This window comes from Eschscholzia californica, unplaced genomic scaffold, assembly GCF_041429995.1.
Source record: "Eschscholzia californica isolate CP2 unplaced genomic scaffold, dmEscCali1.0.p SCAF_4, whole genome shotgun sequence".
NCBI lineage: Eukaryota > Viridiplantae > Streptophyta > Magnoliopsida > Ranunculales > Papaveraceae > Eschscholzia > Eschscholzia californica.
The window spans coordinates 15,486,518-15,629,702 of NW_028238461.1; the positions used below are offsets into that span (position 1 = coordinate 15,486,518).

At 36.7% G+C, this 143,185-nt stretch overlaps 10 protein-coding genes and 3 long non-coding RNA genes across 28 annotated transcripts; 7 read left to right on the forward strand and 6 right to left on the reverse strand.

Annotated features, from left to right (window-relative positions):
• Positions 1 to 9,580: 9,580 nt before the first annotated feature.
• LOC147543127 (uncharacterized) lies at positions 9,581 to 13,048 on the forward strand. Its single transcript, XR_015223060.1, has 2 exons — positions 9,581 to 9,635; positions 12,180 to 13,048. It is a non-coding gene; the product is annotated as an uncharacterized LOC147543127 (long non-coding RNA).
• A 1,704-nt stretch (positions 13,049 to 14,752) lies between these two features.
• LOC147543128 (uncharacterized) lies at positions 14,753 to 15,594 on the reverse strand. The gene is made up of 2 exons (XR_015224100.1): positions 15,435 to 15,594; positions 14,753 to 15,187 (listed from the first exon to the last, which is right to left on the reverse strand). It is a non-coding gene; the product is annotated as an uncharacterized LOC147543128 (long non-coding RNA).
• A 7,361-nt stretch (positions 15,595 to 22,955) lies between these two features.
• On the forward strand, positions 22,956 to 27,022 carry AGO7 (Argonaute family protein). Its single transcript, XM_086632229.1, has 3 exons — positions 22,956 to 23,703; positions 24,141 to 25,377; positions 25,463 to 27,022. The coding sequence occupies exons 1-3, from the start codon at positions 23,340 to 23,342 to the stop codon at positions 26,925 to 26,927; spliced, it is 3,066 nt and encodes a 1,021-aa protein (XP_086488355.1). The 5' UTR covers positions 22,956 to 23,339; the 3' UTR covers positions 26,928 to 27,022.
• Positions 27,023 to 29,169: 2,147 nt separating this feature from the next.
• LOC147543130 (uncharacterized) lies at positions 29,170 to 44,669 on the reverse strand. 2 transcript variants are annotated; one of them, XM_086632242.1, is made up of 5 exons: positions 43,829 to 44,669; positions 42,998 to 43,719; positions 31,454 to 31,687; positions 30,664 to 31,011; positions 29,170 to 29,424 (listed from the first exon to the last, which is right to left on the reverse strand). In XM_086632242.1, exons 4-5 carry the CDS (start codon positions 30,932 to 30,934, stop codon positions 29,345 to 29,347), a joined length of 351 nt encoding a protein of 116 aa, XP_086488368.1. In that variant the 5' UTR covers positions 30,935 to 31,011; positions 31,454 to 31,687; positions 42,998 to 43,719; positions 43,829 to 44,669; the 3' UTR covers positions 29,170 to 29,344. The 2 variants fall into 2 exon arrangements, with proteins under 2 accessions (XP_086488368.1, XP_086488369.1); XM_086632243.1 differs by lacking the exons at positions 42,998 to 43,719; positions 43,829 to 44,669 and having other exon boundaries at positions 30,664 to 30,940; positions 31,454 to 31,553.
• Positions 44,670 to 45,939: 1,270 nt separating this feature from the next.
• LOC147543131 (uncharacterized) lies at positions 45,940 to 49,483 on the forward strand. 11 transcript variants are annotated; one of them, XM_086632241.1, is made up of 5 exons: positions 45,940 to 48,304; positions 48,633 to 48,711; positions 48,853 to 48,930; positions 49,021 to 49,098; positions 49,328 to 49,483. In XM_086632241.1, the coding sequence occupies exon 1, from the start codon at positions 46,857 to 46,859 to the stop codon at positions 47,937 to 47,939; it is 1,083 nt and encodes a 360-aa protein (XP_086488367.1). In that variant the 5' UTR covers positions 45,940 to 46,856; the 3' UTR covers positions 47,940 to 48,304; positions 48,633 to 48,711; positions 48,853 to 48,930; positions 49,021 to 49,098; positions 49,328 to 49,483. The 11 variants fall into 11 exon arrangements, with proteins under 11 accessions (XP_086488367.1, XP_086488365.1, XP_086488360.1 ...); XM_086632239.1 differs by having other exon boundaries at positions 49,021 to 49,483; XM_086632234.1 differs by having other exon boundaries at positions 45,940 to 48,711; positions 49,021 to 49,483.
• Positions 48,660 to 51,788, forward strand: LOC147543132 (uncharacterized). Its single transcript, XM_086635376.1, has 3 exons — positions 48,660 to 48,711; positions 49,021 to 49,098; positions 51,109 to 51,788. The coding sequence occupies exons 1-3, from the start codon at positions 48,660 to 48,662 to the stop codon at positions 51,786 to 51,788; spliced, it is 810 nt and encodes a 269-aa protein (XP_086491502.1).
• A 4,232-nt stretch (positions 51,789 to 56,020) lies between these two features.
• On the forward strand, positions 56,021 to 59,681 carry LOC147543133 (uncharacterized). Its single transcript, XR_015223269.1, has 2 exons — positions 56,021 to 58,854; positions 58,927 to 59,681. It is a non-coding gene; the product is annotated as an uncharacterized LOC147543133 (long non-coding RNA).
• On the reverse strand, positions 56,028 to 72,877 carry LOC147543134 (formin-like protein 20). Of its 4 annotated transcripts, XM_086633708.1 has the most exons (18): positions 72,203 to 72,877; positions 70,286 to 70,980; positions 69,984 to 70,205; positions 67,132 to 69,904; positions 66,471 to 67,083; positions 66,003 to 66,135; positions 65,119 to 65,190; positions 64,372 to 64,470; positions 64,222 to 64,263; positions 61,704 to 61,784; positions 61,559 to 61,609; positions 61,385 to 61,466; positions 60,559 to 60,653; positions 58,949 to 59,020; positions 58,710 to 58,826; positions 57,817 to 57,885; positions 57,649 to 57,715; positions 56,028 to 57,047 (listed from the first exon to the last, which is right to left on the reverse strand). In XM_086633708.1, the coding sequence occupies exons 1-18, from the start codon at positions 72,273 to 72,275 to the stop codon at positions 56,893 to 56,895; spliced, it is 5,511 nt and encodes a 1,836-aa protein (XP_086489834.1). In that variant the 5' UTR covers positions 72,276 to 72,877; the 3' UTR covers positions 56,028 to 56,892. The 4 variants fall into 4 exon arrangements, 3 of the variants coding, with proteins under 3 accessions (XP_086489834.1, XP_086489833.1, XP_086489835.1); XR_015223268.1 differs by having other exon boundaries at positions 61,559 to 61,602; positions 66,471 to 69,904; XM_086633707.1 differs by having other exon boundaries at positions 66,471 to 69,904.
• An 11,532-nt stretch (positions 72,878 to 84,409) lies between these two features.
• On the forward strand, positions 84,410 to 90,152 carry LOC147543135 (uncharacterized). Of its 2 annotated transcripts, none has more exons than XM_086638440.1 (10): positions 84,410 to 85,016; positions 86,029 to 86,419; positions 86,592 to 86,675; positions 86,776 to 87,297; positions 87,648 to 87,777; positions 88,197 to 88,359; positions 88,478 to 88,606; positions 88,988 to 89,182; positions 89,451 to 89,573; positions 89,664 to 90,152. In XM_086638440.1, exons 2-10 carry the CDS (start codon positions 86,131 to 86,133, stop codon positions 89,775 to 89,777), a joined length of 1,749 nt encoding a protein of 582 aa, XP_086494566.1. In that variant the 5' UTR covers positions 84,410 to 85,016; positions 86,029 to 86,130; the 3' UTR covers positions 89,778 to 90,152. The 2 variants fall into 2 exon arrangements, with proteins under 2 accessions (XP_086494566.1, XP_086494567.1); XM_086638441.1 differs by having other exon boundaries at positions 84,650 to 85,395.
• A 1,048-nt stretch (positions 90,153 to 91,200) lies between these two features.
• Positions 91,201 to 93,820, forward strand: LOC147543136 (large ribosomal subunit protein eL8y-like). The gene is made up of 7 exons (XM_086638442.1): positions 91,201 to 91,557; positions 91,726 to 91,773; positions 92,260 to 92,461; positions 92,578 to 92,747; positions 93,090 to 93,218; positions 93,316 to 93,408; positions 93,505 to 93,820. Exons 1-7 carry the CDS (start codon positions 91,555 to 91,557, stop codon positions 93,634 to 93,636), a joined length of 777 nt encoding a protein of 258 aa, XP_086494568.1. The 5' UTR covers positions 91,201 to 91,554; the 3' UTR covers positions 93,637 to 93,820.
• Positions 93,821 to 94,100: 280 nt separating this feature from the next.
• LOC147543137 (putative serine/threonine-protein kinase At1g54610) lies at positions 94,101 to 98,660 on the reverse strand. The gene is made up of 9 exons (XM_086638439.1): positions 97,966 to 98,660; positions 97,473 to 97,757; positions 97,072 to 97,389; positions 96,750 to 96,977; positions 96,367 to 96,464; positions 95,917 to 96,031; positions 95,174 to 95,833; positions 94,954 to 95,089; positions 94,101 to 94,510 (listed from the first exon to the last, which is right to left on the reverse strand). Exons 1-7 carry the CDS (start codon positions 98,332 to 98,334, stop codon positions 95,258 to 95,260), a joined length of 1,989 nt encoding a protein of 662 aa, XP_086494565.1. The 5' UTR covers positions 98,335 to 98,660; the 3' UTR covers positions 94,101 to 94,510; positions 94,954 to 95,089; positions 95,174 to 95,257.
• A 4,588-nt stretch (positions 98,661 to 103,248) lies between these two features.
• Positions 103,249 to 106,433, reverse strand: LOC147543138 (glutamate NMDA receptor subunit epsilon-1, putative (DUF3598)). Its single transcript, XM_086635257.1, has 7 exons — positions 106,005 to 106,433; positions 105,813 to 105,907; positions 105,190 to 105,307; positions 104,932 to 105,050; positions 104,386 to 104,569; positions 104,052 to 104,195; positions 103,249 to 103,692 (listed from the first exon to the last, which is right to left on the reverse strand). The coding sequence occupies exons 1-7, from the start codon at positions 106,272 to 106,274 to the stop codon at positions 103,402 to 103,404; spliced, it is 1,221 nt and encodes a 406-aa protein (XP_086491383.1). The 5' UTR covers positions 106,275 to 106,433; the 3' UTR covers positions 103,249 to 103,401.
• A 14,783-nt stretch (positions 106,434 to 121,216) lies between these two features.
• LOC147543139 (uncharacterized) lies at positions 121,217 to 121,654 on the reverse strand. Its single transcript, XM_086635378.1, has one exon. It carries the CDS (start codon positions 121,652 to 121,654, stop codon positions 121,217 to 121,219), a length of 438 nt encoding a protein of 145 aa, XP_086491504.1.
• Positions 121,655 to 143,185: the final 21,531 nt, after the last annotated feature.

Genomic DNA, 143,185 nt, shown 5'->3' on the forward strand with positions numbered 1-143,185 from the left:
TTTTCGGTTGATGATGAAGATGAAGTAGTAGAACAAGACTAAACTTACTTAGGGTTCGTTTGATACGTTAGAAAGTCCGAGTAAGAAAATCGTTTTCTTTCTCACAGGAAAGAAAGTCATTTTAACATGGTAAAATGTAAATTTAAGCGTTTGATACACCCCTGAATTTTCACGAGAAATTCAAATTCAAGTTTTTGGTAAAATTGTGAAGTAGTGAAACAAAATATGAAGTTCCTACTCTCATGCACCATGGGTTGATTAAAATAACGACTTACTGTCTCTCCTGAACGAATAAAAATTAAGTTTCCATTTCGATTCTTGACGTCATGACCGATAACAAAGAGGAACATTGCAACTTGTTCTTCAATTGTTACAAACCTTCCGTCACATAAGCCCTTCGATTTTAGACTATAACACAATATGCGGGATGAAGTCCTATTCATTCGAAGGTTTTAGATTATCAATAAGCCCTTCGATTTCGATTTTAGATTATTACACAACATTTTCCGAGATCACCATTTTAGTATATGAATCGACATTGATCGCAAGATAGACATTTAGATATAACAAAATAGACATTTAGATTAAATACTAGTAATGTAACAACATATGAATTTAGATATAACAAAATAAACATATAGATTAAACACTAGTATTCATAGTAACGTAGATTTTCAGGCTAATGCTATTCAGGTAGCACACCTATCATATGACATTGTCCAATGCACAAAATGCTACATACCTATTCACAAAAACTACAAAAAGTATTGTGTATTTCCACCACAAACTAGTACCATAAGCATCTCATACCAAAATTATTCTTCAGAAAGTATCACGACCCAAACCGTAGCTTGCACCATTCAAGTTGTTCTACCTCGTCCATCATGAAAAATATCTTTGTCATTGTATCATTTTGCCCAAGAGCTTCAACTAGTTTCACACGTAAGGCGGCATCTATATGTGAAAGCTTGCGTAGGGACGTCAATAACTCCTCGGGGTCAGGCTTCTTGTACCTTCCAGCTATATGGTTTGCAATGGTTTTGAAAGAAGTCGTCAATTCTATCGTCGATGATTCTTTTTCAACATTGTTTGGTTTGTTTCTTTTTCTTTTTTCTCCGACTTGAACATGGGAAGTAGGAGACTCTGAGTGAGGAGTTGGCGTAGGTGAGTCACTCGTAACATCATCAATGCCCACTTCTTCCATACTGGGACCAGAGATAGGTGTATCAGGAACATCTGATATATCAACTTCAGCTTGTTCGGGTGTCATTGAAAATGATCCAGTTGCTTGATCTGCGCCAACTAGTGAAGCAATCTCATCCCAGTTTGTTAAGTTCATGTTTCGGTACTTTTGAGCTTGAGGATGAACCTGTGCTACAAAATATGACAAACAAGTAAAGAAGTAGCATCATTATATTAAGATATGTTTGCATCAACAGAACTGTTGTTTAACAGTATCCCTTAACAATTAACTTTAAACCTGTCATGCAAGATATTACAAACAAGTAAGAATGTATATGTCATTCAAGAACAGTCAATAACCAACAAAAACAACTTGTGTTGTTCCCTGCTTAGACAAAAAATTAAACAAAAAAGATGAACATAACAAACACAAACATTTTCTCCACCTCTTTCACTCACTGCATACTCTCTCCAATCTCACATTTGTTCTCATGGCGATACTTCTTTTTTGCTTACACATAAAAAAAAAGTACGAAACAAACCAAAACAGTATAGTTTTCATAAAAGAATAAAACATACCTTGAGATAGTCGGACCACACGGAATCATCATCTTTAAGTGTATGATTAATAGGACAAATTCCAAATCCGGTGAGATCTATCAACGCTTTTACTGCTAAGTGATGTGTCCGCCATGTCTTAAGTCGGTTCCGTATATTACCTATTGTAATGTTTATGCCGACTGATTCTTTTATCTTACCACATACTGCATGATATGCAACTTGTTTCCATCCATTATCTCCTTTATTCCCCTGGGCAAGCTGTTCAATCAGAACATCAATCATGAGTCTATCCATTTCATTAGTCCACCGCACATGTTGTTTCCCTTTTCCGCTGCCATCTACGAAGGGTTGGTGGTGCATTTGAGCCATATTCATCAACCACAACTGTTATACAAGGAAAAAAAATAAGAGCTGGCTTCAATATAATCTAGGCTACATGAGATCAATCAAACACATATATTTAAAATTTCTACACCTTGAGGACACATAATTCTGAAATACTAGTCCAAAAATTGGTTTAGTAAATATAACAAACACCTAATAAGCATCCAAAAGCAAAAATTTCTCATAAATTCATACCAATGGAAATATGGTTATTGCAAAACTAATATAGCAACAAGATACAAACAAGATAGAAAGATGTGTATTGCAAATTCATGGAGATAGGTATGTGTTAGATTTACTGCTTACTAGTTGATAGTGCAAATCTAATATAGAAACAAAATAGAAACATTTCAGAACTTGACCAAAATCATAGTCTAAGTTGTTTGCTAGATTTGTTGCTTACTGTTGATACATCTAAGGTAGAAGTATTCAAGATTTTTTTTGTAAAATCTCTTATAAATTTGGCTCATAGATTTACCATTGACTTGTTTGTAATATACATTGGATATATTGCTTACTTGTTGATACTAAATAAAAACATTTGACCTACGACAACTTTTTCTATCATAACTGATCAAAATCCAAGAACAATACCTAAGGTGATCAAAGTTGATCCAAATGGGTATACTGTTTTTCGATTTTGATATATTATGACAAAACAACCATGAAGAACAGAGGTTTAGAGATAGAATAATGGGATTATTACTTGCTCTATTTGTCTTCTCTTGACTCCTTTAATGGATTGAATGAGAGAAAGTGATTAATAGGGATCAAAAGATTTAGGGTTTTTTTAAGGGATTGAGGGAGAAAAAGGGATTAATAAAGGAAAAGAAAGTCTGAAGATTAGGGATTAATAAAGGAAACTTACGCGGGAGATGGAAGAATTTAGGCGGGAGAGAGATGGAGCGCAAGTTTTTTCACGGGAAGAGAGAGAACGCGACATGGTGTGGGTAAGAAAAGCCCTTTCTCACCTTTTTCATCGTAAAATTTTTTAGGACTTTTTCCAACTATTTTTTCCCATAAGAATTGCACTTTCCCACTATTAGACCCAACCAAACGGTGGAAAATCGATTTTCGTACGAAAATCGATTTTCTCACCTTATTTTCACACGTATCAAACGGACGCTTAGGGTTTATGGAGAAAAGAGGAAGGTGTTAAAATAATACATCTAATTCTAAGAGGAATTGAGTGAAAATAGTAGAGAGTTGTCCCCTTAGAAACTGGTCACCTTATTTTATCGATTTAGGAGTGAATATATGACTAATCACCCCCCTTCTTTTGGACCCTAGACTCAAAAATCCTATTTTCAAAGAGGTGGGGTTAACCTTGTAATTGCAGTCAGGGGTTAATTTTTTTTCTTTTGTGCTCTCGGCATGAAGGTGGAAAAATCTAGAGAGAGGAAGAGTCGTGAGCGAAATGTGCCATGACCTAGTGACCTTCAATTCTTCCAAGTTCCAACCATGAAATCCTCCCCTATCATCAAACTTATCTCTATCATCAAACTAAAATCCTTCTCATTTCTCAGTTTTTCTAACATTAAAGTGAAATCTTATCTAGGATTTTTCTAGTTCTTCAAATTCTATAAATCATTAGAGATTCATAGTTTCTAGGTAAGTAATGTTTCCTACCTCCGATTTGTTATTCCTATTAGTTATTAAAGTTTCTAATACTTCAATTTTGATTCTTATTAAAACTTGTACTAGATTATCAGGGTTATGATTTTGATAGAATGAACTACTTATTTTGGTAACTGATTTTTGATTAATTCATTGTCCATTACTTCAGTGTCCATTATTAGGATCACTGATTTTGATAAGTTGAACTACTAATTTAGATTATTTTCGTGATTGAGTTTTGATTAATTCATTGTCCGTTATTTCATTGATAGGGTTAAAGATTTTTTGCAACTTTAGGTCTTTAGGATACGGGGTCAAAAACTTGATAGGCCTAAAAATAAGTCTATTCCCTCAAGTATACGGGGTCAAGTTATAGTATTTATAATAAGATCGAGTATCGTCCCAAGAGATAGGTAGGTAACTTCAGATATTGAATGCGGGTTTAACCCAATAATCAAAATGTCAATAGCTAACTTAGACTAAAACACACACACACCCCTCATAAAATTGATGATTGATATATAAGCAATTAGAAAACAAATGAAACTATCTAAGAGAGGGGAGAAGATACCTAAGGTTATAAAATCCACCACATAATTTCACTTTATAAAACAAGCACTTAATTATTTAAATCTCTTTTGTATTTACTCGGGATCCAATATAATGAACTATTTGGATTCCGGATGATGTTCTAGATAAAACAATTTTATAATCACTAATTCTAATTGTCTTTCTTATAAAGATTCGGATCACTTAACTATTATTCATCATCTAAAAAGCATACTCCATCTAACAACTTAACGAAAGTATGAAATATATAATTATGAGGCATGAGTAATGGAAAGAAAATCCAATCCATATAGATAAAGAATCAATAGACATTAAAGCACATCAAAGGATTTAATTAATCAAGAACAAGTATTATAAAGATCCAAAATGGGTTTCATTCACAACCTTAGATTGCTAAGTTAACTATACATGGAATCTAGAAATAACATTCATTGACATTGTAAAATAAATGAAAATACTAAGAAATTAATGGAAAGAAATCACCAAGAATGTCCAATTCCATATCCCCATGTATCTCCATTTTATCCAAGATTTGCTCCATTTATGCTCAAGAATTTTACTCCAAGAAATCCAAGTAATAGCTATTTTATTGCCACCCAAATAAGAAAAAGAAAGAGAAGGAAGAAATTAGATGTAGAAAGAAGTTAGAAAGAAGAGATGAAAGGGGATAAAGATGATAGAAGAATATGGAAGAAAGAAGGAGATGACTATTAATGGAAGAAGAATAATAGTGGTAGAGAAGAAGTAGTAGTGGTAGTAGAGAAAGATAGAAAAAGAATGGAAAAGGTGGATTAGGTTGGAGAAAGAAATAGGTAATAGAGAAGAGGGATTAGGTAAGAAGAGGTGGTATGGGAATAGAGAAGAAGGGATATAGAGAAGAGGGATTGAGAGGGTTTGCAAGTCTAGGTTTTAATGGAGGAGAAAGTTGCTATTTATAGATGGGTTAGGGTTTTGGTTGGGTTAAATGGTAAAAAGAATTAAAAGGAAGGGTTACTTTTGGAATTGAATGGGTTAAAAGGACAAAACCAGGTGGCTAGGGTTTTATGTTGGAAATTCGGATGTTATGGTGCTTCTCGGTCGATCAGTTGAGGTGCGGCATCAAGCTTGAACCGTTAGATGAAGGACACACGGAAATGGAGAGATGATACAAGGCCACGTGTCCCGGAAGCATGATTTTAAGTTGTTTCGGGTGCATGGAAATATAAGAAAATGGGTCAGACGCTCAGCAGCCGTTAGATCTCGAAAACGCGGAAGGGAGCGGCTGAGATTAAAATGTGAGATCGGGGCTACCAAATTAAGATGCGACGCGCTACATTGGATCATGCTCTTAGGGTCCTACTTCGGTGCTCAGCGGAAACACGGGATTTGGATGCACCGGCCTCCGTCCTTCGACACGTGTCGGCTATTGGTGCGGCATCAACTTCATCCGTTAGATCAAAGAAACGCGGAAGCCAACGAACCAGATTAAAACGTTGGTTCCTTTTCGATATTCAGCATAAACACGGAACCCCGATGTGACGACCTCCACATCGCGCCACGTGCCAAAAGTATACCGCGAGCCCGAAACTATGCCCGACATCGTCCCGCTAGTCAATCTGATTTGACTCCATCTTTGACTTTGCCTAGTTCGCTCATCCGAACTCCGATTTGACTTCCGTTTTCTCTTACGGGCTCGTCTCGACCTCTACTTTTCAACCACGCACTAACCTTGGCCAAATTACCAGAATGTCCTTGACTCCAAATGACCAAAATACCCTTCATGCATCTTTTCCTCGTTTTTCACACCTAACTCTGCAAAAGACACCTAATCAAGAAAACCAACCATTTTATTATAATAAAGACTCGAAACCGACTAACTTGTCTAAATTAAACGACTTAGATGAGACATTTTCATGACCCATCATTGAACTACTAATTTAGATTATTTTCGTGATTGAGTTTTGATTAATTCATTGTCCGTTATTTCATTGATAGGGTTACAGATTTTTTGCAACTTTAGGTCTTTAGGAGATATATGATTCTTACCTAAGACTTTTACCGAATAAGATACATTTTTGTAACTTTAGGAAATCAGGAAGCAGTAATCCATCTAAATAGGTATTCTCTTACTTTTCATTTTTCTAAATTATCCACCATTAAATTTTAATTTAGGTTATTGCATATGTGGTTTGTGACAATAATGATTCAAAACTTTACTTTGACACTAAAAATTGCCTTTACATGTTACTTCGATTACATATTTTCCTTAAGAAGAAATTTAATTATAGAAATTTTAGGCTAGTCCCGTATAGTTTCAAATCCTGCCTCCGGCCTTGGGTTGTACTCAACTCTAATATATACAATTGATTGAGGCCTTAGCTTTGATATCCATGAATTAAAATTTTCTGTGACATTATTAGTTATATGTTCACATTTCAACGAAGTGTCAAAATATATGCCCTTGCCCATGTATCCACATCATTCTTTGCTAGTCAGTCATATGGCTTTGGTACATCTTTTTTAATTTGTTTCATCCATTTCTTATGATCCACCTCTTTGTATGCTTTTGTTGCCCCCATCACAAGTGTCGTAAAAACTTATCCTTAGGAACTATCTTCAAATTCTTGTACATATGCCGAAAACAAAATCTATGAGGATTGCTAAGAAATATATTTACAACTGATTTGATGATTCCCTTTTGCCTATCCGACATAAATGTTATCAACCCAAGATGCTTACATAAATGCACACTGACTATCTCAAAAAAATTTGTCAAATAATGGTAAGTTTCAATCCGACATATGTAAATCGGCAAAGAAAATAATCCATTGTTACCATCTAAGGCAATAGTTGAAAGACTAACACGATCATACTTGCTTTCAGAAAACACCTGATTATCAGAATAACCAGTACTGTGAGATTCTGAAACTGATACTGATATTTCTAAAGGTTTCTTCAATGCCGAAGGAGGAGTTGCAAAGAAGAGATTAATATGACGACTCATTTTGGAGATTACTTTTAGGGTTTTAGAGCATCTCCAATGCAACACTTAATCTTAGAAACTCTGAGTACCACATATGATTTTTAGAGTTTATCTTTAAAACTCTCTTCAATGCAACACTCTATTTGGATCTCTAAGATGACGCGTCGAGGGTGAAATAGAGTCTAACTCATCAATATTTGGTTTTCAACCAATAAAAATTAAATCTTCTATATTTTTTAAAATAACTAATTATTTATTTACAAAAATAACTATGCCACATAAGTAAATAAGATAAGTTTAAAGTTTTGCATTAGAGCATCTCCAATGCAAGACTCAAGGAAAACTCTAAAAATCTTATGTGTCAAGTATGAAAAATGGATCTCTAAATGGTCTCTTTCTTATTTGGCCATTTAGAGACACTCTATTTCAAAAGCATCTCCAATGCAACACTCAAGAAAATTCTAAAAACCTATATTTTAGTTTAAAACTAATTGATTTGCTTATGTGGCACTTCTTAGAGTGTCCTCTTAAGGATCTCTAAAATGAATCTTAACACATCACTTTAGAGATTCATGTTGAGTTAAGCATTGGAGATGGATTTTAGAGAAAAACTCAAAAAGATCCTATGTGGCACTCTAAGATTTAGAGTTTGAGTGTTGCATTGGAGATGCTCTTAGAGACACAAAAAATTGAGGATCTCTATTTTTGCCACGTAAGAGCATCTCCAATGCAACACTCAAACTCTAAATCTTAGAGTGTCATGATGAGACATGAAAATGTCCCATCCGAATCTCTTAACTCGGGTTAGTTAGTCCAGTTCGAGCGGTTACTCTGATGATTTGTTTTATTTTCTTTCTCAGGTCTTATTTACGGAGTTCGATGCGAAAACATCGTGATAGACATACTTGAGGGGCATTTTGGTCATTTTAATGACAAGGGTATTCTGGTCAATATTAGTGCTCATGTGAAAAGTATAGTCCAAGACGAGCCCGTGGGTGAAAACAGAGGTCAAATCGGAGTCCCGTTGTGAAAACAAGGACAGGTCAAAGTCAGGTTCAAAATCCGTTGACTTTGTGACACTTGGCGCACATCCAAGATGGGAAGTTAAAATATTGGTACACTGTTGGGCATATCGAGAGTCATCCGGGAATTTTAGACCAATTATAAATATGGCGTTACCTGAAGCAATTTATTAAAATAGCCCTTAAGATCGGACGGTGTTCAAAGACTTTAGGACGAGATCGACCAATCAACGTGAAAACACACGGTACCAAAGTTGCTTCTACTACACAGAATTTCTCTTTCATGCCAGCTAATTAAATCACGGGAGGAATAGTACCATTGACCAATTCAAATTAGCACTAGTGACAGCCATGAATTGGTATTACTCCCCACTTTTTGATTGAGTATATTTTCTAAGGGAAATTTTAAAAGGCCCCCCGTTTTTGTTAAAAGGCCTCCCTGCTAAAAGCGCCCCTCATTATAACCCATTTGGTTATAGGGCCCCCTCTACAAAAGAGCACCTCCTTCATCAATATTTGACCTAACGGCAAAGTTAACGCCGTTAGGTCAAACTTAACCCAAGACCGGTGATGTTGACCACGCCATATCATCACCTTCTCCGGCAAGGTCGCCGGCCGGCCAAACTTCCGGCCGGCGACCTTCAAATTTTTTTTTTTTTTTTATTCTCTCTCTCTCTAAAAACAAAAATTTTTTTTTTTTTTTTTTAAACTCTCTCTCTCTACAGATCTAGAGAGAGAGCAGATCCAAAGGGTCTGCGAAACAGACCCTTTGAAGGTCTATTCGCAGACCCCATTAGAGGTCTGCGAACAGACCTTCAAAGGGTCTGTTTCGCAGACCCTTTGGATCTGCGAACAGACCTTTTGAAGGTCTGTTCGCAGACCTCTAATGGGGTCTGCGAACAGACCTTCAAAGGGTCTATTTCGCAGACCCTTTGGGTCTGCTCTCTCTCTCTCTCTAGATCTGTAGAGAGAGAGAGAGAGTTTAAAAAAAAAGAAAATTTTTTTTTGTTTTTAGAGAGAGAGAGAAGAGAGAGAATAACAAAAAAAAAATTTTTTGAAGGTCGCCGGCCGGAAGTTTGGCCGGCCGGCGACTCTGCCGGAGAAGATGATGATGTGGCGTTGTCAAATGATGTGGGTGAAATACACCTTTAAAGGGGGTTTTTTTCACCCATTCAAAGAGGGGGGCCCTTTAACCAAGCTAAGTCAAAGGTTTTTTACTAAGTCAACGAAACCATGGGGAGGCCTTTTAACAAAAACGGGGAGGCCTTTTAAAATCTCCCATTTTTCTAATATCCTCTTTATCTCTTTCCCAATTTTTTAGCTATATTTCCTTAAGGGTCCGTTTGATACGTGTGAAAACAGGTTCCACTGTTTGGTTAGACTTAAAAGGTGAGAAAATCGAATTTCGTAAGAAAAAAGAGTTAGAAAATCGAATTTCGTAAGAAAAAAGAGTTAGAAAATCGTCTAAAAAATTTTCACACAAAAAAGGTGGGAAAGTCGTTTTCCCACCTTTAATCTTTCTTGCGCTCTCTCTCCTCCCGTACATCTCCCTCTCTCTCCATGCGATCTTCTACTTTGAGCACTTAAAATTCGGAAAACCCTCTCTCGATCTCTCTATATCCTATCTCATTCATTTCAATCTCTTTCTCCTTCTCCCAATTTCTGAAAACCCTCTCAAACTTTCTTCTCAAAATCAATTCCTCCTTGATATGAGTCTTCAAACTTCTCAGACTATTTTTGTTGGTAATTATTTTAATCATAAAACTATTCAAGATTTTAATCAGATCTTCTCAATGTTGGGTTAATGAATCTTTCAATTTATTTTCTTGGTTTTGAATTTCTAAAAACTCTATTTGCTGTTTCTCAATTTTGAAGCTCGATTTTCATGTTGGATTGATGAAACTTATGAGTTATGGCTGGTGTTTTTCAAAAGGGATATTTAGTGTTTGGGTCAAGGATAAGTACCGGTTTTAGTGTTTAGGTCACAAGTTTGTCCGTTATAGGGTCTGGGTCACGGACTAACAGTTGACCCCTTGACTAATGACGATAGCTAACTACCGTCATTAGTCAACATGGTCAATGGTTAGTCCGTGACCCAGACCCTAAAGTCGATATTTATCCTTGACCCAAACACTAAACACGAGCTGATGTGAGCCATTCTAAGTCCCATTTGTTGCTGCCATGAAAACCGAGTTAGTCCCTTGAAATCCCAAACTCGAGGGTGCTTCCATGAACGTCTAAGCTGCTGCCACCTTCCATGAGTCGAGCTCAACTCCTTCTTCCCGTGTCGGCGTAAGCATTGACCGGTCGGCCAAGCTTTTGCCGGTCATCTCTCTCTCTCTTTCCCTCTTTTCAAGCTCTCTTAAACCCTAACTCTCAAGAACCCTGGAAAACCCCCAACTTCAGAAAACCCTAGCTTTTCCCCCCTTTTCATAATAAAAGGTGAAGATCTGTTCATTTACTCATCTAACAACTTTCGATACAATTGTCATGGATTCACATCTAAAAAACAAGGTAAAATCAGATCTAGAATCTTTTATTAAATTAAAACAATTTTATCATCGATTACGTCTTGTTTGGAAACAAAGCTATCTTCTTCGGTCTTCCATAAACTGGAAAATCATCATTCGTTTTCGCCATGGCTAAATTCCAGAACTACGATATCTACGATATAAATATATCAAATGTTACTGATGATTCTGACCTAAAAATGTTTCTTCTTCAAACAACAAAACGATTAGTTATTTTTATTAAAGATTTAGATCTATATTTGAATGAGAAATCAACATCTATAAGTTTATCAGGAATTTTGAATTTCATGGAAGAAATTTTCTCTACTTGGTTGAAGAAAGAATCATGGTGATTACTATGAACAACAAAGACCAAATTGATCCATCAATTTTAAGACCTGAAAGAATTGATGTTCAAATCCTTTTTGTGATTTTAATGCGTTCAAATTTATTTCCGTCTTTGGAACGGCTCACATCAACGCTATTTAGTGTTTGGGTCAAGGATAAGTACCGACTTTAGGGTCTGGGTCACGGACTAACCATTGACCCGTTGACTAATGACGCTAGTTAACTGCGTCATTAGTCAACGTGGTCAATGGTTAGTCCGTGACCCAAACCCTATAACGGACAAACTTGTGACCTAAACACTAAAACCAGTACTTATCCTTGACCCAAACGCTAAATATCCCTTTTCAAAAACATGTCAATAGGAAGCCAATTTGCAGAACTTCCTAGGAATTTCGAAGCTCGATTTTTAATGTTGGGTTAATCAAACTTCCAATTGATTTATTGTTGGTATCGCTTTTGAATTCATGCAATCAAACCCAAGAAAACTTAGATACTGACATACTGTTGAAGTCATTAATTGGTTTGAAACCCTAATGTGAAATTGGGTGATTCAACCCAAATCTGAAATTGGAAGTGATTTCTTAAAGATCAAAAATCAAATTGTGTGTGTTCATTGATGTGATGATACCACTTGCATAATCTAAACTTCTTCATCTCTCTCTTGAACAAAATCCCTGAAACTCATTGTCTCTCATCCATGGCTTGCAAGTTCTTAAAGAACATCGAAAAAAAGAAGAAAGGAAGTGTTTTTAGTTTTACTCACAAATCCAAGAGTACCCAAGAATGAAGAAGATGGTGAGGACCAAGAAATTTTAGGGGCACCACAGAAAAGCCTAACTAGAACTAGGTTTGAGTTTTATTTTAGAAGTAACTGGTTTGAATTTTAAAAGCGCCCCACGTTTTCTCATTACCAATCAAACACTAGAATTTGACTTTCATATAAGAAAGAAAGTCATTTTCTTTCCCATCAGAAAAAGTCGATTTTCTTACTCACACATTCTAACGTATCAAACGGACCCTAAGAACAGTAGAGAGAAGATATTGGAAATCTTTTTAGCTATATTCTTCTCTCTACAAACTTACAGAACCGTGGGAAAAAGCCGTCATATACAAAACATAAATGGAAATTGAGAGATCCACACGGCTGGAGATTAAGGTAAACAAAAAGGAAATGATTCGATTGAGAGGATTGCTACCCATATGGTAGATTCATTGAGGAAGGATTCGGCTGTTTACATAATCTAGAGAGAGAGAGTATGTGATGGGCAGTCAATCACAGAGAAGATATGGAAAGAATTCGAATTAAAGAGAAAGCTGGAAAACCGAGAGAATGGTAATGAGAAGTTATGGAATCATAGAGAAGCAAGGAAAGTGTGAGCTGTTCTTTGATTTTACTAGGATAGAAACAGAGGAGATATTTTGAGGATTGAAATTAATGGAAAGAAGACAGAGAAGAGATTAAGATAAGATATTATCTAGAGAGAGGACAGTGGCTGTTTTCTTTTCTATATAGTTATCACAGAGAGAGAGCTAGAGGATCATCTCATCTTTGGGGGTCAAAATGCTCAACTAAATTAGAAAAATCAGAGAAAGAAAGAGAAGGAAAACAGAGAGTTATTACCATCATCATCATCTTCATCCCCTTCTTCTGTTTTTATTTTAGCGAGAGAAAGAAAACAGAATAGAGATTGAGAGAAAATAGACTGAAATTAAGAGAGATATATCTGAATCACCATGATCTTCTACTGCTTTCTTTATTTTTGTGAGAGAAATAATAGAAACAGAGAGTGAGAGAAAGTGAGACAGAAACAGAGAGTGAAAGTGATTTGTAGAGAAAGATGATTGTTTTATAATTATTCATTTAATATAATTATTCATCTTCAATTATTCAATTTTCTTCTTTGTGAGAGAGACAGGGAGTTGAGTAGTGTGAATATTCAAAGTTTTGAATCTCTAGATTGAAATAAACAGTAGAGAGAGATATTCTGTTGGAGAAGAAGACCACGTTTGGCTGTCGGAGGAAAATCAGTGAGAAAGTCTTATTCTTCCTCCATTTTACTCTCTTATTCGTTTTACTCGCTTAATCTTGTTTCATGAATAGCTAATCTCTCAAGATAGGGTTGATGATGAAACCATATTCGAGCTTTTAAAAACATAAGTTATTTGATTAATTCCTTGAATGTGATTTAATGTTTTAATTGTTTTAATTTGTCAAGTCAATTATCTTTTCACTATCTATGCTTTTAGGTTTGATGTATCGTGCTTAGGTTAAATCCTTTGACGGTGCATACTTATTGATTGATAGATAGTAGTTTAGAAATTCATTTTTTAAAATAAGACAATTACAATTTCATGAGTTAAAAAAAACCGATCTTATCGAAAACATATTCCGGAGTTAGGATAGTTCATTATCCGAAATTCTGAGTTATAAAAAGGAGAATTAATCATTTTAAATATTTGTTCTAAAATAGTGATTTTATTGTGTGGATTCTAAAATCTTAGATCATATCCCCATTTGAGTTCATTTTCATTTTCGTAATTTTATTTTAATGTTTTATTCATTTTATTTTATCACCAAAACCACTTTTAAAAACCAAAAACCGTGTTATTTCCAAGTCTTAGAATTGGTTTCACTTAATCTCTGAGGAACGAACCGGTCTTACCGGAACTATTACTTGACGCCCGTATACTTGCGGGTGGTGACCTATTTAGGAAACTTTCTAGGCCCATCATGTCACATAAGATTTCTTAGAGTTTTTCTTTAAAATCCATCTCCAATGCAAAACTCAACATGAATCTCTAAAGTGATGTGTCAAGATTTATTTAGGAGATCCTTAAGAGGACACTCTAAGTTTAGAGTGTCCTCTTAAGGATCTCTAAGTTTAGAGTGTCATCTTGAGGATCTCTAAGTGCCACATAAGCAAATCAATTAGTTTTAAATCAAAATATAGGTTTTTATAGTTTCTCTTGAGTGTTGCATTGGAGAAGGCTTTGCAATAGAGTGTCTCTAAATGGCCAAATATGAAAGAGACAATTTAGAGATCCATTTTTCACACTTGACACATAGGAGTTTTAGAGTTTTTCTTGAGTCTTGCATTGGAGATGCTCTAAGAGTGAGAACCTCAATTGAAACTTGACACATAGGATGAATAGAGATTTTTTGAGTTTCGCATTGGAGATGCTCTTAGTTTGAGTCTAGAGAGAAACTATATAGAAAGTGAAACGGAGACTTAAAAATTGAAAGTTCTCTCGTTCTCTCTCTTGTGTCTATCTTTAAAATTATCGTGGAGTCAAATTCGAGTGGGTGTAAATATTCAGGTGAGATGGTTTTAGAATGGTGAAGGTTTAAATGTGGATGATCTCAAAAAATGAAGAAGCTCGTTGTATATTTAATTCATGTTTACTTGTAGATTTGCATTTTGGAACATTTTGATCTCTGGGTATGCAAAATTAGATTTATTAGAAAATGACGGTCAATTATTCGAAGAAACGCCCGTTAGAGACAAGTAAAGCTTTCTTTATCTTCCATTGGAGATGGACAAAAGAAGTAGAGAGAGAAAGAGAAGTATTTGGGTTAGTTGAATGCAAGTAAACTTGAGTGGTCTTAAAAGTTTATTTTAGTCAAAGCCATAATTACTTCTCTTCCAGAACTAGAGTATTCGTTACAAAGACATTATGATGTGGATAAAAGCAGTTAGGGAAACAAGTCGCAAAGGTGATACCCGATTTCCTAGAGTTCGTAGCAAGATTATGTGCTTTGCTATTGAACTTCCCATTTACATACACAAAATATATAGAAATAAAAGATGAAACTTGGTCCTTGACTTTCCGGAGCACCTGCTTGGCTGTCCAATGTATGGAGTTTTGGTTGCCATTTAAAAAGTTGCAAAAGTTTAGGTAGTCTCCTTCCAAAAGTAGATGCTCAATGCCATGATTTTTTGCCCACAAAATACTATATTATGCAGCCTGTCCTTCACCTTCATCTATTGATCTTGCTTCGATGATGTGTGATTCTTTTGCGATGGTGGTTCCTGTGCAATCAGTGACAATCAAGGCAATAGAGTTATAACAGAGTTATTATCAAAAGAAGCATCATAGTTAATCTTGAGGGTGCCTTGTGGTGGAGGTGTCCAATTACGTGAAGTGAAATTAAAACAAAAAACAAGAGCGTAAAATAAATATAAACCCTAATTCAACCGAGTTTTGGATCAGAGATGAACAAGACGAACAAATTAAAACAAAAAACAATGAAAACCCTAAAACTTTGATTCAACCGACCTTTGCTTCAATGGAGTTGTGGTTTAATCAAGCTGAACAAACTTTAAAAGATTTCGAGATAGAAGAAGATAGGTAATCTGTTTTTTCGTTGTCGATTGTAGTTCTTCAATCTGCATCTCTCTCTGTGCTCTGCGTTTTCTCTCTACTCTTACTGTTTATCGAAACGCAATGGGATTTGCGGAAGAAAAGAAGCCGAAATTCTAAAGGCACCCCTCAAATGCCTAACATTACATAACCTTCTAAAGGCACTCTCCCGATTTTCTAACTTCCCTATCAAACACCTAAACTTTGATTTCACATATGAACAACTTAATTTTCTTACCCGTAAGAAAATTTTGGTTTTCTCATCCAAGTACTTTCTCACGTCTTTCAACAAAAAAAAAGTACTTTCTCACGTATCAAACGGACCCTAGGTGACTTTAACTTTGCACTCTCTAGCGTGAAACATTGGTTCCACCCTTTGTTGTATATATAGAAAAAAATGGTTATATCTTAGGAAGTTCTAAAAAAAAAAATCATGAACCAAATTCTTTTGGAATCTATTATGAAGCTAATTTTTTTTCTTTTATATCTACCTATTTATTTCCAAGCTTTTTCTTTTGGGATTACACCATTTATGTGTTCATAAGTAAGAAAACACTACACCATTTGAATGACTTATAGGCTCTCCTTTTTTTTAAGAGAATGACTTGAAGGCTCTCACTCTTCTAATGAAAATGTTTGTTCCATAAAGAATGAAAGAGGACACATCATACACAGAGTGGGTAAGAAGACTTATCCACTGTATCACCATCAAAGATGTAGGGTAAAGATTACGCAAAAGTAAGGTTGAAAGTAGGGAACCATCAAACTAAAATCTTAGGAGAAGATTGCTTAGAAACAAAAAGAAGTCATAATAATCAATTCATTTCATCTTTAATAAAGTTAAATAAAGAATTATTTCCCGGTTAGCCACCTAAGAGCTTCACCGCTTCACGCATGGTCAAAGTTCGTATAAATCCCAAGACGATTAGCTTTTTGTGTTTTCTGATACATTAACTAAAAAATCAAATTTAAATTTTCTTATTTGCTCTTTTGTCTTTTTTTTTGTGTTTATGTTTTACGCTCTTGAACCATCTTGGAAGAATAAAACTTCTTTTTTTCATTTAAAAGAATAAGAATGAAAAGCGAGACCAATGTCTTGGGTAGAGTTTCTCAATTCTCATTTCTATCAACCAAATTAGGTGAATCATGAGCTAGAATTGCCAGCAGAATTTAGTATTGACATACACTATTGAACCATTTTCTGCTTGTAGGTAGCGGAAAGGTCTCTGTTCTTGTGGAACAATGGTCACATCAAGAAATTGATCAAACAAAATCTGGAAGTTGCATCACCATCTTCTTCATGTCGCCAAAGAGAAATGCTCGAAACCGTTTGAGTTGAGCAATTTGAAGTTTGACATAAAACGTCTACAAAATTTTATTCAATGTCAATCCTGACCTATTTCAAGAGTGGTTTCAGAAATTTCAAGAAAGTGAAGCAAATGAGAATGAAAATAAAATAAAGCGACAAGCCATTTGAACCACTTAAACCACAAGACAAAAAACTAATCCATTCTTGCTACTCACAAGTAGTCCCAGAAACATCTTCGGACTAGACTAGAGGGAGAAGTGCATATTTTAGTTGTCTAAAGAGTAAGAAATTTTCACGAACCGACAAAGAACAGAAGAAAAAAAAAATCAATTGTTTTGGTTGAGGACCAAGACATTTAGGATGTTTTTTTGGTTGGCGAGGATCGAGAACATATCTACTTTTTTTTTTTAATATTTCTTGAGGAAAGAAAGAGAAAAAGTTTTAGCAGACGAAGAACTTCTAAATTTTAATTTGAAAAAGAAAATCTTGAAGATCACCGTTAATAGAGGTCATTATAGAAAGAGAAAATGAAAAGGAGATTGAATATGAAAAATTAGATGCCATAAATATAAAGTACTGAAACATAAATAAAAATAAAAAAAGACAAAAGAATATCAGAAAAATTTAAATTTGACTATCTGGTCAATGCATCAAAAAACACAATATAAAATTATCTCACTATGACTTAAAGGGTCATGCCAAAAACTAGTGTCAGTTTAGGGGCCAATAAAAAAAATATTTCAAACAAATTATAATGCCACAGTATTTCAGTAAGGTCATAAAGTTATTTCATCTCATGCTGTTTTCATTATCTATTCAAAGATAATAGTAACCTAGCCTATCTAATAAAGGTAAGGGTAAACAATTTCTAGCTAGTGAGAGAGAGAGAGAGAAGACAAGAAGTTTCTAACTCTCACAAATGTTACATTAGTGTCCATCTTTTTGATGAAGGTGGGGAAAGTAATGTAAGATCAAAGCTACTAGTGAATATAGAATCATCTTCATAACTAGGTAGGCTTTTATTACAAAGGTGTTAGTTTTTCACTTCATTTATTGGGAAGGGTTCTTTGTCTTTAAATCTCAATTTATCCTTGTTTGTTGGCCAACTAACTACTATTTGTCTTTTCATCAAAAAAAAAAAAAAACTACTATTGTCTTAAAACATATCAAAATTTCTTTAAGCTTAGTCATTTGAGTTCCCTCTCCATAAATAAAGAAGATGGTGTTATCTACAAACTATAGATGCATAATCTCCAAATCATTAGCATATATCTACTAATTGATCTTGTATCTCATTGTGTCAGAGCTATTTCAAAAGATTTATTGATACAATTTTCGCTATTAAAATTAATATAAACAGAAAGATGCATATAGAGTCGGCTTGTCGGACTCCCGTATTGTTTTTGGGAAATCCGTATGCTCTCTTTAGCCAAAATTGAGAGGCTCAGTCTATTGGAACATCTCTTTGCATACCTTATTGAACTCTTGGTATATAAATATCTCTAATATGTACTTATTTCTTGTTGTGTTTATTGAGTTGCTCTAGTTTTTCGAGCTTCTTAAGTCTATTGTAACTTTTTTGGTTTTGTAAGCATCTTGCCAATACATGTAACCCTTCTTTCAAAAAGTATTCATCCACATGCATATTCAATAGAAATTATTCATCTTACATGTGGTGAAGTGGTATCGAAGTTTCATTATACTGAAAGGTGTTCTATTTGCTCGTAGTTTGATTAAAATTTCTACTGTTTACTCTTTTTCCTATTCTTCTTCTTCTCTGTATTCATTTTCCCAATTCCAATTTAACTATCCACTCTTCTTTGTTCTTCTCACCCTTTCTAGGGTTTTGTCACTAAAGCACTGTGCATGATCGATAGTTCATCTCCCTTCCCCTCTATCTCTCTTGCTTAATCAAACCAGACGATCACGTATTTCTTGATTTACGTTCTTGATAATACTGAAAGGTGTTCTATTTGCTCGTAATTCCCGGTTGATACCTGATAAAGCAAATTTTGGATTTCGTTTCCCTTGTGACGGGCCCGGAAGGAGGGGGGACATGTCAAGTATTCACCTAGGATCATGTCTTCTTAGGTCTACTCTAAATGTAGAATGAAATTTCGGTGGTAATATTGCATTTCAGTTGGAAAATGCAGTCGGATGTTTGGGGTAGTATAAATGATCAAGGAGTGGTAACTCATATCACGGGAGGAAACTTTGAGCAGAATTCCGTTACTATTAATGGTTGGCTCCGCGACTTTTTGTGGGCACAAGCATCCCAGGTAATTCAGTCGTATTGTTCTTCATTATCTGCATATGGCCTTTTTTTTCCTAGGTGCCCATTTTGTCTTGGCTTTCAGTTTAATGTTTCTATTCAGCGAGCGTGGTTGTTGGCAAGAACTTATTGAATCAATCATTTGGGCTCATAACAAATGAAAAGCTGATCATGCTACTCAGCCTAGAGCCTTGAGCATTTTACAATGACGTGTTGTAGGAGTAACTCATTACCTTCTGGGTGGAATTTCAACAACATGGGCGTTCTTCTTAGCAAGAATTATTGCAGTAGGATAATGGCTAGGAGGATTTGAAAAGTATTACGACATTAAGATTTCCAAGGTTTAGCCAAGACTTAGCTCGAGACCCCACTACTCGTTGTATTTGGTTTGGTATTGCTACCGCACATGACTTTGAGAGTCATGATGATATTACTGAGGAACGTCTTTATCAGAATATTTTTGCTTCTCACTTCGGGTAGTTAGCAATAATTTCTGTGGACTTCCGGAAATCTATTTCATGTAGCTTGGCAAGGAAATTTTGAGTCATGGGTACATGACCCTTTACATGTAAGCCCTATTGCTCATGCAATTTGGGATCCTCATTTTGGTCAACCGGCTGTGGAAGCATTTACTCGAGGGGGCGCTCTCGGCCCAGTAAATATCGATTATTCTGATGTTTATCAGTGGTGGTATACAATTGGCTTACGCACTAATGAAAATCTCTATACTGGAGCTCTTTTTCTATTATTTATTTCTGCCATCTCCTTAATAGCAGGTTGGTTACACTTACAACCGAAGTGGAAACCAAAAGTTTCATGGTCAAAATGTTATGAAAAATAATCTATTTAACTTGCTCATGAATATGAAGATAAAAGATGTGAATGTAAAAGCAGAGACACCAAAATAATTTAACGTGGCAAAAAAACACACCAAGATAGAAGGTAAAAAAACCACGGGACCTAGTCCAGAAATCTTCCACTATGATTAAATAATGGGTTACACAATTCTTCACCAAACCTATGGTGGATAAATCAATTCTTCAAGATGTGTAGAAACACTCTTGGATAATAATTCTTCCCTAAACAAATAGAGGATTAACCAACTCTTCAAGATGTGTGGAAATACTCTTGGACAACTATTCTTCCCTAAGCAAATAGAGGATTAACCGATTCTTCAAGATGTGTTGAAACACTCTTGGATAACAATTCTTCCCTAAACAAATAGAGGATTAACCAATTCTTCACCAAACCTATGGTGGATAAACCAAACAAGAAAGGGGATACAAAAATTTCTTACTCCTTAGGATTTGAACAAATCCTAGATTACCAAAAGCTGAAGAAGTTCAACACAAACTAAATTGCTTGACAAGATTCATAATCTTCTTTTCTTGAAACCAATATTCTTCTCTTTCAATCTCTCTTGAAAGAACTACTTCAGAAATCTCTCTTTCTCTGACCTCTTTTTGTTCTCATTTCTCTGATCTATATTTCTCTCTAATCTGAGAGGATATGATCTGAAAGGATTCTCTGGTAATTCTCCCAACTGGGAGCATAATTTCTTCCCTTTCATTTCTTTTTATAATGATAATTAGGGAGGTAATCTACTAGAAAGGATTTTTTTTAGGCTTGAAATAAAAACTTCTTATTCTCCCCAAATAAGAAAGAAGGGAAATCATATTTCAACTAGGAATCCTTTTTATATAAGGAGGGACCACATCACAAAAATGTAGAATCTCGCTTCAATCATCATTTGTCAAGAGTCTTCGGAGTAAAGAAAGTGGTACGGAAGTTTCATTATAGAGTACCTTGTCTCATTTTGAAAAACCTTTCACACTTCGATTGTAACATAACAACTTCTTGTTCAACAATTTCTTCTCTAGTTAGGTTTAAGTGACGTCTCGAGTAAATTTTTTTTAGGCTTAAAATAAAAACTTCTATTTCTCCCCAAATAAGGAATAAGGGAAATCCTATTTCAACTAGGAATCCTTTTTATATAAGGAGGAACCGCAACACAAAAATGTCGAATCTCGTTTCAATCATCATTTGTCAGGACTCTTCGGAGTAAGGAAAGTGGTATGGAAGTTTCATTGTAGAGTACCTTGTCTCATTTGAAAAACCTTTCACACTTGGATTGTAACATAACAACTTCTTGTTCAACAATTTCTTCTCTAGTTAGGTTTAAGTGCCGTCTTGAGTAGTTTTTTTTTTTGTTGAAATGAAAACTTCTATTTCTCCTCAAATAAGGAATAAGGGAAATCCTATTTCAACTAGGTATCCTTTTTATACAAGGAGGGACCACAATACAAAAATGTCGAATCTCGTTTCAATCATCATTCGTCAGGACTCTTCGGAGTAAGGAAAGTGGTACAAAAGTTTCATTATAGAGTACCTTGTCTCATTTTGAAAAACCTTTCACACTTCGATTGTAACATAACAACTTCTTGTTCAACAATTTCTTCTCTAGTTAGGTTTAAGTGACGTCTCAGAGTAGTTAGGTGAAAAAACCTGAATTGGTTTATGACATACCCACAAAAAAATACATATATTACGAAGAACTTGGTTATTGGATTGGGTATATGAATAGAATTAAGAGGAGAATAACATTATAATTAAGATATCTGACTTCTTTACTTTTAAACCTACAAATTTCTAAATACATGTGAGTCAGACCAAAAGAATCAATTAGTGAGAGAAACACAATTCTAGTACCAAAGCCATAAGGAAAAAGGCCCACTCTGTACAAATAACTTGATAAACTTCACTAAATCTGAGTTTTGGTGGTACTGATTCTAACATGCTCCGAGGAACAAGCCTGACTCACCATCACATAAAACAAAGAGAAAACAATATATATGTAAGTTTAGAAACAGTATATGCTTATGTATATGTATCATAATAAATTCAACACTATAACACCAACTTCTTTTTCTGGTCAATTTATTGATTTCTTGCTCCAAAGAGCATGGATCCTCCATTACAGAGGTTCATAGATAGAGGAAAGAACAAAAAACTGTGCACAAGAAAACGGCCAAATTCCATGATTCTTCTCAAAATTACTCAATTTTGTGGAAACCCCACAAAATTAGTCCTAGTTAGTGAAATTTATGAGATCTTCATGCTTGAAATCCACACCCTAAAAACTGTTATCAAATTAGTAGTGTTTATACGTGAAATTTGGAAGGCTAATGCTTTAGAGAAACACATAAAATCTGGAAATTTCATATGAAACTGCAGGTATTGTCAAGAGCACAAGAATTTAAAAAAAAATGGTAAGTTTTGTCAAATTTTCTGAAACAACAAATTTTCTGGAGTAAGTTTTGTCAAATCATTCGTTGTTAGCATATGATTTAGTTATTAAAAGTCAAAACAAATATTATATATTAAAAGTTGCAAAAAAAAATTATTATTAAATTCATTTTGATCATCAAAGAAGGAAATTATACTAAATAAGAAACTCAAATAACGTAACAATAACATAATTAATACCAAATATGTAATTACTTTACAAAGGATAATAATTGATCACTTATTAAATTCCGGGTGTCGATACCCGTCGAGTACTCCAGTATACTTTATAGGTATTGGAATTTTATTAGTTCTGATCCGCTAATACCAATCCGATTTTAAATTCCTATCAGATATGAAAGTGAGGACTCAAACCCATATAAATGGATCCGGTTGTGGAAAAATGGGTATCCATTGTCAATCCTAGATTTGACTCCTTTGACTTGAAAATGGATTAAAATGAAAATAAAATAGAAAATGTTATAGATATGATATTAACATTGACAATGACAATAGAAGGGGCATTGAATACTCTTAAAACCCTAAACAGTATAAATACTAATTGCATCAAGTCCAAAATAGACAAATCCTTGTATGGTCTGTTCTCTTCTTCAAAGGTCTTTAAAACCCACAAAACTGTCCCACTTTTTAGTTGAAATTATTTCCATCATCTCAAGCTTCTTCAAAACTAGGCAGGCAGTAAGAAAGAAACCCAAGAACTAAAAACCAAAAACCAACTTCTTTTTAAGACCCAAATACCATACACAAAGAACTCTCTCTCTCTCTCTCTCTCTCTTCTTTCTCTCTCTACTGCAAATACTCCTTTCTGCTGAGATACCTTTCCCTTGCAGAGTTCAGCAACAAAAATAAAACCAATATCCTTCTTGCCTCTTTTTTCTTATTACATATATGCTCATCATAAGCTCCCTTCATCTGTTTCTCTCTCTACAAAATCATGGAAGAAAGAGAAGAAGACTCCAAAACTAATACTAACAAGAAATACACTTCTAATAAGTCTAGTTGTTTCAGAGGGAAGTCCAACCTCCATCATCATCATCATCATCATCATCAACAACAACAACATTCTTTTATTAATGGGTTCATTTACCAGAACAGATATCAAACTTACCCACCTCTTCTTCCTTTACCCACTACTCCATTTCATCCTCAACTACCTTCAACTCATCTTCTACCTCAAAACCATAACTTCAAATCAAAAACCCACTTTCAGAAACCTTCATGGCAGCAGATGAACCCTCCTCCTCCTTCTGCCTCTTCATCTAGTACACAACAACCCCCATTTTTTACTGTTTCAAAAGGTAAGTTACTATTCTGAATACCCTTTTTGTTTTTCTCTATTCTGATTTCATTTTCTCTAAATTGTTTGTTTTTATGTGTATATATTTGGATTTTGATTTCATGACTTTGTTGAAGATTTTATATGATAAACCCACTTACTCCTTTTAATAAAAGAACAAACTTGAATCTTTTGTGAATGATCCAAGAAAAAGGAATTACTTTTTAGTTCTGATGATGATAAGGTTTTTAGTTGGAGAATGGCTAATATCAAACTTCTGAACTTGGGTAAAATCCAATCTACATATTTAGTAATTTTCCATCTTTAGAAACTCATACTATCTAGAATCTTGTTTGAGTTGGATTTAGTTGGTAGTTCTTCAGATATTTCAGATTTCTTCAACAATGATTTTTACAGTATTTTTGTAGTTTAGCCTGATCTTTCTATATCTTTGATCAGCTTCTGAAACTCTTCAACTAAAAAGAATTTTGCGCATTGGAGGAAATGATGAAGGAGAGGAGTCCATTACTATTGCACCAAAGTCACTGGTTGCAGCTAAGAGACCAGATTCTGGAGGACAAGATGGGTCTGTGATACCTTTACTTGCCAATCATTTTTTAGTTAAATTCGATTCTTCGGAACGAATCTTCCATTATGATGTAGATATTTCTCCACATCCTTCGAAAGAAATTGCTCGAATGATCAAACAGAAATTAGTTATGGAGAACCAAGAACTTCTTTCTGGTGCTTTTCCGGCATTTGATGGCCGAAAAAATCTGTATAGTACTATCGAGTTCCAAGATGACAGGCTTGAGTTTTTTGTTAGTCTCCCAATCCCGACATCCAAGTCATTATTTCCTTTAGAAGAAAATAGTGAAACAATTAAGCAACAGAAATCTAAGCTCTTTCGAGTTGATATCAAGCTTGCCTCCAAATTGGATGGACATGGATTAGATAGCTACTTGAGCAAAGATGGCGGGGAAGATACTATTCCACTTCCTCAGGCTTATCTTCATGCATTGGATGTTGTTCTTCGAGAGAGCTCAACCGAGAAATGTATACCAGTTGGCAGGTCTCTCTTCTCGAGTTCAATGGGAGGAATTTCTGATATTGGAGGAGGAGCAGTTGGATTGAGAGGATTCTTTCAGAGTTTAAGACCAACCCAACAAGGCCTCGCCCTGAATGTGGATTTCTCTGTTACAGCTTTCCATGAAAGCATTGGTGTGATTCCTTATTTGCAGAAGAGACTAGACTTCTTACACGACCTTCCTTCGAGAAAAACAAAAGGTTTAACTATGGAAGAGAAGAAAGAAGTGGAGAAGGCTTTAAAAGACATTAGGGTCTTCGTCTGCCATCGAGAAACCGATCAGAAATATCGGGTTTTCGGCATAACTGATGAAACTACTGAGAACCTCTGGTTCAGAGATAGAGATGGGAAGAAACTTAGATTGTTAGATTACTTCAAGGATCACTACAACCATGATATTCAGTTTAGGAACTTGCCGTGTTTGCAGATTAGTAGGAGCAAACCCTGCTATCTTCCAATGGAGCTTTGTGTGGTATGTGAAGGCCAGAAGTTTCTTGGGAAGCTTTCAGATGATCAGACAATGAAGATCCTTAAGATGGGATGCCAGAGGCCAAGGGAACGAAAAGCCATTATCGATGAAGTCATGGGAGGATCATTTGGGCCGATAAGGTACACATTAAACAATCTCTCTGCAGTTTAGAGTTTTTTTTTTATCGTTTGAGTTCCTAAGAACGTATTTTATTTCTCTTGGTAGTGATGATCATCAGAGAGAATTCAAACTCCATATTTTGACAGCAATGACCCAATTGAATGGAAGAGTCCTTCAACCTCCCAAATTGAAGCTCGGTAATGGTGGCCATATAACAGAGTTAATTCCATCCCGTAATGACCGTCAATGGAACCTTTTAGATAGTCATGTTTTTGAAGGCACTCGAATCAAACGATGGGCTTTAGTTAGTTTTGGAGGAACTCAAGATCAAAGATCCTATATTCCAAGATTCATAAACCAGTTATCTCAAAGATGCGAACAATTAGGTATCTTTCTTAATAGAAATCCTATCGTCAGTTCACAATTTGAACCGATTCAAGTTCTCAACAACGTTTTGCTATTGGAATCCAAGTTGAAGAAAATCCAAAAAGCTGCTTCAAATAATCTCCAACTTTTGATATGTATAATGGAGCGAAAACACAAAGGGTATGGTGATTTTAAACGAATTTCAGAAACAAGCATCGGAGTTGTCAGTCAGTGTTGTTTATATCCTAATCTTGCTAAGTTGAGTTCCCAATTTCTCGCAAATTTAGCTCTCAAAATCAATGCGAAAGTTGGTGGCTCAACTGTGGCTTTATGTAATTCACTACCTGCTCAAATTCCGCGACTATTTGCTCCTGATGATCCGGCAATCTTCTTTGGTGCTGATGTTACTCATCCACACCCACTGGATGATTATAGCCCGTCTGTCGCTGCTGTAGTAGCAAGCATGAACTGGCCAGCAGCAAACAAGTACATTTCTAGAATCAAATCACAAACCCACAGACAAGAAATCATTCAAGATCTCAAAGAAATGGTGGGAGAATTACTAGAAGATTTCTATCAAGAACTACATGTACTTCCCAAGAGAATAATCTTCTTTAGAGACGGAGTAAGCGAAACCCAGTTCTATAAAGTTCTTCAAGAAGAGTTACAAGCGATTAAATCAGCTTGTTCAAGATTCCCGAAGTATAAACCAACAATCACCTTTGCCGTAGTTCAAAAGAGACATCACACAAGATTATTTCACAATGAAAATGAACGAACTTCTATTAGTACCCATTTTCCTGACGAAAATATACCTCCAGGAACTGTTGTCGATTCGGTGATTACTCATCCGAAGGAATTTGATTTCTATCTTTGTAGTCATTGGGGAATGAAAGGAACAAGTCGGCCGACACATTACCATGTTTTGTGGGATGAGAACAAGTTCAGTTCCGATGAACTACAGAAGCTAATCCATGATCTATGTTATACTTTCGTGAGGTGCACGAAACCAGTTTCTTTAGTTCCTCCAGCTTATTATGCTCATCTTGCTGCTTATAGAGGGCGACTTTATCTCGATAATAAGTTAGACTCGAGTGGATTAACCAGAACAACTTCCTCCTTCACACGAGCTTCGCCTCCGTTGAAGACTACACCATTGCCGAGACTAAGTGAGAATGTAAGGAAAACCATGTTTTATTGTTGAACTTTCTTTTCCTTGTTTTCTTTTGAGAAGATTTTGCATAGCTTGTACCTGGTTATTTAACAACTAATCCTAAATGTTCAAGATCCTTCTCCCCATCCTGACTATACATGATTTGTAAAGACAAGCAAAAACAAAACATGACAATGAAATTGTGAACTCTTCATCTGGAGTTTTCTTTTACAAAACTCTTGTTCTTTATCAACATATGAGTTTTTTTAAATATTTTTATCTTTTTAATTAAGCTAGATTTTAGAATAAGTTTTTTTGTTTCCAATATTCTTGTTTTTTGCTATAAAATAAGTTTAATTGAAAGAAATAATTTACTTTTAGTATTAACTTTTACAATAAATGCAACAAGAACTCATTTGATTACAAGCAAATTATTATTATTATACAATAAAATCAAATCCACACAGAGGTGTTTTTTTTTCTTTTTATTAAATTCATATTTGACTCGTCAAAATCTGAAAATTTGTTTTTGTTATGTACGTCTGTGTGACTCTGGCTGAATGATTGACTCTGGCTGAATGATTGACTCAGGATGAAACTTTAACTTCCTCCTCGAGGGTTTTGGAGTTTCAGGCGAAACCCTCCGTGAAGGATTTACCTGGACCCCTTTTCTTTCATCTAAGATGAAAGGAAGTTTCGGTCAAAGAATTATGCCCTTCGTCGGAACAGTGAAGATTTAGAAATGGAGAGGAGAGAAATGGTGGTCGTTGTCAGAAGAGGTAGCAACTAGCAAGAGTTGGTACTTGAAGATGGCAGGAAATGAGGAAGAAGTTGTCTTGCCTTGGAAATCATACAAAATTCACAATATCTCTTTAAATTTTGTACGAAGAAATTTTTTATTTTCCTCACAGCACCAAGGAGAAATGACGGATGTGAGGGGTAGTATGGGAATTTATAGAAAATAAAAAAGGTGAAAATCAAGAAATGTGAAAAAAAAGGTTTACACATTTTCAATGCATGCATAAAAAATACAGAGAGAGAGATAGGGTTGCATGGAAGAGTGAGAAGAGTGGAGAATGAGACAATGAGGCTGAATTGGAGCAACACCCAGTCTTTGCAGTGTCTGCACTTGTGCTGCTACAGTTGTTAATTAAGCTCTGCCATTTCAGATGAAGCAAAACAGAGAGAGAAGGGTAAATACTGATCACAATCCCTAGCATTAAACCCCACTGTCTCCATTATGCATCAGAACAACTATTCCTCTCTCTCTCTCTCTATAGCTGTAAATGCAGAAGAAAGAGAGAGAGAGAGAGAATTTTGGTGCTGACATTTTGAACTTTAAAGTTGTTGTACACAGACCAGCTCTCTCCAAGGGAATAGACAGAAAGGTCTGAGAAAGAAAACCCTAAAACGCTGTTCTCTAGGACCCACAAACCTAACAACCAGTATGGTGAGATTGAGATAATTTAAACCATAGGATGATTTCATCATAGCTTTATTGTGTAAGATTCCTTTTTATCACTTCAGGCTCAGGCTTTACATTTTGTATGGAACTAACAGTCCTTTGCTGCTGCTGGCCCAATTTTATGGCATGTCTCTCTACCCATACCTTTCACTTGTAGGCCCCATTATGTGAAAGGTGACTGCCTCACTAATGTGTAGGGGCCTAGAGCAATGTTATTTATTGATAATGCTAACTTTCTAGCTCTTCATCTGCATTTTTATCAATGTTACCACATAATCTCATTTGTATTCTATATCGAAAATATCGAATTTTTCGCATCATATTAAGATGGGTTCAGGTCCAATATCCCGGATTTGGTGTATCAAAATCTTTAGTTGACTAGTTAACTGCAAAATATTGTAGCTAACTAGTCAAGATTTTAAATATTAAAGAGAGAGAAAGTTTCAAGATACGGATAATTACTAATACTTCATAACATCCTGTTACTGAAATGAGAGTCCGTAGAAGAAATATTCATATTATTCACATGGTAGCATATCATGTTCTGGTACCTGTACCACGTACGGGAGCAAACTGCATTTCAAGTTACAATGATTCGTGTTGAGGCAAGAAAAAGAGTTTCTTCTTAGGCTTACAAGGCAGGATTGGGCCAGTGTCGAAATATTTGTTGGGCTAATATAATAGGTAGTAGAACGGACATGTGGCTAAACAATAAAAGCTAATATTATAACATCTGAAATAACCATTGTAAAGTCTTCCCCACTTATCGAATTTTGCACATATTCACATACTTGAGTTCCACTATCGGATGTCAAATAGTCATATCGATAGGTACAATGTGAGATTTGGTCGATATATTATGAGATTTTGTACAACGTACATTTTAAATTTATCTAGAGAGAAAGCACGGATCATAATAAACACATTGAAGTATTACATTACGGTTGCCAAAGCAAAATACACTAAATGGGAAAAAGACACTAATTATGAACCATTTTGTACCTCAATAATCAGGAATAGATGCAAATCGATAGCCTTGTGCACCTCTCCATGAATAATAAGCGATCCGGGTCTCGTAAAATCCTGTAATTGTATATTGGAGTAAGTCCACATCAGTTCGTCTAAACTAAAGTCCATTTCTCTACTGACAGATACAAGTCATTCCAACTTAATTACGGCTAAGGAGAGAAATAGCATTTCAATGTCTTAGCACATATAGACTTAACCACATCCTCCATGACACTTTGGTTTTTGGAATAGAGGTTCGGTTGCTAAGTAGAGTCATTTACAACACATAAGAATCGGCGATTCATTAAATGTTTATAATTCAGATATAACCGCACGTTGGTAAAATGTATCATTTCGCATAAGAGGAAGCATAATATTAATACCGACATGAGAATGAGCAGAGGAATGAAACAAGTGTTTGCCCCTAAATATGAACCTCTGGGTAGAACCGGTTCCGTAGAAAACCTGATTAATAGCAGACCTAATTCAAAGCATAAAAGACTAATCATATCTAGGCTAAACATACAACGTTATAGAGAAGGTATAGTTGTACCTTAGCATATAGTCTACACCAAATGTGTATCCCAAACATATTAATAGTTATACCCTTCCCTCAATTACACAACTTATCTCAACTAAGGAAGAAATTATAACAAAAAAAAAGGACACGAAAAACTTGAAAAGATTCATAAGATGAACATGAATTTTAGTCACATACTCTCATGAAAGCATGAAGGTGTGATAGATAGTTTGTCGAAGGCAAATTCATTTTAAAGTGAGATCGCCTATAAAAGCCAATGAAAACCCCCACCTATTTCGTCAATCCTTTCTAGTTCTTTAGTTGTTTGATCCTCAAGTTACTTCAACTAATAAGTTGACGACCTCAAAGTGGCCAAAACTAACTATCTCATTTATTGAAAATTTTTTGGTTCCATCTTCCATGAGCAGACAATAAGGCCAAACACATAAATCCTTTGTACTAATCTGAGTTATCTTTTCACAGTTCTTACTCTAAGTTCTTCTAGAAAGCATCACTAGGTAGTTTCTCCATTTAGATTTTCGACCCACTTATGGTTTAGCAATGATATGATGACCCTAAAATGCTGAAATTTTCATACATATTGTCATAACGGACAACTCTGGTCCAATTTATGCTGGTTCAACGAAAGACGAAAAGAACAATTTAAAATGTATGAGAGAATGAGAGTTGCAGTATAAAGAGAATAGATCCTTGACTAAATTAACATAAACCCTAATCACTATAACGATGATGGTTTGATAACAATAAGGAAAGAGGGACAATATTTTCCATACCTGGAAGAAAGGCGACAATACCAAGCGCCAAGAGGCCATAAGCTTGCGATTTATCACCTCCCATATGACCCGTCATGATGAAGATAGAGAGAAAGAGAAGCATTGACCCTAAAAGGAGAAGAAAGAGTGCAAGAAAAATGGACTTCCATGGAACCTTATCAAAGGATTTCGGAGTATATGAAAATCGAGGATCATCTTGACTCCCACCATTATAATCGTCATCGTCCATATAAGATAGACGATTATATTGAACGTGGCGTCGTGATGCCATCTTAACCTAATCCCAAGTCAATGTTACAAACACAAAAAATGTGCCCACTCAAACAAGGAACCTTCTACTTCAAAGACCTAGAAAAGAACAAAAAATCAAACTCAAATATCAATGGCTTTCAAGACTAGTTTATATAACCTTAAGGGTTAGTTTACATGGCAGTTTATAATCCTTATGAGTATAACTTTATCAAGTAAAATGGGTTTTTTTCTAAAATTGTTCTTTTCTAGATCACATATCCCTTAATTGCTCCAATCAATACAAAATCAGTGAATCCACATCTAAACTAGAGAAACTCAGTACAAAAACACAACATGAATATAATCCCATCCACCCCCAATAGATGTAGAGAGAGAGAGATCCACTTTTATCTAGTACAGAAAAGAACCAGGAATCAAAAAGAATAAAGGTGAAGGATTATTACTATCTAGAAGAAGCAAAATTTAGAGATAACCAACACCCATGATTGTTAACGAATCAATAAACCTAGAAGTAGTAAACAAAGGGAAGCAAACGTACCCAATTCGGAGTTGCAGAGTCGTCTGGTCTGATTTTCAATTCCGGTCTATGAGTGGATTAACAAACTATAAGAAGCAATCTGGTTTTCAGGAGGCAGTTCGGTACTAAAATCAACCAGGAAATTTTGAAGGCGATCCCATGTGTTTATTGGCCTCCCTATTGGAGTATTGGAAGCCCCACTCGATTTCTAAGTGCCTCCTCTTCTCAACTAAAAAAAATAGAAGAGGAAAATTTCTAAGATTTTAGAAAAGAAAGATTATATCATATCTTTCTCTGATTATATCTAATTGGTTGTATGAATTATGTAATAACTAAGGTTTACTAAAGTAAGAGAATGGATGATCAAAGAAGTGACTATCCTTTTTCACTTATTTCTCTGTAATTTAAGACCACCCAAATCTATGTACATTTAAGTGCATTTATACTAGTGAAGGGAAGCCCACAAGTCCACACGTTGGAATTTATAGGGTAGGTGATGTGTAGTTAATTAACCCATCCTCTATCTTGAAGTGATGAGTCATTTTACACCTCATGTGATGAGTCATGAAAATGCCTCATCTGAATATCTTAATTTAGACTAGTTAGTCTAATTCGAGCTGTTACTCTAATGTTTTGCTTGTGTTTCCTTACTCAGGTACCTTTTCAGAGTTATGTGTGCAAAACGGATAAAAGTCGGAGAAATGCAGACTAGGGGTATTTTGGTCATTTTGTGATTCTGATCTCATGATCAGTATTAGTGCTCGGATGGAAAGTAGAGTCCAAGACGAACCCGTAGGCGAAAACGGAAGTCAAATCGGAGTCCGGATGAATAAATTAGAGCGAGTCAAAGTCCGAGTCCAACACTGTTGACTAGTGGGACGAGTTCGGTAACAGTTCTGGCTAGCGGGACATTTTTTATGATGTGGCGCAATATCGGGGCGTAGATCATCAGAGATCCGTGAACCAGGTCAGCAGTGAATTAATCTCCACCAGGTGATTGGATATAACCGTTGCAAGATAACCGCTGTACTCCCGCTTGCTCTCTCGCGTCAAGATCTTGTGTTTTATAAATCGGACGGTCGTCGGTTCGTGGAGGTGGTTTAATTCATTAGTCCCTGTTTCATCAAATCGTCAACCCCACAACTGCCATGCGACAGCTATGGTATGGGCGTCATGAACTTGTGGATTAATATCCAATCAGAAAGGTACACCTGTGCATCTAACGTCTCTTTCTATCTTTATCTCTTATCTCTCCAAATTGATTTTCAAAGATCAGCTGGAAGAAAAAGAAAGAGACAGAGAGAGATGGAAAGAAATAGAAGAAGAAAAGGAAGGAATGTTTCAAAATCTCTTTCTCTCTCACTTCTTTCCTTCTTTACTAGATACTACAAAGAACCTAAAGAGAAAGCGATAATCATCTCTTGAGAAATAGAGAAATAATGAGAAGAGAGAGGAGATTATTTCTTAAACCTAGAGAGGGTAAGTGAGATCCCATAGGTATCTTTAGAAAGAGAAAAGCTCGAGTGAGAGCTCTCGGCTGGCTGATATATTATAGAAAGAGAAGAGATTCGATGGAGATTTTTGTTGGGAGAAGGAATGAAAATAGAAATTCGATTGAAGGAAGAAGACAGAGAAGGAAGGAAATCCTTACTTGATTGATGAAGAAATGTTTTTAGAGAGAGAAGTGGTCAACTGGTTGGGTTATTATAAAACAGAGAGAGAACAAAGTGAATGATATCTCGGTTTGGGGTCGAAAACAATCACCATCTCGACTGGAGAGTCTTCCTCTGGTAGCTCAACCAAAACCGACTATATTAGAGAGAGAGAGAGTGATGTAAAGGCCCTCGGTTTTAGATAAAAACGGAGTTAGAGAGAGAAACAGGGAAGGAGCTCATCATCATCATCATCATCTTCTATCTTTCTTCTTCATCTTCTGTATTTTTCTTTTTGTGAGAGACAGAGAGATTCAGTGATTGAGAGAGAAAGAAACAGAGAGTGATTGAGAGAGAAAGAAACAGAGAGCCGAGAGCTTTAATGGAGTTTTCTTCTTGATTTTTTATTTTCTTTTTTATTATAATTCGTCTACCTTTGTGAGAGAGATAGAAAGAGAGAATTAACAGAGAGATTAAGAAAAGAGAGAGAAAACAGAAAGCATAGAGAGAGAAAGAGAATTGGAGAAGGTGAGAAAATTATTTTCTCACAGGGAAAATATTTCCGGGAAGACGAGAAAATCGTTTTCCCAGAGGGTCTGTTTGGCAGAATTTTGGGAAAACAGAAGGAAAATCTTTCCCTAAGGCCCTGTTTGGTTACAAAATCAGTAAGAAATCCAACTTTTATACTTTTCTTTCCTTTTTCTATATAGTTAAGCTTCCATCCTTTATCATGAAGAACTAATTTTCTATCTAGGGTTTAGATGAAGTCGTAATAATTATTTTCTCGATAATTTATTAAAGTTTTTACCATTTTAACGATAAAATCTTCCGGGTTTTTAGACCGTTCATGGACTGAAAACCTGAGTTATATAAAGAACTATCTAATCAGACCAAAATAAATTGTCGTTAGAATTGTTAGAGGGACGGATTCAGAAAACCCTAGGCTCTACCCCATTTGAGTTCCTTGTATCACTTGTAATTATTTTCTTTCTGTAATTTTACTTTAATAATTTATTTATTTTTAAAACCAAAACTAAAATCAATTTCAAAACCGAGTTACTACCAAGTCTTAGAATAGGTTTCACTTAGTCTCTGAGGAACGAACCGGTCTTACCGGAAATTATTACAACTTGACACCCGTGCACTTGCGGGTGTAGACCTATTTAGGGTAACCTTTCTAGGCCCATCAAGTTTTTGACGGCTTGTTGCACGAGCTAAGTGCAATCGTGATTCCCTACGAAAATGGTGAATTAGGTTTAGTTTATTTTTCTGTTTTGCTCGAGGACTAGCAAAATCTAAGTTTGGGGATGTTTGATGAGACATAAAAATGTCCCATCTGAATCTCTTAACTCGGGTTTGTTAGTCTAGTTCGAGCGGTTACTCTGATGATTTGTTTGATTTCCTTTCTCAGGTGTCTTTACGGAGTTCAGTGCGAAAAATTGATAAAAGTTGGCAAAAGACACATTCGGAGCATTTAGGTCATTTGTATATTCTGGTAATTTTGGCTAATATTGATGGTTCGATGGAAAGTAGAGTCCAAGACGAACCCAACGGCGAAAACGAGAGACGAATCGGAGTCCGGATGAGCAAAATATAGCAAGTCAAAGTTGGTGTCAAAATCATTTGACTAAAGGTCAACCAAGACCGTCCCAAGACACGTGGCGAGCAACAATGAAACAAATGTGACGGTGAGGGATAGATTTTCGGTACAGTTGTAAGTACACATGGGATGGTTTCGGGATCATCTCTTGAAGTTAATTCCGTGTACAGCAATAACGGTATTTCGATGATCCACACATGATCCAACGAATTTGGCTGGAACACGCGTACAACAGATCCATCTAACGGCCGTGTCACTTCCATTCAATGAGCTGTGATATACCGCAGCATCCCTACTGCTAGCTATCACGGTCACGGGACTTTAAGGATTTTAGCTACAATGCTTGTAGCAGCAAGATATTACGGTGCTCCCCGCGAGATCCAATGCTCCATTTAGTTTTAATGCATGTGGTTGTTGATGAATACCCATTACAATATGCTAAACAGCCCCGCAACACACCTGATCATTCCTATTTCCAGCCAACACATCAGCAACTTAATGTCTCTTTCCTCCCTTATATTCTCACTATCTATTCAAAAAAAGAAAGAAATTAAACAGAGAGGGGATAAGAATAGATATTATGGGAGAGAGAAAGTGCTATTGAAGGTAATGAAATTAGATTTGAAGAGAGGATAAGATTTTCTCTATCTCCTCAATCTGTTCTTTTGGAAAGAACCCATAACAGTAGAAATGGAAACCGAAAAGAATACTAATGGCGGATTTGTTCTCTGATCTTCAAACCGAAAAAGAAAGAGATAAAAGAGATTTTGTAAGATCTTTTACAGAGATTAATGGAGGATTCAATGCTGGATATTAGAGAGGGAAAGGGTTTAAAAATGGCAAGCTCGGTTGGATTGAGAGGTGACTGAACCTGGTCATCTTCTTCTTCTCAAGAAACAGGGGTTGCTACCTTCTTTTAGTTATACTTCTATATACAAAAGATCTTTGCACTATAGAGAGGAGATTATAGAAAGATATTTGTTAGAGAAAGAAGGAAGATCACAGAGATTCTTACCATCAACAATGAAAAATTGAAATGAAGATATGGCTGAATCAAAGCAGATATCTTATTGACATTTGAGAGGGACAGATTATTTTTGGAGGCTTGATTTTATCTATAAAACAGAGTGGAGAACAGAGGAGCAAATTATCTCATTTTTGGGGGTCAAAAGCTCAACTAAAAATAGAAAAATCAGAGAAAGAGAGAGAAGGAAAAACAGATTTTTGGTTCATCATCATCTTAATCTTCTTCTTCTGTTCTTTGCTTTGTATTTATTTCTTTTTGTGAGAGAAAGGAGTGATTGTATAGAGAGAAAGAAACAGAGAGAGTGAGGACAGATTCAAACAAAGAGAAACAGAAACAGAGAGAGATTGTTAGAGAGAGAGATTATTTCTAATTTAATGAAGTCTTCCTCTTTTAATGTGTTTATGTTAGTTGATTTCTGGATTGAAAAGTAAAGAAAAGAGATATTTTACAGAAACAGAAAGAGTAAGAAGAGAAAGAAAGAGTAAGAAGAGAAAGAGAGTTGGAGAAGACGAGAAAACCATTTTCCCACAGAGAATCCATTTCCGGGAAGACGAGAAAATCGTTTTCCCTTAGGGCCTGTTTGGCTGCGACAGGGAAAATCAGTAAGAAAGTTTCATTCTTCTTCCATTTTCTCTCTCATTTGTCATATTTGATTTAATCTTTTATTATGGGTAGCTAATTCTCCATCTAGGGCTAGGATGAAACCCATTTTTAAGCTTTTAGAGATCAATTTTTGTGCGATTAATTCTCTTGATTGTGTTTAAAAGTTCAAGTTGTTTTAGTTAGTTAAACTTGTTTTCTTTTCATTGTCTATATTTTTAGTTTGAAACACCATGCTTAGATTAAATTCTTTGATGGTGTATGCTTATCGATTAATAGTCAATAGTTTAGAGATTTGTTTTTCTAAATACAACAATTACAAGTTTGTGATTATCAATCGGGTTTTAGCGAAAACATCTCCCGGAATTAGGATAGTTCATTATCCGAAATTCTGAGTTATAAAAAAGAGAGTTGATTAGATAATTATTGGGTCTGAATGTGATTTTATGTGGTGGAATCCTAAACCCTAGACTCCTCTCCCCATTTGAGTTCATTTTCATTTCCGTAATTTTATTTTAATATTTTATTTATTTTATTTTAAAACCAAAACCAAAACCATTTTCAAAACCGTCTTACTTCCAAGTCTTAGAATAGGTTTCACTTAGTCTCTGAGGAACGAACCGGTCTTACCGGAATTTATTACAACTTGACACCCGTGCACTTGCGGGTGTAGACCTATTTAGGGTAACCTTTCTAGGCCCATCAAGTTTTTGGCCCATCAACTAATTTAAGACCACCCAAATCTATGTACATTTAAGTGCATTTATACTAGTGAAGGGAAGCCCACAAGTCCACACGTTGGAATTTATAGGGTAGGTGATGTGTAGTTAATTAACCCATCCTCTATCTTGAAGTGATGAGTCATTTTACACCTCATGCTTCATGATCCATATCTAGAATTGGTTATAGAAGGTGTACAATCATCTTTATGGGCAGCCACAATATATAACACTCCCCCTTGGATGACCAACGCCATCAGTAATGATTGTGTTTAAAATTTTGTGGACTACTCTTTAGTTGCCTCATTAAAACCTTGTCAGAAAAACCCTGAGGGACAAAATCTGATGAAGGAAAAAGAGTACAATAAAAGAGATCCCGAGTGGTGTCGGATGCAAATATACTGCCTCGTTAAAACCTTGCCAAAAAAACCCATTGGGATAAAAACTGGACGAAGGAAAAAGAGTACAGAGAGTAGATATCAAGTATTAGTGATGATACTATTCTCCCCCTGATGAATATCATATTATGGACTGATGTAGCTTTACATCATTAGATTCTTCAAGCTTCGCATTCCAATGTTCTGTACTAGTTTTCTAAACGTTGTAGTAGGCAAAGATTTGGTAAATAAGTCAGCATAATTCTCACATGATTGTATCTTCTGGATATCATCATATCAATTTCACCATTCTTCTGTAGATGGTGCGAGAAAAATAACTTAGGCGAAATGTGTTTCGTTCTGTCACCTTTAATATATCCTTCCTTTATCTGAGCAATGCAAGCCGCATTGTCTTCATAAATAATGGTAGGTGACTTTGTAATTCCAGGAAGATCACATGAAATTCTAATATGACTGATAATAGATCTGAGCCATACACATTCTCTGGTGGCCTCATGAAGAGCAATAATCTCTGAGTGGTTAGAAGATGTAGCGGGCATACTCTGCTTACTTGATCGCCAAGAGAAAGTTGTACCACCACTAGTAAAAACATAACCTGTTTGTGAAACTCCTTTATGTGGGTCAGATAGATATCCTGTGTCAGTGTATCATATTACTTGTGAACCATTTGAGGAATTCTTCGAATAAAATAATCCCATGTCAGTAGTTCCTCGAAGGTATCGAAGAATATGCTTTACTCCCATCCAATGTCGCTTTGTTGGTGCTGAACTGAACCTGGCTAATAAATTTACTGCAAAAGAAATGTCAGGTCTAGTGCATTGAGCTAAATATAATAAAGCACCGATTGCACTTAAATATGGTACTTCAGGACCAAGTAGTGTTTCATTATCTTCTTTAGGACGATAAGGATCTTTTACGGTATCTAAAGATCTAACAACCATTGGAGTGCTAAGAGGGTAAGCAGTATCCATGCGAAATCTTTTCAAAATCTTTTCAGTATATAAATTTTGATGAACGAGTATGCCGCTTGTACTTCTCTCAATCTGTAAACCAATGCAGAATTTTGTTTTCCCAAGGTCTTTCATCTCAAATTCTTTCTTCAAATATTCTGCACCTTTTGAGACATCTACAACTGTCCCAATTAGATTTATATCATCAACGTATATTGCAATGATAGCGAATCCAGTATATGATTTCTTAATAAAAACACATGGACAGATGGGATCATTTACATATCCTTCCTTAGTCAAGTATTCACTGAGGCGATTGTACCACATTCGCCCTGATTGCTTTAAACCATATAAAGCTCTATTAAGTTTAAGTGAATACATGACCCGTGGCTCTTCATCAGGTAATTTGAATCCTTCAGGAACTTTCATATAAATATCAGTATCTAGATTGCCATATAGATATGCAGTAACAACATCTAGCAGATGCATATCGAGTTCTTCTTGAGCCGTCAGAGCGATTAAATATCTAAATGTAATTGCATCCATCACAGGAGAATATGTTTCTTCATAATCTATACCAGCTTTTTGTAGAAAACCTTGCGCCACAAGTCGTGCTTTGTAGCGAACTATTTCATTATTTTCATTGTGTTTTCTTACAAAAACCCATTTGAACCCAACTGGATTTACATCCTTAGGTGTGAGAACCACTGGTCCAAAAACACCACGTTTATTGAGTGAATCTAGTTCTGCCTGAATTGCGTCTTTCCATTTCGACCAATCAGGTCTTTTTCGGCATTCCTCAATAGAGCGTGGTTCATAATCATCATTCTCTTTCAGAATTGAGGTTGCCACTGCAAAAGAGAATATCTCGTTGACAATTGTTTCATTTCTGTCCCACACTTCTTTCGAACATTCATAATTTATAGAGATTTCCTCATTGTTTGGTATCTCTGCCTCATCAAGGGCTTTACCTTCTTCAAGCGGTATTTGTTCAGAAAGTGTGGGCGTATTATTAATAGTCTCTTCTAGAGAACTATTATTTTGTGATTGATTCTTCTTCTTTCTAGGGATAGTATCTTTAGAACCAATTGGTTGTCCACGTTTCTGACGTGTCTTAGACGACTCATTTGCTATAACAGTTTCTCCTGGTCCTTTAGGAATATTAATTCGTGCACGAGCATTAGCAGCAGGGATATATGATTCTGTTACTCTAGTTGCATCATTAAATGCATCTGGTAGTTTATTTGCAATGCCTTGCAAATGTATTATCCTTTCTACTTCTAGCTCAGATTGATTTGTATAAGGATCAAGATGAGATAAACTTTGTGTACTCCAACACAATTCAATTTGTTTGTTATTCACTGCAGACGAATTTTCTCCCCCTAATGGAGGGAAAATTGTCTCGTCAAAATGGCAATCTGCAAATCTTGCAGTAAAAGTATCACCTGTCGTAGGTTCTAGATACCTGATAATAGATGGTGAATCAAAACCAACATATATCCCTAGACGTCGCTGAGGTCCGAATTTTGTCCGTTTAGGAGGTGCAATTGGCACGTGCACCACACATCCAAAAATACGTAAATGCGCTATGTATGGTTGATGACCCAAAACAAGTTACAAAGGGGAATGTTGACCATTCGCTGTAGGTCGTAGGCGGATTAAAGCAGCAGCATGTAATACTGCAGATCCCCATGCAGAAACAGGCAACTTTGTTTTCATCAACATTGGTCGTGCAATCAGTTGTATATGTTTTATGAATGATTCTGCTAGACCATTCTGTGTATGAACATAAGCTACAGGATGTTCAACATCAATGCCAACTGATATACAGTATGCATCAAAAGCCTTTGATGTAAATTCGCCTGCTCCATCAAGACGTATGGACTTAATCGGAAAATCGGGAAAATGAGCTCGTAATCTAATAATTTGGACAAGCAACCTTGCAAATGCATTATTACGAGTAGACAGAAGATTTACATGAGACCATCTCGCAGAAGCATCTATTAATATCATAAAATATCGAAACGGCCCACATGGCGAGTGAATAGGACCACATATATCTCCTTGGATCCTTTCCAGAAATTTAGGAGATTCGATATAAACTTTTGTATGAGACGGTCTTATAATTAATTTTCCCAATGAGCAAGGTGTACAAGTAAAATCCTTGCTTATTAGAATCTTTTGATTCTGTAGTGGGTGTCCTTGAGAATTTTGAATTATTATATTCATCATGGTAGATCCTGGGTGTCCCAAACGATCATGCCAAAGTGTGGTCACACTTGGATCATAAAACTTCTGGTTTATGACAACATAAGATTCAGCAGTTTTTATCCTTGTAATATACAAGCCTGATGAGAGAGTTGCCAATCTCTCGAGATCATGCTTCTGGCCTGAAGCAGTTGAAGTAATATATAAATATTCTTCATTATTTTCATCTCTAGTCTCAAGGTGATAATCATTTCGATGTATGTCTTTAAAACTTAACAGATTCTTTAAAGATCTGTTCGAATACAAGGCATCTTCAATGGTTAACTTCGTACCATTTGGTAATATTATAATTGCTCTGTCAGAGCCGTCAATGAGACTAGATGAACCGGCGATAGTAATCGCATTAGCCTTAAACAATTTTAGAGTCAAAAAGTACTTTTTACTTCGAAAGATGGAATTCGTGGTTCCACTGTCTGCCAAACAAATATCTTCATCATCTCTCAAAAATGTACTTCTGGAATTCATACCTTAACGAACATAAAAATAAACATAAGATACCGATAGAAAACATGTAAATTTTATATATTATATTGCTATACAATATTCAAAAGTAAAACATTAATATAATACAAAACTTATAACAACTGGAAATATTATAAAAACACTACTGAGGAGAGTTATGAATTCGATCAATCATTTCGTCAAACTCATCATAGAGTAATTGATCGAACTCATTACAAGTAAGATTTTCATATTCACTACCATAGATATCATTTTCTTCGATGGGGGGTTGCATCACCAATGCGTCTCTATTCAGATTAATGCCATAATCTGTTATTTTTGACTCGGTCCTGACTTCAGTAAGATGTATTTCTACATCGTTGGTAAAATATTCAGATACATCCAATCTTGTGTTACATGAAGAATCATTGATTTCCATATGATTTGTTTCTACATTGGCAGTTCGTTTCTTCAACGATGCTTGATAAAGATCTACTAGATGTTTAGCAGTCCTACATGTTCTCTGCCAGTGCCCTGTCATACCACATTTAAAACAGGGTTGATTCTTCATATCAGAAGGTTCATTTGCCACCTTTTTCCCTTTATTTTGCCGATTATACGGCTTGTATCTGTTAGCCGAGTTATTTGTCCACCGGCCTCGACCATAGCCACGGTCGCGACCTCTAGAACGGTAACCACCGCTTCTGTTATCTTTATTTTGATCGTCACCACGATCGTGTTCCTCTGAATTCTTATTGTGGTAGTTGCCACGACCACGATCCTTTTGGTTACGTTCTCGTCTTTCAGTAAAGACGGATGTGGAATATGTTTCGGAAAAGTTAGTGTATCCAGTTGGACGGACTTCTGTATTTTTCATAATTACTTCTCTATTTTGTTCTGCAACTAGAAGGCATGAAATTAAACCGAATGACATTTAAAATTCATGTTTCTATATTGTTCTTGCAAATTCCAATTAGAAGCATGAAAGGTTGAAAATGTTTTCTCTAACATTTGTTCTTCACTGACAGGAAAACCGCAATGTGCCAATTTTGTCGTTATTTTAAACAGAACAGAACTATACTCAGAAACAGTTTTATAATCCTGTAGTCTAAGGTGGAGCCAGTCATTTAGGGCCTTAGGAAGGATAATTCTTTTTAAATGATCAAAACGTTTCTTTAAACCAATCCATAATAACAGAGGGTCTCTCGTATTTAAATATTCCGACTTTAAGTCTTCACATAGATGGTGTTGGATAAAATTCAGTGCAGCCGCACGATTTTGAGAAGTTTCATTATTACCCTCTGCTATGGTTTTCTATAGATTTCTTTCCTCTAAATGAGATTCAACTTCAAGAGCCCAATTGATATAGTTCCTTCCTGTAAGGCCTAGAACTGCAAAATTTATATTGGTTAGATTCGACATTTAAAATGTAATAACACAACTTACTTTGATTTTCAGATGGTCTTCAAGACAATCCCTCGTTTATAACTGAAACTCTTTACCCGCTTATAGAAACGATCGTGCTGATAACGTTTTAGAAAAGAAAGGTTATATCATATCTTTCTCTGATTATATCTAATTGGTTGTATGAATTATGTAATAACTAAGGTTTACTAAAGTAAGAGAATGGATGATCAAAGAAGTAACTATCCTTTTTCACTTATTTCTCTGTAATTTAAGACCACCCAAATCTATGTACATTTAAGTGCATTTATACTAGTGAAGAGAAGAGTGAAGGGAAGCCCGCAAGTCCACACGTTGGATTTTATAGAGTAGGCGATGTGTAGTTAATTAACCCATCCTCTATCTTGAAGTGATGAGTCATTTTACACCTCATGCTTCATGATCCATATCTAGAATTGGTTATAGAAGGTGTACAATCATCTTTATGGGCAGCCACAATATATAACATAAGATGTCTCCTTTCTTCCGAGCTTTGAAATTGAGATAATCAATGAAGCTTCTTTTCATTTCTTTAAACTAGTTACCAGATGAATCCAAATTGGACAATTTTAATGGTTTTTATTTTTGTTGAAACCTGTTGAAGACTTTTCAATGGCCTTGGTTATGTATGGGGCATCCTAAAAAGTCCACGGTAGTAAATACTTAATCCATCAAGATTAATTTAAGGGGCATATTTATTGTGTAGTCCCAAAAATTTAGTTGATGGTGTTTTTGTCCTCTAATCTTCACCACCACAAACACATGAGAAAGACTTGAAGAGATAAAGATTAGAGGGCAAGAAACGAAAATCAATTTTTGGATTCAAAATGGAGATGCTCCTATTTCAAATATAAGTGACCAAGTCTTTGTTCTCCGGCGACTTTTTAGAATGCCATAAAGCCGCGAGCTTTTCGATTGTATTTTCTTTTATGGTTTTGTTTAAATTTTGGTCACGACTTTGGAGCGCAATAAAAAATCTTCGGGGCACCAAAAATTTTGGGTGGAAATTTTCGAATATCCCAGACTTCATCACCCCGACTTCTTCTTTCACACAGCAATGGTTGTTGGCGGATTTTTATCGTTGGCGACCCTCAAACTCTTTTTTTTTCCAGATCTTCCTCTACTCCACCAACACCACCACCACCTTCGACTACCACAATTATTTCTCTTTATCTTTCTATCTTCATATCTTCTTGTTTAATCTTTTTTTTCTCTCTCTTCGTATCTCCATCCCTCTCTTCCTCTCACTGTTCCGACAAAGGGAAGATTTCCTTTGCGGGCCCCCCTTTGTCTGAGACGAAGGAGAAAGGTTGAATCCCTCAATGAGGGTTTTCAAGGAGATCGATGGTTGGTGGAATGGACCGGTGTTGGTATTGTTGTTGGCTGCATTGTGATTGTGGCGGTGCATGATGTTGGTGGAGGTGTTGTCATGATGGTATAGTAGTGGTGTAGCGATCGTGTTGCGATGGTGCGACGGAAGCCATGTGGTGGTGGAATTGTGGTGGTAAGGTTGTGGCAGTGATAATAATGGTGGAGGGGGGGGGGGGTGTGTTACTGGTAAAGTTGCGACGATTGTGGTGGAGGCGACATAATGTGGTGCCGTAGGGATTGATTTGTGGTGATGTTGCTGAAGTGGTTGTGTTGGTGGAGTTGCAGCGGAGGTAGCGGTTTGGTGATTGATGGAGTGGCGACAGAAGTGTTGGTGGAGTTGTGTCGAACGAGATGAAGTTACGGTGGAGGTGATGAAGTGGATGGGGCAGGTGGTGGCAGAGATGGTGGGTGATTGAGATGGATGTGTGAAGAGATTGTGATGGTGGTGATTGGTTATTGATGGTGATAAAAGAGGTAAATATTTTAGGGTTTTTTTGTAACCTTAAAAACAATTTTATACAAAAACTACCAGAATTTTGACTATTACTTTTAAGAGAAAATGACTTTTCCTGAGAGAAATTATCTATTAAAAAAGAATTATCTGTTAACTTTTGTTAAGTTTCATCTCTCCCTCTAGTAGAGAAATACACATCTCACCCCTAACCAAAATGAGCTTTACTTCAACAAAAAAATAAACTGACCTTCATGTTATAAGGTGGTGCAGATCAACCTTCTGAACTGCTAGTGATATTGTCTGTTTTGACACACGTCACACACTTGGACCTCACGGTTTTAAAAAGTCTCACTAGAGACTCTTAAGAGGAACACCACACTCCACTTCACCACCAAAGTGGGATAGATGCCACAACACTTCACATTTTTAATGTTTTATCTATTTTTTTTTTGTGGCAGTTTAGTCACAAGAATAACACATTTCTTTGGCAATTTAAAGCCGTTACATTTAACTCACCGGACCAAAAGACTGTTAGCATCCGGAAACTTTATTGACTCGGGTCAATGGTCATTGATCCGAGTTCTCTATAAGCACCGGTTTTTAATGTGGGTGACGTTCACCTTCGCTTGCTTCTTCCAAAACAAAAAGATAGAATCCTAAACAAGGACGATATCTTCTCTCTTCTTCTCAAAGAACGGATCGTTTGTATCAACGGTGCAATCTCTCAAGAAACAGCTTCAATTTGTGGGTTGAAGAAAGAGTATCAACTGTGCGATCTCCCACGAATCGTTTGTATCAACGGTGCAATCTCCCACGAAAAAGCTCCAAGAACCCATATTTAGTGAAATTACCTCTGCAGTAATGAATCTACCAGCTGAAATTCGCAAAGCAGGAAATTGCTTCACTCTGGTTTTTATGTAAGCAGGTGACTACCTAATTAAGATAAAAAAAAGGTGGCTACCTAATTAGTTTGTACCATGTGTTTTCATGTCGTTTCAAGTTTCCGAATAACACAAGATATAGTTACAGGTTACTCCTTTCCAAAATCGTTAATGCTTTCTTCTAACCAAACCCGATTTTCTGTTTTAGTAGGAAGCTTCTTTGTTGGATATAACTGATCAAGCTTGTTCACTTTTCACACCTTCTGAGGTATATGTTTATACAATATGCAGGTCAATCATCATTACACCATTATAAGATTGAAATTGTTTATCTACTTTCATTAACATTGGAACGATTGTTTTTTCTTTCGTTTTAGGTTCTTTTAATGGAGTGGGCAGATGATATAGAGGTATACTTATTGAGGACTTATGGAAACTCGATAAATATTAGCCCAAACAGATTCACCTCGAATTGAAATTAATATTAGCTTAGAGAGAGAGAAAGTTTGGAATTCTCAATTTTCAGATTTTGTGAGAGATGAATGGAGGGCTTAGGGTTAACTACACTTTGACTGGTGCCTACATAGTTAGACGGTGCTAACAGAGAAAGGAGCAGTTGGGCCTGGTGCTAATAGAGTTGGATGCTAACAACATTTTAGTCTGGTGCCTTTAGAAGCAACCTTAACTGGATCCTCTTATGTCATCATTAAAAAACGGAAAAAACGACCAATTTTCATTAACAAACAGATAAATCTGTTACAAACTTAACACGTATAAATAACTAAGGAAGTCACGTCCGCTACGATTCGTACACGTAATCAGCAAACAAAGCTCAATCAGAATCAAAATTAAGAGTTTCTCTCTCTAAAATACTACCGGCCCAGATCTCATCTTCCTAACCTAAATCGGGTTCTTCCCAAACAATCCAATTCCAGATTTCTGAAACCTCGAGCTCACATTAATGGTTTCCCTCTGACTTTACAAAAGTCTCTTCCGGTTCCTTTCTGAGCTTTTTCTCCAACAATCTCCTCCACACTTCACGTGAGCTCCCCTGAAAATACGTAATACTATGTTGTAATTAATGCACTCTCTCTCTCTCTTTCTTGAAAAATTGAAAACCCTAGCATTTAACATCAAGATCGCCCTGTAAATAAGGAGTAAGAGAATCTTCTCTTCTCATTACCCAACTTCAGAACGAAGCATCACTACCGTGAGAATTCCAAATCTCATCTTTTTGGATTTGAATAGATCTAGATCTTTCGTTTTCCACTTAAATTTGCATTTTTACGTTAAAGCTTTTCTTTTTAATCTTTACTGATTTACGAATTTCATCACGATTCACGAAAATCACGTGGTTATATTCTATTTCCGCCATTGAAGTTTCGTCGATTTCTTCTTCTTGCTTCGAAACTACAGAAATGGAGGAAAACCTAGAACTACTAGGTATTGGAGACCTAATTACGATCTGGAGCTTAAAGAGTCTCTTTTTTAAGTAGAGTTTGTTTGAATTGTGATCGATTTCGTTTATTTGAAGTGAATGGCTTAGATTAAATTGAAGGATTATTATTTTTGCAGATTAGGAATAGTTTTAGTTCTAATTTGTGAAGATCTGAAATTAAGATGGAAGATTCTAGTGATAAAATTGAGTTAGAATGTTTGGTTAATGGAATCACAGAGGAATTAGATCAGAGAAATGAGTTACAATCTTCAAATCCTGCTCTTAGAAGGAGTTTTAGTACTAATCAACAGTTTCATTCAATGAATGCATTAGAAATCTTGCAAGAAACAATTCGAATTCTTCGGTATAATTCTTCTGGTTTTATGATTATTGCAGCTTTGCTTATTTGCCCTGTTTCTGCTATTGTTCTATCTAATATCTTAGTAGATCAATCGGTAACGAAGAGATTAACTATTAGGGTTCTTTTGATTGCAAAATCTAGTGGACTTCCATTAATTCCTTTTGTTAAATCATCTTGTCAACGTTTATCCGAAATGACACTTTCTGCAATTTTCTGCTTCCCTATCTATATCACATTCTCATTATTATCGAAAGCGGCAATCGTTTATTGTGTGGATTGCACTTATCTTAGGAGAAAATTTGACTTGTTTAAGTTCTTTTCAATCATCTTCAAGATATGGAGACGTCTTGCTTTTACGTATATGTGGGTATGTATGGTAGTTGGCGGTTGCTTAGCGTTGTTTCTTGTTCTTCTTGTTGCGGTTTGCAACATTTTCTCTCTTTTCGGTTGTCCATCAGACTTGATCGTTTATCCTGCAATGATGGTTGGGTTTGTTTTCTCGATTATATTTGCTAATGCAATTATTATCTGCAATCTTGCCATTGTTATATCTGTTTTAGAGGTTGCATCCGGACCACAAGCTTTGCTTCGCTCTGGTGTTTTGATTCAAGGTCAGACTCAAGTGGGTCTTTTGATATTTCTTGGATCGACAATCGGGATGGCATTCGTGGAGGGATTATTTGAACATAGAGTAAAGACTTTGAGTTATGGAGATGGGTCTTCTAGGATATGGGAAGGTCCATTACTGGTTATTATGTATTCATTTGTGGTGCTTGTCGATTCTATGATGAGTGCAGTTTTCTACTTCACTTGTAGATCATCTAGTATGGAAGTCTCAGAAGAAGATGGTCACACCCTTGTAGAACTCGCAGCGATTTCACCAGGATCATTGGATACTCATTGACGAATATTACGAAATCTTTATTATTAGGCAGATAATGTATTATCTTTGATGCAATCATTTAGTGTTGCTTCATAGTTCTTCTACAAGCTCAAGAGGGTCGGAAGAAATCATAGAAAAGCTTCTCGTTCGCGAACATTTTGAATTATTTGCATCGAGCAGACAAAATTTTGGACAGCATATTGCATATCAGGTTCTTGTATACAAAATATATATTTCCTCTTACATATGAAGTTAAACATAGTTATAGAAAAGTTCCGAATCCTTTTCTCTTTGCCTCCATGTACAAGAACTTCACCACAGGCATATTTCAATGTCTATGAGAATAATGAATCGAAGTTAACATTCATGTGGTGGTTTCTTCTCTGGTATATTTCCATTCCATTTGATTAACTTATATTTATTGTATGTTATGATGTAGTTATGTTATTTCTTGTCATGCCGGTTAGATGGTGACTATCTTTGACATCTTAGGTTATTCTATCCACTGTTTGAAGTTCACTATATATGCCCATTTGGAAGCTTGTAGTATGAGAATATATACGCGATGTATATTACACCTTTTAGGATGGGAAATACCTTTTGGGTGTCCGATATTCTTTTTATATAGTCTTAATTCGGTAATACTTGCTCAAACTCTGCCACCCTTCTTCAATAGTAAATTGAAATTACAGTATTGGTTTTTGGGTCATTTAGACGGACGAGTCAAGTCTGAGGTTCTTCATGGCGATATTACAGCTCTCACTGCTCCCTGTCCGGAATTCATCGACAGCAGGTTTGTTGTTTTAACCTGATCTTTCTTGGTAAATACCATCGATCTTATTTACAGTATTGTGAGATTGATCTTCATTCAACCTAGAAAATACAACTTAACTTTTATGCCAATCTTTCTAATAGCAAAGGGTTTACGTGTCAGAAAAAAAAGTTTCTGTTCTTCTCCTTACTACTTAACCTGCAAGTTCGACTAGAAGGGAGAGTAGAACAACTATACTGAGTATGAAGTCTTAGCACTCTAATTAACCTGAAATGGTCTTAAAACACTATTACGTGTTTCAGTTCGTATTGATTTTGTGGAATTGTGCAGGTTATAGCATGGACATCAGTACAAAAGGATCTCCCTCAAGAATTTCTTCGAGTTTCTTCTCAAGGAACTCAATAACAGGTACATCTACCTTTACTGTGCAATAGAAACCTTGGATATTTTGACAATCTTCTAAATCAAGTTAGTATGAAGCACCGACTATAGCATATGAGACATCTCTATTTCCTTTCTCTTCCTTTCTCTTTTAACGATGTTTTCTTCATGTATGTTTTCGTGGCACATATCCATGTCTGCCACGTTATTATGGTATCAAGAAACAAGTAAAGAAAATTTATCTATGAATTTTTAGGGTTTTGAAATCAAGGTGGAAAGTGAAGGGAATGTATAAAAGGAACTGATTTTAGGTTCTTCCCCAGTCCCCACATTTTGTGAAGTGGTGGGACATGAAGATACACAATGTAATAGTTTGACATGTATTTGTTCATCTGTTTTTTGTGTTCTTTCACATCAGTTTATCTTTTGCCTTTAAAGCCTTTTTTATAAGCTTTTTTTACTTTAGCTTATAATGAACATGAAATGATAGAAATAAATAGAAAGTTCGGCTATTATTAGGTGGTAGAGGTCGGGTTATTGATGTGAGATGGATCTTGAAAAAAGGTAATGGATTAATTTTCACCAGTTTTACACTGAAGTCAGGGGAAAAAGTACGAATATTTGTTGATCACGCAATAAAAGAAAAAACATCCATGAGCAAAGGGAGGTGGGTCTAAGGAGTGTAGATATTTTTTTTACTTTAAAAAAAAAACACAATGTGGGTTGAAATCTGTCCCACTTTTTGTAACCATGTATATGAATTATATAGTTCAACAAAGAATAATGTATATGAATTATATAATCTGGTACATCATTGTAATATCTTGCCAGAGTGTCTATAGACCCGGTTATAAGACCGGGTTATAGACTCGGTTATAAGATCGGGTTATAGGTCAAGCTTAGGGGTTGGGTTGGATGGTTATTACTTATTAGTGCTATCACAGCCAAATTAACTAATCTCTTGAGGTTTGGGAATGTAATATCCCACAGTACTTGGGAAAGCCTCTAATCGGGGCTATACTTACTATTGAAGTCGAACTCTTCTGAATGAATTCGTATTTGTTAGGACAAACTTCGTATCTGTATAGCTTGGGTCTGGTTGGCCAAAAAAGGAGATCACACAAGTAACTTTGGAGAATTGAGTCGTTAAAACCACAAGCTTTATAATATTTCGGAATTCTGAAGGGTTGGAATATAGAGGAGCAGAATTATGGTTCCCCCAAAATTCAACCCTTTAAATCCCTAAAAATATATTTCATTCACCAACCTTGAGGATTCTTTACCAAACATTTTGAATTTGGTAACCAAAATTTTATTAGTTAATTCCTCCAACCCAATCCAACCTAAGGTTATAAGAAGATGATTGGCAAGTGGTAGGTGCCATGTCAGAAAGAAACACCTCCCCAACCAGCATCAGTTTTACAAGTAAAGGGACTCCACACCCACTGCATGATTGTCCCTCTCTCTCTCTCTCTCTCTCTCTCTCTCTCTCTCTCCTCCTTTGCATGAGAGATTGGGAGTAAGTTAGGTTAAGTCAATCCATCTAAAACCAAACCACCAACATTAACTAAATGAATAGAACAAATCCCCTTATTAAAGAAATGAATAAGCTTGACATATACATGTATATATATATATATATATATATATATATATATATATATATATATATGCATCATACTAGCATTTTCCCACCTTCACACAACGTGCAACAAACTTCATTTTTTCCCCATCAAATTTCAATGGATAGAACAATCAAGATCTTCAAGAAATCGACCCAAACTTTCCTCCAAGACTCTCTATATTGTGCAATTGGATTCCTCCTTTTACCTGTCTCAATCTCTCTTCTTCTTTCCCAAACCATTGAACCGTCTTCGGTTCCTCTATTAGGAACCATAAAATATAGACTTCATGCTCTTTTCGATGCAGCTGGATTCCCTCCGTTTTCGAAGTTCTTCTTTCTCCTTAATCTCAAACTATCTCAAACAATTACTTCCTCTATCTTCACTCTTCCTTTCACTCTTTCATTCTTTTTAGTTGCCAAAGCAACCATAATTCAAGCTATCTTATACAAGAAATCTCTACCTCGACCTTCATTTTCGCACTACAATCGTCTCTTCCTCACATACTTCTGCAATTCAATTCTTATCTTCTCGACTCACGCTATAGGTCTATGTATTCTCTTTGTTCTTTTCAACACTTTCGATGCCTTCGGATATAATTCCGAAGACACCCATTTTTTCTTATCGGCCGGAGGAGCCGTTATTTACTCAATCATCCTTGCAAAAACTCTTATTACCTGCAATTTGGCATTGGTTGTTGCTGGGACAGAGAACATTAATGGGTTTCTAGCAATTTTAAAAGCATATGTTTTGATTAGTACTAGAGACTCAACTGCGGTTGCTCTCTCCTTATCTTTACCTGTCAATTTGAGTTTGGGTTTTCTTGAAGCTTTGTTCCAGTATCACGTCGTTAGAAGTTACCGCCTTTCTGATAAATTTAGCTACTTCAAAGGTTTTGAGGTTCTTTTGATTGCTTATCTTTACTCACTTTTCATTGTTTATGAAACTATAATGATTTGTATATTCTACAAGAACTCTAAATCAAGCTTACAGATTGAAGAACAAGACGAAAGCGGGTATAATCGTTGTAGGATTGAGTTCATGGAGGAAGAAGCATTTTTGACAAACTCAAGAACTTCAGAAGAGTATCCTTAACAAGCTTTTAACAGACTATGGGAGCTTATCTGTGTTTAAACAAACAGTTCTGTTTGTAAAGCACCTCAATCACATATTCATACAGAAAATGTGTAATTTTTTCGATTTCTGACCTGTAATCGATCAACTTTGGAGGTCATGGGAAAACTGCAGCTTAGATCTTCTCAAAGAGAAGATAAAAAAATGCAATGGTACCCCAAATTTATTCATAATTCAAGTGTTGTACTTTCTTTGTTGAATTATAGTTAGTACTAATTAACGAATGACAATAAAATTCAGGGAGAGACGAGCATGTCTCATTCGACCTCTGAGACCCACCTGAGGGTCGAAATGTGAATCGTAATGTCAGACGTTGTTTCTGTTATAGTCTCAAAATTTGTCCAATTTAGAATTTTGTCTTAAATTTGTGTAGTTAGAATTTTGGGATCCTCAAACAACAATCTGGAATCAGTTTCACAGTTCTAGCTTACGAACATTGGGTTGGTCAAGTGGTTAAGAACTTCAATATTTTCTCTGGAAACTACATTGGGGGGGACACATACCCTATTAGATTTACCACAAGATCAATAACTCCTGAATTTTCACTTTCACTGAGAATCGAATCCGGAGTCTCCAGATTGCGGAGCGAGTGTCCAACCAGTTTACCTATAGTAATGAACGATATTCAATATGTGTTGAGTTTTCTTCATAAGGATCAAAGCTCATTTCCCCGACCCTCTTATCTGATTTTGCTCTTCTTTAGTTGAAGGGCAAAATATAATCTACGAGAACTTATATTACACATGAATTATATACAGATTTCGAATGTTTAGGTGAAAGGCCAACCATGGCGTAAATGTTCACATCTAAATGCTCCATAAAGAGCATCTCCAACGCAACATTCAAAGAGAAAAAGTTAAAATTTTAGGTGTTAAGTTAAAATTTGGAGACACTATTAGAAAAGTTTATCCAGTGAAATACTCAGAAAAACTCTAAAATTTATATTGTGAATATAAAATTAATGGTGTGTTTGCATAAATGAATCACAAATCCGCGTATTCACAAGTCCAAATGATTTTCTTGAGTGCCTAATAAAAATCCAAAATAGAGAAACCATTTCCTAAAAGGCCGTAGCTTTGGGGCATAAAGAATAACTTCCGGGGAATAAATTCTTTAGGAAATCCATGTTTTTCTGTACATTCTCGGAGAAATATTATTTTTTAACCCAAAAATTATTGATCAAACATTGCCCCCTAATCTTCATCTTCTCTATCACCATCACCACCACAACTTCCCACTACCACCATTTTGAATACCATTGCCTCCTCTTCTCTCTCAGTTCTTCTCCTCCCTCACTTACTATTACCCTCCATCTCACTATCTCTCTCTATTGCTCTCTTATCTACATCTCTCAATCTCTCACTGTTTATCTTTCAATCTTTCATTGTTTCTTGATCAATCTCTCATTTTTTTCTCTTTCTCCGACACACGAACACTGTTCCGGCGAAGGGAAGTGTTCCCTTCGCTAGAACCAGACCTCGAAGAGGGTTTTTGGCCAAACCCTTGGGGTATTTCGTGGTCACGAAACATTTTGTGGCCCTGACCGTTTCGTGGCTACAAAATGTTTCGTGGCTGCAAAACGTTTCGTGGCCACGAACTCTGTGATCTCCACAGAGAGATCTATACATACAACAAGAGAGAGAGGACGAGATAGAGGTTGCGAGAAAGAGAGATAAAGACTGCGAGAGAAAAAAAGAAATGTCGACAATGAGAGAGATGAGAGTGATCTACAATGAAAGAGAGAGGGATCTAGAGTGAAAACGACAAAGAGACAGTCAGTGAGAGTGAAAGAGATGGTGAGAGAGAGAGAGAGAGAGAGAGAGAGAGAGAGAAACATGATTCTTTTGTCGTCTTCAATGTTTTCACTTGATGATAAACGGATCAATGATGCCATAGACAAAAGTTTGCGAAATCATCAACGTCCACTTCAAAGGGAGCAGTTATTGACGATCTCTCTCCGTACTTCAACACTTCGCGACTTTATCAAGGATGATCAATCTATTACAACAATGGAAGTCGGAGGGATGTAAGTTAGTATTTTCAATATATTAGTATAATAAAATTTTATATTGTCGACCTTTAGGGTCTTTTCATTCTCGATCTTAATGATGTCTTTTGTCGACCTTTAGGGTCTTTTCTTTGAGTCTGTCTCTTGTCAATTTCTTTCCCTTCATGAGACACTTTACATTCGAAAGTTCTGTGAACTTTACTTATGTAACTCTCATGAAGTTCCCGGAAGAATAAGAATTGTCTATCATGTAATTTTGTGATCCTTACCACTTATGAATGATATTATGGTTTTACTCAAAAAAAAAAAAGTTTTCACACATGACAGCTGTGGTGATGAAAAGAGGAAGAAGATTAGAGACTTTATTTTTATGAAGTTCACCTGCAGAATATTGTCGACCAACAATTTTCTGCCTACGGCTTTTTAGTAAGGAGAAGAGTTAGGGGTAGAAAGAGAGCTGAAGTGGAGCAGTAAAATAGAAGATAGAAAGAAAAACGATTCTGAGTTAATATTATCATTTACAAAATAGTACAAGATAATTTGGGAAAAGATAAAAAATTCTTTGGTCTCTCTTCGTGCTGAAAACCTTAATGGAATTATTTTTCTTTTTTTTTAATCAAAGTTCATATACAGGCGAAAATGGCTATTGAGAATTACATAATAAGATGATAAAAACTGAAATACACCTTAATAGAATTAACCCTTTCCATCATGCATTTTTAAATGCATTGGGACTATTGCCACAATAACCCCTCAGTCTCTGTGCTTTTTAGTGTGGCAATTTGAAACCTACCTTAGGCTCCTCTGTTTAGATTCCACAAGGTGGTGTGAACTGTGAAGTGTCACAAAATTGAGCAATGAAACATGGTGACCGTCTAACTCAAAATCAATTAGTAATGAGTGAGATCACCATTTTTCGTGTGAAACTATTATTACACGCCTCTTTACTTGTAGTTTATCGAACCTAAGACGTGTTTTTTTTTTTTTCTTTCGAGTGACGCAAAATACGCCTAACTTAAGCCTATCACATGTGGACCAAATTCTGATACTTTCGTGATCATCAAATTCAAAACTAATACACATTATATTCTGGTTACTAGATCCAAGGTGTGGACTATTCTTACACACTCTAAAGTATTAGGATGTTTGGACCAAGTAACCTTTAGTGTCTGTTACAGTTTATGGGTACTTCAAAAATATTCCTAACTATTCAGGTTTTACATTTTGAATGCCCAAAGCTTGAAGATGTTCCATAACTCATATTAACAAGATTCAAATTCCTAAATAAACTCATGACATCTGAATATAAATCTCCCTCAAATTCATGTGCATTTAATATGTCTTCATGCATGATATATTACATAAAGAAATGACTTCCATTCAGATTCGAAGTAGAAAGTAAAACAAACACTACGCCCGCTACAACCTACAATGGTGTTTGTTTCTTTCTAATTTGTCTGAACATGACTCGTCTATATCAAATGGACTCAAAATCGACCCAAAACACCCATTCAGATGAGTAAGATGAAAACAAATAATCTGAAATACGACCGAGTCAAATCAGATCTAGAGTCAAATTTCAGATTCGACTTAGGGTAAAAATAACCAGTACCTACCTCAGACAAAAATGGGTAGTAAACATGATAGCTTTCTGCAATTTCAAGCCAATCAATATCAACAGAGAATTTTCTTCATGTGAGCAAAACTAATGATAGACAAGGTTGATCATATCTTAGGAATTGAAACTGCCTAAACTGTCTATTAAACTAGAACAAGTAATAAACTTCACCAGCATAATCAATTCAAGCAATAACTCATATCGGCAAAAGAGATAAATAGTTCGCACCTGCTGTGAATTACCTTACTCCGCAATTTCTTTAACTAAACCGTCTGAATGTTTGCAGTGGACTTGAATCTGGATCTCTCTAACACCTTCAGAATTTGAGTAAATTTCCGCTCGTCCTTGTGTTATAGAATAAATAACAGGAGAATATACAAAGAGCTAGACGACAATGTTTTTAACCGTATACAATGCATTAAAACAACTTGAAATAAAAATTCAACTACAGACACTAAACTGATCAGACAAAATTGAATACACAAAAAGTGTGCTTGCAGTATGTGTGCCCACATTGTTTATGGGTATAATTCTAATAAAACTGGTAAAGATGAAAAAAATTAAAACAGGAGAATTTGCTAAAGCATAATTTGTTATTCTATAATGCCTAAAAGCTATAAACTCGTTTTTCTTTTATCTCTATTACAGAACCCTAAAACTGGCATTCTCATTTCTCAATTTCTAAATCGTCTCCTGTCCTGAATAGTAACCAAAGAATTTCATACTATGTTACACGAAGAAAAAATGGATGTATAGGGTTAGAGCTTTGTACACTGTTGGAGATACAATCCTAACTTGCGCTTTACAGTCGAGGAACACCTAAAAAGAGCATGGGGAAAACGTCAGCTCAAATCACTAACTAAATGAAAGAACTGATTTTCTCAAACCTACTGTCCTGCAGATTTGGTCTGTAAATGAAGACGAGGGGAAGGAACCACCATTCTGCGGATCGCCCCAAAGGATTGTAAAAGTCGAGGAGCTTCGGCATTTGAAGAAAGAGTTTTGCTTCACCCGCGAGCGTATCTGCCCCATTTCTTTTTTTGTCTCTCTTTTCTCTTTTTCTTCCTTTTTCCCCTTTTCCAGTAAGCAGTATCAGACCTTTTCTTTAAACATTTGGACTCTGCAGGATGGTGGACTGTCTTTGTCAAGGAAAGAACTCGGATATCTAGCATGCGAATCTCAAGTAGGTGGATCCTCCACTTACTGCACCATTTACTGCACACGTATTTGTTCATTGACTGTATTTTAAGGACCTAGAATCCTCAGACATCTAAATATGAAGTATCAGAGTTATCCCTTGCTGTCATTATCTTGCACCATCATAGAGAGCTCACCAAAGTGGCAGCAGTGAGAGCTTTCTGGCCAAGCATGGGCATGGCCACCCAGTTGGGCAGTGAGAACTTGAAGTCCATGTGGGTGTGTGGAGCTAACCGTCATAACTATTTTTTGGCACTCTTTTTTGTTAGGTTCACACCCTTTGCGTTTTCCATTTCAGCCTCCTTCTCGGCTTTCTTCTTCTCTAGCTCAGCCTGTTTGCAGTTCTCATCGTGTGCTTTCCGGAATAACCTCACAAAGTTGAGTAGAGTCGCAGTTACTGCAGTTAAAAGTAGGATGAGATAAAACCCAAGCATCATCATTATAAATAGGAGTCATAGGACAAACACAGAGGACTAGTAATTTGATGGAAGTGTTCGAGCCCAGATCATAAATACAATGAGTAGGAAGTATATGAAATTTGGAAATTTAAGATGTTTACTACCTAATCTGTGTATCGCATAATATATTTGGTCAGAAATAAACACACAGGTTTTTACTGTGCATAAGTAGAAATGGTGTTAGTCCACAAAATAAGCATATTTGATCTAATTATATTAGGTCAGAATCAATCACGGGTTTATAATTAGTCAGCTCAATTTGGATTCTCTTATTCTGGGAACTACTGTCTTTTGATCCATGATCTATTTATCTCATCTCTTATTTACCATTTCTCCCAGACTAATTAGGTCACCCTAACCGGACCACAGAGAAGAAAATAGATAATTCCCCTAACAAAGTGAAGTGCCTTATGATCTCTAAGAAATATCTGCATTGTATTCCTGTAGAATGAACCACAACACTGTGCATATAGTAGTTGACCTTCAACCTACACATCAGGAAGTACTATAGCTTAGGATCCTGTAATATCGAAAACTTACCTTGCTCAAATGGGCAACGGGCAGGGTCCTCACCGAAATAAAGGGCAAGTGCATCTGCATTCCTACCCTGTCGAGAAGGAAACATCATAGCAGAGAAAGCCGTCAGAAAATCTAGGAATAAGGACTACACAAAAGATCTAGGAGATAGTTAAATGTTTGGTGGCATACCACTCCTGAATAGAGAGCTGTCAATGAAGTTACGTCTCTTTCAGAAGTGCCAACGAACTCCTTCAATGTCTAAACAACAAGACGGTGTTAAGTATTTCTGAGGCACAATATTATTAAAACGGTCAAAAAGTCAAAGAATCAACAACTGGCATAGGAACATGATGGTTAAGGCAAGGAAGAGGCCATAGAAGAGATGATTTTATCCATCAAAGCAAGATTTTCGCCTGGGTTCATGCTTCAAGGAGCTGGAAGGAATAAATTCTCACAACTTCAACAACGTGGATGCAACTATTAGACGAGGTTTTCTGTTTTAGTTCGGATGTTCATTGAGCTGCATGCCTTTAAACTGATATGACCCTACCTAACTATCTTTCTCTTTGTCCATTTGTCCCCAAGGACTTCTCTAGTAATAGTTCAACAACATGGATGTAATTATAAAACGAGGTTTTCTGTTCTAGTTAGGATGTTAATTGAGCTGCATGCCTTTAAAATTATGTGACCCTACCTAACTATCTTTATCGTTGCACCCAAGGACTTCTTAAGTAATAACTGCAATATCTTGCTCGGTGAAGGCCATCGAAATAATCAGAAGACTCAAAGTTGATAAGCTATGGAGTAGCATACTCCCTGCAAATATTGATGCTCATACACGTATCATAAACAAGAAAGTACATAACTGCACCATTGTCCGTTAATTAGATTGGATAGATTAATCTTTGAGAAGAAGAACATTATATAACAAATTACAAAAGAAAATGTCACCTAATTACTTAATCAGTGACCCCAGAGGAAATACACACGCTTAAAGGTTTCACTGAATGGCTAAAAAGCCAAGTAGCCAAATAATTCAGAATATATTATAGTAAGAATTTGTCAAAAATAATTTTTAGTACCTTACGGAAAGTTTCTGACACAGGACCATCGTTTTCAGATGCAGCTAGCTCTTGCTTAACCTTTTCTAAACCTTTGACAATGGCTTGCATTTCTTCTGCTAAGCACTTCAATTGTATCTACACAGCACCGACCTTCTAATGTCAGGTACATCATTTACCTTTCGTTTCTTTCATAAATTTGTATCTTCTCCATAAAAAAAGTGAGATTAACAAACAGGAAAGGAAGAAAGACGTTAAACCTTTGATGCTGGCTCCACGCTTACAAGATCCTCATGAAAACTTAGAAGTTCGGGTTTCTTGGAGGCAATTACCTAAGGCTCATCAAACCCAGCATTTTCAGATCAACAACATATGATAACTACAATCTCTGAAAGTTTGAGCACAGATATCATCTAAATATATATAGCTGCTGTATAGGTGCATATGGATTGAGACATTCTCGATGTTCAGTAAAAGGTTCTTAGACCCGCATCAAGACGAGCCTGTGGCTGATTTTTGTGAGGATGATATCTTATTGCAAAGATGATCACACCAAAAATCGAGTGACCCTAACACCAAAGACCTAATTAATTACTTATAAAAGGTAAGGATGAAGAAATAGCTTCCGATGCATAAAACAACTACTTGGACAGTTTTGACATTACAATTCAGGGTCCTAGTGGAATCAATTAAGGGCTCAACCAAATAGAGAGCATCAAATTTGATATGAAGTGTTGAAATAAACAATCAAAGATTTTCTGGAAATAGCAGCTAGAAATGTAGACATAGGTTACCTTTTACTAAGAATGGTTTCCAAAAGAAAAGACTTAACCTGATCAGTGATCTTCCTCGCTGTCATTGGACCATCTCCTTGTAGGCTCAATCATTGCTATCTATGAAAAATGATTCAACTATCTACTTCCACGAATTTGATTTTGAATGTCCATGACATAAGAAATTGTGATACTTCTCCACTAAATTTTTGTTTGATCAGTTCTTTCTTCAACATTCTTACCCACTTCATTATCAAGTGACTAACTGATAAACTAGGACAAAGTTACCTGGTACGCGGTTCGCTACCATCATGTACGATGTGAGTATTGGGTACGCTAAGGGTATACTTCTTCAATAAGCCATTTTCGATTTCAGTTCGTTGTCGACTATTATCCTCGACAATATATATACTCTTATGATGCATTTATAATATACACCTATTCTCAGACATCCTTTTTGTACCAAACTTACAATCTAACAAGCTAATTAAACAAATTTTTGTAGTTAACCACCCAACTAGTCGAATTTATAGTTTTCTACAAAGATTTTAGGTTAATTAATTCCGGTAAGTAATGTTGGGGTAACGGATCGAGAACCCACCCAAAAAGGGTACGGGAATCGGGTACGGTACGCAGGGTGGAGCAGAGTATCTGGTAACGTTGAACTAGGATTCTATTGTGGAACCATAAGAACTCTACTTCCTTTCATATAAATCGACTTCAGTGTTCATTCTCTTGCTCTTAGTTTCGATAAGCTGCAAACTATAATGCGTGCTAGTTGCTAGGTTTTTCAACTCAAAAACTTTCATTTTAATTTTTAAGTTTGCCACAAGTACTTGTAAGCATCAGTGATGAACCAACAACTTAAGGACCCTGTAACTAAAAAAAGTAGAGTAACATGACCCCAAATTTCGCAGTTCGATAAAGATATCTCAGCACAAAACTGTTTTATTAATTAAATGAATGATACTACCAGATCATTCAACTGTTAATTTGAGTTCACTTAGTTCGATTTTCAGTGATTTTGTACAATCACTTGTGAATTCAAAACAGATTAAATATTATTTCTCTAAAACAATTTAATTCGGTCACTATACCTTACAGAGGAAATGCATGAGTGTCATTTTACTGGTAGAAGCGCGTGTATCAACAAGTTTGAGAAGACTGTCCAATTTGAATCCAATAGCAGAACCTGTAAGTGTTGAAACCCATTGCGTGCTTAGCACATTGTTCGAGAACCTTACAACTACAAAGATATGGTTCCAATACTCCGGTGATGCAATAATAAATGATAGTTCATTTGGATGTCTACCGAGTACCAAATTTGATTAGGATAATAAATGATAGTTCATTTGGATGTCTACCGAGCACCTTGTTATGTTATTGGAGTTTTCATATAGGAGCACATGAGGCTTTGATTTGAATGTTTTGACATCTTTTTGTTCGTGACGTCTGCAAGAAACTTACTCTTTCTATAACACATCCATTTAGGGTTTGAGACCTTCTGATTTCTCGTCATCACTGTATTTTCAGGACCCCTTCCTATCAAATCTTCAGTCATCTACTTATCCACAAGCATGCAGTACTGTCTAAATTTCCTTTCACTTTTGTTATTAAATTTATTGAAGCCAAATCTTACAACCTACGTTAACCTCAACAAATAAGAGTAAAAATTTCCATTTTGAAGATATGTAGACCCACTCAATTAGAAGATATCTTAATGATGACCAAAGATAGTCCCGACAAAAAATATATTTTTAATTGTGTACAAGGCTTCCATTAGGAAGGTAAGCTACACATTACTACGAAAACAAAACCAAGATGTGGATTGTGGAATCTTTAAACATGGTAGAGACAAAAATAACCTCTAGTAAACGAACAGTCAATTAAATTTGCCGTAAATGAGAAGTTTGATAGAATTACCCCTTGCAGTTCCTTGGTTTAATACATTTCCTAGGAAAAGAATTTTCTTCATTATTTCCTTCAACTTGGCGGAATTACGAACCTGTGAAGTCATCAATAACTTAGCAAATGAGAATGGAGAGTAAGAAGAGTTCAAAGCAAACAACAAGAAATTGTACAACCACTAAGAAGCACCTCTTCACATGCAGAGTTCACAGTGTTCAAACCCCTTCTAAAATCTGTACTCTGCCAAAAGATCAAAAGAAAATGAAGTAAAAGACCGATGCGAAGTAATCATATTACTTCTTCACATAAGAAGCATAAACAAAACAGATCTGACCTGAGAGCTAAACTGTATCTTGAAAAAAAAAACTCGCAACTTCGCTTCCACCCTCGGAACTTTCATCAACTCCAAGAAAAACTGGAAAGTCAAAAGTCACTTACTAACAAATCCATATAACTTTTCGATCTTGCATAATGTTCAGAACATGAAATGTCCTTTAAGGATAAAAAGGTGAAAGAGATGATTATAAAATGTCAACACAATGGCAACATAAAGCCGAACATGAAAGAGAGAGAGATTGAGACTAGCTCTTAAGAAACTAATGAGCAAGATTTTTTAAACGGAATCCAAATATTTTGGTAACATACTACAGTCTATAAGAAGATTTTGCTTTTAACTTCTTTTTGGCAGCCTCGAGGGGATTTGGCATGCGCATGAGGCAATTGCACCATGATTACAGTGCCAAAGTAAGATGCCGCGGGAGATCAAATGTGCCAATCAAGCAGCATACTACATTGTTGAATGACAACACAAAACACAATTTAGGACAAAGCAGAAGATATCCTTGCAAAGCCGGTTGTGCAGCTGCAACTAACCTCGTCGGAAACCTACGGTTCAAACAGAGTATCTAGGCCTGTAAACGGATAGTCAAAAATATGTATCCGATCCGCATCGGTATCCAAAATATCCAGAGATTCTGCTATGGATTTCGGATATTACTCCTAATTGGATGCGGAAATGGATAGATATCTGTATCTGATAATATCCGATCCGAGCTAATAATACATAAAGTAATAATATTTTATATATCGTATCTCTTATACTATTAAAAAATCATAAATCCTAATCCCTAGAAGTCTACAAACTTATGGATGATTTGGATTTAATTCCAAAACAAACTCATGCCCTAACCCACTTAAAACATCAAAAAGAAAAATCACAAAACCATAAAATCTCTAAAGTCTGAAAACTAAAACTTGAACCCTTTTTGCTTTACTGCCTCCTCCCGTTGCCATCAACGAATCATGTGACTAATCCTTCTTGTTTCTTCATCTCATCGGAAAATTTGAACCCTTGTTACCGCCAAATGTTGCTCACTTTCTCTTAGTTCTTCCTTCTCACTTCCTCTCTCTAAAAACTAAGAGGTGGGTTAAATCTTCATCATCTAGGGTTTCTATTTTTCAACGTAAATATCATTAAATCTGTTTTTACAAAAGTGTATACTAAATCTATCTATAATGCAGAGATTCTAGCAAGCAACAATCAAATTTGGAGTCTCTTTCAAAATCAACTATAAGGCTGGTAAATAAGATTGCAGTTTTTTTCTAATGGGTTATATGTTATCGGATATGAGATACGGGTAGCAATTTAGCTATTCGTTCGGATATCGGATGCATCGGATAATTCCGATAATTTTCGGATTCGGGTATGGATAATGTCTTAAGCATGTGTGTACAGGCCTAAGAGTATCATTGTGTCTAAGGGTGTGTCGTAATCTTAAGCACTCACCTGCCCAAAAGAGAGCTGTTTATTCTCCATGTTCGAGCAATAAGAAGCCTGTGCAGATGCTTTATTAATGAGATCCTACATCATTTTAGGCCCACGTGCCCTTTATCATTTCTATAACACTCTACTTCAAATTTCTGCACTTTGAGTAAGGATATCCCTGGTATTGATGCCCAGAGTCTAGGCCCTTGTTTCGTTATATGAATGAAGTATCAACTTCTATACGATACAACGTAGAATCTGTTGGACAGTTAAGCTTTCTATTTATTCCAAATTTTTTTTGAAACTTAGAATGAATATATTAGAAGAAAAAACTATGTACAAAGCGTTGGGGAGGCTTGAAACAGCGTCTCACGACATCCAGGCCTCCCAGTTAACAACAACCTCTGAGAATGGTGCATTCTTAAATTTGTATTTATTCCAATTACAAATTTGTATTTTGACAAGGACAACGCAGGGAATGCCGGAATTTATTTTCTCAGAGAGATGATGCAGGCCCCAGAAGACTTTTAGACTAGTCACTCATTGCTGTATTAATTAGGAGTTGCTGTTCAAATAAACTGGTATAGTCCATGTCTATTTAGATATTTTAATTTGAAGGACAGCAGTCTAGACTCTAGAGAGCCATTCTTTTTGCATCTTTCTGAATAACTATGAAGAGATGACTCATTCTTAAATCTGTTGTATAGTGGATGGAGTGGTTAGAGTTTTCTACTAGGCGCTAGAATGTAGTACTCAATGAGACTATCAGCAAGAAAATTCCAAGTGTTATTGACTCACTGGCTACATTAAGCTGTGGCCGAAAGGAGTTCCTTTTACGTAATTATGAAGAGTATTCATAACATTAGCTGATAACCACCGATTTATGTTTTCATGAATCAGACCTACGAGAACAGTTTCGTGTCAAATATCTCAGTCAAGCCACAGATTTTGACCAAAGCTCGATTGTGAATCCTTCTAACATAATTCTAGAGAGTTTGGTCATACTAACTAGTAACTACAAGCAACATATCACTTACAAAGATGGCATGCAATAACATGATCAAGGGAGCAATTTTAAATTAAGAACCTGTTCAGTCTTTCCCAGATTTTCCTTGTCACCGCTGTAGTTCTGGGAAATAAAAGACAAAGAACTCAATGTTGATGTAAAGAGATCCTGACTATGTTAAAAGCAAAAAGACACAATCCGTTAATCTAAAAAAAGTGTACGCATTTCCACCTTAAGAAGTTCCATTTCCTCTTTCGTAGGACAGAATTTTATAAGATTTTCCACTTGATCAGCATCCAAAAGTGAGTCGTCCAATGCAAGTACTGCAGCCTGCAAGAGAAATATTCAAGTAGATGGTGCATGACGGGACGAAAGAAAAAATAAACAAACAAAACTTGGCTTAACTAGATGAAACTCACTTGTGTACTAGATATATATACACATTACATACACATATAAATCTATATATATATATATATATATATATAAGATGCAACTTGTGATGGGACATTTGTCCCGGTCACAATTTCTATTTGATGAATCCTGCCATCTTATTCATACATCCACGTACTTTTGGTTACGATAGAACTGTGTGATGTTTTGTTATAGCCAAGTACGTACATTTTTTTTGCGCTCAAGTTCATTTCATTCCGCCACTCACAAGACAATTGTTCTGCCTAGAATGTAAGTCTGTAAGCCGATCATAAAATAAAAATCCCAGTTCCAAAAAATATTCTTTTAATCTGTGCTGGTTTGGGTAAAAAGAAGCTAGTTAAGGGAAACGTGGAACTAGAATAAAATGTATTAAATGGAAGTTAAGGCTTAGTCTCCTCCAATATGAGTACTTTCTCGTCTCCTTCTGCTCTTTCTTATATTTGTATGAAATTAATTGCTTCTGTGGGAAATGGATACAACTTCCAATCAAGAATAAATTGATCCTACTAGTGAAAAACTAAGGACATCTATCAGATAGCTTACCATCATTTCAGAAAGTGGTATCTTAACTTTTGTGAGCATGATTTCGCAGTTGTAGGCACGTCGCATGTCAATCTAAAAGAATATTGGTAATGGCAAGATCTTGTTAGTAACAGACATAATTAAGTTTAATGTAAATAACATGTCAGTATAGATGCATAGAGCCATAGACATGTGGGAATTTATGCTGAACTTTACAGTTGACCCACAGTGCACTGTAAAGGTCAATTAAGACTCATGGATATTCCATGACCAAGCTCTTCATGTAAGAACATGACCTGGAAGCAACTCCTCTTTTTCTCTTTCATGTTTTTTCTTTTTCATGTAAGAACATCAGGCATCATAACTCATAACTAAATGAAACTTTTTAGGTTATTTGTCAGAGCTCGACTTCTTTGGTCATATTTGGTTATATGGAAACATCCCACCAAAGTACCATCTTCATATGCTATGCATTCGTCATTTGCAATATTTATAAATTTTTCCTATATTTTTCAGTTTATGTCATCTCGAAATTTTACGCTGTGACTTTATCTTCAATTTCATGAACACCTTTTCTCTTATATTACTCTAAGTAAAGTTCTTCCAAGATCGGCAATAGAGGTGGTCGAGATCAAAGCATGATATGTAAAAGCTCATTCTAGCTCTGCGTCAACCATCCTCTTATGATCATTCTTTTATCAAGCAAACACTGTATATATCATGAAGAAATGTAGTGTTGAAGTGAAATAAGGGTGTACTCGAAGCAAAAGGTTTGCAAAATTAAAAGAAAAATCAGAAAACTAATGAAAATAAAGAGGGAAATGTGTCAAATAATGAACAGCTATCCTAAACCGAGATTATTTATATACGCATTATTTTAGTGCACAATGATTTGGAAAGATTACCAAGGTGACTTTCTCTGGTTTGGATCCAGCGGTATTGCGTTTTGCTCCAGCTTTACCTCCTTTGCTGTCACCTTTAGATGGAATAACAGTAGAGAAGAGGCTCTCAATTTCGGACACATCGAACTCGGATGCACTGATATTCCAAAGTAATCACCACTGATGAATAATGTTGATATATAAAAGGGTGGCGATAACAGAATGCAGAAACAAAAGTTTACTTCATCGAATTCCTTCTTATAAAATTCAAGGCTTCAAGCCTCCACGATGACCAGAAAAGCATTTGATTCATAAATATTAGCGATTTATCGAGTTCCATCTTATAAATTCCCAGTACAATCTATAACTAAAATTCGGGTTGAAGTTTTTGGAACGATTTATGGAAACAGTTGATCGTGATAGAGAAACCTCAAATTTTGATCATGCTAAATAAGAAGAAAAGTATCTAACAAGGAAAATGAGTAGTAATACCTCTGAGGCTCCCCATGTCTTTGTAATTCTTCCCATAAGCTCCCTTTTACTGCTCTTGTAACCTTAACCCAATGCAATGGCTTTAATGGTGATTTTCGAGGTGCTGTAGCCGCGGCGCGTCCAATTCCACGCCCTCCTCCTGAAGCTAAACCTCTTGAACTAGCATTCGAGCCAATTGAATTTGCTCCTTTAGCACCAAACGGCGGTGGTGGAGGAGCTGCACCACCTGGAGGTCTTGGTGGAGGAGGTGCACCAGGTGCATGAGATCCTGGAGGAGGAGGAGGTGCAGATGGTGCTCCAGGTCTTAGAGGGGGTGGAGGTGGTGGAGGTCCTCCCATAGACGGTGGTGCAGGTGGCGGAGTTCCTCGCATTGGAGGAGGTGGTGGTGGCGGAGCTCCTGGCATTGGGGGTGGTGGTGGTGGAGAAGCTCCTGTCATTGGAGGTGGTGGTGGTGGCGGAGCTCCTCGCATTGGAGGTGGTGGTGGTGGTGGAGAAGCTCCTGTCATTGGAGGTGGTGGTGGTGGTGGTGGCAGAGCTCCTCGCATTGGAGGTGGTGGTGGTGGTGGAGCTCCTCGCGTTGGAGGTGGTGGTGGCGGAGCTCCTATCATTGGAGGTGGTGGAGGTGGTGGTGGCGGAGCTCCTATCATTGGAGGTGGTGGAGGTGGTGGAGGTGGTGGAGGTGGCGGAGCTCCTCGTATTGGAGGTGGTGGTGGTGGCGGCAAAGGAGCTCCTACTGTTGGAGGTGGTATGAGTGGCAGAGCTCCTCGCATTGGTGGTGGTGGGGGTGGTGGAGCTTCTAGCATTGGAGGTGGTGGGGGTGGCGAAGCTCCTCGCATTGGAGGTGGTGGGTCCGGCGTCAAAGCTCCTAGCATAGGAGGGGTCGGGGGTGGCGGAGCTCTTAGCATCAAAGGGGGTGGGTGTGGGGCTGGCGGAACTACTCGCATAGGAGAATATGAGGGTGGGGGTGGTGGAGCTAATCGCATATGAGGAGGTGGGGGTGGGGACTGGGGTGGTGGAAATGCTCGCATAGGAGGAGGTGGGGGCGAGGGTGGCGGAGCTACTTGCATTCGAGGAGGTGGGAGTGGCGGGGCTACTCGCGTAAGAGGAGGTGGGGGTGACGGAGCTACTGGCATAGGAGGAGGTGGGGGTGGTGGAGCTACTGCCATTCGAGGAGGTGGGGGTGGGGCTACTCCCATAGGAGGAGGTGGGGGAGCGGGAGCTTCTCGAGCAGGAGGAGATGGGGGTGGTGGAGCTAGTAGCATAGGAGGAGATGGGGGTGGTGGAGCTAGTAGCATAGGAGGAGATGGGGGTGGTGGAGCTAGTAGCATAGGAGGAGGTGGGGGTGGAACAACTCCCATAGGAGGAGGTGGGGGAGCGGGAGCTTCTCGAGCAGGAGGAGGTGGGGGTGGAACTGGAGCACCACACCTTGGATGGGATGGAGGCATGGAATCAAATATATGAGGGATTGGTGGTGGCGGTGGTGGTGGAGGTGGTGTCTCATGCATAAGAGGAATTGGGGACAATGGTCTGTGCATATTGGGAGTTGGGGGTGGAGGTGGTGGAGGTGGCATACTATGAATATAAGGAGGTATAGGTGTTACCCTATGTGGTGATGGTGGTGATGGTGGTGGTGGTGGTGGTGGTGGTGGTGGTGATGCTCCATGTGTGCGAGGAGGTGGAGGTGGTGGTCCATGCATACAGGTAGGTGGAGGTAATGGTGGGGGTGGAGGTGCTCCGCACATAGGAGGTGTTGATGGTGGTTGTGGTGGTTGTGGTGGTTGAGGTGGTGTTGTTTCATGCATAAGAGTTTGTGTTATAGCGTGTAAAAAATTTGGAAGTGGAGGTGGAGTATGTGGTGCTCCAGAAACAAGTACTAAAGGTGGAATTTCACGCATAAAAGGAGAGGATGAAGGTGGGACTCCACCCATAAGAGGGGGAGGAGTAGGTGGTCGTGATGTGCTTTGTGTTGAAGGTGGTTTTCCATGAATTGCATGAGTAGGTGGGGTTGGGGGTGAAGAAATATGCATAGAAAAGGCTTGCTGAAGTAGTTTACCATACATAAGGGATGGTGGAGGTAAGGTGTGAGGCAATGTAACTCGGTGGATGGATGAAGGAGGTGGAGGTTGGATTGGAGGTGGTGGTGGTGGTGGGGGTGAAGGTGAAGATGAAGGTGGAGGTGGAGATGGAGGTGAAGGTGGAGATGGGGATGGAGGTCGAGGTGGGGGTGGGGGTGAAGGTGGAGATGCAGATGGAGGTGGAATTGGAGGTCTAGGTGGCGGTTGAGGTGGATGTGGAGGTTCCAGAAAAGCAACAGCAGCATTATGAGGAGAGGCCTGAAGGGTTTTTTCTACTTGGGAAGGCAAGGAATGAATAGACAGCTGAGAAGACTGATCAAATCCAAATGGATGATGGGTGTGTAGCTTAGGGGGTGGAGGAGGAGGAGAAGGAGGGGTGGTAGGAGGGAAAGTGGGAGGAGCATTTGCTGCTTCGGGGGAAGGTGACACTGGTGGTGAAGAAATAATTGCATCTTCGGAAGATTCAGAAGCTGTTGCAAAATCTACTTCTTCAGATATGTTAGTCAGGCCATGTAGAACCACAGGGAGGCCATCCACCATATTACCTACACTACCTTCTTGTGAAAGTGAAGTAATGTCTAGAGAAGCTGCTTTGCTGTCTAGGTTGTGTTTTGGATAAGTGGAGGATTTCTTGCTTGGGGAGATCGTATGAGATAAAGTCTCTGACTCTGTTGATTGCATTTGAGCACCCATTAATTCCCAGTTTTCAATCTCTTCTTTCCCAATCACCGAACCAGGGGGTGATTCAATGATGGAAATAGGTTTTTCTTCTAAAGTGAGAGGCAGTAATTGATGAGAATTCTCATGAGTTTCCGATGTTTGTTGCGGACCCTCGGATTCTGAAGTCTCCTCTGAAGCAACATTCTCCATATCCTGTTCCATGTTTGGTTTAACCTGGCTGTGCATATCAATGACAGCTTTAGAATCTGTTTTCCATGGGAGATCATCAGTTACATGGTTAACTTCTGTAGCATCAAAAACGTTTTCTGCCATGCTTCCTTGAAGGGTGGGAACAGGCACCTCCTTGCGGTCCTCTTTATGATTTTCCTCATCCATTTTGTGTGCTTGTACTTCATTACGGTCAGAATTTAATTTTTTGTATTGTCTTCGGTTTCCATCATCAAAGATGGTCTCTTGAACTGTGTCAATATCAGAATCCATCATGTTGTCCTCAACCATAAAAACATCAGAATCTCCCTTCGATTCCAACACGTCAAAATTGCTAAAGATCTCTTCCACCTCGAAGAACTCCTCCATTGCACCTTCCGCATCTCCCTCACCATCTGACTCACCCTCATCTGCACTTACCACCTCTGAGCTGCTATTAGAACCGACAGCATCAGCATCTGAGAAGAGTACCTGATTAAGATATAAGCATGCATTCAACTCCTACAATTTCAGGAATTAACACACATTATGAAGAAAGGCCAAAATGTACCTCTGCATTAAAGTCCTTTGGGAATCGGTCCTTGGCATCCCACGGAAGTTCAATATCTTCCTGGTTCAGCATCAGAATACTTGATCGGATAAATGACGTATTGAACATAATCCTGAACATTATTGTCTCCTGTACCATATCTTCATCGACATGGATGCATTCAAGAACAACATCCCCTTGAACACAACAATGACAATCCAATTTTACAGGCGTATGCTGTGGCTGCAGGTACATTTTGTATCAACATTTTAAACTTTATTTTCAAACATCAAGAATAGGATATGCTTATGAGCATGGATTACCTGCCGGTAGTGGATCTTTTTCTTTGGGGTTGAAAATATAAGTTTTGAACTCCTCCTGTTTAAATCAGAAGGATCCTGACCATAAACACGAATTATAGGCCTGCAACCCCTTTGTTCACTAAACATAGGAAGTACTCTAAGAATAAGACAATCTAAAATCAACGGTATAACTAGAGGAGGCCAATCTGAACCAAGATTTCTTCTATATATGTACTGTAAATATCTCATATGCGAAGATTGGGGGTTTAAAGGAGACAAGAAGTGGAGTATTTCCCTGGGAGCCTGCTTGTAGACCATTTCAAGAGTTTTTTGCTCCCCAGTGTACTGCTTTCTATATAACAGTAGACCAGCAAGCATGAAAGCCAGCACTGGCCATCCTCCTCTCTCACAGTGCATCAGCAATACATTCTGCTGTCCTTCCAATGACAACCAGCTCTCACTTGATTTCAAGAAATGATGGATCATCTCCAATGGTAGCAGAGGGCACCCTTCATACTGTTGAGGGTACTCCATAACAGTCATATCGTACTCCGATAAAATATCTGAAATCTGGCTCCTCTTTTCCCCGTCCCTGAAGTTAAACACCATAAATGATGCATCAGGAAAGTGATCCCGTAGCTGTGCCACAATACTAGCCATGTAAACCTTGTATGCATCTTCTTCCAATATATCCGTGGAGAAGCAACAGTCAAACACTGTACCAGCAAATAGCCAAAAACAAAGTCACTGTACGAAATATGTACTAAAAGCTCCAGTTGTTAAAGGACAGCACATGTACAAATTCACTTTTCATTATAAATAACATCTGATTTTTGGGAAAAGATTGAGAATATTGGGTTAAAACAAAAGCATAACGACAAGAAATAATAAGGCAGGCGCAGGGCTACAAGACCCAAACAGTGGAAAAAGAACTCTACAACTACGCCTTATGACGTCGAAACTAATCAACTATAGCCTCCCAATTCAAAGTAAAGTTCCTATATGAAGCAGAGATGTTCCAGATTTTACACCAAAAAAACAAGAAAGATAACAGTTTCAGAGTATCAAAGTTCATCTTCTCCCCTTGATCTAGTTGTTGTTTCTTCTTTTCCAATCACTCACAAAGTAGCATGGGAAATTAATCTCCACAGATTTCTACCTTTCTTAGAATTCCAAACGTAGTCCTAATGAATACAATGATATGAAGTAATGTTGATCAACTACGTTGTCTGATATGCATTTAATGAGTGAAAGTTAAGAGTAGCTAATAATTTCCAACTATTCAGAATATTATCTGGGAACACAAATCAAGGTTAACGTCTCATTCTTACCCAATTATTAGAATTAAAAAACATTTCAAAGTTTTTCCCCTATATAACGGAAACTCGGACAACAAAACTTGGAAGGTGCCAAATGCCCGAAAATCTCCTATCAAGGCAATGCGAATTTCCAACTCGTTTTCAAGGTCTAAGCTGATTCAAGTTCGTTTAGTTCCCTCCGAGAATCAAAATCTTCAGAACTAGTGTAGACTCTATTTAATGATTGGATATTAAAGAAGACTAAAAGCTAGTATGTAATTTAATGCTTAATTACATGTTATATCAGCTTCCCCGACAACAAACCAAATTCACCAACCACACAGATGAAATGTAATAAACAATCAGCACTTATCACAAAATAATGTTTTAAGTGCATTAAACTAATCATTTCATACTTCAGCTATTTCAGAATAATGCTGAAATACTGAGAGAGTATTCAAATTAACAATTCTAAAACCTAAACTACTAATTATGTTTGGATTATATGGAAAGTATGTGTTTATTACTAGACAGTATCGTACTTGTTGTTGCTAAAGGTATAATGAGTTCATTTATTTAATCAATCAACCTACCAAAAAGAAGAGTTTCATTAAAGAAATTGATCAAATGAAAGACATACCATAAACTCTTTCAGAGATCTCAAGTAACCGATCTGGTGGTTTCCGATAGAATAGTCTTCTGAACAGCGCCATTCTCAGGCGCTGCTGCTATATTTTCTTCCTCAATCGAATCCAAAATGTTATTTAACCTAACAATTATCAATAAAACAGATCCGAAAATCACACCAGATCAATTGATCCACATTTTCAATTCAACAATGAAAAAACAAAATTTTCAACGAATAATCAGCTACAAACAAATCAGAATTTCTTCGTCGTGTCGTCGTTGTCGTCCAAGAAGAAGAAGAAGAAAAAGAAGAAAGGAAGTAGTTGAGAAGCAAAGTGGTGTTCTAATTTGAGAATGCTTAGGTTTAGGGCTGAAGAAATACGAAAAGAAAAACGAAGAAGATTGAATTTTATTTCATTGAATTGATTAAATTAAAAGCATTGAAGATTTCAGATGAAGTGAAGTGTGATCATAACCAAAATAAAAAAAGCAAAATCTCTCTTCTCTCTTCTCTCTCTCTCTAACTTTCTCTCTCTATCCTGCAACTTTGGCGAGATGACTCCCATCATCCTACACAGATGACACGAGCCAACATTACAAAAAGACGCTTTTCGGCTTCTTTTTCCCTTACCGTTACAGGACCAAAACTTCCTTTCTGATACAACCAGGCTTCTTCTTCTTCATCATCATCATCAATCGGATATGCTTTCGGGACCACATTATCGAGATACGGATTTGTTTTATGGACCCATTCTTGTTTAGCTTGAGATGTGACTAATTCACCAAATTAGACCCTACATTATCCAATTTGCCTTTTTGGCCCCTAACTAAGTAGATCTTTATGAAATTAACATTGTTTTCTTTTCTTTTTTTCATTTTTGTCTTTTGTTTATTTTATGTCTTATTCTCTCATTTTTCCTTCTTCTTTCTGTTTTACATTAAAGTCCTCCGATGTTGGAAGTTTCTAAAATAGAAAAATCTCAGCTTTAGGATATCTTCGTACAAAAGATGTTTTTTAACAAATCGAAGGAAAAAAAATCTTATTTTTCAGTGGGTGGTATCAGTCTTTTTCTCATGCAGTCTCCGTGAAAATGAGAATAAGAAATAAACTGATAATAGGCTGGAAGGGATAAAAATTTTTTTTAAAAAAAACGTAAAGTTGGAAAAAAAATTTAACTTTAACGTTATCTAACACAATTGACAGTCAAAGGTCTTGAACACTGGCTTCAACAATCCACAGGCAAATGCCTGTGAGAAGGCGAGGCATGTCATTTTCAATTGCAAGTTTTCAATGGCAACTAGATAACTTCTGACAAAAAGTCAGAGAGTTTCTTAACGTGGAAATGCACAGGTGAGAACCAACAAAGAAAACCATTTGTGAATTCATTTTTTACAACTAGTTGGTTTTTGTGGAAGAAAATGGACATGAGAATTTTTAAAGATCGGATTGATACACTAGAAGCAATCACCTAGAATCTTAAATTCAATGTGTATGTATGGTCCATTTTAAAGAAGGGTTATTTCCCAAAGGTTCATTTAAAGTATCGTGATGAACAGACCTCCGACGAAGGGAAACTCCCTTCGCTGGAGTTTAGAGAGAGAGATGGGAAACAATTAAAAAAAATTTAGAGAGAGAGGGAAAAAAAGTTTGAAGATCGTCGGCCAAAATTTGGCCGGCCGGCGACCCCTGCCGGTGAATACAATGATGTGGCGTGCTGAAATGATGTGGCTGAGAGAGAAAATGAGATGGAGGAGAGAGAGTAACGGAAAGTTAAAGATAACAAAAAAAGGAGGTCATACGGGAATTATTACTAAACTAGGGGGTCAGGCAGGAAGATGGTCACAAAGTTGGGGGTCATTTGAGAAATAACCCTTTAAAGAACTTACAAATAATCTTTATGTTTTTCTTAGTTAATTGGGGCACATTTTTCTTCAAATGAGTGAGGAGTGGGTGCCCGTTTAGCAAGTTGCGTTATTAACTTCATTTTGTACCCAATGTTTGCTTTTGGGCGTTTTATATAACTTTCCTTTTGAAAAAATAAAAAATTGAGGGGCAAATGGATAAATTGGATAATATGGAGAGTGAAAATGGCGACTTGGGTAACATATAAGGGGTTAATGAAGTTTAACACTTATTTTATCTTTAACGTCATCAAGATTGGAACCTTTGTATGGGGTTCTTGTATTCTCGAATTTCATCCTTTTGTTGTGTTGTTTGGTGAATTTACCCAAAAACGACAGTTATACGAGGTTGTGTGGTGCATCAGTGCACCGGGTTTGGATTAGGACCACTTGACAATTGGGAACTAATAATATGGGTAATGTCAACAGTTGGTAGACCAAGTGGTTTTAAGGTGTTGACATGAATTTCAGAAAGCCCTGGAGGTCCTAGATTCAAATCCCAGAGAAGTTGGAATATTTGGTTATTTGAATTGGGATTATTAGGGTATAAATAATGTAGTTGGGCTTTAGGCCATAGTTTAGTTGGGCTATACGCCCGGTCTTGTAAGAGTTTGAATGGGGCTATCGAGCTTATCACATATTTGATGTATCAATGCCAAATGTAATGACTATCTTTGATCATAGTCAATTTCCAAAAAATAGGGAAGATGGATTTTAAGTCCAAAATCGAATGATCAATGGGTCTAGAGCCCAAAGATAATCCGAAATAGAAAATAAATCCACTTATAGTAAATAACATGTCTGACCTTTGGTTTTTTATTACTACCTAACCTATCCTAAGTTAAAAAAAAATAACCCAAATTAAAGATTCACTAAATTATTTCCTCAAAAAAGAAATTTCGTTCCACAACAAAAGTTTCCTTTTCCGTTTATCGAAATGGGCAAGCTTTTAGTTATAACCTTTTAATACAAATTTGTTTAACATAATATAATTTGGCCACGGCTTTGGGGAATAAAGAAAAGTCTCCGGGGCATAACAAAAAGTCAAACAGAATTGACTTAGGAGAAATATTTATGTTTTAACTCAAAAATAAACCTAGTTGTTTTTTAGCCCTTAGTCTTCATCCAACCCAAAAATAAACCTGGTTGCTTGTCTGAGTGTTCAAACATCTCAAGGTGAAAAAGTGAAGAAGAAGAAGAAGCAAAGGAATTTGAACTGAATTAAAGAAGAAGGTGATGACTATGTTTGTCAAATTTTGTCTTCGGAAGGGTTTGACTTTCTTAACCTAATCTTTTATGTTATTGGGTTTGATTTTCTTAACCTAATCTCTCTCTAACTCTTAACACTGATCTCTTACTAAATCTCTCTCTAGAAATGACCTTATTGATTATTATTGGGTTTGATTTTCTTAACCTAACCTAATCTTTTATGTACTGTTTGATATTTGTCTGAGTTACTATTCTACAAAAAATGGATTAAATTGAAAAAGTTTGGAGATTTGGGTTTAGGTTTAAGGAGTGAACAGAGGTGTTTTGGGTGGTTAAGTAGATCTAAATTTCGCCTTCGTACTTTCTGTGGTGGTTCTTGGAATTTGTGGATGAAAGTTAGGATGAAGATTAAGAGTCAGAAAAACAATTAGATTTATTTTTGGGGTAAAAAATAAATATAGTTTTTAAGTCAATATTGACTGACCAAGTCTTTATTCCCCGAAGACTTTTCTTTATTCCCCAAAGCCGCAACCTATAATTTTAGCAGAATTGTGTTAGAATAAATAAGATGCTAGAGAAATATAAGTATTGCAGGAGAATCAATGAAATGCTAGAGAAACATAATTTAAGACATAGGCAGGAGAATTAGTGAAATGCTAGAGAAATATTAAAAATTTGGTTGTCATAATATAGTTTCAGAAGAATTTTGTTAGAATGAATAAGATGCTAGAGAAATATAATCCTAATTTCAGAAGAATTTATTTTTGTAAGTATATTATTGAATTTTTAAAATAAATAAAATGTTAGAAAAAATTTGAGAATTCTGTTATATATAAGAATGTTGTTAGAATCAATAACATGCTAGGGAAATAATAAAATAATTATTAATCTATTTCTAACATATTCATAACAGATGCTAATAGAATAAAAAAATACTAGTAAAATACTGAAAATGTAGTAAAAACCAATTCAGTTTATATTTTTTTTATGAGAACAAGATTATAGTGACAGAGATTTCAAAATTCACTCTGTACGAAAAAGTGTTACATTTTAAGTTTGTTGTTATAATAAAATAATTTTTTAACAAGGTTCTAAGTTTAATCGACATATACACAATTTTCTTAAAGATTTCCAGAGACAAATATGTTTAGAGTTGGAAATATCGAAGTAGAGATAAAAAACTATCCACAAATTCATAGTTTCTTCAAGTTCAAAAAACATAGAGTTAGAGAGAGAGAGGAACTCGCTTTAGGTAAATCACGATTGTTTTGGTAGGTTACTTTAGACAAATATAAGTTTTGGAAATAAATATTGACAACAAATATCCACCATAAATATTTCTCTTATAATTTAGAGAAAAAATAAATGTATTAACTCAACCATTAGAAACCTTTGGTTTGCCAATGGTTAAATATGGTCTAAATATCTATGTGTATGAAAGGGCAAAAATGAGAGGAAATAAATGGTTTGATGCATGGGGCCCACTAAATAGTAAATTTTTGGAATTATTTTCTATTTCTGTTAATTTTGGTTTTATATTATTTATTAATGGCTTTTGGTATAGGAAGAGCAATATTTAGTAAAGACAGTGCGTTAGAAAGGTCAATTTATGTATTTGCTCTTTCTTTACCAAATTAGTTTAAGGAGGGCGTTATAAGGATCATTTAATAAATAGTACCAAAATATAAGGACTTAAATAAAAATTAATAATAAATCTAATATTTTATTCACTTGTAGTTTCTCTCACATAAACAACCAAAACCCTAATATCATCACTACTATCAACATCACTATTAGTATTAAAAAATTGCAAAGTTTACCACCATTACAGTCTTAGTTTCAGGCTTTTAATGACGCCTCGAGATCTCATGGATGAGGAACCACTGTTAATGAAGCAGGCAACCTACATCGTGAAAGTAGATTCCTTTGGCTTAAACGTAGACATCGACTTAAACGAAACCATCGACTTAAACAAGGACATCAACTCAAACGAAGTTATCGACTTAAACAAAGACATTTATAATGAAGATGATATGTATCAGGTAAAGAAATATAATTTTCTTGTCTTCCTCTATGGTTGAACAAACGTTTTAGGGTTTTAGGTCGTTTTTTGTTCGTAAAGAATTTTTTGTTGGATCGACTGAAAAAGGCAACAAATTTCGGTAGGGTCAGGTGAAAAAGACAACAAATTTCGGTCGTAACGGCTGAAAAAGATGACAAATTTCAGTTGGGTCGATTGAAAAAGATAACTAATTTCGGCCGGTCCCGCTGAAAATAGTAACAAATTCGGCTGAGATGGCTGAAATTAGTCTGTTTTTTCAACCGCTCTGGCCGAATTTTTTTAATTTTCAGTTGATATTCATGAATTTTTATTTATGCTAAGTGAAATTTCTTTTATGTAAATGTCCCTTATATATTTTTCGATTTACATCATTGTTTGTATTCTTCTTTGCAATATTGATACATGAAATCTTCAAAAATTACTTTAATTAGTGTTAAAACCCTAAAAATCTATGGAGAAATCAAGCAATAACAATAATTACAAACTCTCTATGGAGATGAGTGTTGTGTTAGTCATTTAGGGTTTAGGTTTCTATCTCTATATCTCTCTTTTTGATAAAATCAAACAGATTTAGGGCTTTTCTCCTTTTCAGGATATTTATCTCTCTTCTCTCTCTTTGATTTGATCGAAGGTTTTAGGTCGAACAGAATTCTCTCTTCTCTCGAAGATTTTTAGTCGAAAAGTAGGATACTCTCTTCTCTCTCTTTTGGTCCAAAATAGTTTTATAAGGTGATGAAATCATCACACTTTTTATCTCTTGATGGGTGATACTGGTGGCAAAACAAGCTTTTAAGCATGGTGATGACATGATTGAAGATAAAAGGGTTATTTTCCAAATGGCCCCTAACTTTGTGACTAGCTTCCTGTCTGGGCCCCTACTTTAGCAAAAATACTCATATAGCCCCCTTTTTTCCGTTATCTTTAACTTTTCGATACTCTCTCTCCTCCATCTCATTTTCTCTCTTTGCCACATCATTTGAGCACGCCACATCATCATCTTCTCCAGCAGGGGTCGCCGGCCGACCAAATTTCCGGTCGGCGACCTTCAATTTTTTTTTATTCTTTCTCTCTAAAAAATTTTTTTTTTTTTAAAACTCTCACTCTCTACAGATCTAGAGAGAGCAGACCCATTAAAGGACTATTCACAGACCTTTAATGGGTCTGCTCTCTCTAGATCTGTAGAGAGAGAGAGTTTAAAAAAAAATTATTTTTTAAAGAGAAAGAGAGAATAACAAAAATAATTTGAAGGTCGCCAGTCGGAAATTTGACCGACCACCAACCCCTGCCAGAGAAGATGATGATGTGACGTGCTCAAATGATGTGGCAGAGAGAGAAAATGAGATGGAGGAGAGAGAGTAACGGAAAGTTAAAGATAACGGAAAAAGGGCCATATTGATATTTTTGCTAAATTAGGGGGTCAGGCAGGAAGTTGGTCACAAAGTTGGGAGCCATTTGAGAAATAACCCAAAATAAAAACCAAACCATGCAAATCTTTCTTACCAAGATCAAAATCCCCACCTTTTTAAAAACATTTATCATTTTTTTACCCAAATTCAATTGGGTTCTCGGAGTAGCACAAGCACAAGCTGAGTCCATTCTTTTCCATGGGCTATGCATGAGAGAAGGCCCAATCCTCACCGCAAGTGCACAGAAGGTTTATGGACAGACATTCACATACTTCTCGATTTTGATTTGGGTATCTACTATAAGTTTTCGATGATTCTTCTCTTTTATCATGGGCGCGGCTTTGGGGAATAAAGAATAATCTCCGGGGAATAAATTATCTAGGGAATCCATGTGTTTTTGTATATTCTCGGGGGAATATTTTATTTTAGTCCAAAAACTCACTTGATCAAACATTGTCCCTTAATCTGCATCCTCTTTATCACCCTCACCACAACAAGTTCCCACCACCACCATTCCGGTCACCAGCATTGCCACTTCTTCTCTTTCCCCCTAACTCATTGTTGCCCCTCTCTCTCTCTCTCTCTCTCTCTCTCTCTCTCTCTCTTACATTGGAGATCACTCTTATTATTTCTCTCGTTGTAGACGTAACTCTCTTTCCCTGTCTTTATCTAGAGACTAAGAGAAGGAGATAGAAAGAATAAGAGAACAAAAGATAGATGGTGCGAGACAGTGGGAGAGAGAGAGAGAGCAATATGGGAGAACGATAGAGAGAAAGAGAGAAAGAGAGAGAGATAGGGAGTAAGAAGATGAAGATTAGGGGGCAATGTTTGATCAAGTCAATTTTTGAATATATGCCCTTGAGTCAATATTTATTGACTAAAATCTTTGTTTTGCGGAAATTTTTTTTTATTCTCCAAAGTTGCGGCTTTTATCATTACAACTTGAAAAAACACTCTCTTTGTTGAGTCTATAGAAGAAGCAACAAATAGACGAAAAATACAAATGTTTTTTTTGATTTTTCATGAAATATGTACAGTTTCTCAATGACGAGTTAAAAGGAAAATATTTTACTTCTCATATTCCAATGTGTAATGCACCTTACAGTATTTCCCGTTACTTTAGTGCAACAACAACCTTCACCACTTAATTTTTGTAAGAAATTGTTTGATAGGTTGGGGAATTCTTTAGTTAAGAGTTGGTTCTATTTTTGGATCAATTCTCACCAACTCAACTACAACCACAAATGAACAATAATACACAATACATACAAAGACAAATTATATATATTTATATACACTAGTTGGTGAATCAAATCACTAATAAATAATTCCACCACAAGGGAACCATATTTATGATTTCCCTATATCATTGTTTAAGTCACACAAACAAGCAAATAATTGACTCAAAAAGCAACCACTCATTGATTGCCCTAATTAAAGTAGTAGTGCCAATTTAAAATAGTTAACCAAAAAGTAAATACAAAACAATTAATTCAATAATATATTGATTTATTAACCATATAGTCTTAAAATAAAACTAAACATGGATTAAGAAACTGATAAAGCTACTTCTCAACCAATAAAGTGATTTTTAATACAAGCAATGGATAAACGATCACTTTGAAATAAGATAATATGTAATTGGATCTATTTCATATTACCACATTTCATGTAAGTTATTATTTAGACTGAAAAAATAAAATTACGAACAACACAATTTGTTTTCTTTGAGCATCTTGAATAGTGATGTCTCCTTTTTTTTTTTTTGTTGAACTAGAATAGTGATGTCTCCCTGTTCTTCTAATAATACAATTCTTCAATAATACAGTACAATTCTATGAGGTTTAGGCAATTGATGTCTTGGTCCATCCTGAATTCAATTCTTCATGATGAAGTCAACTCCTTGATTATTGTGATAAACAGACTTTCTTTGTTTAATTCATTCTACTTTTAATCAATTACAACTTTCAAGAGTAAAAGTTCAGTCAATGACTACATGTAAGAAATACTCCCTTTTGACAATAATCAAAGATATCTCAATATAGACCCAAATATCTTATCAATTAGATTCTAAATTTTTACTACAATATAATACTAGAACGTGTACCAATATTATACTATTCAGTTGGATCATGAAATATACCCTACTTTAATAAACGAATTGTACTAAATCACAGATCGGACTTACAAAATAATCTCTCTGTCATCTAAAATTTTGGATGCCTCAGCTGCCTTTTCTTCTCTCCGCAAATTTACAGGCGACATTTTATGAACTTTTTCTTTGTTCACTTTTTTCCCACCACTACCATCACTACTGACAACCTCCAACATTCTCTCTCTCTCTCTCTCTCTCTCTCTCTCTCACTCTCAACCATTTAGCACTTACGAAATCCATTTTTGTTAAATCAACGGAGAAAGTTGACATTTACGAGGTTGCATCAGTGGAGATTGACATTGAGGAAATTTATTTAAGGGGATGTAGATATTTACGAGTTCAACTACAACAAATTCAAGTTCAACAAGAAAAAAAAAACAACAACAAATTCTGAGACTTTTACTTTAAATGAAGATTTGTGCTATGAAGTAAATAAGTTTTTTTTAATGGTTATTACCAAAAAAAAAAAGCGCAGACTTTTAAGTCAAATCATTTTCTTAGTGTTTTTCAGCTACCTAAATTTTCACCCAATACAGATTTTGAGTATTTCAACCATTTTTTATCTAAAGTTTTTGGTAGCGAAAATATGTGAATAACATAATAATGAATGAGAAAGTGATGAAGTTTTTTTTTGTGGTTCTAAAGTTTCCTCCCTCTATACAAATTAATAGAGTAAAACAAAGATGAATAACAACCGAATGTATTGATATTAAATTTGGATAAAACGAAATTTTAAAAATACGACCAGAAAAAAAAAAAGGAATATATGGCAACAAAAAAATTACTGATTTTCGACAGAATATTCCACAAAGTATCATCTTCTACATTACGTCTCTATCGAAAACACCATCTTCCTCAACCCACTTTTCATCTACATCCCGACTTTAAACTTCACACAATAAAAAAATGGGGAATTTAACGATATCCCCTCATCCCTAATGTCTAATTAGCGATACCCTTTTTTAATTGGATAGTAGTGAAACTTCATTTTTTGCACTTAGAAGTACAAAAATACCATTTTCCTTATTGTTTTATCTATTTTTTTTCTCCGATCTCTTATACCTCTTCAATGTTATGCTTACCAACGTATTTTCATTTCGCATACCTTCTTTTTTTCTCTATCCATGTTTTCCAAATTTACCAACAATATTTGTCAAAAGTTAAAATTAACAAAATAACAACAATTCGAAATAAAAATCGTCTAAGAAAAAATTTTAACCTCTCATTTATTTTTTGTTTTACGTTAAAATTGATGTTTCCAAGTGTAAATTTGATAGTGACCTCTTGATATGTTGTTCTTTCTATTAATTATAACTCATATACATTCAAAAATACAAATGGAAATTGAACGAAAAATTAAAAAGTTAAAGTGAAATACTAATTGAACTTGCAAATAAGATTGAAAAATTCTTAAAAAGACCGAAATTAGAGTATTATGTCAATCATGAACTTACATACTAGATAGAAAAATTCAAGAGAAGACCGAAGTTAGAGTGTTATGTCAGTCGTAATGATATAAGATAGGAAAAAGAAAATATACCAAGTGCATGGCTATTTTCATATTTTTAAGTGTCAAAAAGGGAGTTTCACTAATATCCAATAAAAAAAGAGTATCCTAGTTAAAGTCATTAAAGTCTCATCTACAAAGAAACCCTTATTCGGTTGTGTTGAATAATCAAAGATTTCTAGAGGGAGAGAAAAATCATAAATTCATGTTGTAACCAAACCAACATCGTTAACCGCATATTAAAATCCAAAATATATTCAATACAATAAGCTTTTTAAATTATCAGTTCTGTAAAGGGAGAATAATTTAAAAGATCAAAATTTTGGGGATAATACGAAACCAAACCGAATTTGGAATAATATTTGAAAAAATTTCATTCCATAAAAATACAACTTCACCCCCGAAACCAATGTGAAAAACATTTTTGAAAGTTTCTGAACAAATGTTAATTTCCTCTCAACAATTTTGTAAATTTCTGATCAAATTCGTTTTTGCTCAAAATTTGGTTTGCAAAAATGTTTTGCATTTTGTCTTTTGTATTTGACAAACACACACTGAGACTAACATTTTGGTTAAAGCATTTTTTGATTTGTCTTGTGAAGAAAAAGATGGTTTCCGCCTTTTTTTATGCCTTCGACATAAATATTTAGATGCATTTTTTTTAATTTGTCTTTTGTAAAAATTAAAATGTTAAGCATATTATTCTTTGACAAAGCCATTAACATACATATGTTGTTCATATTATTCTTTGACAAAGCAAATGTTAAGCATATTATTCTTTTGTAAAAATTGGTTAATGCATTACATATGTTGTTAACAACATATTTAACAACATATTTATATATGTTAACATTTTATAACAAGTCAGGGTAAATATATATGTTGTCAATATTCTATAATAAATCGCGATTATTATATATGTTATGAACAATTTATAACAACACAATTATATATGTTGTCAACAATTTGTAACAACATAACTATATGTTGTCAATACAGAAGGATAAAAATGAGATTATGAGAAAATAGGACTGTCTTGTTACCAACATAATTATATATGTTGTCGACCGTTTAAAAATAGATTTTTTTACACTAACTTTTTGGTTTGATTTTTCTCTCTCTTGGGACTAGATTTTGGACTTTTTATTGCATTCTTCTCTAAAATTTAAAATTTTCTCCCGTTTGGTTGCTGATTTAAGGTTAATAGAGTCGGGCGTCACATGACTCATTTTTTCCCATTTTCCCCAAATTATAGGAATCTATTACCCTCCCCTTAGATGAGAAAGACTTTCTCGCTTTCTCTCTCTATCTCTTTTACTTTCTCTCTCTCTATTTTTAGTACTTCGCCCACTCTCCCTCCCTCATTTTCTCGCTCCCTCAGCCTAGCCCATTGTAGAGAGGGAGGCCAAAATAAACAAAAATGAAACAGAGGAGGCTTCCCTGGGTGTTTCTTCAATACTTATTTTTCTGAGCCAATTGATGAGACCCCATCTCTGAAAATTCAACCATTACTCAAACATAGAAAATCTTAAATTCTAAGAATCTAAAAATGAGTTTCTGGAAAAATTAATTGTTTAATTTTGATTTTGGATTTTATCTTTTCATTAGCAAAACGATAATGAACTGAGAGATAAAATTCATTGTTCTTCACTTTAGCTCCTGGTATTGGTGTTGTTTTCTCCACTAATGTTTTATAAACTTCATTAATCACAGATAGGAGCTCACTAGTTTGTTGACATAGAAAACCTTCATTTCTCTGGTAAATCAAGAAAGGAAATACATTTTAGAGATAGAAAGTCTAGAGAGAAAAACTTGAGAGTTGAGGGAGGGACCGACGTGGTGGCTTCTCAAGTTTAGGAGGAGTTGTGGGTAGCACCAGATCAAAGGAAGAAGCTTACCTCCACAAACTTCTCTCTTCTTTCTCCCTCTCTCAAAATTTCCCCACTAATAATTAATGAAGGAACAACCATGGCTTTGATGGACCAAAGGAAACAATTTGGGACGTTCACTCTAAATCCTTTCTCTCTCTCTCTACTTTGTATGAAAATAGAAAACTAATTTTTTTTCCCGTAACGAAATAAACAGTGAAAAATATGAAAATATTTATAGAGTAAATGTTTCTCAAAGTAAATATTTATCTATTTATTTTCCTTTCTCCTATTTGTAATCAATCACAACCTAAATAGTTATTTATTGATCTGTAAATATGAGCTTTGGTTATAAAAGGTAAAAGGAGACACGTGGGAGGAGAGGAGCAGAAGAAAAAGGGGGGCACCTGCTTGTTCGCCCGCGAAATCTCGGCCTGTCATTTAAAAAACAGAGAGAGAGAGAGAGAGACCTACTACCAGGTCACCACCATACCCTTCCTTCCCCCAACGACAACAAATAACTTCAAAATTATCTAACCACCATCCCTCTTGTTTCTCATCTCCTTAACACCAGTTGTTTTTGTCTTCTTGCTTGTCGATTTTGAACATCAATTTTCCCTTCGTTGCAGAGGAGAAGTGGACGGATTCCGACCGATCTCCTTCTGCAACCCTCATTCCCTTTCCACTCATCTAGTATCTCTTTCTCATCTCTTTACAGGTTTCTCTCTCTAGCTCAATTTCTCCCTCTCTCTCTCTCATCATTTTCATTATTTATCTTTAGATATACTCGTGTATTTATGTATCCTTTAATGATCTGATTTCTCTATCTGATTAATTGCTCTCTTAATTGCATTTTATCTTCTTATCGGAAAAAGTGCTCTCTCTCTCTCTGGATCTTTCAGATCCCTCCCCATAATCTTTTTTTTAATCAATTCAACAAAAAGTATAAAAGACAAGTTTTTTTTTTTTATCGTATTTTCAGATCTTTAAACATTTAAAAGGGTATTTAACCCCACTATTCAAAGATATTTTTGTTAGCTTTATCTGATTGTGATTGTTCTTAATTGCTGTACAGTCAGCTTCTTTTGTTCATTCTGGTAAGTTCCTATTTTCCAGTTATCAATTAGGGTTTCTTATTACTACTTCAGATTGGTATTTTCTTCATCTACTATGAAGCTTCAAAATTAATAATATATATATATATATGTCTTTAGTACTCTAATTGCCATTCGAAAATACGTTGATGTTGTTTGCTCATTAGGATCTCTTCCATGGTGAAATTCGTGCTTAACTATGTTTAACCGATAAGATTATGTAACATAGCGAATTAGGAAAGGTAATGCTGATTCGGTTTTAAATGATTTAATGTGCTTCATCTCAAATTATGATGTTTAAGTCTGAGCTAATCGCCTTAGATCTTATTTGCTTAGAAACTCCTTTAAAAGTTAAGGTGCTAAATCCCAATATAAATTTCTTTTTTACTCTCGTTTATGTTGTTTACTTTAGGTTAAATGTGCTTGCTTAATCTATTATCCTTTTTTGTTTTACACTTTATAGTTGTTAATCCTAGTTCGTAGTATAATGACTTGTACTTAAACGCACAGAAGTAGAAGGTTTTTGCTTTTTTGTTGCCTACAATGAATGGATTTCTTTTCTTCGTATATGACTTTTTTTTTGTGAGTTATATTTATCATTCATTCACACTTACTACTAACTATTATGTATGCCAGGTCCCTTGAAATCCTTGGTTCCTTAACACGTCAGATTCGGTTGTCAAGCTACATTATATGATTTCAGTTATCCTTAATAGGAACTGTGAAACCAATTAAACAATGGGTGGCTGTGTATCAGCACCTGATAGAAGGGTATACCAGGGTACCAAGAGGAAGCGATATCGTCTTAGACCAGGTAAACGCCGTGGAAAATATCCCAAAACTATCTCTGAGCCACCGATAAAACGCCTTAGTGATGCATCGAAGGTAACAGATTTTGCTCTTAGTGAGTTCCTTCATGTGGATTTTGAAAAGGGTGAAACAACAACTTGTAGAAGATCTGAGGTTTCCAATTGCTCATATCACCTCACCCAGTTAGAATGGCACCATAGTCAAATCGAGAAAAATGGTAAGCTCTCCTTCAGGTACAACATATGAAAGTTCAACTAAGGTTTTGTCTAAAAATTTTGACCAGAGATATTTTTGCAATCTACGAGTATAAACTCCGGTAGCAAATTGTTCTTCTTATCAATCAAGAAATTATGGAATATTTAAATTTTGACTTTAGTAGTTTATTGCAGGAATATGCCAAGAAGATGTATGGTTTGATTCAGTTAGCATTCTGGAGTCTGACTCTGAAGATGACTTTCTCAGCGTTCATGGAGGTAAATTCAATTTATTTACAATCGAATCAGTTAAAACTTGAGAACTTGTGTAGTTGGCTATATATTTGATTGATACTGACGTTAATTTGTTTGTCTACAGACTGTTTTCCTTGCGTAGGGAATCCAATTGGAAATGTCTCTAGCGCCCAAGTTCTTCAGTACGAAAGTGCTTCTCTGGATACCAGGTGCAAGTACCACGAAATCTATGAGACCACTCCAACATCATTTGCGATTGAACGGTATTTGAAAATAGACGGAGGTAAAACCGAGAATTTCAGCAAAGATGAAGGAAGAAAGAGTGATCCATTTGCAGTTTTAAGTACCCCGGGTTATGATCTCTCTTACATAGGGAAGGCTGATGAAGCATGTACTAAGAAGATGAAATTATTACAGGATGCCTATGGAAGCTTTAATGGCAGGGAAGAGGATATACATGACTTACAAGAGAAAACTCACGAGAATACCTTGAAGTCATGCTTGCCTAAGTTGGTTTCTTCTGTTAGTTTCAATGATAAGAATCAACCATCAAGTCCTGCTCGTATATCTCAGAAAAGGAAGTCAGCAGTTATCAGACTCTCCTTTAAGAGAAAATCTTATGATGGAGATGCAGCTACAGAATATAGTAAGTATAGTTCCTTGATGAGAATTCACATCCTAGAATTGTAGATGTTTATTTATTTATTTCAAAGTTCTCATATATAAATTAGCTAGCATAATCTCAAGTATGTTAGTATTCTATGCCCTAATAAGTAATCTGAGGTCCAATGCGTGCTGTCATACTTTAGCAGAAGCAGATACTACAAGCACACAATCATTTGGCACATCTCACTTGTGGACCCTCTGAATCAATAGACGAAAGGATCACAAGAGATTCAAGATTTCCCTCCCTAAGCTTATGATCTTATCATTTATGATTTTAATTTTGTGTTGTAACATATTACTAATCTGTAAATGCATCTCTATTTCAATCAGGCGCTTCAAAGAACTTCTTGTATCGCCCCAGAGCGGGACTAATAGTTCCCTGTTCAATGGGAGGCGCTTCTGGATGCTGGTCTCCTATTGAACCTTCAATATTCAAACTCCGTGGAGAGAACTATTTCAAGTATGCTATTTATTTTTGCAACTCGATTATTTTATATTTTTGATAAGATTCTTCTATTAATACAAAGTAACTCAATGACACTGCTATAACACTCAAGCCAAAAGGCAAGGGGTGGTAGGAATTATGATCATTTTTTGCAATAGTCTTAGAATTGCTTCTTACAAGTCTCCTGATTAGGGAAGGAGAATAGCTTTAGTCGAACTCCTCTCAAGTGAAGGGTTTATTGTGCAATAACTCGTTAAACTTTAACGTTTAACTACTTCATGTCTAATATCTCTGTCATTAAATAAGTAACTAATCCTCTAACTCTCCCATGTCTTATTTTGCTTCAATGTACCTGTCTTCCTAGTCTTTGATGGTGTTAAACCTTCGAACAGGTATAACTTTTAATCTTCTCAGATGAATTATTTATAATGCAGAGATAAGCGGAAATCTCCAGCTCCAAACTATAGTCCTTATACTCCAATTGGCCTAGACTTATTTGCTTGCCAGAGGAAGATACAACACATCGCTCAGCACCTTGAGCTTCCTTCTGTTAAAGCACACGACAAAGTGCCTTCACTCTTGATAGTGAACATTCAGGTAATTCACGATTTTTTGTCATATAGTCATTCTTCCATGTTGGTTGGGTTAACAGAAGTGCTTAGTTTATCTAATAAATTTTTGACGATTCCTTATCCTTTATTACATCTATTGGCAGCTGCCTACTTATCCTGCTGCCATGTTCCTTGGTGAAAGTGACGGAGAAGGAATGAGCCTTGTTTTATATTTTAAAGTTTCTGAAACTTTTGACGAAGAGGTGTCTCCCGCTTTTCAGGACAGCATCAAGGTCAATCTTTCTTTTTATTCTTCTCCAAGTTGGTTCTATTGATGACTAACCTACTAGTGTCTAAAAGGGTCCCGATAATTGAGAAATGGGATATTTGATTTCTTTCATTTTAAGGTCGAACTATATCGAGCAAAAAAGAACTCGTCTATGACGTCTTTGTGCTAGTAATCCTCAAGCTCCCGTGTATAACATCCCTGTCGTGTGGATCACTTGATGGACTTTTTGGAGATTTATCAATTATATGATGTCTCTAGTTGACATATTTTTCTTCTTTTTAGTTACACTTCAATTGCAGTAGGATAGTTTCCAAATGCGGTAGTTTCCGTGGTTGAAACCATTTTTATGTTGGTGCTAGGCTCAAATGTGTGTTCTCTATTGCAGAGATTAGTTGAAGATGAGGCGGAGAAGATTAAAGGGTTTCGAGGAGATTCTTCAGTCTCTTTCAGAGAAAGACTGAAATTCATGGCTGGAGTGGTGAATCCGGACGATCTCAACTTGAGTTCTACCGAAAAGAAACTCTTAAACGCTTACAATGACAAGCCAGTGCTTTCGCGCCCTCAGCACAATTTCTACAAGGTAAAAGTTGCAACTTGTTGCACCCTTCATTTGAATGCTAGATCTTTATAGCTTGGCAATGGTAAAAATGAATCAAGTTTACTTATTCGAAACTCGGGCTTCTAATTTTACTATTTACATAAATATTGCTCAAGCAACGAACTGGATAATCCAGTATGCTGGTCCAGTAGACGGTGAGGAAGTAAAGTGCTAAATTTGCATTTTCTGTCGCCAGTTTGTGTTTGCCAATAATTATATATCTGAGTGAAAACTGTCATCCTTCGTACAGGGTACGAACTACTTTGAGATTGACCTTGACATACATCGGTTCAGCTACATATCAAGGAAGGGACTTGAATCATTTCGCGAACGTTTAAGAAATGGGATACTTGATGTTGGTCTAACCATTCAGGTATTCTCTCTCCCTCTCTGCAAATTTCAATTTTCCCACACTGTCGAAAAGAATAACTCACATATATTTTGATAATAATACTATTAACAGGCACAAAAACAAGAGGAACTCCCGGAAAAAGTTTTATGTTGTGTGAGATTGAACAAAATTGATTTCGTTGATCATGGCCAAATACCGACATTAGTAACCGTGCAGGAAGCGTAGGCAATGGGTCCTAGATTTGAACTCAGTCAATCATCTCGAAAAATCGACACATTCCTGTAAACATTCAGAGCCTGCATAAGTTAAAAAAAAATCTTGATTAAATACCTATAAACTCTATCTGTTTGAGCATATAAAACTTCAATTCCCCATCTACCAAGTAACTATGAACAGGAGAAGATGAGTGAAGATGAGTATATCGATGAGTGAATCAGCTCTTACTGTTCCGGATTGAAGTTGTGATTCTTTTTTCCTTAATCTTGTATCAATTTTCTTTTTTCTATTTTGTGTATAAGAAAAAACAAGTGAATCATATAATAGTATGTGTACTTTAATATAAAAGGAGGAGACGGAGTTCTGGGTGTTTTGTTATGTTAACCCATTTCTATTCAAAATTCAAGCTTGGTGTGTTAACTATTCTTCATTGGGTTCTAACTTGGATATCCTTTAGCTTTTATGGTTGATACGCCCAATTATGTGCACATAACAGGTCTTTAGCCCTAGCCTAACTCAATTCTAAGTCCATATAGTTTTGTGAACTTGCAAGAGGATTGCAACTTGTTTGCTAACATGCATCACCAACATGCAAATTATGAAATTGATAGAGAGAAGAGAGAGAGAGAGAGAGAGAGAGAGAGAGAGAGAGAGAGAGAGAGAGAGAGAGAGAGAGAGAGAGAGAGAGAGGAGAAATGATGGTTGTGGACTTGTGGTCGGGATGGTGATGGGTGTGGGAGGAGAGGGGGAAGAGGAAGTAGTGGTTGCGGTCTGAAGGGTTGCCAACATGCCCTTGTGCCGTGAAGAGAAGCCGTGGGAAAGCGGCTGACCATATAAAATTTCGCTTTAACAAAAACTATAAAAATTCTTTACACAAACTACATGTATAAAATTGAATTTGTCAAAGTAAATGAAGGACGGAGAGAACCATGTTGTCGTGGTACTGGTGGTCCGACGAGTGGCGAGTGTGAATGAAAATTGACATATATATATATAAAATATTCCAAATCCTAAATAACACTCTTGTAGAGATTGAAGTCTCCGGAAATGTTATATGAACTTACCTTTTTTATCCAATACACTCACGATTATGCACACTCGCACTCACACTTAAACTTATTTTTACACTCCATACACTCACTTTTCCTATAATCACATTACACACATGCTGGTCAAATGCTTTGACCAGTTTAGTTTCCATCCGTAAGACGAAACTGAGCATAAGACATCAGTATAGTCATACCGACATATAGCAGTGAAGAATAGTCAAAGAAAGGTTAGATAAGTTTCTGTTGGTAAGATGAAACTGTGCTATAGTCAAACTGTCAAAAAGATGAAACTGATGTGTAACATAAGACATCAGTACAATCCTATCGATAGATAACATAGAGCAATGTTTGAAGAAAATTTTGATAAGTTTTCTTTCGGTTAGATATAACCGTTATGTTCCATCATTACATATCGGTAACCAAACGAGGCCTAAAAATGGTAAGTGTATATCTAATTTCCGGGGAGTCTCCCGACTGTCAAACTCCCCACCAGCTGCAGCTTTCTCCTCTAAATGGGCCAAAAGCCCAAGAAAACATCAAAATGATTCTCCATGGGCCAGTTTTTGGATACTCAATTTGGACTTTGGATCTCCACGAATGATTGCCGATCTGAACCATAAAGCTCTCGACTCAGGTGATCTCCTCAGTCTCAATCTCTCTGCACATAAAACCCTAGAAGAGAGGTTCCTTTCGAACAAATCGCCTCCTTCCTCAGGACCTCAGCTCCAGCAGCATCCATGGTACTCTCTCTCTCTACCCTTTCTCTATCTACCTCAACACGCTGAAGAACTCTTAATGAGGACCCAGTTTAAAATATCTTGCTCTTAGATCACATTATTTGATTGTTTAATTTAGGGTTATCTTCCCCCTTCTCTATCTCATTCCTTATTGTTTAATCTCTTTGACAGGCTCCCAAAAAAGGTGTGAAAACTTCAGTACCTGCCAAGAAGAAGACTGTAAGTTTCTGTGTTTTTCTGCATTTTGGTCAATATCAAGAGATCAACCATAAAGTTGTCATCTTTGAGCAAAATGTACCTAAAAACTATTTTTCTTCAATACCCATGTCTTAATTTCTAGATATAATGGGTGTCTATGAAACTATGATTTGAGATAATATAACTGTTCATAAGTTCCAAATCTTATACTAAAAGTGAATTTTGTATAAATAGTTGGCTGGTAGTACCAAAGTAGTTTCGATCCTTTGAAAATTTGACTCCAAATAGTATAAGTTGATGAATTCACTTGATTCACTAATCAACTTACTTCACATGTTTTTCAATCAACTGCCTTTTTCGTTCAGAGGAATTTAGCATATTGAGTATAACCCAACAATGTCGGCAGCAAAATGAATTTTGAACCGTCTGTGTTTGAAAGAGTTTATGATTGAAGCATCATTTTGGTTTTTAGTATATTTTTCTTGATTGAGGTTTACTGGTTTACAGGAGAAGGTTGTGAATCCTTTGTTTGAGAAGCGGCCGAAGCAATTTGGCATTGGTGGGGCTTTACCACCTAAAAAGGACCTGCATAGGTTTGTCAAATGGCCGAAGGTTGTTCGAATTCAGAGGCAGCGTAGGATTTTGAAGCAACGGTTGAAGGTTCCACCTGCATTGAATCAGTTCACTAAAACCCTCGACAAGAACCTCGGTATGTTGCCATGTCATATTATGTTCTTTTGTCATGTTCACCAAAACCCTAGACAAGAACCTCGATATGCAGTACTAAGATTTCCAATTCTCTATTTGTCGTATCTCATCGTGCAGCAACAAATCTATTTAAGACGCTACTCAAGTACAGACCAGAGGACAAGGCTGCCAAGAAGGAAAGACTTTTGAAAAGAGCACAAGCTGAATCTGAGGGAAAGACGGTGGAGTCGAAGAAGCCCATTGTTGTCAAATATGGACTTAACCACATTACGTATCTCATTGAGCAGGTACTCTCCATTTAGTCATCCTTCCCGCTCTTTCGGTAACAGAACATGTTTGAGTCCTAACTTTTTTTTTAATGAACATACGTGCTAATTTTCTGAAGCATGGTGAAGTTTTGCTTTTTGCTGCTTATGCCTTAATGTGTATTCACTCTATTGTCGAGAATCTTACTCTGAACATGCGGAATTTCTTGAAGTTATTCCTTTAAGAAAAGTCTCTTTTGAATGTTGTATTTTTGTGGAGAGCAGTGAAGTTTACTGCCAATGATTTCTTCCGAAGCTCTATTCTACTTAGAATTGGAGTTTTCTATTTTGCGGTTGATGATGTTTTTCACTTTAATTTTGCAGAACAAAGCCCAATTGGTGGTGATTGCCCATGACGTGGATCCAATCGAGCTTGTTGTCTGGCTTCCTGCCTTGTGCCGAAAAATGGAGATACCATACGCAATCGTGAAGGGCAAGGCCCGCCTTGGAGCGGTTTGTGTCTTTTCACTTATTATGTTTATAACCTTTTTCTGAAGGTCCATCTTATTGATTCATTCCTAATAAATTGTTTGTTTCCCCTCTTGAATAGATTGTCCACAAGAAAACAGCCTCAGCATTGTGCTTGACATCCGTGAAGAATGAAGACAAAATGGAGTTCAGCAAGATTGTGGAAGCAATCAAAGTAAAGATAACTGCAACTTGGTTCAATAAGCTTAAAAATATATATTTTAAAATGACCCATGATTTTCTGGCCCTTACACCTTTTCCGTAATTGCAGGCTAACTTCAACGACAAGTTTGATGAGCACAGAAAGAAGTGGGGAGGTGGGATTATGGGATCCAAATCTCAAGCCAAGACTAAAGCAAAGGAAAGAGTCATAGCAAAGGAAACAGCCCAAAGGATGAATTAGGTTTTTCTTTATAGGAGTTAAATTATGAGCTATCCTTCAATGGACAGGAAACTCTGAAATTTTTGTTATACAAGCTGTCTTTAGTTCAAGTTTTGTTATGGTTAGTCATTTAAATCTTAACTGCGTTATCTTTATCAGGTCTTGTACTACAATTAATCATCTTTATACATTATTTAAATTTTCATTGCCTTGGTGGGAATGACATTCGGTATTTTGATTATGAATTAAAAAATTTGATGCTAAGAATGTGGCAACTTCAATAGCAACTCTATGTATGTTACTAAGAAAAGAATAAGAAAACAGGTGAAGGGTATAGGGGTTTGCCACGGGTCGTGTGACCCATTTATATTGCTGCACGAAATGGTTGGGTCGTGCCAATCGGAGATAATTGTTTTCCGATGGTACAAGAAGCTCCACTGATGCTGACAACTGGTATTTATAGAAATGAACTTAAACTCTCTTAATGCAAGAACTTGATCTAATATTAAGAGATCACAATATGCATTTTGATCCAACACAAGTTGAAGTTAAGCTTTTTACAGATAAACAAAACTTACTGATCTGAGAAACCTCTATTCACTGAAATCTCAGGTTGAAGTGCTAAGAAGGCAAAGGTTTGTAATATTTTACAACCCAACCAACTGTGCTAGTATACATTTTGCTCGTAAAGAGTAAAATACAAACTACCCTGCTTACATTTTTATCCTGCATCGGAGACGCATTGCTTTACTCCTGCTTCTGATGGACTGACTGATTTTTAAGTTGCTGACAATTTGTTTTACATCTAGTAATTAGCCGATCGCGGTAGTACTCCTTGCTTGTATTGGTCTGTGCCTTGAATTAATCGTATCTTGCAGCTACTTTGATTTATTTCCTGTCATGATGAGAAGTAGAAAACAGTTTTTTCAAGTATCCCTTAAAAGGGCCACAGTAAGGTAACACAGTGTTTGTTACTTTTCCAAGTCAGACCTGAAATCTGACTCGAGCTCTGAATCAACTCAATCAAATTTCAGATTGCCTGCTTTGTCTGACTCGTGATATCGGACTTGTCTAGATGGCTGATTCATGTTGATGTAAGATCCATTTGATTCAAACAATTCAAATTCAGAAGAGTCACATTCAGACAACGAGAAAAACAATCACTACCTAACACCCGAAATTAGCCTTAATGAATGTTGTGTCACATGCTATATACAGGAAGCGTAAATGAGGTCTGTTCGGTACACGAAAAGTTATTACGAGGTTGATTAACCTGGATCATATTTCAACCCAACACATTAATAGAGATTTCAAACCGAAGTAGGTGTTTCTTATTACCTTTCTGGGATCATGAGTTTATTGACAACTCCATAGGGTATGGAGTTCATGCTTCACCAAGAATTCATCGACTGTATGTGATTCATGACAATAATTGGTCCGAGAACTCAACAGGCTCTCCTTTGCCCTGGCAGTTCTATAAGAAATTTTAACGGATCAAAGCTTAATACTCTTTTCAAGAATCATAAAAATAACTGATTTGTCAATCCTCAAAACTTACCCCATTTGACGTTTGAGCTACCGTTTCTCCTCTTCGACGAAGATCAGTCAATAGTTCATGAGCATCAGGATGATCCAACTTCGATCAGTGTTTGGCAGCGACACGGTTGTCTATCTTGTAAGAGTCATGGAGTTTGGAGTTGACCTTTGTCTCGAATAATATGTTTCCGTTCTCTTGACCCTTAGAATAAGGGAATTTTTTCTTTTTCAGGGAACATGAAGGATCCAATGAATTTGAAACTTGACCTCTAGACCTATACCTATAGTTTGCTCTTGTATCTGCTGGATGTCTTTTCCCCTCTTGCACAGTAGCGTCATGCTTGATTAATGGCATGTGAGATTCGCCAATTACATTAGCATGGACATCTACCTTGGGCAAATTTGCATTAGCACCATCTGCTTTATGGGTATGTACTTGCACAGTAGCATCATGCTTGATTAATAGCTCGTGAGATTCGCCAAATACGTTCGCATTGACATCTACCTTCGGCAAATTTGCATTAGCACCATCTGCTTTATGGGTATGTACTTGTACAGTAGCATCATGCTTGATTAATGGCATGTGAGATTTGCCACTTACGTTCGCATTGACATCTACCTTCGGGAAATTTGCATTAGCACCATCTGCTTTATGGGTATGTAGAGTATTAACTCGACAGTCCTGTATTTACATAAAATAATCAACGAGAAATCCTAACAGAGGAACGAGACAACCACAGCGAGAGCAGAAGTATAAAAAGGTACCTTCGGTGGTGGACCTGGTTTACTCTGACCATTTTGTTCTTGTGAACCTTTACATGTTTTCACCGGTCTTCTTGTTGTTTCAGGCCTACCTTTCTCTCGTGTGGTGTCTCTCATCCTGAAATTACAATTACAATGGAAGTTAACTTGTTCGGTTCCAGACTGGTCTCATTTAATCCGAAATGGAAGATAGAGAACATGTTTCATATAGTTGAAGCTCAATGAATTTCTTGACATCCTTGTACTGAAATGATTGTATAATGTCATCGCTCAATAGCATAATCATGTCATTAGACATTAGTCATTTTAGGTACTCGACTTGGCCTACTGCACTAAAGATTTATCGAAATAAATTGATGTCAAACCTAGAAGGTTTCTGTAGGCAATTTTGACTTAACAACGACTAACAGCAAGAACCTGAATAACAAACTTTATCTGTCGAATGATGCTCACCTTCGTGCATCGTGACGAATTCTATCACCAACCTCCTTGTTAGAGGGGTACTTCGGCAAGGTCGATGGATCACAAGCGTAAGGCTTCGTAGAGAAATACTGTAGATAGTACACCATTAATCAGTAAAATATAACAAATATTGATTGAAGAACAACTATCCGATTACTAGTTCTCTAACTAATTTGCCCCTCAATCATTCAAATGTAAAAGTAGAAAAGCTTTTGATTAAATGAGAACGAGTAAAGACAGCCCAAACGCCGAAAAGCGTATCTATTGTAAATTTAAGAATGTTGTCACTCCTACCAAATCTGATTAATTTTTTTTTGTTGAACAAAAATCATTGAGAACTATATTGTACTTTTCTAAGTATGCAATATAACTACCTCAGATGCAAGAGCAGATTGGGCGTCACCACGCTTATAAGGTTCAACGGATAAAAACTTCTCTATCAAGCCTAAGGCTGTTGCTGGTACATCTTTACAAGTTTCTCGAAGATTACTCTTATAAGGATGTTGAGGTTTGAATATAGTTGCATAAGGTAGCTTCAACTTTTCCCAATACTCCTCCGAAGGGGAACCACATAGTTTGAAAATCTTATGCAACTGTTCGACCTACATATCAATGAGAAAAAAATGGCTTTAGTACTACAAATTGGGGAAAAAAGACGTAAATATGGAATGGACCATCTACTCTTTAGGTTCTCACTTCACTTCTTCCTTGAAGGATAGGCTTCTTGAGAAAAAGTTCGGCAAATACACAACCAACACTCCATAGATCCATGGTTGCATCGTAATTGGTCGACCCCAATAAAAGCTCAGGAGGGCGATACCATAGAGTAACAACTTTGCTCGTTAGTGGTTGCTTGTATCTAGAGTTAAAGAAATTTGCTAGACCAAAGTCGGCAACTTTCAGGATTCCTTTATTATTGACTAGAAGATTAGACCCTTTAATGTCACGATGCATTATACCCCGGGAATGACAATGTTCTATTCCAGACAATAACTGATGCATATAGCACTTAACCTGCACAAATATGCCTTATCAAACCAAACTCAATATTTGTTTTACGATTAGGTGAATACTGAATAGAATCAACAAGAAAAAACCTGTGCTTCGTTGAATCTGATATCATGGGAAGATGACAGTCTACCAAGATCGTGTTCCATATACTCAAATACAAGATATATTCTGCATGATAATCGAGAGGTAATTACTCCCTCTAATTTGACAATGTTTGGATGATCTAATCGACGTAGAATCATAATTTCTCGTGCCATAAACCTCACGCTCTCTGGCTCAAATTTGTCGAAACGAACTCTCTTTAGAGCAACAATTTTCCCATTGCTAATGTCTCGTGCTCGAAATACACTGCTATATGTACCTTGTCCAATCTACATTTACAAAAGATATATCTGTAAGGAGATAATCAATACCTAAGTGTAACTAGAACTGGTGCTTGGGGAAGATCACATTGGCGAAAAACTAAACAATTATATGCAGAACAAATTGAAATTGACCCTTAGTTTCTGGAAAATAATGGAAACCCATTAATCAAACTTGAATGAGAATAAATGGGTGAGTTTCAAATTTGGATTTTACCTTCTCCAATTTCTCAAAAGAATCAGCTCTAAGAGGAATCCATCCTTGAATAGCTTCACCAGCAACAGCACTGAGCCAAACAGGCCAACCAGCAGCAACTTGTTCTCCTTCAAGATGTTTCTGCAAATTCCCTAATCTCAAATTCAAAGAATCTCCATTATTGGATTTTGATCTTGGTAGTAATTTAGATTTGCTCCTTGTCAATTCACATTTAACTGAGACTTTTTCTTTGTTCTCCAAATCTGGTGATTTCCCGGCTCGATTTCGAACGGGAGAAGCTAAAATCTTCGACCCATTATCCTGAAATTCTCCAGAATGATCCAAAGCAGGTGTTACAGAAACCCTTTGTTTCGAATTAATGCAACCCATTAATGCCCTAAGGTAGAAAACGATGGCTCAAAATCTGATCCACCCAGATAGGGAAATGGGTTGGAGATTTGGTGAATTAGCCTAACATTCTTGGTAAATGTGGGGGGAAACCCCAAAATTGTAATTTTTTGGAGAGGGTGGTTTCAATCTTCTTCCTTCTCCTTGGTATCTCAATCTCCACAGATTAAAGAGATACGAAGGAGAAGGAAAGAGATAAATTTTGTAATGAAGTTGTTAGTTTCAAAGATAGAGACAGAGCCTGTCATGGGGTCCGAATTTCTCGCTCTCTGAGTTCTGTTATGTTTATTTTGCCGGGAAAAATCCACACGACTAGTGGTTATTTGGGTCAAAATATTAACTTATGTTTTGACCTAATTTGACCGGCTCACTGTTTTGGCCTCACAAGTATTCGTAAGTTTGATTTGGCCTTCGAGGGCCAAAAATAATTTCAAAATTTTGTAAAATTACTCTTAGAGGCTAAAAAAACTTATAACATTTAATTTCCACTTGAGCTCTCTTTTTCTCCTTCATTTCATTACTTTTCACCTTAACTTCATCTATCTTTCTTGCCACTTCACCCAATCTCTTTCCCCTTTATTCTTCGAGAACCAGAAAGCGATTATCAATAGGTGAAATTACTCTTAGGGGTTAAAATGAAATTATGGCTTCATAGACTTTTATTCTTTATTTCTATTTTCTAGTTGGCATGGTAATACCTTACAACACGATTATCAGTAGTTGGTCTGAGAGGATGATCGGGACTGGGACATGACCTAGACTCTTATGGTAGCAATGGGAAATTTTGCGCATGGAAGAAAGCCTGATGAAGCAATGTCGCACAGAGGTAGAAGGCCCCTCTTTTTTTGGTTGAACTGGCCCCTCTCTCTTTATCTAAGAAAGAAGAATAGGAGAGAACGAAAGAAAACTGTAACAAGAAAATGAAAAATACGAAATTTCTTATTTTTTTCTTTCTCTACTCTCACCGACGGTCTGGTAAACCAGATCGAGACGGAAATGTCTAGTAAACCAAACCGCGGGCGAAGGAGGGCCTCCTCCCCTTTTCGTCAAAGAGAGTTGAGAGAAAGGGAAAAGAGAGAGGAGATAATAGAAGAGGGAGAAAAATGAGGAAGAAGAAGAAAAGAGGGGGAAAAAAGAAGAAAGCCTGACGAAGCAACGCCGCGCAGCGGTAGAGGGTCCACTCTCTTTATCTAAGAAAGAAGAATAGGAGTAGGAATAAACGAAAGAAAAATGTAATAAGAAAATGAAAAATACAAAAATTTTTATTTTTTTTCTGTCTCTACTCTCACCGACGGTCTGGTAAACCAGATCGAGACGGAAAGGTCTGGTAAACCAGACCGCGGGAGAAGGAGGGCCTCCCCTTTTCGCCGAAGAGCATTGAGAGAAAGGGGAAAGAGAGGGAAGATAATAGAAGAGGGAGAAAAATGACGAAGAAGAAGAAAAGAGGGGGAAAAAAAGAAGAAACAGAAGACATGTGAGGTGGAAGAAGACGATACACTTTTTTTTGTTGAAAGAAGAAGACGATATACTTGGTGTTTGATATGTAAGGATATCGCATTAGTAGGTATAAATAAACCCTATATGCATTTTCAGTTCAGCCGGGTTGTTAGAAATATTGTGATCTTGGATTGTTCTGACCAAATTTATAATTACAAAGTAGCAAGCAGAAAATATCTATCGAGCATCCATCTTTCTGATATTCCTATAGAAAAGACGAAAGGTATTCTGTTTCTGCAAAGTAGCAGGGCTGAATTGCTCCTCTACGTTGAACATTTGCCGGATTTCAGCCCAAGTTATCTCCGTGAGGGTCATTTCGACTAAAGGAATTCAATATTTTGTTTTAATGATGTCTTAAATAAGTGAATCTATCCATTGTCGCTTGCAAAGAAAACGATATGTAGTTTTAGTGAGACTACCTTAGTTGAATGTTCTCTTGATTAATTGATGATTAGTGAATAATATTGTAATTAGAACTTAAGAAGCAAAATGTCTATACTATAATCAAAGTCATATTCTAGGTCAGCTTGGTCAGAGCTCATAAGCTTCTTCAGGTTTTCTAGTATAATTTTTGAACCTCATAAAGAGTTTGGGAAAGAGAAAACACTGTTTCATATAGTTATAAGATTTTTCGGATTTATTTAGATTACTGTTTGAACTTCTAATATTTGTTTTTTTTTGTTGAAACATAACTCTAAAATTAATAATTCAGAGTATGGTGATTATACATGTGATAGATAGATGGAGAAATAAAAGACCATGTAGGGTTACACTTGTGTCTCCTTGCCCATTTAGCTAGTAAATCTGCCGGTATATTATTGTTACACTTCAATATTTTGTTTGATCTATTGTACTCAGAAATTTATATAAAAATATTACTTTTATAGAAGACCGTCCGAATTGCTGACCATTTGACGGATTCCCAACATCCATCAAAAATAGCCTTATTGCAAACGGATATATTAAATACTATCATTAATAATCCGTTGTGAATAATCCTCTTTATATAGTGAAGCCACTTACCGACATCATCAGAATGTGAAACCTTTCGATCTAACAAAGGGTTTCAAAGACGAGTAATGATGATTTATAGAGAGGTGATAATTTGTACTATTTGATTGTGTAAAAGAGAATGTTGATTACTTATGCACTATCATTTGTTGTCGATTTAAGAAGAAATTGAAAACATGTTGAAGTTTGAGGAAGAAATCGAAGGTTGAACTAAGAAAGAACAGACATACCGGAGAAGAAATTGATGGTTGAAGCTTCATTGAAGAATTAGGTCAAATGGTTTTAGAGGAAGAAAGAAAAAGGGAGTGTTTGAGAGAATGACTTTGCAGTTACGTTGAAAGACTTTTTTTACAAGCGCACATAAAAAATGATGTACCACGGTAAAAATGGGTTGGATCATTGATTAAGAATAACCATGCTTGCGGCCAGTGTACATACCCTTTTCCTCTAATACTGAATTCCATCTATTACGGAAACGGGTCAGGACATTGAATAAAAACTCCATCTTCTTATAAAACAATTAGAGTACTCAAATAATTAATACTGAAACATTGTAAGTTTATTATACATAATTTAGTCGGCAAACATACTTCCTCCCTTTCCCTTTTTTCCATTTCTGAATTGAAATTTAAGGAAACACAACTAAGATTAAACATTATTATTTGGATTAATCATTAATCAAACTACTTTGCTCCTACTAAATTGAGAAGGGATCTAAAAGTTCCTCTTCCATCAATTTGCATCCAAGGGTCCCAATTAAACCGCCTTCTCATTAGCGGGGGAAACCAATGACTCCAAACACGCGGGCACTTGGGGGAAATAGATACCCAAATGCCGTTGGGATTTCAAAAATGATAAAATGACCGTTTGAGTTCTTCATATCCAAGTTTCTAAAAACAGAGTTCAACATAAGGAGTGGAACCCTAGAGAGAGAGAGAAAAACAAAAATAAAATTAGAAACGTTCTTAAGAAGAGAGAAAATTTAGAAACATTTTTAAGTTCAGAAATCTATCTCTACTAACATTCTTCATCTGATAATCGGCTAGTCTTTCTAATTCAACCAAGAAAACAAAGAGGAAGAAGAAGAAGAATCTTGATAGAGTTTTTTTTGTTGAATTAAGCGATTTCAGGTTTCTGGGTTTTGGTGAATCGATTAGGTACTATTCATTCCAAGTTCTTTCTTGTGATTCTTTTTCTGGGTTCGATTCAATTTCTCACTATTTGGCAAGAGAGCAGTTCTTGATTTCTGGGTTTATATCAGTTTTGACTATATTTGAGCCCTAATTTTCGTTAAGCAATAGTATTTGACAGAACAATCTGTTCTCTGAATTAGTTTTCGTTAATTTGTTGAAATAGAATGGCAAGACTAATTGCTATGAGGACTTTCCTACTGAAACGACTCATAAGGAATGGGTTTCTAGACGATAAATATTTCACAAAACAATCTCAATACTCTGCTGATAATCATGAAGTAACCCACCCAACCACCACCACCATCACCACCACCACCACCACCACCACCACCGCCACCAACTTCAAGAGGAGGATTAATTTGTCTGACAATGACAAAGAACGTGTCCAAGGGAAAAGAAAGAAACAGAAAAAAGTAACCCCATCAACAGATACAAACCAACAAGGGAGGAAACCGGCAAAGAAGAAGACGCGACCACCACCACCACCACCATCATCACTATTATTGCTACCACCAGTGATGCCTCATAATATGCAATATAATATTACTCAAGTACTAAATGGTACAAACCCTTTTTGGCTCACATCAAAGCGATACGAATTACAAGCTAAACAGATTCTTTCTCCCTCACTGTGAAGCACTAGAAGAGTTCATGACAACAGAAGAGAAGGAGAAACTTTTAGTCTCCATGATCAAAACTACTACTACTAGTACTACTACTGACCAAAACAACAAGAAGAGGAAGAAAGGTCTCAGTGTTATAGTGATTGACCGTAAGGGTGAACAATGGGAAGTCAATTTAAAAATTTGGGAAAGTCTCGGTCAATACGTACTCAAAAAGGACTGGAATAAGATAGTTGACAAATTGAATATGGTACCATTTCTGGATCAAGTTCTTCTTTGGTGTTTTAGATTACCAGCTGAGAGTAGCTCCAAGCTTTGCTTTGCTATCGACATCGATAAGACCTATTTTTCATAACAAGCTAATTAGTATTGATTATTTTTCATAACAAGCTAATTAGTATTGATTCTTTGCTTTTTATGATTCGTTCGTCTTTTATATACTTCCTGTACTCTTTAAAGTTCAAACTTGGAAATGTTATTGATACTTGATTTTGTTTAACCATTTCATGGGAATACTACCACTGCATATTTCTTAAGCTTATCGATCATTAAAATGGAAAAATTCAATAGTATAAGCCTCACCATGATTTGAATATTGAAAAAGTTTTTATTGTTTAGATGAGCCTCAAAATGTGGCTCGATTAATTCATTTTTCTACGTAGAAGTACAAGGTCAGTTAAGCTTATAAAACAAATGTCATGGGATTACACATTAATAAGAGCACATTATACTTTGGACTCCGAAATATATGTTGATGAAACTGCTAATCCCTCAACATCGTAAGTACGTATAAGGCGTTGCCTCTTGGCAGGTGACTCCATCCAACCAAACTCCAAATGGAAAGAAGTTGATTCCGCTACGTTCTTTGCCAAATCAGATGGGAATGCCATGTACATGCCACCGGGTAAAAGGGTCATTTGGAAGCCTCCGTCGAAGGTTATCAGATTATTTGAGACGGTGCCCGTCCAATGAATATTTGTAGTAACATCTCCTTCCCTTGAGGTTGAAGTAATATCCTGTTGTAAGACGATACATCAAAACCAAGCTCAAGATAATAATCTACTCAAAAAACTGCAGTATAAGATTACTCAAGTTCAGATAAACTGCAAAGTAAGTGATGTCATTCAAATTATGTGATATATCATCAGTAAATATTTAAGATTATTCTCTAAAAGATGAAAGTAAAGTAATAGGGAATGTTTGGTTATGAGAGAGATACTCGGGAGCTTTAGACCCTACAATTTGGGATGACATTATTTATTTAACTGACCGAATTTTCTTTCTTTTTCGCCAAGTGCTAAATTTTCTAGTCGAGAGACAAATCAGACAAACAACTAGAACACACCATGGTCAGTGAGGGATTATAGTTAATAACCTGAATTAGCTGACCCTTGTCATCGAGTTCAAGTATAGCAACCGTATCCGATTCAGCAAGTGTCGCTCCGTAAACTCCACTTCGCTTGGTTACAGAATGACCTTCCCATTTACCAAGGAATGATGTGATCCTACTTTTGCTACCCTGCATATTTAAGAACAACTTGAGATGTCAGGATTCTACAACAACCCATCCAACCTCTAAAAAGATCACATCAACCACGTTATTAGTATGGCATTCAGAAGATCTTATGAGTTATGATATGATGCCTTATTGGAAGATAAGTTATAGGGAAACTCGAGAGCAATATAAATCAAATGAAGAAGTAAACGACCTCAGAGTAGTCGATCGAAGGAGGAAAAGGGAACCCTTCTCTTCCTTCAAGAAAGACAACAAGCATCTCAAGAACACCCTTTGGGTCCATAATGTGAAAAGCTCTAGCACGCAGATCTTTATCTTGTGAGTAGAGGCAGTTCTCACACACAACAGAAGGTTGGCGAGAAGGAAGCTTTAGGTTTCTGCACAGAAGACGGGAGTAAACAAAGCTAATTTTATTGTATAACTGAAATCTAAGTTAGCAAGAGTACAGGCGCACACATACTGATTTTTAGCCTTCTGAATCTGACTAGTTTGTGTTTGCCATATATTCTCTAACTTGTTTGAACGTTTTACCTCTTGTAGAATTTGATTTATGAATTGAGTATTCATCTAAAAAAGTTTAGCTTAAGTAAATTGACATTCTGACTTCGTATATAATCATTAATCGAGCTTAGTTCGTCTGATATTTCCTAAGCCCGAGGATCTAATAAAATTCATAAATCAGATTCATAGAAAATATGACATAGTCCTAATACCCATAAGACTACGCAGTAGTACTCACTTGGGTGATTTTTCGCCAGTATCATCTTCCCCAAGCACCCCTTGCCTTAAAACAGCTTCAAGCATCCCAGCTGTCTGGTATCTAAGAGCAAATGCCCTCTCTTTGGGAAAGAAACCAATCTGGAAACTAACACCAACCGGTATTGAATAAATAACAACGAAACTAGGCATAAGCTATTTTACCTCAATAGTGAATACTGATTCCTCGTCAACTAAGGTCAAAACTTTAAAATTCCAAGGGATTTTAGAGTAGCCTTACCTGCTGATACTTGTCGACAGTAAACATATTGGTTTCTTTGATTTTATATTCTGCCCATTCTGCTTCACCATCATTTCCTGATACTGCGGTGCTCGTTTGAGGTTCTTTTATGTACAATCTACGATTTTCAATTATAAACAAACCCATTTTCAGTCACTCGAGAAAAAAAAACCCGCAATCCATCAAAAGTTTTAACAATGTAGGTCTTGAAGAAGGTTAAATTTCCAAGATAAGGCAAGCTGATATAAATGCTGATGCAGTAATGCCCGAAGATCAAATAAAACCTCTAGCTATACGGGTAACGATATCAAATTTCACGGCAATGGAAATAAGGATCCTCATCCGACATCGTGCACTATATGAACATTATTATCATGCGCAATTGCAGAAGTTTTAAAATAATGACATAGAATGCTTCAAAGATTTTACTCAAGTTTCAGTGGTTTCACAAAACAAAGGAATTTGATCAAATAACGAAAATTGCCGAAATGGGAGCTGAAATTTGGGAAGAACCTTCAGAATAGAATTGTAGTATCTACAAGTTTTGATATTTGTGTTAAGAAACCAGATTAAAGTGCATGAACAACCAAGACTAAAACCCTAAAAAGTTCATAAAAGCTTACGTTTGAATAAGACTGATGAGTTCACCTTCACCATATGAACTTGACGCAAGCTTCGTTGTCACTTGTTGCAACAAATTCCCTTGAGGATCAAATTGCTATACCAAATACCAAGAAAGAAAAACCCCAAATTTAAACGAAACAACAAATAAAATTAGAAAATGAAGATCAAATTAAAATGTGATTTGAACTTACATAGAAGGAACCATTCCATTTCCCCAAATTGACATTTATGAAGTTCTGAAGAACATCTATACTGATTGGTAGATCTTCTAGTTTCTTGTCTTCGAGTATGGCGGAAGAAGACGAATCAGTTGATTGAATTCGATGTTGTCTCCGTGACGACGGAATGATAGTGGGAGAAAATGGGTGAGTGGTCGTGAATCTAGTTAAGGTCTTTGGAGATTGTTTGGAATTTAGGGTTTTTGACAAGGGGGCGACTAGAATAGAAGAAATTGCCGCCATGGACGTTTTCTTGCAAGCTTTGCTGAAATACCAGTCGTTAAATAGTCTTATCTTATCATATGCAGGGAAATCCAGTTGGGGACCCAAGAATTTTTGGTCGAGGGGTCAACATTTTAGTTTTTTTTTTTTTTTGTTGAACTGAAAATACATTAATGTATCAAAGCGTTATTACAGTAACTGTCAATTAAAATACAAGGAATATTGTCCCACGCTTTGCTTCTATTACGCTTCCTTGCCCACTTCGCTAGCTTGTCAGCGTTAGAGTTAGCTGTTCTTTTAGTATAGTGGAACTGAACTTCCTCAAAATCCGTTTTGCTTTCTCGGATCTTCCTGACATGAATCAGAGATTGCCATTGGATGGTGTGACGATTGTTGCGGAGATGTTTGATGAGATTGAAATTATCACTTTCGATGATTATAGAGTGATGCTTTTGAGATTTGGCCCATTCCAGACCAAAAAGAAAGGCCATGGCTTCACATTCTTCACTGTTTCTTCCTCTAGTAGTTTTCGCCTGAGCATGAATAAATTTTGCATTATCATCATGAGAAATCATACTTATGCCTACGTTGGATGATATGTTAGTGAATGAAGCGTCCACATTAATCTTGATATATCCGTTTGTATGGGGTTTCCATCTATCTATAGGTTTATGCTTGTGTTTCGACGGTTTTTTATTCATCTTCGGAAAGTTGTCTATCATTTTGATTATTTTCGGGAGTTCGTTGATCTCATGTTGAAAGCAGTGGTCGCATCTAGTTTTCCATATAATCCAGAGAATGGTGGCGAAGTGTATATTCTCCTCTGTTTGACACCTGTCAGGGTGAGCTTCCCAAGAAAAGATCCAATCCGTTATGGAGTTAATGTTCTCAGTGATAATGTTATAGTGGAACCAAATATTTTTCGCCATAGCACAATGTAAAAGTGCATGTTCAATAAATTCAGTGGTATTGCAATTAGGGCAACTCGTACTGATGTTTATATACTTCCTTATTTTTTCTCTCACCGGAAGAGCCAAGTTACAAATCTTCCAGATAAATAATTTGATGCGAGGGATGGCTGGAATGGACCATAAGAACTTCCAGTTTCGCGAGGTACTGTTCTGGCTATTACTGGTTGTGCTTAAGTGCTTGTATATCGAGGATACCGTGAATTTTCTAAACTTTGATAGTTTCCATTTAAGGTGATCTTTGCCTGCAGGATTAACTGGGATTGATTTGATGAGATTTTGGGTGTCAGTATTGAAGTTTTCGTTCAGGATGACCTTATCCCAATTGTTATTTGTAATCAGTTGTGAAACTTTGGTAAGATTAGAGTTATAAATATTACTCACTTTCCCATCTCGATCAGGAATCCAATTATCTTCTCATATGTTAATATCAGTTCCTGATTGGACCTCCCATTGAGAAAGCTCTTCAATATATGAGTAGTGTTTCCTGATATTCTTCCAGATCCACGAATGATGAGGTTTCGCAGGTCCCGGGGTTTTAGAGTGGGGAAAGTATTTATCTTTGAGAAGTTTGGCCCATAAACCTTCAGGGTTAGATTTGAGCATCCAGGCCAGCTTAGAAAGTAACGCCTTGTTGTCGAGTTCAGGGAGGTGGATACCTAGACCCCCCTGGTCTTTCGGCAAACAAATATGAGACCAGGCTTTGAGGCACAAACCTCTAGACTTACCCCACCAGAAGTTCCGTTGTGCGAACTTGATGCTTTTACTTATTCCTTTGGGAATTGCAAGCACTGCATCTGATATCGGGGTACGACTGCAGCTATGGCTGATAGGACCACCGTGCGACCTGCTTGAGAAAGAAAACAATGGTTCCATTTATTGAGTTTGTTCTGTATTTGTTCTAATAAATCTTTGAAGACCTTAGTCTTCTGTGCTCCTATGAAGAGCTGAGATCCCAAGTATTTCTCCGAGGTAGACGCATATTTCACTTTCAGGGTTCGCATAATAATGCGTTTGAACTTATATAGGATGTGAATTTTTCAAGTAGAAGATATTGGATTTGGTATAATTTATCATTTGCCCTGAAGAGTCACTGAATTCCTGCAGAATATTTTTAAGGTTATGGACATTCTCTAACGTATTCCTGCCGAAAATAATACAGTCATCTGCAAAGAGAAGGTGAGAGATTTCCATATCGACATGATTAGTAGGGAAGCCTAGAAACCGGGCTTGATTAGCTGTGTCCATTAATTTTACGGTTAAGGCCTTCCATAGCCAGCGTAAAAAGGAAGGGGGAAAGGGGATCACCTTGCCTGATACCTCTAGAAGGAGAGAAAGGTTTACCTGGACGGCCATTAATGAGTACTGCCAAAGAGGAGGTAGCAATACACGCATGAATCATTTTAATCCAGTGGTCCGAATAACCCAACCTTCTCATAATATCAAAAAGATATTTCCATTCAATCCTATCAAACGCCTTAGACATGTCTAGCTTAAGCCCGAAATACCCCGTCACCCCTTTCATCTTCTTGTACGAGTGAATGAGTTCCTGTCCCATAATAATATTATCTGTGATCTGTCTGCCTGGGACATAAGCGGCTTGGAAAGGGGAGATGATGGGATTTAAGGTCGTTTTGAGTCTCTCAGCCAATACTTTCGTGCTGATTTTGTAAGTGGTATTTAACAGGCTAATGGGACGGAAATCTGCCGGGCTTTGGGGGGTGGTTGTTTTGGGGATGAGGCAAATGTGAGTATGATTAATCCCAGGTGGAAGACAAGCAGAAATGAAGAAGTTCCTCACCAGAGCGTAGATATCCTCATTGATCGTGTCCCAATTCGATTGAAAGAAGTAAGGAGAGTAGCCGTCTGGACCCGGAGCTGCTTCTTTCTTAAGACTGTTTATGGCCCAATCTATCTCTTCTCTAGAAGGAACAGCAACCAGGCTAATGTTCTGATTGAGCGAGATGCTCGGGCTGAACAGTCTGTTGATAAAAGGGTCCTCCTTGAGGTGAATAGTTGAGCTGATGTTCAGGAGGTGAGAGGAGAATATGTCTTGAATCTCTTGAATATCTTCTTTCCACTCTCCATAGCTATCCCTGATAGCGCTGATTCTGTTGTTCCTGTTACGCTGCATTGCCTGCGAATGAAAATATTTAGTATTTTTATCTCCTAGAGAGATGAAATTTTTACGTGATTTTTCCTTCCAAATACTTTCTTGCTGAAGATAGAGGTCTTCGAGTTCAGATTGAAGTCGAGTATATTCTTCCCTTGAATTGCATTTTTGTATACTATTTGTAACTTTAGTTATGTTGTTCTCTATGTTACCATACACTTGCTTGTTCCAGTAAGTTAACTTTTTGCTGAGTTTCTTGAGATCCCACTGAATGTTATTAGGGATACTCTTCTGCTTAATAATATTTCAATTATCTTCTATGAAGTTGAAACAGTCAGGGTGGTTCATCCAGGTACGGATAAACTTGAAGGGTTTCGGTTGGGATTGGCTCTGGTCCTTGTTCGTCAGAAAGATAGGCAAGTGGTCGGAACCAACTGCCTCTAAATGAGTAATAGTAGACGTTTGGAATTGATCGAGCCAAGAAAAATTCACCAAGGCCCTATCCAGTCTCTCTTGGATAAGATTATCCCCATATTGTTTGTTACTCCAAGTGTACGGTTGACCCTGATATCCCAGATCCGTAAGCCCCATGTCACTGATGATTTCCTTGATCCTGTCAGTATAAGAGTTAGACCCTGTAGCTCCTCCACATTTATCCTTGGGGTCCAGAATACAATTCAGATCTCCTATCACTATCCTGGGGAGATCCGAATTGACTTAAAGATTCAGAAGGGTTTTCCAAGGTTTGAGCTTGCTCTTAGAATAAGGAGAACCATAAAAGCCTGTCATCAGAATAGACTGCTGATACTTGGAACTGTTAATTTTCGCTTGTATAATATTACTATCAGCGTAAGTAATTCTGACATCGAGGTTATGTTTCCAGTATAGAGCAAGCCCTCCAGCTTTATTTATCGGTTCCACAAAGTGATTAGAATAATATTTGTAGATGGGAATATTCTTTTTCATGGTGTTAGATTTATTTTTCGTCTCCGATATAAATATAATGTCAGGATTATGTTTCTTAATGAGCGCCATAATATGTTTTTTCGTAATAAAGGAAGAGGCGCCTCTAACATTCCAACTTAAGATGGTTGGGTTGTCCATAGAATGCAAAGGAAGGATCTCGGTCTAGGGGCACTCCTGGCCGCCTGGTCCAAAGAAGAGACCGTCCAACAGGGCCTATCGCACCAAAGACTAGCAGCACCCCCACCACAGCCTGAAGAAAACCCTAACTACTACACCCTCCCCTCCAAGCCAGACCTAAAACTTAAACAAGACAGAACAGAAAGAAGAAGCAGGCTAACAGAAAGAAAGAAACAGACCAATTACACCTAAAGAAACTAACAGAAAACTAGCTTAATATCATTAACTGAAAACACATATAACATATAGAAACATAACCCACCATCATAGTATTAGGACCAAGAGAACCAGCCTGCAACTCCAAGATAAACACAAAACTAAGACAAAAACCAAAATCACTAATCTGACTGTCAGAGACCAACCAGATTAGGAAGCAGTACCAGTCCACATATACAAGAAAGAAGATTAAACTATAGCTAACAGAACTTAACTAAAAACACTAACCAAGAGTAAATAAAGATTTAAATGAAAGTGGAAAATATTCATGTACATATACTAGGGTATACCCCGTGCTCGTGCTCGTAGGACACGGAAATTTCTATGTTTATGTTATACAAATATTGAAGTAATAAAAATATATTAAAAAAAAATAATTAGAGAGTTATAGGGAGTTGGTGGTTATTTAAACTTTTACACTTTTATCTTTTAAAGACTCTTTAAAAAAGAAGGGTTGTGATTTACAATGGAAAATTGAATGGCTGAGATTTATAAATGAAAGTTATGACATGACACCAAAATCTATTTCATTTGTTATATAGATATAGTTGACCACACCGAGTCTTCATTTTCTGACACAAAATTAGATTAGAAAATTCTCAGCTTTCAACAATTTAGTATACTTTTTCAATTTATTCTAATATGAAAAATATAAACGCGCGAATAAAATTTGAAATAAAGTAAAAAACATATATTAAAAACTAAACCAAGTGAACCCTATAACTTATATAAAATATTATTAGTTGATTAAAGAGATGATAGTGTGATAGAGAGAAAGAAAGAAAGTGTATGTTAAACTTCCCATTAAATAAAAGTGGGTTGAAAGAGTAAATAAAAGTGGGTTGAAAGAGTTGTATTTAGAATAAATATGAACCTATTCACTTGTCACATATATCAATTTAAAGACATTTTGATGAATATACTATCTCTCAATCATTATTCTAACATATATTTATAAAAATAAGTTAATTCCGGACCTTCACATAAGAATAAGTGAGATTCGCGTAAGTTTTATGGATGATTGAATCATCATACAAACACCATAGCAAGGCACGAAACTAATCATTTAACGTTTGTTAATTATATAGAGAAATAATATAGAGTCATGCTAAAAACAAAGGGTTATTTCCCTAATGGCCCCCTACTTTGTGACCAGCTTCCCGCCTGACCCCCTACTTTACAAGAAATACCCATATGGCCCCCTTCCGTTATAACACCGTTACTCTCTCTCCTCCATCTCTTTTCTCTCTCTGCCATGTCACGCCACATCATCTGTTACGCCACCTCATCACCTTCTCCGGCAGAGGTCGCTGGCCGGCCAAATTTCCGGCCGGCGACCTTCAAAAAAAAAAAAAAATTTTTTTTTTTTTTTATCTCTCTCCTCTCTCTCTCTCTAAGAACTCCGGCGAAGGGAAAACCCTTCGCCGGAGTATCTCGGTCTGTTCAAGGAGCAGACCTTCAAGGTCTGCTCCTTGAACAGATCTCGGTCTGTTCAAGGAACAGACCTTGAAGGTCTGCTCCTTGAACAGATCCCGGTCTGTTCAAAGAACAGACCGTGATTTGTTCAAAAGAACAGTTTCGGTCTGTTCAAAGAACAGACCGTGATCTGTTCAAGGAGCAGTCCTTCAAGGTCTGCTCCTTGAACAGATCGAGGTACTCCGGCGAAGGGTTTTCCCTTCGCCGGAGTATGTAGAGAGAGAGAGAGAGGAGAAAGGGGAAGAGAGAGAGAGGAAGAAGATGAGAGAGAGAGAGAGGAAGAAGAAGAAGAGAGAGAAAATAGGAGAAAGAGAGAGAGAGGAAGAAGAAGAAGAGAAAAGAATATTTTTTTTTTTTAGTTTGAAGGTCGCCGGCCGGAAATTTGGCCGGCCGGCGACTTCTGCCGGAGAAGGTGATGAGGTGGCGTAACAGATGATGTGGCGTGACATGGCAGTGAGAGAAAGGAGATGGAGGAGAGAGAGTAACGGTGTTATAACGGAAGGGGGCCATATGGGTATTTCTTGTAAAGTAGGGGGCCAGGCGGGAAGCTGGTCACAAAGTAGGGGGCCAGGTCGGTGTTACGGTGAAATAAAGAAATTTTCCAAGGTGTGAAGTTTTGGGTAGAAATGATGTGAAATCTAGGCAACCTAAATAATAGGCTAACTATACCAAAATAAAACTGGCAAGTGCACGAACCGTATGTGAATATGGTATGTATTACGAAGTCGATCCCACAAGGATTTGTTTGGAATTAAACCTAAACCTAAAATTAACTAACAAACTAGGAAAGTGGACAATCTATTTTAGAGAAGATATTTGAAAAACTAAAAATTGGAGAATTTGGAAAACAAAATAGGTAGCAAACAAAATAAAGTTGTGAGGAAAAACTATGAGATGGTAAATCTAGGATATTAGAATTCACCACTAACAATCATATTCGAATCTAATATCTAACTGAAATCATTATCCCTCTTTGATAACTCAAAAATTATTAGAAATCAATCTTCAATTTTCGGAAGATAAAACAATAAAAGACCCTTCTCAATTAACTAAACCCATAACCCACTTCACTTAAAATATCATGCAACTAAGAACCAAGTTGTTAGTTTCTTAGGCTAACCGAAGTACGATTAATTGTAAAACATTAAGGCACATTAAAAGAGATAATAATATAAATATGATACTATAATTCAAATACTCTTGTTAGGGTTTCATCCTCTATCCTAGTGGAAAAGTTGGAAACTCATGGATATTAAATACATGGTTCAATTAATGATAAACAAGTAAAGGAAGAAAGAAGAGAGAAAAAGATAAAACCGGATTAATGTTGATGAAGCCCGTTTCCCTCGTCTTTCCCCAAAACGTGTCTTCGATATAGCTCTTGAATCTCCCAAATCCTTGCACCCAAAAGAAGCTAATTTATCTCTAATGTTGCTCCTCTAAACTTGCACTCAATGTTGGTGGTGGAATTGTTCTCTTCTTTGAAATCTTGGTCTCCTTCTATAACTTCTCAAAAGTCAAAGAATTAGAAAGCGCCAAACATTCCCAACCGACTTCCCTAAATGCATGGCGGTATTTAAAAGTCGGATTTGCTGTGTGTTAATTTGCAAGAAATTGTAGGTGATGTCACGGTGACGTCATGGTGACATCATCACTATTATAGTGTCTCCTTCACGTGGGCAGCAATAGGGGTGGGAAACGGGCCGGGCTCGGGTACCCGTGGGCACCTCTAGGTCGGGCTCGGGCGTTTCGGGCACCATATATTAAGGAACAAGTGACTTCGCGGGCGGGCTCGGGCCGGGTAAAAGTCAGATTTTCTTGCACAAAGCCCGCCATGGGTACTAGCCCACCACGGGCATCGGGCGGGCCGGGTAACGGGCCAACCATCTTCAAATATGATTTTTTTTTTATATCTTCATAAAAAAGAAAATCACTGTTAACCCTAAATTTGTTTAGTTCATAGAAGCCTTTCAAGAATTAACATCTACATGAAAAGAGAAAAATGGAGATCTACACAAATATGAGACATGAACACAAATATTAATCTTTAGTAATCTTATTTTTACAAAGAGACAAATCTATATATATATATATATATATGCAAGATACATGAAATTATATTTACTGAGAAAAGATAAGAGTATAGAGAATATTTTTACAGATCCATATCAAAACTTTTCTTACAAATCTACTAGTTTCTTCTTTAGATTTACTTGAAAACAAATATAAAGATCTACATGGAAATAAAATATTTACTGAGAAAAGGTAAGAGTTGAGAGAATATTTTGCAGAAAAGAGATAAATTCTATTTCCCATATATCTTCTTTAGATTCACTCTTCATAATATTTCTCCCTTTTTCTATTCCAGATCTACAACAAATGTAAGAAGTAGCCTATCTTCAAACAACAACTCCCTATCTTCATTTTTTTACTTTAATCTTCATATCTCTCTCTGTTTGTATCGTGATCTCTCTCTCCCTTTCCTTGTTTCTCTCATTTTTCTTGATATTTCTCTCTGCCTATCTCCCTCTTTTCCTTTCTCATTTAGGGCAATGGGACTGGAGAGGCAAGTAAAAAGCCTTTTATACCCTAGAGAACCCTAAGATTAGAAACTAAATCTAACCATCCATCTCTCATCTAACAGACCTTGTGAGTCGGGTAGATGACTCGGGCTATGTACTCGGGTAATGCACTCGGGTAAGGCATTTTTTAGTAGAGCCCAAGCCCGCCCACCAAAAGTTAACGGGCCGGGCGGGCAGAGTCCGTCTCGGGCTTCGGGCTGCACGTTTCTTCGTCGGACTCGGGGGTTCCGGGCCGGGTTTCGGGCTCTCGGGCTAAATTCCCACCCTTAGGCAGCAATGCCAAAAAAAAAATTTGATTCAAATTTCAGTCCCTTGAAATCCAGAATTGCCCCCTTTAAAAACCACAACTGCAGAACACACCTCGTATCAACTATTCCTTTGAAACCGATTCAATCTTCATCACCTTCTTATAATTAATAATTTCTTTATGTTTTTGAGAGTTACCTACAAAACCATGTAACCTTAATTCATTCCACCAAAATTAACACGTAAAGACAGTAAAATATAACCCCAGAAATGGCGTACTTTACGTACTCATCAGGAAACAAAAAAAAATTAGAATTTTTTTTACCCCAAACAACCAACTTTTTCAGCTTCTTCTTCCTTTCACCTACCACCACCATCTCCGGCGTCTACCATTTTTGGTGACATTTTTTTTTGTTCTCCTCTCCATCTCCGGCGAAGGGGAGGAGCCCCTTCGCCAGAGCTCTGGTTTCCAGACGAAACTAGATCTGGTTTCGTCTGAAAACCAGACGAGTCTGGTTTGAACAACCAGACGCGTCTAGTTTGAACAAACCAGATCTAGTCTGGTTGTTCAAACATGACAAGCTCCGGCGAAGGGGCTCCTCCCCTTCGCCGGAGACATTGAGAAGAAAGAGAGAACAAGAGAAGAGAGAGAAGAAAGAGAGAAGAAATGGAGAAGGGAGGGAAAATAGAGAGAAACAGAAGAGAGAAGAGAGAAGATGATGAAGTCGCCAGCAACATCCGACCGATGACTTTTTTCCGGCCGAAAAACTTGTGGTTAGCACCCAGCGAGGAGACTCCTTTGACCCCAAACATATATTAGCACCCGCACACGGATTGACCCATCCAAAACCCAAAACAAGACCTCAGGCTCGGATCAGTCCGAGAAGTTTCGGACTGGGCTTGCTTTGGGTTTTGGACTGGTCTGTCCGGAACTTAACTTAAGGTCTCGGATTGACCGGTCCTAAAGTAGGTTTTTCGATAGTATTTTAGTGGTGGTTTTGGACCAAGGATTTGGAATCAATGATCTGGAATCAAGGTTATTTTTCTCTCTAACTCCTCATCATAGTTCAAGGTTGGTTTGGAATCAAAGTTATTTCCATGATGGTTTACTCTCTAGTTTCTATCTCTAAAACAAGGTTCTTTATCTCTCTAACTCCTCATTGTAGATCGACAATGATGTTTTTGGAGACAAGGTTGTTCCCACGATACGTGATGATGATGAAACGAAGAAAGAGGAGAAGAAGAGACGAAGAAGAAAGAGAAAAAGAAGAAGAAGAGAAGAAAAAAATATTAGGGCTGACTACGGATTGGGTGCCTCCCCAATAGACACCCAATCCGTACTGGGTTCTATAAGGCACCTGGCTCGAATAACAATTATGTCAGGTGGCTTTAACCTATCAGTTCAGCTTCTTCCTTCCAACATTAATATCCTCACATTCGGTTTACACAATCAAATTTTTGAAGTTTAGGCTACAATGAGAAAAGTGGTAGATTCCAAAAAGGGCAGATACCCCAAACCCTTGGAAAGGGAAAAACAAGATGCAAGGTAAAATACTAAAAATGAATTTATCGAACTTAATAGCTGACTGTATCAGAGCACTAGGACGCAGTTAAGACGAGTAAAATAGTGCACGAGAGATGATAAGTGTGCTTAAATGGGAAGAAAAATATATGTACCAGAACGTCCAGAATACAAATATAAAAATTCTTATTTGAAATAGCGCGCAAAAAACAAACTATGCATATAAACAAAAACAAAACAAAACTTGCACAAACCAAAGAAACACATAAAGATGAGTAAGACGTCTGAGCATCACGACACGAAAGACTGACAGATACAAGAACTCACTAAAATATAGTTAGGCTGAAGTCAAATTCCATTTGTTTTTCGACTAACAGAAATGCTATTTGGCCTGAAAGGAGTCGACTACAAACCTGGACCAACAAAAACCGATCACATCAATTTTTGGCCTAGTTGACTCTAATTGTTAGGCCAAATAACATTTTTCTTTGGCAAACGCAATGTGATAGTAGATGGTAGACTGTAGAACAGTGATTAAGATGAAGAGGGAGATGAAAATGGTAGAAGAGCATAAAAGGAGAGATGATGATGATGAAGATTTCAGTGTCGGAGAATAGTTCACACACGCAATACATTGTTTCAAGTTAGGGAGATTTTATAGGGCCCCCTCATTTTTGTTAAAAGGCCTCCCCTCAGTGATAATTTAGCAAGTAAAATGGTTCATGGGGAGGCCTTTTAACAAAATTGGAGAGGCCTTATAAAATTTCCCTTCAAGTTATTATACCTTACTTGAGAAGTCCAAAATTTATTTACGTATACAAGAATGCCAAATATGTCTTTCTTTCCCAAATATCAAAATTTTACCAATCCTTCGCCCAAAAATATTAGCCAAGACTCAAGAGTTTCTATTTTTAAAAATAATAACATTCAAGTTTACTCTTCTTTTTATTCAACAAAAGAAAAAAAGTTTAGTCTTTATTTCTTTCTTGATTCATAATTTTTTTAACCATTTAAAATCGAAGTTTTTTTCTTCAATTTGTTTGAATAAACCATCTAGTTTTCCTCTTTAGAGCATTTCGGTCATATATGCTCCAAGGTTCATCTTTATCTTCATTTTTATAGAGTTCATTAAGATCTATTCAGGTATTGATGAAATCGTTTATTTTCTGGTGGTATTCATTGGATTTCTGCCCTAATCATATCGTACCATTCTTCAACCAAGTACAAAAGCTCAAAAGATCTTATGAGAACTTCATATACAAGTATAGAGTTTCATAATAAAGTATGAAGCTTCATACAATAATACGTAGGTTTATAATATGGTATGAAGCTTCATAACATGAACTTCTTTTATTGTGAGCTTATTTGAAATTTGTTTCATACTTCAGTATGAATAAATCTCATATGAGCATATATTGATTTTCAACAGAAAAATGGATTGGTGTGTTAAGCACTTTTAAATTTGTTGTTAGTACAACGTTAATACAGCGAGTAAACTCGAAAATGTTTTTTTTATGTAATTGCTACTACTAAAGCTCAAACTTTCGGAATAACATAAATTGGTATAGCAAAAAAGTTTGTGATACATTGTTGTTTTCACTTGAGTAGATTTTCATTTGTCTGAGGATTGGTTTAAGTTACTTAAACACTTTGAAATTTGTTTACAATATATAGTTGTTAGTTGATTTCATACTTTTTTGAAGAATGTAAGTTACCAAAATGCTCCAACACAATAAGAGTATATTCACAGGCATTGTGCCAACGTGAGGAACTCGACCTACCCCACGAACACCCAAGACAAGGTCACCTAGTGCAAGAAAGTAGCGCATTTGTTCGATCGTTGGATGACAAGGCAGTAACTAGCGGCGCTTTAGGGTATCGTACTCTAAGTATATAACAACCCTGATCCCTATCAAGCCTAACCAAGTAATAATATCGAATAAGATCATGAACTCTAAGCTCCACCTTCTACAAGAAGCTCATCACTTCTAGGGACAACATAACTTCCCATACATTGGGTATAATTTGAACGGGCACAATCTCGTAATAACTAAGCACCTCATGCACTAAATGAGGGGCGTGAACGTAAATACGAGGTAGAATGGGAGCTTGTAAAATGCCGTCCAACCTCCAAAATCAGCGTCTACCAATTCACCAGACGTTGAATCCTGAGCTCTACGAATCGGGGATATTGTATGCGTAATTTATGGTCTACAGACATCCGTCTGTAACAGATGAAGATGGGTTTTTTTTAAAGACGACATCGACATACGCCCACACACCTCCCTTCACCTAAACTCAGAAAACTCTAGAGCATTAGCCGGTCTGAACGGATTATCATGTCGGTCGTAACTCATATCAAAGGCAAAGTCTGTAGAGACAAATGGATAAGATTTCAACTCCTACAGTAACTACGCCTAATAGCATCCCAATAATGGGCAAACTATATTCTGGATCAAAGCCCTAAGACTACACCAATATTGGATGAAGATTAATTGAAGAATAAGAAGGATCTCAACCAAATTCAACAAAACTAGCAAGATATCAATAAAAAATAAATAAGAGAGAGAAAATACCTTATGAAAGAACTCCTAAAATCTCTCTCTTGAAGACTCCAAAGTGGCAAATAGATTATTAAACCTTCACCTCTTCTTATAGGGTCCAAGCAAAATGTCAAGTAAGAAGTCAGCTAGCTTCTTCTTGCACGAAAACTTCATCGACCAGAAAGCCTCGTAGATACATTACACTACAAGAATTTCTATGATATTTTTGCGAACGATCCTTAGACAAATGGGATTTAGCGATAAACTCCTAACGACACAAATCACACACAAGAGGTAGACGATCGACGAAACGCAAAAACTCGTCATGACGGCAAGAGACCCAAATTTGGGGTTAAATAAGGGTCTTGGCGGCAAAGACCATCCAGAAACATGCCACATGGCACATTCCATGTGCAGGCGCTAGATTGCTTTCTGGGCGATGCACGTCGCCCAGGATTTCACCATGCGACGAGCTCCCGCGCAGGAGAGCGCTAAGCGACATCCCGTAACAAGCCCAACAATGGCCTGAATTATTACCCACGCTGTAGGTTGGGTGTCCATTGAGCGGGCCAGACCCATAACAAGCCCAACAATGGCCTGAATTATTACCCTCGCGACCAACTTCCAGCGGTCAAATCCATACCCACATCGACGTAAGGTATGAGTAACATGTGGCACACGATTACTACTTACACGTGTGAGGCCATCACACGGCTACAAAGTTACCGCACAGTCTACAATCATCAGAACGTCATGTGTCTCGTGTATGCACCATGAAGATAAGCATTACTAGCCTGTAGACTACCGTTCACACACGGTAGCATCCTAGCCGTCTTAGGAGCACGCTAGCGCATGTCTACGAAGTCAAACTATTAGGTCGCTCCAACGATCAACACATCGCGCATGAGATCAAACTTCTGCTCCTTATCCCTTAATCACCTCCTCTCTAACACTATAAATAGAGAAGGTAATACACAAATGAGATCATCGAACATTCAACAGAAGTGCTCTACTATACTATCTTATCTCCTCTCAATCCTTTTCTAATACTCATTCGCACTAGTTTTCTGCTCTCATTAAGTCTCTGACCTTAAGTCTTAGAAGTTGAGAGATAAGAGCTAGACGACTCAACACCCGCAAATAGGAGTTAGACGGCACTATAATCCATCGATAGGATATAGCATACCTCTCTTCTAGCAGTAAAGAGCTACGTGATACAAGCATCAACTACTTACTGCTAGACCCTTATTGTGTGATTTACTTACGGTTAGGATCTTATCGCCTAGTCCGATTACGACCAAACCCTTGCTGAGAGATCTACTAAAACGGCCAGAACCTCGTTGTGTTGCACGAACAAGTGGAAGCTTGCTATCTTACCAATATCACCATCATCATCTTCATCTTTGTTGCTCTCGAATACACAGTAAGTACATCATTCCCATAAAGATCTGATCCGACTACTCTATGAACCGAAATACACAAGTACTCCGACGATGGTTACCTCTTTAATACTTACTTTGACTTTCTTTATCTTATTTGGCCAAATAGTTTTTTTTTTTTTTGAAATAAGCTTTCAATAATAATAGGAAAGTAAGGTTTCTTAAAAAGAGGACGGCCAAAGAGACCAAAATAAAAAGGGTTATTTCCCTAATGGCCCCCTACTTTGTGACCAGCTTCCCGCCTGGCCCCCTACTTTGTGACCAGTTTCCCGCCTGGCCCCCTACTTTACGAGAAATACCCATATGGCCCCCTATTACCGTTAACTTTAACTTTCCGTCACTCTCTCTCCTCCATCTCTTTTTCTCTCTCTGCCATGTCACGCCACCTCATCTGTTAGGCCACCTCATCACCTTCTCCGGCAGAGGTCGCCGGCCGGCCAAATTTCCAGCCGGCGACCTCTGTCGGAGAAGGTGATGAGGTGGCCTAACAGATGAGATGGCGTGACATGGCAGAGAGAGAAAAAGAGATGGAGGAGAGAGAGTGACGGAAAGTTAAAGTTAACGGTAATAGGGGGCCATATGGGTATTTCTCGTAAAGTAGGGGGCCAGGCGGGAAGCTGGTCACAAAGTAGGGGGCCATTAGGGAAATAACCCAAATAAAAAAGAAACCAAATACACCAAGTTAACTGAAAGGACAGAAGTAACTAACTTCTATCTAAAGGGGCTGAATAGCCAACTGCGCCAGTTTGTGTGCCTCAACGTTAGAATGACGAGGGCAAAACTGTAAATCCACACGAGCTTGAGAAACCCTAGTATTTAGGGACCTAATCGCACCCAGCAACCTCCACGGGATCTCTTGGGAGCCCTCCGATAGAAGATCCACCATGATCTTTGAATCTCCTTCAAGTATATAAGAGCCTTCACCCAATTCTTCCATTAGGTCTAACCCTAAATCGAAGCTGCACATCTCACTGTGGAGAGCTGAGATCGCCGGAAACCTAGATGATTTTGTCCCTAAAATAACACCTTCACTATCCCTTGCAATAGCTCCTGCCGCCGCTGATGGAGGTTTGTCAGCTCCATCAACGTTTATTTTAACTTTCGATCGGGGGGGAGGCATCCAAAGATCATCTTGCATGTTAGATAAATCCATTGATGGAGGGAGATTAAAGGAGTTAGAACAAACCTCTTGGTTAATCATCCACCAGCACCTCGATAGGTCAGGAGGTTTCGAGTTGAAGATCATATCGTTGCGTGCTTTCCACCATACCCAGATCAGATGAGTACATAAAATCCAATCTAAAGATCTACTACCTTCATTACTTAATATCTTTTTCATGTTAGAGATCGGATCTTCAGAAAGAGATAATAGTTTATTATTATTAGTGAATATGATGAAATCTTTAAATTTTGGACACGATCCGAATAGATGCATGATAGTTTCGATCTCATTATTGGAACAAAGCTTACAAAAAGGAATAACAGATTGATTATGTTAACTTGATCGTCGAAGCTCCCTTAGGTCGTCACCATCCGGTATCTAGAGGCTTCACGATCATTTGTCTCTTTTTGTCTGCAGGTCCTTTCGCCACGTAGCCGGTGCTCGCAACATTTCACCAGAGTCGTTAAGCCTTCTAACTTTTGACCCGTAGACTTTTGACTCGTAGACTTTTGACCGTCTACAACACGTAGATCTGTTAACTTTTCACCGTTAATCCGCAATTGATTAACAATAAAATGAACTCTAGAAAATAATCAGAAATACTTTTAGAGTTAGTCATGATGAAAAAATTCAAATTCACCTCGTAAGGTCTGCAACATTAGATTTTCACCTTCTCATAATCCTTGTAGGATCTTTGTAACAAATCACACACTTCTTTAGCTATTTCAGCTTTGGAGATTTTCTTGAAAACAATCTGATCAACAACTTGATAGAGAAAGAATAATGCATTCTTATCCTTCTTCATGTTCTCTCTTAAACTATCTTTACAGACCTGAGAGAGAGCTTCATGTGCTACCCGATCAACTGGTTCTTCATGCCCAAATTCGACAACCTCCAAAATTTCTTGGAAGTCAAATGACGCTTTCATTTGGATACACAATCGATCAAAATTTTCTCACAATCGCGGAAGCTGAGGTTGCATTGACTCGTTCATTTTGTAATTCGGTTAATAATCACAATATAAATCTAGCTCGGATACCAAATGCTAGATATTAAAAGACTTTAATTTTCGAATGATAAAGAAAATTAATTTTGCACAAACAAAGAAGAATGAAGAAAATTAAATTTGAATTGAATTTGATTACTTGACTTGGTTATTAAAGCAACTACAAAGACAGGTCCATTTGAAGACCAAAATTTAACCCACTAACTATGACCACTACTAACATGATCCCACTAACTTGTCAATTGGCCCCAATAACTACATTAATTACCACTAAATTGACCCACTATTTGCTTCATTAATAAAATTAATTTACTAATTAAAATTCGGTTTAAATAAAATTTTAACACTCGTTCGCGCTTCAAACTAAAAAATTAAAATGGCAGATTTGAGATTGTTTGTTTTTTCTTTTATTTCATTTTTGAAGTAATTTTTTATTAGATAGAGAAAAGTGAGGGTAGAAATGTTCGAACAAACCTAGCCACCACGTAAGGAACACCGAAAGCGATGCGTTCAACCATTTCGGTAATCTGGTCCCATCGAGAGATAAATCATTTTCATGTGGGAAGCTCACCGATATGGAAAACGATATCGTAGTTACCCAAATTTGTTGTGAGGGTATTTGTAATTTTAGAGAACCTGGTTGGTAGTTTTGGTACTCATTTGAACCGTCTCATTCTGCCTGCATTATATGTTATATGAGGTCAAACTATGATATCTTCTGCCCACACTAATTGTCTCAGATCTTTATGTGATACAATTGCATATAGAACTATTCTACTGTATCATGTGAAAATCTACGATAGCCTAAATGCACAATTGTGTTTGACCTTATATGTTATATGAGGTCATAATATGATATCTTTTGCCCACACTAATTGTCTCAGATCTTTATGCGATACAACTACATATAGAAATATTCTACTGTACGATAACCTAAATGCAGACAATTGTTTTTGACTTTATATGTTATATGAGGTCAAACTATGATATCTTTTGCCCACACAAATTGTCTAAGATCTTTATGCGATACAATTACATAAAGAAATATTCTACTGTTTCATGTGAAAATCTACGATAACCTAAATGCAGACAATTGTGTTTGACCTCAAAGTCCATACAAAAATCTTCGTAAACATTACTTGACATATAGTACAAATCTTTTCAGGATCTCCGAAAACAAACACAGGTTGAAGCGAATTTTGTCCTCGATATGGAGGCGCTTTAAAAGTGTAAAGTTTGCTCCATTATATATGTCCCATTGTTCAATTTATGTCCCAACCTATATGTATATATCTACGCCCCAACTTATATGTATATCTGCACATACATAAACATATACATTTATATCTTTATAAGTCAAGTTCATATAAATTAGAATTTTTGTCACCGATTATAAATAAACTATATGATAAATTTCTAGAACATTACACCATAAATTCTTTAGGAAACATGTATAGAAGAATCCTAGCTCTCTCCAACCTACGGTTCAAGTCGGTGGTTCTGACAAGATATATAATCCATACGATATAAATATGCAACGTATATAACATATTACAGTTAAGTTTCATGGGAGTTAGAAACACTTGACTTGATTTTGACGATGGTAACTATTTTCACTTTTTGCCTATTATTATTTATGGGTTATTTTCCTAATGGCCCCCTACTTTGTGACCAGCTTCCCGCCTGGCCCCCTACTTTACAAAACATACCCATATGGCCCCCTTCCGTTATAACACCGTCACTCTCTCTCCTCCATCATGTTTTCTCTCTCTGCCAAGTCATGCCACATCATCTGTTACGCCACCTCATCACCTTCTCCGGCGAGAGTCGCCGGCCGGCCAATTTCCGGCCGGCGACTTCAAACATTAAAAAAAAAAAAAAAATTTCTCTCTTCCTCTCTCTCTCTCTAAAAATTTTTTTTTTTTTTCTTGCTACTCTCTCTCTCTCTCTAGAACTCAGTTCTAGAGAGAGATGGGACCTTCAACAGACTGTTGAAGGTCCCGACCGGACCTTCAACAACTCTGTTGAAGGTTCGTTTGACCTTCAACAGCTCTGTTGAAGGTCCGGTCGACCTTCAACAGAGTTGTTGAAGGTCCCCTCTCTCTCTCTAGAACTCATGAGTTCTAGAGAGAGAGAGAAGAAAGAAAAAAAAAAAAATTTAGAGAGAGAGAGAGAGAGGAAGAGAGAAATTATTATTATTATTTTTTTTATGTTTGAAGTCGCCGGCCGGAAATTGGCCGGCCGGCGACTCTCGCCGGAGAAGGTGATGAGGTGGCGTAACAGATGATGTGGCATGACTTGGCAGAGAGAGAAAACATGATGGAGGAGAGAGAGTGACGGTGTTATAACGGAAGGGGGCCATATGGTTATTTTTCGTAAAGTAGGGGGCCAGGCGGGAAGCTGGTCACAAAGTAGGGGGCCATTAGGGAAATAACCCATTATTTATTATTAATATACATATATATATATATATAATTATAATATTTTAAAAAAATTATATCTAAAAATTCAACATAATAAATGTTTGTAAATTTTTTTAGTATATTTATGTATTTAATATTTTTGTAAATTTTTAATATATATTAAATTTAAATTTTTTTTAAAAAATATTAAAGATATATATATTCAGAAAAAATACAAAAATTTTTTAATATACAAATTTTTTTTAACTATGCATATATTAATAATATTTTAAAAAATTGTACAAAAATATTAAATATATATTTATATATTTAATATTGTTGTAAATTTTAATATATGTTAAAAATATCTACTATTTGTAGATTTCAAAGGTGTCAAGGGCTTGTTCAATTATTTTTTTTAGTTCAAATAAATCTAAAAAAACTACTGATTTCGTGGAGAGATTTAGGTAATTTTTCTTTTCTTTGATTTTTATTATCTTTGCTAGTTTACTATTTAGTCTAAATTTTTTTCTAAAAATATATCTAATTAGGCTTGGAAATAATTTACTTATAACCAACGTAATCTAAATAAAACGTGTAACCTTCTAAAACATCCGTTCTTTTATAGTAGTTACTTTTATTACCTATCTGAGTTTAAATCTAAGAACTACGACTTATGTGATCGTCATCATCTACCTCCAGTACTTATAAAAATCTTCAAGAACATATTTATTAAATTTATTTATTTAATGAGGGAAAATATGAAACACTATGTTATATCATTGGAAAATATAGTTATTATGCAATTTAACGAACGAGATTAAAGGTAAATATTATTATTATTTATATATATATATATTAATATTGTATTAAAAATAATTAATATTTTAAAATTTTCACATAATTAATATTTTTAATTTTTAAACATATATGTTTAATTTTTTAATATTGAATATTTTTTACAAAATTAATATATATACTTATAATTTTAAAATTTTGTAGATTTTAGAAGTGTGAAGGATTTGGTCAACATATGAGCTTTGGAAAGGTCTCCCTTTGCCGTAGTGTTATAGAGAGAGGAAGAGAGAATTACTTTTTTTATGTTTGAAGGTCGCCGGCCGGAAATTGGCCGGTTGCCGACACTCGCCGGAGAAGACGATGAAGTGGCGAGAAGCGAGGTGGCAGAGAGAGATGATGAGATGGGGGAGAGAAGGTGATAACTAGATAACGGTGTTATAACGGTAACTGAAAAAGAGACTACATGGGTATTTTTGCTAAAGTAAGGGGAGAGGCAGGAAGCTGGTCACAAAGTTGGGGGCAATTTGGGAAATAACCCAAATAAAATTTTTCTTCTTCTTTAACTCCGATCACCACCTCCTTCCTCCGCCCACCATTTTTCTCTTATCTCTTTCTTCCTCTTTTTCTCTCTCTTACAAACTATGTCTCTCTCTCACGATCTCTCTCACAGTCTCTATCTTTCCCTCTCTTACAGTCTCTCTCTCGGTCTCTCAATCTTTCCACAGTCTCTCTCTCTCTAACAGTCTATCTGTCCCTCTCACACACACTCTCTCTCACCCTCTCTCTCACAGTATCTCCCTCTTTCACTACCTCCCTCACAATATCGTTCAGAGAAAACCTTATTATGATTTTCATTAACAGTACCATAATGATTGATTGGTACATATTGAGCTCCAGTAGAAACCATGATAGTACTCAGGAAAGGAGGTGGAGAAGAAATAAAAACAAAACTTACTTCTTGTTGTTGTTTCAATCCATCAACAACATTCATATGTGAGAAGTGTTCTTCTAACCCAACCTTCTGATCTTTAATACAAACCCTAATTGGAGGCATATTAGACATTGAAGGTGAAGAAGAAGTAGACCTAAAAGAAGAACTAGTACCCATCATAGGCGAACCAGGCACAAATTGAACATCTTGATTATTGCTCTTAACCTGTTTGTTAATATTCCCCAAATAATCACTTTGAATTTCAACATAAGTTGATGGCCGATTAACATTAACAATCTCATCTAAACCAAGTAGACAATTAACGGAAGCAGAATCAGCAGAAAGCCCTCTAGGTAAACTAACAACACCATTCTAAACGTTCTCTCACAGTATCTCTCTCGAAATATTTGGTGATCGGATTTGGTAGTGGAGAACTGACGGTAGTGGCCGGATTTAGTGATTGCAAAAAGAGAGATGGGAGAGAAAGATTTGAAAAAAATTAAGGTCGCCAACAATGGTTGCTTACAGGCTACCCTTGCCGATATGGAGAACAAAATTATTCCCAATAACAACTAGAAAATATATTGGTCAACTAAAATAACTTAGTTTTTTGTAAAGTCTTTGCACCCTTACAATGCATTGTAAAACTCGGTTTCTTCTCTCTCTCTAGACTTTACTTATCAATTAACTAAACCCCTAATTTAGCTGATAGTTCTTCAATTACTTCACAAATCTGATTGATTATTTCTTCAATTCAGGTGGTGCAGCAATTACTTGCAAAAATGAAATAGAAAAGATTAATGAAGAATATCTTCAAACGGTCTCTTCTCATCTGAGGAAAACTATGATCGGTTTGACTTTAAAGCTTCCTGCGATGGATTGGAGCAAGCATCCCGGTGTTTCTGAGATTTCTACTTGTGCATATGAGGACTTTGGAGATGATTCATTGTTAGACTCAACTAACTTTATTGTTGTTCATGGAGCAGGTATAATTCAGTGTTTATTTTGGTGCTTTTCACTTAAAGATGTAACCTTATTAGAGTTGTAAAATACGTTTTTACGTTAAGGCGGTTTACTCTCCACAAGGCGAGGTGGTGCTTCGAGGCTTATGCTTCGATTCGTAGAGGGCGTAAAGTCGTAAGAGTTCAGGAAGATTTGTTGTTTGGACTCCCTTTCTTATAATCGACTTGCTGTTTGGACTCTCTTTTTCTAGAGTTGCATTTCGGACTCCCTTTTGACGAAATCATCCAGGAATATTCCGTCTCTAAAGTTATACTTAAAAAAAATTCCAACTTTATTCTTACATTATCAATATTGAAGTTTGGACTCCCTTGTTTATTAATTCATCTTCTTCCTCCATTTAAGAACACACACCACACAAACCCTAATACCCAAAACCACCCAATCACCAAAAATTAAGAGGAAGGCTAATTATCATGGATAATAGTAATTTTGACTAATTAAAAACAACAATTTCATAACTTGTGGTTCTTCCATGAATCCACTAAAACACTTACCAGGCATGACACTAAACTTAATTAAAATTGAATTGTTCAACATTAACACTTCAATGTTCAATAATGGAGATGGGATACTCCATTATTTTCATTAAATCCATCATACATCCAAAACTGAAACTAGAAGAAGAACTTCAGAGATTGTTTTTTATTAAATCCAACATACCTCTTCTTCCAGTAACAGCCATCACCCTACTTTCACCAACATCACACTTTTTCTCTCTCTAAACTTGTCTATAAAAATCTCCATTACTCAACCTAGCTAATGAAATAAGAAAAAGAAACACACACTTTCTCTCTCTAAACTTGTATATAAATTGAACCACTAACCAAACCCATGTTTGGTTTCTTTTGTCAATTTGGTTCATACTTCGTGGTTAATATTTAGTTAACCAAAATTTTCGGTCCACATGATGGGTCTTTCATCCCATATCCATTCTTTTTTTTTTTTTTCTGTTGAAGAATCCCATATCCATTCTCATCCTTGCAATAACAATGAATTGTTATAGAAATTAGATGAATTTGGAAAATGGGTCTTTCCAGATTTTACATCTTCAATCTAATAGGATGCGTTACATAAGACGGATCGAAATAGGAGATCCGGCGGTCAAGATAAGTTGCAGAAATAATATACATGTGTAACACGTGTATGTACGTGACGGATCGAGAAGACGAGATCCGACGATCAAGAAGAATTCAGAATATATTTGAAGATACGTAAAGATATTTGAAGATATGTGGAGATATGTGAAGATATGTGAAGATATGTAAAGGAGATAATACTAATATTACATATCTTATACTAAACTAGGAAATAATACAAAATCTATCTAATATTACCATTAGATAGTTACAAGAGATATTCTGAATATATTATACTAATATTACATATCTTCACATATCTCCACATATCTTCAAATATCTTTACGTATCTTCAAATATATTCTGAATTCTTCTTGATCGTCGGATCTCGTCTTCTCGATCCGTCACGTACATACACGTGTTACACATGTATATTATTTCTGCAACTTATCTTGACCGCCGGATCTCCTATTTTCGATCCGTCTTATGTAACGCATCCTATTACAATCTAATTCATATTTGAGAATTCTAGTGAAAGAAAGAAAGAAAGAGGAATTGAAGAAGAGGGTAAAACAGTATTTTCACCTATTATTATTTTGGAACTGTTATATTTAATCTTTTATTTTTAAAAATGGAGTCTAAAATGGAACTCTGGAAAAATAGAGTCCAAAACAGCAAGTCGATTAAAGAAAAGGGAGTCCAAACAACAAATACTAATATGAATCGAGGCGTACGCTTCGATTCGTAGAGGGCGTAAAGTCGTAAGAGTTCAATAAACAAAATACTAATACTTTTGTGGTCCCCAACTACTCCAAAATCAGGTGGCTTCAAATGCATATGTTTTATTCTCGTGTTCAAATACATACGCCTCGAGGCATCAGGTGACTGCCTCGCTTGGAGACGTACGCCTTGATAGGTTTTTACAACATTGACCCTATTTTTGGGTAACTAGGTCTGATTAGATTCATTTTTCTTGTAAATGTTAGATTAGATTCATTGGTTGTTCCTAAGTCCTGAGTATGAAACAGAAATCAAGTCTTCTGGTTGATAAATTGCTAGGGTACTGTTCTTAGTATGAGTTAGACTTGGCATTGTTTTTGGGGAAAATTGGCCAAAAATACCTATGACCCTATGTAGGGGTTGCGAGGGGTTAACAAGTTTGCGAAGTGAGGTTCCACAAATTCACACATACTTATACTTGGGTTTTGTAATTTTGTATTGGTTTTCAGAGAGAATTGAAGCCTAAAATTTTTTTGGCACGCCTTTTGACCACGACCAACATAAAATTGGGTCTTTCGCCTAATCTGATGTTCACAGCACAGGTATATAACTTTTTGAATTTTCACTTGGGTGTAGGTACTTTTGGTCACTTATGTTGTTATTGGGTTACGGATTCGGTTCTCGATGACTGATCATATGACACTAAAGATTATATAAATATGAAATGAAAAATTAACTTATCTTATTTGATGATCGAGGCGAGTGGTCACTCTTTCCTTAAGACAATCATGTCCCCGCAACGGTGCTAACGGTCTACGGACATTTGTCTCCCAAGATACAACGATCACGGCATATAGAAAGAAGCACTACAATTCTATATGCTCCATCGAACTATCGAGTTACTATGCTCTCAAACGCGACTCTAGACGACTCAACTATTGTCTTTAAAATATACTAAAAGCTGTCCAAAAAAACTTGTTTAAAAAAGAAACCAAATTAGAGTATTTATAGAGTTAGCCATGACTCTACAAGATGTCTCTCCATTGGGTTGTGACTACCCATAACTTGTGACTTTTCACAAGTACCTATTTATATAATTTTACTCAAACAAAAATTGTTTATTAAATAATTTTCCAACAACTTACATGCTAGTAAGTCTGGTGTAGGGGTGGGATTTGAGTCCGAGGCCCGGATCCGCCCACGGACGCCCGGGTCCGCATGGGTCCGTGGACGCCCGGTAACCGGCTCGGACAAAACCCGACCGACCGGGAAGGGTTAAGTGGACGGACGCGGGCAGCAACCCTTACCCGGCAGTCCGTCCGCGTCCGCCCGACCGAAAGACCGTCCACTTGTCCTAATGTTTTTCGTCCCTTAGATTAACTAGGGTTTTGATATAGACCGTTAGATTAATAAATAAGGTCAGTGTATATAAATGAGGACATAAAAGTTCTAACCCTAAAGTTTCATACTTTCATTTCTTTTTCTCCTCTAGTCAGTGAGCAATGACTAATCTACCGCACCTCTTTAGTCTGATCTGATCCATCTTTCCTTCTTCAACCATTAAACCCTAGTTCTTGTTTCTTGGTCTTAAATCTCAACTAACTATCTAGGGTTCTTCTTGTTTAATTCCTAAACCAGTAAACCCTATTCCCTAAATCATAGTTCTTGTTCACGAGAATCACGATTGTTCGTCGATTGTTTCTCGATTTTTCGCCGATTGTCATCGAGGTTTCGACCCCTTCAAGTCTTTGTAAATATCTTTCTAGTTCTTAGTTTTTTCTCTACATCTTTGATTGTTTTCATTGAAGAATAGCTTATAATAAATCAGGTCTAACATGCATACTAAAATACTAATGCCTTCTCTGTTATTCTAACAGCATACATTCGATCATCTTCAAGGACACATATCTTCAACACTTCAATCTCACATTGTAAGTATCTTTTATTCTCCTGTTTTTCGTGTTGTTCGATTTATTTTAGTTGTGTATCTAATCCTCTGTTCTTATTGTATGTCGATTATCAACCTTGGTTTATCACTTTATCATCAAGTATCAATGGACATGTTTTGACCAGATCTTGAAACATTTATTTGGTAAGTATTTGACTGTTTTCTTTTTTTTTTCTTTTTTTTTTCTATCTTTTACTGACTTTTTGTTGCCTATTTTTTTGTGCAGAACTACATAAACATCTTGACTTCTTAACTCACTACTCACACAGTCACATTATCACACAATATTACAGTGTTACTTAAGCACTTCTAGTTCTATTGGTTTCATCTTTTACATCACAAACATGAAACATCTCTGTAAGTATCTCATTATTTTTATTCTTCTTTCGGATGAATTAGATGCATGGGTTTATGGTATGATAACAACTTCATACAGTCTTATGACTTAAAATGGATGAAATATGTGGCTCTTGATTTTGCAACATAATGTAGTTTAACTCTTATTCATAATCCGAGGATATGTGTAATCTTATTTTGTGAGCATATGATACATATGAATGATGATCTATATTTTCTGATTTTCTAAGCATATGATATATATGTATGGGTTGATAAGGTTAACTCATTATGATGGCAATTGGTTACAATTTCATCTTACTCTTTGTTGTGTGATGTTCGTTAATTTCTGATGGTGAAAAGAAATCCTCATTTAGATTTGTGAAGGTGGGCTCTAGAATTAGCCTCATAACGCGATATGATTCCTTGCCATTATTTGGTAAGTCGAGTCGCTTCCTGTTTGTGATGGTTGATTCGAAGTCTGCAACATGGTCTATAGGGTATCTTGCCAAATGATGATAAATAATTCATGCTTGTGATGATTAGTTTGTTAATTTCTGATGGTGAAAAGAAATCTAGTTTAGACTTGTGAAGGTGGGCTCTAGAATTCGGAGTCCGCAACATGGTCTATATGGTTTCTTACCAAATGATGATAAATAATTCATGCTTGTGATGATTAGTTTGTTAAATTCTGATGGTGAAATGAAATCTAGTGTAGACTTGTGAAGGTGGGCTCTAGAATTAGCCTCATAACGCGATATGGTTCCTTGCCATTATTTCGTAAGTTAAGTCGCTTCTTTTTCATGATGGTTGATTCGGAGTCCGCAACATAGTCTATAAAATTTCTTACCAAATGATGATAAATTATTCATGATTGTGATGATTAGTTGATGTGTGTTGGTGTGTGTTATTACTTGTTCTTATAAGTTATAAGAACTTGTGATATTTGTTTAAAAACTAAAATAGTAGTATTGTTGTAGGTCATGGACCTTGAAGCTGCATCAGCTTCTGGTCCAAGTACTACAAATATGGTTGATGGTACTAGTACCGCAACAGCTACTACTAATCCAGTTAGTGTGCCTTCTACTGCCGATGCTGCTGTTGCAGTAGATGCAGTTCCTGAAGGTGAGGAGTCAAAAAAGAAAAAACAAAGAACTTCTGATGTTTGGGGTATGTGGGATATGATTGACATATCTGATCCAAATCATCCAGACAAAACAAAAGAGATGGCTCTATGTAAATTATGCGGAGTTATAAAGGATCCGAAATCTGATCATGGCACTACTCACTTTCGCAGGCACAATAAGAAGTGTGCACTTATTCATAAAGTGGACTTGAAACAGTCCACATTATCTTCTAGCCAATCGGGCAATATGACTACTTTTAAATATAGTCAACCTAAAGCCCGAGACAACATGATTAGAATGATTATCATGAATGAGCTTCCATTTACTTTTATTGAAGATAAATTTGTTGAGTACACTATTACTGAAAGTTTTCATCCTGCATATAAGAGGTTTTCTCGTGGTACACTTAGAAATCGGTTGCAAGTTTTCTTCAAAGAGGAAAAGGATGAGTTGAAAAAAATCATAAGTGAATGCCCTGGTCGGATTTCCTTGACTTCTGACCTTTGGAAGTCAAATCAAAGGCTATACTACATGTCTATTACCGGACATTTCATTGACTCTAAATGGAAATTGCAGAAGAGGATACTTGCATACACTCTTATGGATAAAACTCACACAGGAGAGAACATCTCCCAACTTTTGATTGATAAGTTGGCCTCTGATTGGGGCATCACAGATAGGTTGTTTTGTCTCTCTTTGGATAATGCTAGTTCAAATTATGTTTCTATTGCTAAAATGAAGAGTTTGCTGCCACATTTACCTCTTCACGGTGACCTGTTTCATGTAAAATGTTGTTGTCATATTTTGAATTTGGTTGTGCAAGATGGTTTGAAAGTTCCTGAATTTTGTCATATGTTACAACACTTGAAAAGTAACATGGAGTTTATTAGGGTTAATGATGTACGCTCTGATCAATTTAATACTCTATGTGTTTCAAATGGGTTAAGGAAAAAGAAAATGCAACTTGATGTGAAACATAGGTGGAATTCCACTTATTTGATGTTGAGTGGAATTCTACCTTATAGGCATGTCCTTACTGTTTTTCTTGCTGATAGAAGAAGCCCATTTCCCCTCACAGATGAAGATTGGATGTATGCTGAATTGTTATATAAGTTCTTGAAACCTTTTTATGAAGCTACAAAGTTCTTTTCTGGTGTTTCTTATGTAACAAGTTGCCATGTTTTAGAACACCTACTTGAGATTGGTGTTGTGTTCAAGGAAAATAGGGGAAATCCCTTGTTTGGTGTGATTGTTTCTGCAATGGAAGCTAAATTTGTTAAATACTGGGAGGAAACTCCAACTTTGTTTGGTATTGCATGTGTTCTTGACCCAAGGATAAAAACTAGGGTTGAGCTTGTTTTAGATACACTACAAGATTGCTTTAGTACATCATCTTATAGTCTTAAGTGTACATCTTCGCAAATGGGTCAAATTATGGGCCAACTTGAACTACTATTTTCGGAGTACACTAGGGCTATGAATCATAGGTTGCAGTCCTCAGCATCTACTGCTCCCAGTTCTTCTCAAGAAACTCCAATTGTGTCTTCTTCTTCTGGTCGTGGTATTTTCTGGGAAAGTATTAATAGGGGTCGTCGTGATCCTCTTGCTGCTGCATCTGAAGAATTATCAAGGTATAAGTCTGAACCTGAGCCTGTTATTGATGATATGTCTACGTTTAGTGTTCTTGATTGGTGGAGAGAAAATGAGAAGAGGTTCCCTGTTCTCTCCACTATTGCACGGGATGTGCTTGCTGTTCCAGTGTCGACTGTTGCTTCAGAATCTGCATTTTCTATGGGTAAACGGATTCTTGGAGATTATCGTAGTAATTTGACTCCGGATATGTTAGAACGTTGCGTCATTCTCAAGGATTGGTGGAAGGCTAAGTACAAAAATGTATTTAACCCCATCGACCCTTTTGATGAGGCTAAGTACGATGATGATAATGATGATGAGCCTGCTTTGGCGGGAGTCCCGGGATCGACTCCAATTCCATCCTCAGCTCCGACTCCACCCTCTGCCTAAAAAAGGTGATGTGTTTTTTACATTGTTGCCTTCTTTTTTATGTTTTAGTTAATCTTCTCTTTATGTGGTCAGTATCCAACATTTTTGCTTACTCTTTCGTTTGCTTGTCAACTTAAATCCAAGTATGTTGTGATTGTTTAAGTTTCTATTTTCTAATTTTTGCTTACTTTTTCTTTGCTCTGTCTTTAGTTGTTGGTTGCTGCTCATTGATGTGCCTTGTTGGCTGCTGCTGTCGACTCTTGCAAATGGTTGCTGCAGTGCTGCTCTTTAGTTTTGTTGAGTTCTTGCTTGCTGTAGTGCTGCTCCTTTTTGACGCCTTGCTGCTGTTGCAATGCTGCCATTTGATGCTGCTGCATCTTAATGTCTTTTGTGTGGAACTATAGATACGAACTGTTTTAATGTGTGATCTTTTATTTTTTTGCCAAATGGTGATCCAACTTCAGTTTTGGATCTGCATGACTTTATTCTGATGGTTGTGATAAATGGATGTTACATTTGACAGTCGTGTAGATAATTATATTTGAATCTTGAAGCCCATGAAGGTCGTTCGCTCGATTCGATTGGCAACATAATGGCATGTCAAGATTTTGAATCTAAGTATCGACACAATATGTCAGAGTCTTATCCAAATATCGATCAAGTGATGATTTTATGAATTTTACTCTTAATCTCTAGTTTTTACTTATGTTATATTGAAATGTAAGTAGTAAGTTAAATATGTGATAGTTTAAAGTGAAGATGAAGTTTCAATACAATGATCATTTATTGTTCTGTTTTGAGATTTTTACCCGGCCCCGTCCGACCGATGTCCGGCAAGTCCGGCAAAAAAAACGGTCATGGACGGGCTTTTTCACTAGGGAATTTCCGTTTAGTCCGACCGTTTAGTCCGACAGTCCGAGCGGTCAACCCTAGCTTGTGTCCGTTCCGACCGGTCCGTGAGGGTAGTTGTCCGCGGACTGCCCGTCCGGCCCGATTCCCACCCCTAGTCTGGTGTTCACAGAGGAGTACATCTTTCACTTGTTAAAGCTGGTTTTGTAGCTTCTCAACAAAAAAAAAAAAAAAAAAAGCTGGTTTTGTAGCTACATGTATCTCTGTAAGCTCAAAAGTTTGACCCGTCTTTCTAGTATTAGGTTGAGTTTAACAGTAATCATCTGAGTTCCATTAGGTTGAAAGACAAATGAATCTGTTTTATATGCAAACTCACTATTATTATCAACAACCTTAGAGATCAACCTGTACATCAAAAGAGGGTGCAACATAATTGCATACCATATTGACAGTAATTGGAGCCTCGGTTGTTTCGTGAAGTTCTTGGTAAATCAAATGGTATGTCCGATATCGAAAAGGAGAGTGCTTTTAAAATTAAACTTCAAGAACATTTTAAAAACTTGTATGGTTTCTAGAAGGACAAAAAGATTAGTTGTCTTTTAAACAAAAAAATCAGGCCCAATTTCCTAGTTTAAACATTACCTAAACACACAATAGAAATTAAAGAAAGAGTTTTCTGATCGGGAGATTTTGACGTTGACCCCCACTTTTATATCCATATTAGGACTACAACCCCGTTTTTTTAAAACTTTGATTTACACCTCAATGTAGAAGGAAAAAATTAATTTCTAGTTAACTGTCAATTGTACGAATCACACATGTGAATCATGACAAAGATGCCTTTATGTATAATTTTGATATTGACTCCCCACTTTTATATCGATATTAGGACTGCATGGCCGTTTAAAGAAATTTTCATTTATACCCCCACGTGGATGGAAAACGTTAACTTCTAGGTAAATGTCGGTCGTGAGAATTACACATGTGAATCAAGACAAAAATGCCCTTACTTATATTTTAATTTCCACCTCAATACCTTCCTCTTTGTTCTTCCATTAATCAACTTCATCAACCACAAACAACTATTCCCTTCATCGACGGTCACCACTATCATCGTTTTCATCTTCTCCGACCTGCGCAACCATCGCACAATCTTAATCTTTTCAGACGGCTTGAACTAACTTTCTTGATAATGAATCTTATAATGTTCATCATCTCCAATTCCATTATTATCAACAACACCGAGACAGTGATTTCGCGAAATTTTGTGAAAAGGGGTATCAACAACTTATACATCCTAAAATGAAGTCATCCCGTTACAAAAACACAGACCAGAGTATCACCAACTTATACATCCCAAAATGGAGTCGTCTCTCTTCAAAAACATGGACCAGAATGAGCTTATCTTGAAATCATGGGGATCTTGGCTATTGCCACCACCACCACCACCCTCATCATCATCTTCTTAATCAACTCTCAAAATTGATTTCTTCTATAAGCTAACCTCTAACTCAATTAAAGAAGGCATACAACTTTGCTCACTGACTAAAACCCCTAAGATTGATGGTGGTTGTAATGGTGGCTTGTGAAGATAAAGATTGTGTTGGTGGTTGTGTAGGGTGGTGGGAGTCGATGAAGGGAATGGTTGTCTGTGGTTGATGAAGTTGATTAATAGAATAAAGAAAAAAAAGGTATTGAGAAGAAAATTAAAATGTAAATAAGGGTATAAATCAAAAGTTTTAAAAAACGGAAGTGTGGTCCTAATATCGATATAAAATTGGGGGTCAATGTCAAAATCTCCCTTTCTAATTCATCTTGAGACAATTGTAAAAAAAGAAGACTGAAGACAAATCTATCAAAACATAGTCAGTGTAGGGTTGGTCAGAGCCAAGAGAGAGGATGGTTATAGGGAAGAGATGAAGTGGTTTAAATTGCATAATGGTGGGAGGGCTAAATTCAGCTTCGAGGGACTTTCAATAAAAAGAAAGAATCCAACTTGAACAAACTAGATTCATATAATAAAAAAGATCACTTAAACATGAACAAAAAACACACACTATTAGATGATTGTATGGTGTGCACAATATGGGGTAGCATGCTCAGATCCACCATCGCCATTCTCTCTTTGTGACACATCCCTATTTCTTACTATCATCTCATTTTCCATGCGGTTTAATATATATTCGCTGATAGATTGCATACCATCGAAGCCATTGACAACTTTCGCAAGATTATAACTGAACTGCAGCAGTTCATCCATACGTTTCCTCACATCCTCATATAAGATCTCCCCACTATCTCCAAACTTTTTTTTTGTATTAATCAGCAGGCGAATGGAGCCTGACCCAAAAGAACCTACAAGTAGAGCCTAAAGAAGCTCACCCAATCCCAGTTTGTGGGAAACACCCCTCCCAACAACAAAAGCAACCAACATACAAAAATAAACTTATAGCAAAAACACTACAAAAACAATACTCAATCCTTCCTCAATCGCAGCACACCAGCACGATCCTCCTCTATAATGCACTGCAGCTCTGGACCAAAGGAACTCGGCCAAACAATCTCTTCCCCCATACCAGCAGCATTTCTCGAAAGCCAATTTGCAGCCTGATTGAGTTCTCTATACACATGCACAACCGAGCAAGACTCAAACATCTTCATAAGCCTCCTGATCTTCTGCCAAATAAACACCATCCTCCATGGTGGATTAAGCCCAACATCACCCAACAGGTTCTGGACATAACTAGAGTCAGTAGATATGCGCACATGATGCAAAGACAACTGCTTGGCTAACCTCAACCCAGCCTCCACCCTCTGAAGCTCATGACAGAGCACAGACTCTGGCTCAACTCTTCCACATATAGCAGCAATAGGCCTGCCCTCAGCATCCCTCAAAAGACCACCATAACCAGCCCAGTCACTAGAGAAAGCCCCATCAGTGCTTAAGAGGGCAATCCCCAACTGAGGCCCCTGCCAAACACATTCAAGCACAGAAGGACACTTAAATTTGAACTCCACATTCCAGCTGTAGCAACCTTCCTGTTCCTAGCATTATCCACCATCTTACATTGGAAGCAAGAGAGTTTAAGTCTTACATCTTCAATAATAGCCTGCAACACCACCTCCTTACTCAAGTGATTCTCCTATTTCTCTCCCACCATACATGATAGACAAACCCACAAAAAGGCAACTTACCAAGAGTTGCAAAGCCATCCTTCCCTTTAAACATGGAGGAACACCAATCAATCTCTTGATTCCAACCAGCTGTAGAAACTCTGAGCACCCCAAGCATCCTAAGAAGGCTACTCCAAATGGACCTGGCATAAACACAATTAAAAAACATATGTTCCTCATCCTCACTGTCCTGCCCACACAACACACAGGTAGGATCAACTTCAATACCCCAAAACAAGAGTCTACACTTGATTTTTAAAACTCCTCTCACAGCCAACCAAGTAATAAAACTCTGCCTAGGGATGTTATGTCCAAACCAGACAAGACTATGCCAGAACACTTCAGCTCCCCTATGTCTCAGAGCCTCATATGTGTCCTTGAGAGTAAACTCACCAGACAAACTAACTTGCCAAACAAGAAGGTCTTCACAGTCCATATCAATGGGAATCTCTCTAATCTTCTCAACCACGGGTTGGAGAAAATTAATCAACTTCCATGGGAGCTCCCAAACCCCATTAACAATGCAAGCACTAACTCTTGCCTCAGCATGGAGCCTACTATCATATCTGAACCTATCAGAGAAAAATTCATGAAGCAAACCAAAAGGATGCCAAATGTCCTTCCAAAATCTAGTAGCTTGCCCATTCCCAATTTTAGAAGCAACAAACAGTACCCCATATTGCCTATACTGCAGCAGTCTCCTCCACACCCAGGAAGCTTGACTAGGCACTTTCAGTTGCCAGAAGTCTTTAGATTTAATCAAATTAGACTGAACCCAAGCCACCCAAAGGGTATCCTTCTGACAACAAAGATCCCATAGATGCCTAAGAAAACAAGCAACATTCAACATGACAACATTCCTTTGAACCCCAAACCACCTTCCTTCAAAGGTAAGCACACTTTGTTCCACCCAATAGCAGCCTTCTTGACCATATCATCAGACCCAGACTAAAGAAAGTTGCTAAGCATCACATCCATCTCCCTGAGCACTCTTTTTGGCAGACCAAAGGTAAGCCAAAACAACACCATACTCTGTAAAATAGTTCTGATAATGACTACCCTACCTGCATAAGATAAGAACTTAGTCTTCCAAGATTTGATCTTAGCTCTTATCCTATCCAGCAAAGGAAGGCAATCAACATACTTCAATCCAGCAGAGAGAAGAGGAACTCCTAAATATCTCATTGGTAAGGAGCCACAATCAAACCCCAAACAATCTTTAACAAGGCCCACATCAGAATCAGTAAAACCAGCAACAAAAAAAGAACTTTTCCTCACATTAGCACTTAGCCCAGTACACAAAGCAAACTCCCTTAAGACCTCAGCCAGAGCCTCAACAGACCCAATATCTTCCTTAGAGAAGACAAGAAGGTCATCAACAAAGGCAAGATGAGTAACAAGAGGCTTACTACACTTAGGATGCACCTTGAATCTACCCACCTCCACCATTCTCAATAACAGCACATTAACACCTCCATCACCAGCACAAATAAATAAGGGGACATAGGACATCCCTGTCTGAACCCTCTATTGCCCTTAAAATATCCATAAGCACTGCCATTAACCACCACTAAAAATCTGGAAGATGACACACAAGCATACACCCAATTCCTAAACTTAAGGGGAAAACCCATGAGCTCCATAATATTCATAAGGGCAGGCCATTCAACAGTGTCATATGCCTTTTGAAGATCAATCTTGAAAGCACATCTAGGGGGACCAGAAGTTCTGTGATAATCTCTAGTGAGCTCATGAGCCAGCAAAATGTTGTCCTGAATACATCTCCCAGAGATGAAAGCACACTGACAAGGACTAATCAATTGGAATATACAATCCCTCATTCTCATAGTTAAGATTTTAGTAATACATTTGTAAATGACATTACAACAGGAAATGGGGCCTAAAATCACGAACTCTAGCAGCAATACTAGACTTAGGAACCAAAGTGACAAGAGTAGAATTTACCTCCCCCAGGAGTCTCCCTGAGGTGAAGAACCTGATGATAGCCTCAATGAAATCGTCCCCAACAGTGTCCCCCAAGTCTATCTTCTGAACCTTAGACCTTTGCTTGAGCATTGCCTCCTCCACCCTAGCCTTCCTAGCAAACTCAACCACTGTTATCCTCTCCTCTCTTCTAGTATTCTCACAAAGAGGATTCACCTGAATTTTAGCTTGCCACTCATTCATCACCTTCCTGGCCTCCCACACCTGCCTAGAAAATTCAGAGAACCTCTCTTTCTTCCACACTTTCAGTACAACCTTAACCCTCTTCAATTTGCACACCAACCTAAACATAGGATTCCCAGTAACAGGAATCTGCCAAGCCTCCTTAACAAGTTGGGAAAACCCCTCCTCCTCTGTCCAACAGTTATAAAATTTAAAAGGCCTAGGACCCCCTTCAATTCCTCAAATAAGTGCACTACAAAAGGTGAGTGATCAGAGACACCATGCTGAAGAAACTCAACCCTAGCAGAAGAGTACTCTTGAACCCACTCAATATTAACCAGGGCCCTATCCAACTTCTCAGAGATACAATTACCCCCCGCCTGAGAATTGGTCCAGGTGAAAAATCACCCAGAAGAAGGACAATCAAACAAATGAGTGGCCTCCACGCACTCCCTGAAATCAATCAAATCCCTAGGCCTAAGCTCAGCACCCCCCAACTTCTCCTTCACATTCAAGATAGTGTTGAAGTCCCCCATGACAAGCCATGGTCCCTCACAAACACTACCAACCCTTCTAAGCTCTGTCCAAAGCCTCATTCTATCCACCAAACTATTACTAACACAAACACAAGAGAGAAAGAAAGACTTACCATCCCTTAGCACCACCTGGACAGTAATAACCTGCTCAGTCATAGCCATCACAGAAACAGAAATCAACCCATCATCCTATAGCAACCATATCCTCCCAGAATTATCCCAACCATAATTAGCTGTCCAATCCCAAGAAGGCATAAACAACCTCTTCATCTTTTCCTTATTGTGAACATCAACATGAGTCTCAACCAAAGCACAGAAACACAAGTAATTCTCCCTAATAAGCTTAACCACCTCCTTCCTCCTGAGAGAGTCATTAAGCCCCCTCACATTCCAACACCCAAGACTAATCATCAGGAAATCGAGAAGGCCCCCTACCCCACAGAGCCAAACTCACCTGAGACCCGACCACACATTTCCCAAACAATGCAATCTTAGTTGCAACTCCATCATTGCCCCCATAAGCCCCTCCCACCTCCATATCCTCTCCACCATTCTCATTAGAACTTGAGAACTCCTTCCCACCCCCAGAAGGCAACCCACAAGCATCTACGACACACTGCCTTTTGGCATCACTTCCTTTCTCCACAACACCTAAGTGAGCAGGAGCAACTAACCTCCTGGAACCATCTAATTTCTTATTTTTCTTAGAGTTTTTGACCTCAGTCCACCCCCCATCCTCCATCTGCACATCACCTGTACCAGAAGAAGAAGAGGACTCCCCTAAGTTACTTTTCGCAGGAGGAACCACAGAAGGTTGCAACTCCTTAACACAAGCAGAGCTTAGATGAGGAGTAATACTCTTAGCAGGGGCCTTCCCATGAGGAGACACACCTTGAACACGAGCAGAACCAACAGTCGAAACCTTCTTTGTTTCTAGAGGAGCATACACTGGAGGAATCTCAGCAGCATCCTTCTCCTGAGCATTTCTTCGAACGGGTTGCCTACACTTCTTAGAACTATGCCCAAAAGCACCATAGTTCAGACACTTAAGGGGCTTCTAAGCATACTCTACTTTCACAATAATATCCCTCTCCTCTACCAAGAAAGAGAAAGAATCAGACATAATACAATCCTTGGATATATCAAAACACACTCGAGCATACCCTGTTCTAGTCCTCTTCTCAGTTGGTTCATCCAACATGATAGGCTTACCAATGTGACTAGCAATCCTAGCTAATCCCTTCGGACTCCGCATAAACATAGGCACATTTCGAAAGCAAACCCAAACAGGAAGTGTTTCCATTGAATCTATATCCTCCTCCATGAAAAGCTCCCATGGTCGAACCATAAACAGCCTCTGAGCTATGAAGAAAGGCTCCATATCCAAAACCCTTTACCTATCCTCCTCCAAATCAAACCTAATAATATA

Coding starts and splice junctions, on each gene's coding strand:
- LOC147543130 (XM_086632242.1), bottom strand. CDS start 30,934: ATGGCATCACGACGCCACGTTCAATATAATCGTCTATCTTATATGGAC. Junction 29,425..30,663: donor TATTGTCGCCTTTCTTCCAG/GTATGGAAAATA, acceptor ATACAATTACAG/GATTTTACGAGACCCGGATC.
- LOC147543136 (XM_086638442.1), top strand. Junction 91,774..92,259: donor TACCTGCCAAGAAGAAGACT/GTAAGTTTCTGT, acceptor ACTGGTTTACAG/GAGAAGGTTGTGAATCCTTT. Junction 92,748..93,089: donor TTACGTATCTCATTGAGCAG/GTACTCTCCATT, acceptor TTAATTTTGCAG/AACAAAGCCCAATTGGTGGT.
- AGO7 (XM_086632229.1), top strand. CDS start 23,340: ATGGAAGAAAGAGAAGAAGACTCCAAAACTAATACTAACAAGAAATAC. Junction 23,704..24,140: donor ATTTTTTACTGTTTCAAAAG/GTAAGTTACTAT, acceptor ATCTTTGATCAG/CTTCTGAAACTCTTCAACTA. Junction 25,378..25,462: donor GGATCATTTGGGCCGATAAG/GTACACATTAAA, acceptor TTCTCTTGGTAG/TGATGATCATCAGAGAGAAT.
- LOC147543134 (XM_086633707.1), bottom strand. CDS start 72,275: ATGGCGCTGTTCAGAAGACTATTCTATCGGAAACCACCAGATCGGTTA. Junction 65,191..66,002: donor AACCAGAGAAAGTCACCTTG/GTAATCTTTCCA, acceptor ATATTCTTTTAG/ATTGACATGCGACGTGCCTA. Junction 64,264..64,371: donor AGGAAATGGAACTTCTTAAG/GTGGAAATGCGT, acceptor TTTATTTCCCAG/AACTACAGCGGTGACAAGGA.
- LOC147543138 (XM_086635257.1), bottom strand. CDS start 106,274: ATGGCGGCAATTTCTTCTATTCTAGTCGCCCCCTTGTCAAAAACCCTA. Junction 105,908..106,004: donor AATGGAATGGTTCCTTCTAT/GTAAGTTCAAAT, acceptor TATTTGGTATAG/CAATTTGATCCTCAAGGGAA. Junction 103,693..104,051: donor ACAAGGGTCAGCTAATTCAG/GTTATTAACTAT, acceptor GTCTTACAACAG/GATATTACTTCAACCTCAAG.
- LOC147543135 (XM_086638440.1), top strand. CDS start 86,131: ATGGGTGGCTGTGTATCAGCACCTGATAGAAGGGTATACCAGGGTACC. Junction 87,778..88,196: donor CGTGGAGAGAACTATTTCAA/GTATGCTATTTA, acceptor TTTATAATGCAG/AGATAAGCGGAAATCTCCAG. Junction 89,574..89,663: donor ATGTTGGTCTAACCATTCAG/GTATTCTCTCTC, acceptor TACTATTAACAG/GCACAAAAACAAGAGGAACT.
- LOC147543132 (XM_086635376.1), top strand. CDS start 48,660: ATGGCGATATTACAGCTCTCACTGCTCCCTGTCCGGAATTCATCGACA. Junction 48,712..49,020: donor CCGGAATTCATCGACAGCAG/GTTTGTTGTTTT, acceptor GGAATTGTGCAG/GTTATAGCATGGACATCAGT. Junction 49,099..51,108: donor CTCAAGGAACTCAATAACAG/GTACATCTACCT, acceptor CATTCTTTTTAG/TTGCCAAAGCAACCATAATT.
- LOC147543137 (XM_086638439.1), bottom strand. CDS start 98,334: ATGGGTTGCATTAATTCGAAACAAAGGGTTTCTGTAACACCTGCTTTG. Junction 96,465..96,749: donor AATCTGCTCTTGCATCTGAG/GTAGTTATATTG, acceptor TACTATCTACAG/TATTTCTCTACGAAGCCTTA. Junction 96,032..96,366: donor ATTCGTCACGATGCACGAAG/GTGAGCATCATT, acceptor TTGTAATTTCAG/GATGAGAGACACCACACGAG.
- LOC147543131 (XM_086632230.1), top strand. CDS start 46,857: ATGGAAGATTCTAGTGATAAAATTGAGTTAGAATGTTTGGTTAATGGA.
- LOC147543139 (XM_086635378.1), bottom strand. CDS start 121,654: ATGGATTTATCTAACATGCAAGATGATCTTTGGATGCCTCCCCCCCGA.